Raw genomic sequence first — 141560 nt, 5'->3', positions numbered from 1 at the left:
TGCAGAGTGAAAGGAGCAGAACCAGGAGAACATTGTACACAGAGATTGATACACTGTGGCACAATTGAATGTAATGAACGTCTCTACTAGCAGCAATGCAATGACTCAGGACAATTCTGAGGGACTTAAGGGAAAGAATGTATCCACATCCAGAGAAAGAACTGTGGGAGCAGAAATGCAGAAAAAAGCAAGTAATTTATCACTTGTTTATGTGGGTATAGGAATTGAGGTTTTGGTTTTAAAAGATTTCTCTATTACAAAAATGAATAATATGGAATAGGTATCAAGTGATAATACATGTATAACCCAGTGGCATTGTTTGTCAGCTCCGGGAGTGGGGAGGGAAGAGGGTAGGAAGAGAGCATGAATCATGTAACCATGAAAAATACTTAAATTTTTTTTTAAAAGTTGCATTTTGGTTTGGCTGCTCTAAACTATACAAATTCTCATAAACCAATACTGAAATCCTCCACAAGAAGTAATGATGGAATGAGAGGCCATGTATCATAATGGCTGGATCTCCAGACCTGAAAACAGGAAGTCTTTGGCTCCCATTTTACTTTTGATCCACACTATGTGGGTGACTATGAGAAAGTCACTCAATTCTTCTGTAAACTTCAGTCAACTCTAAAATCAATCTTCACAGGGGACAGCTGGGTGGTTCATTGGACTGAGAGCTAGGTGTAGAGAGGGGAGGTCCTAGGTTCAAATCTGACCTCATATGCTTCCCAGCTGGGTGACCCTGGGCAAGTCATTTTACCCCCCCATTGCCTAGCCCTTACCACTCTTCTGCCTTGGAAACAACATACAGTATTGATTCCAAGATGGAAGGTAAGAGTTTAAAAAAATTTTAACTGATCTTCAGGGAAAGGTTCCCCCTCATCATTGAAATCAGAGATCCTCAACTTATTGGTAATGGACCATTGCAGAATGGTGGAGAAAGAGAAGAAGGAATATTGATTTTTAAAACCTGAAAAAATATTTTTTTAAAAAACAGAGAAAGGTCTGGGGTGGACTCTCACTCTCTCTTCCATTAGAATCATCACTGTCTAGGGTTTTGGTAGTATCTTATTTAAGATTTTTGCATCTATGTTCATTAAGAAGATTAGTCTATAGTTTCCTTTCTCTGTTGTTTGACCTGTCTGGCTTTGGAATCAGTTCCATGTTTTTGCCATAAAAGGAAATTGGTAAAACTCCTTCTTTGCTTATTTTGTCAGATAGTTTGTATAGTATTGGGATTAGTTGTTCTTTGAATCTTTGATCCAACTCATTTGTGAATCCATTTGGCCCTGTTGCCCAGGGTTTTGGATTCGAGTTGTGCTGCATGATATTTTAGTTCTCTGGCAACTGTTGGAAGTATCTTTGGGTTTCCCTTTTGTTGCTGTTGATATTTCTTTGTTTTTAGTTTTCCAGAAAATTTTCCTCTAGAACAAGGGCTCCACAGACTCTGACAGGGTCCTGATAGATTTGAAGGGATTCAGGAACTTAGATGGGGGAAAAAAATGATATCTTTATCCTCACTAATATCCAAGTGAAATATAGCACCCTTTCAATTATTCATCTGAAAAGGGTCCCTAGGCTTCCCCAGAACACTAAAGGGATTTATTAAACACACACACGCACATGCACACACATACACATACACACATGCATGCACTCAGATCCTTGCTTTAGAGTAATTCCTGTCTTGCCTCAGGAGACCGACCTAGAAGTGAGATTTTTCCAGAGAATGCTGAAATCAAGAGAGGCATCTGGGGCAGGGTTATACCATGGTAGGCAGTTACCTATCAGCTCTCCCCAAAGCCTAGGGAAGCCTAGAGAAGCCGATGTTGAGAATGTGGGGAGCCAGGGAGAGCTGGAAATGTTGATCCATTCCTTCTGAGCTTTTCTCTTCACCAGATCCTTTTTTCTAGGATCACTGGGTCGTGATTTAGAGGTAGAAGAGACCCCCTGGATCATTTAGTCTAACCTTTCCATTTTATAGATGGAAACTGAGACCAAGAGAGAGAGGCAATGCCATAAGGTCATAAGTGGCAGAGCTGGGATTCAAACCTGAGTTCTCTGAGCACCCCTTCTACTGAGCCTTGCTCATTCCTAAGTCTTTTTACGTTTTAAGTTGTTTTAGCTTGGATGAAAATATTTGACTGACTACACTGGCAAGAGTTTTTCCAAATATTTTGCTCCCCTCACCATCACTGTACAGGAAGTCTACTTTAGAGCCTCCTACATGAAGTAGGGGAAGGAGACAGAGCAGAATGGTAGCTCTGAAATGAAATAAGAGCACCTGTTATAAAGTACTTTCCTGATAACAAGCATATGAAGTAGGCAGGGAAGGAGTTATCCTCCCATTTAATAGATCAAGACACCGAGGCTCAATGAGGTAAGGTTTAAGTGTCTGGGAGTTTTACCTGGTCATTCGCTGTCCTGTACCTGAGATATGAACCTCACAAAAGATGAATGATTCACCAGCAGTGAAGGCTGGGAAGGTAACTTCCACACATACTTTTTACCTTAACCCATTGGAGGGGACAGCCCTTAACACTCATCTCCCACATATGGCTCCAAATGTCTTCCTTCTTCCTTCCTTCCTTCCTTCCTTCCTTCCTTCCTTCCTTCCTTCCTTCCTTCCTTCCTTCCTTCCTTCCTTCCTTCCTTCCTTCCTCCCTCCCTCCCTTCCTCCCTTCCTCCCTTCCTCCCTTCCTCCCTTCCTCCCTTCTTTCTTTCTTTCTTTCTTTCTTTCTTTCTTTCTTTCTTTCTTTCTTTCTTTCTTTCTTTCTTTCTTTCTTTCTTTCTTTCTTTCTTTCTTTCTTTCTTTCTTCCTTTCTTCCTTTCTTCCTTTCTTCCTTTCTTCCTTCCTTCCTTCCTTCCTTCCTTCCTTCCTTCCTTCCTTCCTTCCTTCCTTCCTTCCTTCCTTCCTTCCTTCCTTCCTTCCTTCCTTCCTCTTCCTTCCTCTTCCTTCCTTCCTCTTCCTTTCTTCCTTTCTTTTCCTTTTCTTGGCACTGCACCAAGGAATACAGGGATATGTACTCCAGATCCACTTATGCACAGGCATGAGGCAACAAGATCCTAACATATTTTTATTTGTTGAGTGCAGTAGGTAGCGAGCTATAGAAATGGTGCATTGGAACCAACCATGATTCCAAGAATTTAATGACAGAGCATGTTGCCCATTCCCTGGCTGAGAGGGGATAGACTCAAGATGCAAATGGAGTCAGACATTTTTGGAGAGAGTCAATGCAATGACACGTTGTGCTTGTCTATACATATTTGTTTCAAGAATTTTCATTTAAAAATATTTTTCACTGGGGGCAGGGATTGGATAAAAGAATATTTGTCAATTGAAAAAAGCTAAATTAGATTCTTTTTTAAAGTGCACTTTGATATGAAACTTAAAATAAAAAAGAATGTTAAGAACAACAACCCCAAAAAAGTACCCTTTGGGGGACAGCCTACTGTGAGTAGATACGGGATGAAAGAGGAGGCCTATGGGCACGGTGGGTTGCCCATGAAAAGGGTTGCATTCCAGGAGGACCACGTATTGGTAATGGGGGAAAAAAAGAGCCTGAGGAACCCTCCTGGGGAAAGAGCTGGCTTTATTGTGAGTAAGAAAATCACCCAGGCCAGAGGCCTGAAAACTCTCCAGTTTGAAGTCTGTGACTCCATGTTGCAAAGAGTGTGCTTGTTTGTCCCCCAGACTCCCATTTCTGAGAAATCCCCAACCCCCTCAAGACCTTTTGTGACCTTTCTAGTACCTGAGACCTTCCGGAGAACTTTCAAGGTCTTTCTGATCTCTTATATGAATCAACTTGATATAAAGTATGCTATAAAATCTATTTATTCACTTGGGATTAATATGGTAATACACACACTCAAGATTATTATTCAGGTACTATGCTGGGACTACACTCTTAACCTAGTTGCACAGACAGACTCTTGCCTGGGACTATAATCTTACAAATCACACAGTTACATCCTATAGTTCTAAGACTGTGATCAAACCACAGTGTGACAAGTATTGATTATTGATTTTTTCCTTACACCAACTGTGTGGTCTTTGGGGGGAATTTCCTTGTTTCTTCAACTCGTTCCTTTGTCATTAGCCACCTGGTAGACTCACCTGGCAGAGTCCTGTCAGGAGACAAATCACATCTTTGGGACTTTGGAATCTTGTCAATAACATTGATTCTAGAGGAAGACCCAAGGATTGGAAAAAGAATAAAAGCTATTGGCTCAAAAAAAAAAAAAAAGGAATAACCCATCAGACACTCAACAAAGCATTTATTGAGTGTTTATTGTGTGTATCCGTCACTGTGCTAAGTGTGTGGGCCAAATAAAAGCCAGAAAATAGTCTCTGCCTCCAGGATGTTACATTCCAATGGACATACAACACTAGTTTGGAATATGACTGGAAGCAATAGAATAATTGGAGGATGGAGTCAGAAATGGTGAATATATTCCTGGGGAAGGGAATAAGACACGAATAACAGGCCTTTGGTGTTTCAGGCTATGATCGGAGTGGGCAGGTTAAATGACTGTAGATACAAACAGGCCAAAGGAGAGGGAAACAGAAGTGATTTTGTCATTAGAATATGCTCCAGACCACTTAGACAGAAAAAAAAGGAATAGATGAAGAGTTTAAGAAATAGATTATGTATCTGGCTTCCAGGCATAATACAGTAAAATGGGGAACTTCAGTTACTGAGGCATCCACTAGAGTATTTTCTCTGCTGAAAGTAGAATGATTTTGCCCTAATGATCATTTTTTTTCTTCAAAAGGTGAAGGAACACCTATTATGGAGGGAGGAAAAGATTAATTCCTGGATCTCAATCTGATTCTCATTAACATGCAAGAACTAGAAGCTGGAGTGGAGATGATGATAATCCTGTGGAGAAATTTATGAGAGAGGAAAGGAAAGAAGTACATAGTCTAACATGTTAACAATGACTTGGGAAATCAAATGGATAGGAAAGAGGTCCATGGACTAACATTCTGAAGAGGAGTTTAATCCAGGAGAGATAAGAAACACTCAGGAATGAAACTTAGAAGATAAGAAGAATGGAAGATGCCTGACTTTTAAAAGAATATTTGCAGAAGATGACAACAAGGGCAGGTAAAAGAGAACAAAGACAATAGAATGGTATGGGACCATAAGAAGAGAGTTAGGAATCTCAAAGCTCAGAAGTAAATGAAGGTGGTGAGGGAAGTTAAAGAGCAAGGAACATTTTGGCTATATCTCTTTGGGGAGAAAAGAAGATTAATAGGAAGAATAGTACTTTTGCTCTGGGGAGGACAGGACAATGACCACTGACACAGAGAGAAGGCAGAGCTAGTCATTTCTTGATTTGTTTTTGTCTTCTGTGCCAAAGAGGATGAACTTTGAACTTTTGGAAAGGACAAAACAAAAATTCCTAAAAGATTGCTGATATCTAAGATCAGTAAGGAATAAAGCTACTCTTGGGGAATTCAAGTTGCCTGACCCCAGTGAACTATAACCTTTAAGAGCTGCCGTATGTCATACCTGAGCCACTGTTAGGGTGTTATTTGAAATATCATAAACAGTGGGAGAGATACCACAATAACAGAGAAGGGGAAATGTCTCACTTGTCAGAAAAAAAGTTTGTTGGGGGTGGGGAGAACAAAGTCTGCCATCCACAGGCCAGTAAACTTGACTTTGAATCCTGGCAAAAGTCTAGAATGGTTTATTAAAGACAAGGTTAGGGAGCATTTAGAAGGAAAGATGAGCATAATTAGTCATCATGGTTTCATCAAGAACCAACTTTGACTCCTCAGATGACAATTATTAACACGGAAGATGAGATGGATGGCATAAGTACATTGCACCTAGAGTTTAGTGAAGCTTTTGGTAAACTAACTTCTACTCTTCTTGAGAAAAAGATGGAGAGCGCGGGCTAAATCATAGCTCAGTTAGACAGATTCAGAATGAATTGAATGACTGGCCTTAGAAGACTTATTACTAGTCCAAGTTTAAGTTGGCAGAAGATCTCCAATGGAATGCCCCAGGGAACTCTGCCTGGCCCTGTACTGTCTAATATTTTTATTGATAATTTGGATAAACCGTAGATGGAATCTTTATTGAGTTTAAAATTACCCAGGAGGGGAGGAGTCAAAATGGCAGCTTAGAAGCAGCAATAGTTGATTCCTCTGTGAAAACCCTTCCACACTAATAAAAAACAAAGCACTTCAAGGGGAACAGAAAACCAAATCTAACAAAAAGACAGACCTGAGGGAGTCTGCTGCTCAATTCAACTTAAAAGGTACTCAGAGAAGTTTGAATTCTTGGATTTAAGGAGAAGAAAGAAGGAAAGTTCCAGGGTCTTTCTCCCGACTACTGTGCTGAGACATGGGCAGTCCATGGGATCTCTGGGTGAGGGCTCCAACCGGGATGGAGTGCCTTGCTTCCACAACTACATGAAACTCAGGGCTCTGACCACAGCTGTCAAGGAAGCAGATGGAGGAATGAAGCGGAGAAGAGGACAGGCTGGCCATAGCCTTAGCCAGCATACCTCCATCTTGGGTCTCTGTCTCTGCAAGTTTTGGCCTCAGGGCACATCCTTCTCTGCAGATCAGCTCAACTGGCTTAATTTAGTTTATCAGTAGTGCAGAGAAGAAGCCTCAAGAGGACAAGGGGCTCAGTCTTGTGGAACTGACAGAAAACCAGAGGAGCCAGGGTGCAGAGAGGACAGAGAGCCAAGCTTAGCATCAGGATAGAGCCACAGGTCTCTTCTGCTTGATCCAACCTGAAAGGTACACAAATAAAGTCAAATTCTCAGGTATAAGGGAACCATCCAACAACCCATCCCCACCTACTGTACTGAAACCCAAGGTAGGAGTCCAGCTGAATGGGATCCCAGGGTGAAGGCTAAAATCCCAACAGAGTATGTTGGTACCACCATGGGAAGATCAGGGCTCTGATAGGGAGGCTGGCAGAAAGGAATAGAGAGGACCACCAGGCTATCTTCCTTCAGCCTCTATACCCTCACTTTCACCTTTAGCCTTTGCTGGCAGCTGGGGAAGATCTGGCATCAGGGCACATTAATACAACAGTTCAACTCCATCAGCCTAATCCAGTTAATGAGCTGAGCAGAGAAGAAGCCCCTTCATGGCAGAAAAGCCCAAACTCACAGATCCAGCAAACAAACAGAGGAGCAAGAATACAGCCAATAAGGAGGGGAAAAGAAGGAAAAAATATGAGTAAACAACAGAAAAAGAAAAAAAGAAATTACAATTAACAGCTTCTATTCAGATAATGAACAGAAAAAATGGAACAGAGGAAGACCAAGGAACACCAAGCAAAAACTCCGGAACTTCAATGAATTAGACCCAGGCTTTGGAAGAACTCAAAACACAATTCAAGAAACAAGAGAGGCTGAAAAAAATTGAGAAAAGAACTTAAAAAGCAAAATAGGTCATTTGGAAACAAAGGCACATGAAATAAAACAAGAAAATAGTTCCTAAAAAGCCAAAAATGACCAGCTCTAAAATGAGACAAAGATAGTAAAAGATAAAAATAATGATCTACAAAGCAAAATAGATCAAAAGGAAAAGAAGGATCAAAAAGCCAGGGATGAAATCCCATCTTTAAAAATTAGAATTGAACAACTAGAAGCAAATGACTTCACAAGGCAACAAGAATTTATAAAACAAAATCAAAAGAATGAAAAAATTGAGGAAAATATGAAATACCTTACTGATAAGACAACAGACTTGGAAAATAGATGCAGGAAAGACAATTTAAGAATTATTGTACTACCAGAAAATCATTATAAAAAAAAATCATGGACATCATTCTACAGAAAATTATACAAGAAAACTGCCCTGACATTCTTGAACAAGAGAGTAAAGTAGAGATTGAAAGAATCCACAGATCACCTCCTGTATTAAATTCCAAATTGACAACACTTAGGAATATTATAGCCAAGTTCAAGAACTTCCAGACCAAGGAAAAGCTATTACAAGCTGCTAAAAAGAAACAATTCAGATTATCATGGAGTCACAGTAAGGATTACAGGACCTGGTGGCATACACACTGAAGAACCAGAAGGCATGGAATACAATATTCTGGAAAGCAAGGGAACAGGTTCTATATCCAATAATCAACTACCCAGCAAAATTGACTATATTCTTTCAGGGGAAATTATGGCCATTTAATAAAATGGAAGATTTCCAAGTATTCCTGAAGAAAAGATTGGACTTAAACAGAAAATTTGATGCCCAAGTACAGAACTTAAGAGAACAACCTAAAGGCAACTAAGGAAAGGGAAAAAAATTAAGGGACCCAATAAGTTAAAATGATTTGTATTCCTATATGAAAAGATGATATTGGTAACTTTTAAAAGGTGTTATTATCATCAGGGTAGCTAAGAGAAGTATACATAGAGGTTATAGTAGTAAATTTTATAGGATGATATGTAAAATATAAAAAACTAGGGGTTAAAAAGAGGATAATACTAAGAGAAATGGGAAAAGAGAAAAAATGGGGTAAATATATATTTCATAAAGAAGCTCATGGTGGGGTTGGGGGAGAGTTGTGGAAGACCAATGCAATGGAAGGAAGGAAGAGTTTGATGACAAGAAATATTTAAATCTTATGCTTATTGAAATTGGCTCAGGGAGGGAAGAACAGTCAGATCCATTGGAGCAGAAAATTGTATCATGCCCTATAGAGAAGTAGAAGGGTTATAAAGAGACTAGTGGGGAGAGGAGCCATACAAGGGAGGGGGAGTTTGGGGGGTCATTTAAAAGGTCCTATATAGTAGGAGGGGAATAATAAGAAAGGAGGGAGTGGGAAGGGGAGTAGCTTTAGGAAGGGGAAAGGGAGAAGACTGATTAAAAGCAAAAAGTTGGAGAGGAGAGTAAGAGGGATAAGGGAAAAAGCAGAATCAAAGGAGGAAGTCAAAATGGAGGGAACACACAGACAGTAATCATAACTGTGAATGTGAATGGGATGAACTAACCCATAAAAAAGGAAGCAGATAGCAGAATGGATTAAAAACCAGAATCCTACCATATGTTGTTGACAAGAAACATACCTGAGGCAGGTAGACATACAGAGGGTAAAGGTAAAAGGGTGGAGCAGAATTTACTGAGCTGTAACTGAGACAAAGAAGGCAAGAGTAGAAATTATGATCTCAGAAAAAGCTAAATCAAAAATAAAACTCATTAAAAGAAATAAGGAAGGTAATTACATCTTCAATACTCAACATATATGCACCAAATGGTATAGCATTCATATTTGTAAAGTAGAAATTAAAGGAGTTTAAGGTGAAAATAGAAAGTAAAACCATACTAGTGGGGGACCTCGACCTTCCCCTATCAGAATTAGATAACTAGAAACTAGACAAAAAGCAAACAAAAAAAAGAGTAAGGGAAGTGAATTAAATGTTAGAAAAATTAGAGCTAATAGATATCTCAAGAAAAATAAATAGGGATAAAAAGGAATATACCTTCTTTTCTGTAGCACATAGAACATATACAAAGACTGACCAAGTACTAGGTCATTAAAAATATTGTAAACAAATATAGGAAAGAGGAAATAATAAATACAAATTTTCAGACCATAATGCAATAAAATAACAATCAATTAGAGCTTATGGAAAGGCAAATTTAAAATTAATTGGAAACTAAATAATCTAATTCTTCAAAACTGATAGGTCAAAGAACAAATCAAAGAAACAATTACTGATTTCATTGAAGAGAATGACAATGAGAAAACAACATATCAAAATCGATGGCATGCAGCCAACACAATACTCAGGGGAAATTTTTTATTCCTGAATAAACATATCAATAAATCAGAGAGGGAAGAGATCAATGAATTGGGCATGTGACTTAAAAAACTAGAAAGAGAACAAATTAAAAAACCTCAGATAAAAACTAAATTGGAAATCATAAAAATCAAAGGAGAAATTAATAAAATTGAAAGTAAAAGAACTATTGAACTAATAAATAAAACTAGGAGCTGGTACTGTTTATTTTTTTAACTAATGTATTTATTTAGTCAATTTAGAACATTATTCCTTGGTTACAATAATCACATTATTTCCTTCCCTCTCCTCCACCCACCCTTCCCACAGCCAACGCGCAATTTCATTGGGTATTATTTGTGTCCTTGATCAGAACCTATTTCCATGTTGTTGGTGTTTGCATTAGGATATTCATTTAGAGTCTACTCCCCAGTCATATCCCCTTGGCCCATGTATTGAAACAGTTGTTTTTCTTCTGTGTTTCTACTCCCATAGTTTTTCCTCTGAATGTGAATGGTAGTTTTTCTCATAGATTTCTCCAAGTTGTTCAGAATCACTGCATTGCCACTAATGGAGAAGTCCATTACATTCGATCGTACCACAATGTATCAGTCTCTGTGTACAATGTCCTCCTGGTTCTGCTCCTTTCACTCTGCATGAATTCCTGGAGGTTGTTTCAGTTTGAGCTGGTACTTTTAAAAAAACAAATAAAATAGATAAAGTGCTGGTTAATCTAATAAAAAAGAAAGAAGAAAATAAAGTTAACAGTATCAAAGATGAAAAGGACAACATCACCTCTAATGAAGAAGAAATTATGGGAATTATTAAAAACTATTTTGACCAATTATATGGCAATAAATATAACAATCTAGGTAAAATGGGTGAGTATCTACAAAAATATAAATTGCCTAGATTAACAAAAGAGGAAATAGAATACTTAATCCCATCTCAGAAAAATAAATTAAAGAAGCCATCAAGGAACTTCCTAAGAAAAAATCCCCAGGGCCATATGGATTCACAAGTGAATTTTATAAAACATTTAAAGAACAACTAATCCCAATACTATACAAACTATTTGACAAAATAAGCAAAGAGGGAGTTCTACCAAATTCCTTTCATGATACAAATATGATACTGATTCCAAGCCAGAAAGACCAAAAACAGAGAAAGAAAACTACAGACCAATCTCTTTAATGCATATAGATGCAAAAATCTTAAATAGAATAATAGCAAAAAGACTGTACAACAAGTTATCACAAGGATTATTCACTATTACCAGGTGGGATTTATACCAGGAATGCAAGGATAGTTTAATATTAGAAAAATCACCCATATAATTGACCATGTCAACAAGCAAACCAACAAAAATACAACACCCCCCTTTCCTTTTAAAAACACTAGAAAGTCTAGAAATAGATGGGCTTTTCTTAAAAATTATAAACAATATATATTTAAAACAAATGGCAAGCATTATTTGCAATGGGGATAAGTTAGAAGGCTTCCCAATAAGAGCATAAGTGAAACAAGGATGACCATTATCACTCTATATTATTTAACACTACAGAGGTAGCAATTAGAGAAGAAAAAGAAATTGAAGGGATTAAAGTAGGCAATGAGGAGACCAAGCTATCACTCTTTGTGGATGATATGATGGTCTACTTAAAGAGTCCTAGAGATTCAATTAAGAAGCTAAGCAACAACTTTAGCAAAGATGCAGGAAACAAGATAAACCCACAAATCATCAGCATTTCTATATATTTTCAACACAACTCAGCAGCAAGAGTTAGAAAGAGAAATTCCCTTTAAAATCACTCTAGACAATATAAAATATTTAGGAATCTATTTGCTAAGACAAACACAGGAATTATATGAACACAACTACAAAACACTTTCTGCACATTTAAAACTAGATCTAAATAATTGGAAAAACATTCATTGCTCTTGGGTAGGATGAACTAACATAATAAAAATGACAATCCTACCCGAATTAATTTACTCATTCAGTGCCATACCTATCAAACTACAAAGAAACTTTTTTGTAGAATTAGAATAGCAAAGTTCATTTGGAAGAACAAAAGATCAAGAATATCAAGGGAAATAATGAAAAAAAAATGTGAAGGATGTGGATCTAGAAGTACCAGATCTTAAACTCTACTATAAAGCAGTGATCATCAAAACAATATGGAACTGGATAAGAGATAGAAGGGTGGATCAATGAAATAGATTAGGGGTAAATGATCTCAGCAAGCTAGTGTCAGATAAACCCAAAGATCCCAGCTTTTGGGACAAGAACTCGCTATTTGAAAATAATGCTAGAAAAATTGGAAAACAGTATGGGAGAGATTAGGTTTAGATCAGCATCTCACATCCTATCCCAAGCTAAATTCAGAGTGGGTAAATAACTTAAATATAAAAAGGGAACCTATAAGTAAATTAGGTGAACATAGAATAGTATACCTGTCAGATCTATGGGAAAGGGAATAATTTAAGACCAAGAAAGAGATAGAGAACATCACCAAATGTAAAATAAACAATTATGATTACATTAAATTGAAAAGGTTCTTTTTGGAAATTTTATTTATTAATTTAGAATATTTTTCTATGGTTACAAGATTCATGTTCTTTCCCTCCCCTCCCCCACCCCTTCTGGTACATGTGTCATTGATCAAGACTTATTTCCATATTTTTGATAATTGCACCAGGGTGATCGTTTAGAGTCTACATTCCCAATCATGTCCCCATTAATCCATGTGATCAAGTAGTTGTTTCTCTTCTGTATTTCTACTCCCACAGTTCTTTCTCTGGATATGGATAGCATCTTTCTCATAAGTCTCTCAGAATTGTTCTGGGTCATTGCATTGCTACTGCAGAAAAGTCCATTACATTCGACTGTACCACAGTGTACCAGTCTCAGTGGACAATGTTCTCCTGGTTCTGCTCCTTTCACTCTGCATCAATTCCTGGAGGTTTTTCCAGTTCACATGGAATCCCTCCAGTCCATTATTCCTTTGAGCACAATAGTATTCCATCAACATCAGATACCACAATTTGTTCAGCCATTCCCCAATCGGAGGGGGAAAAATGTCCAATTTTTTTGCCACCACAAAGAGTGCAACTATGAATATTTTGGTATAAGTCTTTTTCTCTAGTATCTCTTTGGGTATAAACTCAGCAGTGCTATGGCTGGATCAAAGGACAGGCAGTCTTTTAGCACCCTTTGGGTGAATAGTTTCAAATTGCTATCCAGAATGGCTAGGTCAATTCACAACTCCACCAGCAATACATTAATGTCCCAAATTGAAAAGTTTTTGTCCAAACAAAACTAATGCAACCAAAATTAGAAGAGAAGCAACAAATTTGGAAAAAAATCTTTATAACAAAAATCTCTGACAAAGGTCTAATTTCTCAAATTTATAAGGAGCTAAATCAATTGTACAAAAAATCAAGTCATTCTCCGATTGAAAAATTGTCAAAGGATATGAATAGGCAGTTTTCACATCATGAAATCAAAACTACCATAAGCACATAAAAAAGTGTTTTAAATCTCTCATAATTAGAGAAATGCAAATCAAAACAACTCTGAGGTAGACTGAATAATATGGCAGCAAAGGAAAGTAATAAATGTTGGAAGGGATGTGGCAAAATTGGGACACTAATATAATACACTATTGGAGGGGAATTTGCCTGCCCTTTGATCCAGCCATAGCACTGCTGGTTTATGAGATAAAAAATGAGGGGGTGTCCATCAATTTGGGAATGGTTGAACAAATTATGGTATCTAATGTGGATGGGATACTTTTGTGCTGAAAGGAATAATGAACTGGAAAAACCTCCAGGAACTGATGCAGAGTGAAAGGAGCAGAATCCGGAGAACATTGTATACAGAGATGGATACATTGTAGCAAATCGTATGTAACTGACTTTGCTACTAGCAACAAAGCAATACCTCTCTCATAAGCAAACCACATATACAATGTGTTGTCAAGTCTTGTGATTTCTACTTTTGCTATATCTCTGATATTGATCTCCTCTCCACTCACATAGCTGTCCTCCTAGACCCTCGTCTTCTCACACCTAGACAATTGTAGTCTTCTGGTTGGTCTTGCCTTGAGCCTTTCCCCACTCCATCCTTTGTGAAGTCACTGAAGTGATTTTCCTAAAGCTTGGGTCCAGTCATGTTCTCTCCCTACTCAAATTGCTGTGGCTCCTTGTTACCTCCAGGATGAAACAGACATTCCTTTATTTGGTGTATAACATCCTTCATAAGCTGGTCTCTTCTTATCATCCAGTTCTTCTTAGACCTTTCTCACTTCATGGACTCTGCTATCCAGTGGTAACTCTTAGAAGTTTGGCTGTGAAGAGGAGAAAAGACACGAGATAGTAGTTGAATGGAAATATGCTTGGGGAAGTCTGGGCATATATGTAGCAGCTGAGAAAGGGCTGGTGGATTGGGGGAAACTGAAGATGCCTAAGAGAATTCTGGGCAAGTTCTGACTGTGTGCCTCGTCTCCCCCTAGACTGTGACACCTCTCAGGGTCTCAGGATTCTCATCTGCAAAATAGGTACTCCCTACCTCTTGCAAGGAAGAATACAATAATTTTTTAAAACCCTACTTACTTTCTGTCTTAGAAACGATGCTAAGACAGAAGGGCAAGGGGTAGGCAAAAGGGGTTAAGTGACTTGCCCAGGGTCATACAGCTAAGAAATATCTGAGGTCAAATTTGAACCTAGGTCCTCCCAACCCCATGCCTGGTGCTCTATGCCACCTGTGCCCCACGAGCAGTAATTATTACTCATCCTCCTCTTGAGACAACAGTGCTTAGGACAAACACAGGCTGGGTAAAGTGGTTAATGTTTTCAGCAGATTTTTGAAAAAAGAAATTGATTCCAGCATTCATTTCCCAATGTCATATGCTCTGTTTTTATTTTGGGCCATAAGTGAGGGCACCCAATCATTCTGGAGTAGCCGGGCAGCCCTTTCTTGTGTCCGCTCCCTTATGTACACAGTACACACTTAGCTCCTACGTTGCTCAAAGACTCAGGACTATCACAACATCAGAGTCTTCTTCTTAATTAGGGTGGCTGACTTGGTTTTCCTAAGACGGAACTTAACACATGGGCATTCTAAATCCAAAGAAGGAAAGAAGGGTGGGCAGGCATCTGCGGATGGCAGACATTCACTCTTTGGATTCAGCACATTTGTCCTAGTAGCACTCAGAATGTCTCTCTTGCTTGAGTTGCCCAGCCAGGCTTCCTCCTCTTACTTCTGGGTGTTTCTGTGTGTCTACAGAAAAATTCCTTTAGATTTGTTATGCCTTCTTCCATCATTATAATCACTGTTACTCCCCAGAGGCTCCCACCCGCTTATAGCAAACAAGCATGCTCTCTCCCACAAGTCACCACAGCTCTCAGCCAAGAGGAGGCCAGCACGTTGCATCCATAGGTCCTTCAGCTGGACCTGTGATGGTCACTGCATTCAGAGCCAGGCTGCGGTATGGCATCCATTCACTTGTAGGCTGCCACTTGACTCTCTCCCATATTTCAGACCACAACCAACAAGCATCTATTAAGCACCTACTGTGTGCCAAACCTTGTGTTCAATGCCAGGAACAAAGAGCAAGGCCAAGTACCCCCACAAAGCTCACGGTCTAATGGGAGACCCATCCTCCAGATAAGATAGAAACTCGAAGTAACCATCAGAGGGAAGGCAGAGTTAAGAGTTAGGAGGAATCAGGAAAAGCTTCTTGTAGAATATGAGATTAAAAACAAAAAAACCCTCACATTCCTTCTTAGAATTGGTACTATCAGTTCCAAGGAAGAAAAAAGGAAGGCCTAGAGATGGGGGTTAGGTGACTTGCCCAGGGTCACACAACTAGGAAGTTCCTGGGGCTAAATTTGAGCCCAGGACCTCTCATTTCTGAGCCTGGCTCTCTATCCATTAAGCCATCTAGCTGCTACTCCTCCCCACCCTCATTGAGAAGGCAAGCATTGTGATAAAGACTATACATGTGCGGCCATGCAAAACACATTTCCATTGTTGGTCCCATTGGGAAAGAAAACAGACAGACAATAAAGCAAATAAAAAACAGTTGGCTTCCATCTTCATTTGGATTCCATCAGTTCTTTCTTGGGAGGCCTACAAACTGGTCCTTATGCCTTCTTTCTCTCCTTTGAATTTTCCGTTATTATTATATATAATATAATGATATTAATATATTATAGTGTTACACATAATTTAATTGTGTTTATATGTTAGAGATTTATAACGTATTACATGAATTATTCATATTAACTCTCCCTCCCAAGATGATGGTTATTTGGCTATTCTCAGCGGCCAGTCTGGACGTCTTTGGGGAGACTCGTTTTTTCCCCTCTGGTTACCTGTGTAGTTTCTCTCCTCTTCTGGGTTGGTCTCTTGAGTTCTCTTCATCCAGAGCACTTCTTTATGAGGTCTGGAATTTCTGCTGTTCACTTACTTATGCAGCCTGTGATCTTGACTGGAACGTCCTGCTAGAGACAGTCTCCATTTTCTCTTGCCCTCTTGGATGGGCTGGGCAGGTCCCATTTGATCCTCTCCTCTCTGCAATCTGGATGACTTTGCCCCAGAGGGTCAGGGTGTGATAAAACCAGGGACCCCCTCTGCCTCAGCCTAGGAGCCTGAATTGGTTGGGGTCCACGGTGGGGATGGACTTTCCCAATGGGGAGTTGAATCCATCCCTTGATGTGAACCCAACAGGAATATATTGGTGATTGGGGTGTTCGGGGGTCCTCCTGAACCCCTCAGGATGCATGCCTGGCTTTGGGGCTGTCCCTGTGTCCTGCTGGGGTTCTCAGGGTCTAAGGAGCACATAGCTTGGTCTTCCTGCTTCTGCCTGTCCCTTGCTTCTTCTGACAGACCACACTGAGATTCCTGGCACTCCCATTGGCCTTTCCCTTCCCGTTCCAGGCAATCCCTCTTCGAGGTATTTTTGGCCACCCCCTATCCTTACCCAGGAGCATTTGTATTAGTGCCAGCTTCTCCCTCCTCTCGTGAGAACCCACTTCCAGACCTGCCTGACCCTCTTTTGGCACAGTTGTGAGCTGCAGGGAGGGACTTGTTTCCGTTTCTCATTGGTCTTGATCAGTATTCAATGTGTCTCCCTCTCTTGATTCTAAGAGAGTGTATGTGGGGAAAGTGGGGTCTGTGATGATCTTTTGTGCTGCCAGCTTAATGAGAAGTCAGAGTTTTTACTTCCCTAAACAAAGAGGGCATGGGAAGTTGGATGTCAACAGGCCCCGACCCCTAGAAATTCTCTGTGTAGTTTTATAGCCATTTCAACATAGTCCCAAATTGCCCTCCAGAATGGTCAAATCAGTTTACAGCTCTACCAACAATGCATTAGTATCCTATTTTTTGTCACATCCCCTCTAACATTTCCCACTTTCCTTTATTGTCATGTTAGCCCATCTGATAGGTATGAGATGGTACTTCCCATTGTTTTAATTTGCATTTCTCTAATCAGAAGTGATTTAAAACATTTTTCTTATGATTATTGATAGCTTTGATCTTTTCATTTGAAAACTGTTCATATCTTTTGACCATGTGTCAATTGGGGAACGACCTGTATTCTTACACACTTGACTTCATTCTTTATAGACTTGAGAAATGAGACCTTTATCAGAGAAGTTTGTTATAAAATTTCCCCCTGTTTGTTGTTTCCATCCTAATCGTGGTTGCATTGATTTCATTTGCACAAAACACTTTAAATTTAATATAATCACTTTATATCTTATAATGTTCTCTCTCTCTCTTGTTTGGTCATAAATTCTTCCCTTCTTCATAGATCTGCCAGGTAAACTATTCTATGTTCCCCTGCTTTACTTAGAGTATTACCCTTTATGTCTAAATCATATGCCTATTTTTACCTTATCTTGGTGTGAGATACTGGTCTCTACCTAGTTTCTGCCATATTGTTTTTCAGTTTTCCCAGAAGTTTTAGTTGAATAGTGAGTTCTTATCTCCAAAGCCAGGATCTTGGGTTTATCAAACATTAAGTTGCTATGGCCATTTACCCCTAATGTACTCCACTGATCCACCACTTCGTTTCTTAGCCAGGGCCAGACTGTTCTGATGATTACTGCTTTATAGTACAGTTTGAGATCTGCTACTGCTAAGAGGGAGCACATTTCGAGCACAGGGAACAGGCAGGTCATCGTGTTTTGAATATGACACAGGACAATGATCACGCTGGATCTGTTCCATCAACCCCTTTTTTTTTCTAGAGGCCTTAGCTACTAAAGATCAAAGGTCTGCCTCTGTTTCAATGAGCAGAACTTCCCCTTGTTGAATTCAGAAGGGTTTGACTCCTGAGGATTATAGAGTTCTATTTCTCTTCGGGTAGAATTAGGGTCAGAGACGGGAGGTCCTAGGTTCAAAATCTGGCCTCAGCCACTTCCTAGCTGCGTGACCCTGAGCAAGTCACTTGACCCCCATTGCCCAGCCCTTACCACTCCTCTGCCTTGGAGCCAATACACAGTATTGACTCCAAGACGGAAGGTAAGGGTTAAAAAAAAAAAAGAATTAGGGTCAGAGATAGAAACAGATATGGAAATGGATCTAGAGTCAGGGTGCATTCCTGACGACATTCCTTCTTGCTGTATAAATGGACTTCATAGAGGCTGAACCCCAAGCATTCGTGATGTGTTAAAGATCTTGGAGATGGTTGCAGCCATGAGCCTAGCATATCGTCTCTCCATTTGCAAGCTGGATCCTGCCTCTCCCCAAGGAGACCTCTGCCAGCCAAGGAGTCTAACCTGCAAATGAGCTCCTAGAAAATGTCTCTGAAAGCAGAAAGCCATGAGGCTCTATGATTCGTGAAGGCTCGATCTCTGAAGGGCAGATCCACCCATTTCGACAGTTCTCTGTCATTTAGCCCCTACTGGACAATTGAGTGGAAGCCCCAGGCTGCAGGTAAACAGGACTCATAGGGGCCATCAGGCTTCCAGGACAGGGTCAAAGGGAGCTGCTGCTCCTGGGTGAGGTTGAGGCTCAGGGCCAAGATCCATCGGATATTACAGGAGATAAAGAAGGCAATCAGGCCACTGGAGATGGCCATACACACACACAGCCACACGTGGAAGGACCCAGAGTCCCCACCTCCCTGCCCTCAGGACCTTGGCAGAGCCTGCCATGGATGCCCAAGATGAATCTTTGAGCCGAGGCAAGATTTGAAAGGAAGTAAAATCAGGCCGTTATCTGGGCTCGTTAAATCTCAGGGACGTGGGTGGCTTTCGTCCCATGTGGTAGAATGACCTCTGGTCTCCAGTGGGAAGGCACGATCTGGAAGCATTGGGTCAGAAGAGGGTGGGGTGAGGAGAAAAGCTTTAACCACTGGACTTTATCAGACCAGAGAGAGGAACAGGCTATCAGATAGTAGAGCAGGCCTTAGCCCGCATCCTGCCCATGTACAGGAGGATGGCCCTGGGAGGGGGATGTAAAGGCAGGACAAAGGGGGGAGGGGGGAGCCACAGAACAGGCTGGCAGGATGCACGGGGTGGGAGGCACAAGGGTCAATAAGATGGCACCCAACCCTGTTGCTCTATAAACTTGCTAATTCCGACACATTGGTGGGGTTTCTTCCCTTCCCCCCTGTAATCAAGGGTTGAAGCCTCAAACCTCTTCTTACTAGGTAAACATTAGGACTTGTACCCAGAGGGGCAGGGCCACTGTAGGAGGGGGGTGCAGGAAGGGGGAGGCTAAGGCAGCAGCAGCAAGACCAGCTGTGGGAGCCCAGAAAGCCAGCAAAGTTAGACAGAGGAAAACTGTCAAGGCCTGGAGAAATCTTGGAGGTCATTTAAGCAGCCAAAACTACACATTTTGCAAATAAAGAAACTGAGGCTCAGGGAGAGGAAGTAACTTCATTGGCTATTCAGAGTCAGCAGGGACCTTAGAACCTTTCTAATCTTAATACCCTCATTTTAACAGATGAAGAAACTGAGGCCACCAGAGGGGAAGTGTCCTGCCCAAGGTCCCATCGCAAGTCTGAGGCATAGGTCAGACAGGAACTCAGTTTTCCTGATTCCCCAGCCTGATGTCAGGGCAGGTAGGACATGGCCATGGAACCCTGGCTTGTCACCCACTTAAGAGATTCATGGAAACTCAGGGCTAGAAATGATTATTGAGAGGTTACTGAGACAAGAACTCTCTACAATGTCCCTGATTATAAGGAACCTACCCTTTGCTGGAGAGAACTCTAGGGAGAGGGAAACTGAGGCAGCCTGATCTATTTTAGGCTAGTTCAACTTGTCTAGAAGTCCTTCCTTAGGTTAAGCCTATAGTCCAAGCAGAATAGCTCCCTTCTTTCTGCCTCTACCTTGTCAAGCCAGAGCCCAGGTCTTGTCGGCCCCCAATGGCTCTGGGGTCTCCTCTTTTGCACGCTTTCTTCAGCATTGGACTGCAAACTCCTTGAGCCTCTTCTTGTGTCCAGAAGGCTTACCATAGAACCTGGCATACAGTAGGTGCTTAATAAATACCTGTTGATTTGGCTTCCACATGACACCTTTCAAATACTTGAGCACAGCTCTCATCTACCAAGCTGCCCTCCCCATTCCTCTTCTCCAACCTAAACACACTCAGTTCCTTCAATTGACCCTCATCAGACATAGCCTAGAAACCGTCTAATCTAATTTCCTCGTCGGATCATGGCTGGGGGACCTCCTCTCCAGCTTGTCATGTCCTTCGTAGAACATGGCATCCAGATCTGAGTGTGAAATTGCAAGTGTGGTCTGACCAGGGCGGAGGACAGCAGAAGAATCCTCTTTTCTCTAATCCTGGACATTATGCCTCTTAAGGAAGCTCATGGCTGGTTGTGGCAGCCTTTTTCTCCTCATCATTATCATTACCCTTGTGGCCATTTGCTGTCGACTTTTATTAACTTTGCAGGCTTCTGTGGGGAAAATCTTTTTTTTAATTCTTTATCTATTTATTTAATCCATTTAGAATAGTTTTCCGTGGTTCCATGATTCCTGTTCTTTCCCTTCCCTCCCCCCCCCCCCCACTGCCCGTAGCTGATGTGCAATTCCCCTGGGTTTTACATGTATCCTTGATCAAGACCTATTTCCATATTATTATTACGTGCAGTAGTAGAGTGATCATTTAGAGTCTACATCCCCAATCATATGTGAGGAAAATCGTATCAGCAGAAATGTCAATACAAGACATAAAGCCTCCAAGCCAAAAAGAGAAATCGGTTTATTGAAGAGAGAGCCAATCTCACAAAAAAGCCGGACTCTGGTCAGGACCAAAGACTTTGAGCCTTGTGAGTGGCCTTCTTTAATACCAAAATGATACAAAGTTTGACAGGTTCTTAGATGAAACGAATGAAAAGTTATACAAAATATCAAACCAGAATGTAAAAACTAAAGCATCTCCCAAACAAATAATAATTGTTTAACAGTTGGGCCAAAATAGTAGCCAATCAGAAGAAAAGAGAGTGTGTCACAGGTGACAAAGCAAGACATAATTCTGCACTGGGGCGCAAATGTAAAGGCCACCAAAAGTCATCCAGGGTGGTAACTGATATCTATTCCGGGGATTATTCCAGGGATAAGGATGCGTAGAAAAGTCCCTACTCTCAACTTTTGCTATCATGGTTTAACTTTGTCAGAATTACATCTTGATTGCATCAGGAACATCTGCTAGGATGCTAGAAAAACAAGTTTAAAGTTCAAGGCTGCACTGTTGGTGATTAAATCAAAACATACTAATATACTACTAAAATAATCCTCAAGGAAGGGGGTAGGGGATTTCACATCCACGTTTCCCAAATCCCTAGGATATATTTTTTCATGAATTATGGTCTGGCCATGTCACTCACATTTTGAGCCTGTGAAATTGATTTTTTGAACCCAAGTGTGCACTTTACATTGGATCTCATTCAATTTCCTTAGACTGGGACAAGTCATTTCCTCTCTTGGGGCTTCAGCTTCTTCTTCTATGAAATGAGAGGCTTTGATTAGGGGAGCATTCAAGTCCCTTTTACCATGCACATTCCGTGCTGGATGAGCCTAGGAGAGGAGTTCCTGCCTGTCTCAGGCAGAGCCAGTGACTTCAGGAAAGCTCTGCCTTGTTACCCAATAACTTCTAGTAATAGGAAATGAAATCCAACCAAATTTTGTAAGCATTTACCATGTTCAAGTCCCTGTACTAGGAGGTGGTGGTACAAAAGCAAAAGTCTGTCCTCAAGGAGTTTCCATTTTATTGGGGGCAGGGGCATAACACGGAAAGCTGGGAAATAGAAAAGTGCCTGCCTTGATTCCTGCTCTGAGCTTTATGTGGGAGAAAACTGGGGCCTCCAAGAGAAGGAGAGGAGTACATGGAGGACTGTCAAGGCAAAGACCAGGGGGTTGGAGATAAAGGGTCTTCGAGGGGAATAGCTAGAAGGAGCTGCTAAGAGATGCATTGGATTGTCACTCTGGTGTCCCAGGGGAGAGATGGCCAGGAGTCCTTGGGCTGCAGGAGGCTGAGGAAGCCAGGCTTGGAGTGATGTCCCTTCCATTGAGGTCAGGTCTGGAGTGAGAAGAGCCCAAGTGTCTGGCCCCACAGGGCCCTTACAATGGAAGACAGTGGCATTTCTGCCTGCCACTGGGCCCCTGGCTCCTCAGCAGTAGGTGCTGCGAGGATAGTCCACACTTGTGTTCTCCTGGGCTGGCGCCACTCCTTTTTCAGTAGGGTGAGGCTCTGGATTCTGGGTCCTGGGGAAAGCCAAGTTAAATGGACATTTATGAAGCACCAACTATGTGCCAGGTGCTAAACTAAGCCCGGAGATACAGAGGCAGGCAAAACCAGTCCCTGCCCTCCAGGAGCTCAGAGACCAGGGCAGAGAAAAGCAGGCAAATGGGGAGATCCCAGGGCCATTCAGAAGCTTAGGACTGGGCCTTGGTGGTGCTAAATCTTCAAGCTAGATCTTCATAGCTGAGACCAGGGCATCATGGGAAGAAGTTCTCTTCTGAATGGACATCACCCCTCCCTCTTCTCCTGCAGACCAAGAGCCCACAGCCCCCTCCCCATTTTACAGCCTCTGCCTCCCCCTCTCCCAGGGGCCTCTCCCACTGACCTGGCTGGGTAGTGACCAACCCACCAGACCTCCTTCCATCCTCTCTCCAAATTGAAAATATTCTGGGAACCTCATCCATGTTGGGTGACTAAAAGGGCTGCATCTGCCCACCCGGAAGCTGGATTGACCAAAGGACCCCATGTCTCCAATAGTACCCTTCCTGGCACCGCCCCAGGCCAGGGAGGCCTCCCAAGGATCTGCCCCAGGGGAGCACTTACCCTCTGGGGGGCCTTGACTTCGGGTCATCTATGTTGTCTTGTAAGGTCTTTCCTTTGGTTTCAGGAAGCATTATACAGAGGATCCCGACCAGGGCTGGTAAGGTCCCATAGATGGCCAAAGGGATGGCAGGGTGGTGCTCCCCCAGGAGGCTCACCAGAGGTGTGAGGATGCCGGCGATCCGGGAGAAGATGGCCACCATGCCCATTCCTGTCTGCCTAAGGAGAGGGAAGGCACTGAGCCCAGGGTACCAAGGGAAGCAGCTTGGAGGAGCAGCCAAGGCCTGACTGGGCTCTGGGCTGGGGGGGGGGGGGTCAGGTAATATAACACAGAGAACCCTGGGTTTGGAGCCAGAGAGGCATGGGTTCAAATCCCTTCTTGGATACATGATGGCTGTGTGACCCTAAGCAAGTCACTGAAATCTTTCTGAGCCTATTTCCTCATTGTAACATGAGGAAAATAATATCACATAACCCACAGGGTCCTGAGAATTCATTGAGAAGATGGAATCTTTGGGGGCAACTTGGTGGCTGAGTGGATGGAGAGCCAGACCCAGAGACAGAAGGTCTTGGGTTCCAATCTGATCTCAGATACTTTTTAGCTGGGTGACCCTGGGTAAGTCACTTAAGCACAATTGCCTTACCCTTACCACCCTTCTGTCTTGGAACTGATACCCAGTATTGATTCTAAGATGAAGTTAAGGGTTTTATATTTTTTAAAAAGTGAGAGAGATGATGGGGACTTCAGAGGGCTCAGCAAATGGCAGCTTGACTTATCTCAATTTTCTTGTTATCTAGGTTCTGGGTTCTAGGAGCTGGCCTCAGGCCTTACCTGATGACAGTGGGGAAGAGCTCTGCGGAGTACACATAGGAGATGGTGAACCCTGCGGATGTGGCGAACTTCCCAACCACAGCCAGTACTGTGCTGATGGTGGGATAATCTGGGGCACAGGGGACAAAAGTCAGTCAGAGAGGGATGTTCTGCCTAGGCCTGGAGAAAGGACTGGCCCAAGTGGGAAAGAGAGCCTTGTTTGTCCTTAGAAGGAAGACCTAACCACTACCACCACCCCTGGGCCTACCCTGTCCTGAGAGCAAGTGACCTATAACCTCTCACTCCCAAACTCAGCAGTTGCCCCAGGATCTGAGTCCTACTAAAGTATTCATCGCTAAAGGGACTCTAGGTGTCTCCCTCTGCCACCCCCTGTCTTTGCATAGTTATCTGCTTTTAATACTCCAGCCCAAAAGAAGGGCTCGTTCATGGTGGAATTTCAGGCACCCGGTCAGGCTGGAGATCTCTTAAAGAGGTCGCCCCAAGGCTTGGCCTCCAGGGAACAGCTGTGGGGAGCCAGTCCTCTCTCTGAGTGACTCCTGGAGCTGGTTTTGTCTTACTCTTGGTCACAGTCCCTTTGGGGGACGATGATTTGTGTTTGGGGTCTCAGCCCTCCCTGACAACTCCGTACTTGAGGGGATGAAGATGATAATGAGGGACATGACGCCGCCTGCGATCAGCATCCCCATCTGGCTCTTCTTCCTGCCAAACTTTTCCATCATGAAGCTGGTGGACAAACGGGCAGGCACCTCCACCAACCCGAAAATCAGCTGCGTTAAGTAGATGTCCAGGCCAAAGCCTCCCACGTTGAGGCCCAGGCCGTAGTAGCCAAGGCTGTCGGCGAACCTGCGGGTAATGAGACCCTTGGTGTGGTGGGGTCAGGGCACACTCCTGAACAGCCATCCAATGTGCTACTCCTGATAACACAGGCATGGCCCACCTTGCCACAAAGACCCAAAGGCCATAAGTCCAGGAGCAGGTCCACACGTCCCCCCTTGCCTCCAGGAGCCAAGGTTGGGGGGGTAGAGAACCCTGGAGCCTGTTCTCCAGGTGGAACACTAACACTTGGAGTGGTGCGCAGCTGAGGGCACAAGGGAGGCACTCAAGCCCCCAGGTTGCCCTCTGGATTCCTTCCTCCTAGTCCTGACGCTTCTGCTCCAGCCCCAAAGGTCACACAGTGCAAGAACCCTCTGCCCTTGCCTCTGATTGAAGGGCTTCTCTCCAAAGCTCCATTGACAGAGGGTGCCCAGGTCACCTTGTTCCTCTCTGGGCCACGCTCAGAACTTCTACCCTGCCCCCAGCTGGGTACCTTTGTGCCCTCCATCCATCAGCCTCTTTTTATGCTGTCTTCCCCAGGGAGAATGAGGGCTCCTGGAGGGCAGGCCCTATCTGTCTCTCTACCCGTATCCATAGTCCCAGCACCTGGCATGGTGCCTGGCAAATGGTGGGCATTTGATAAATACTAAGTGACTGGGGCAATGGACTGTGCCAAAGACCAGGGGTGGGAGATGACATAGAGAACACATGCAGGCGAATGTGGCTGGAAGGGAGAGCATGCTAAGGGGAGTAAGAGCTACCGAGGAAGATGAGAGCAGAGAGCCTCGATGGCATGGCCCAGGGCTGCTGTTTTCTCAGGGGAGACTGGAGTAATTTATCCTGAAAGCAACAGGGAGCCATGAAAGGTTCTTGAGGTGGGGAATGACATGGACAGCTCTGTGTTTTGGGAAGGTATTTCAGCAGCTTATGGAGGATGGGTTAGAAAGAGGAGAGGCTGGAAGCAGGGTGGCCCATGACACCCTTTATGCTCTGCAAAGGGAGGAAGCATCATTGAGAATGGGCCAAAGAAAGAAGGAAGATCGGCAGAAGAATGTCCACTCAACTCAATACCTCCGGTGGGAAAATCCATCAAAATGAAGCAGCAAGGTAGTTACACTCCCTGGCTGTGTGACCCTGGGCAAGTCACTTAAGCACAAGGGCCTGGCCCTCACCACTGTTAGGCCTTGGAACCCATCCTTAGTACTGATTCCAAGATGGAAGGTGAGGGTTTAAAAAGGAAAGAAAAGAGAAAATCCCTCAGGAGAAATGCACGGACCAACTCACCAGACGCAGAACAGAATGAGCGTCACCTTCCGGAGCTGAGGGTGCCGGAGCAGGTCCAGAACGTTTCCTTTGGGTGCCGTCTTCTCTGGAGCCAGCTGCAGGGAGACAGAGTCAGGGAGCCGCCAACTTCTGGTCCCCGGGGCCCCCCAGTGGGAGCCCGGCACCCCCTGCACCCCAACACAGTTCACCTGGCTGAGGGTCTCAGGAGACACACTGCACTTGTTCATCGCTGCCGCCTTCTGGATCAGTTCTTTGGCCTCCTCCACTCTGTCCTGGGTCAGAAGCCACCTTGCAGATTCGGGCAGCACCCTGCAGGATGGAAGGAAGGAAGAGCTCAGGGCTGCCCATCGCCTTCCCCCACGGCCCCATTCCTGGGCTTCAAGGCCCTCATAACCAGGTGCCAGGGTGGACAGTCTGTGCCAGTCCCTGAAGGAAGGGGTCCCGGCAGGGGGGTGACTCCCAGAGAGTCCAGGCTCTGCCCGGCTGGGATAGGGCATCACAAGAGTAAGTGCAGCACAGGGCCTGGCACAGTCAAAGCTCCAGATCAATGATGGTTGCGTTATTCCTGATTTCACAGGCCATGGACTGTGAGGACATTGGCATTAGGAAGACCCAGGTTCAAATCCTGCCTCTGGCACTTAACTTCTCTCTCTGAGCAAGTCATTGAATCTCCCTGAGACTCAGTTTCCTCATCTGTGAAATGGGAAGAGTGCCTTCTCCCTCCCAGGGTTGTCGTGAGGCTCAAATAAAACAATGGACATGAAGCTTTGGCTGTTCTCCCAGCCCACACTCCCGCAGACCCTGGCCCTGGTGTCCCCTGTGCCCCAAAGTCTACCCTTCTCACCTCTGATGACCAGGTTTCCTGCGTTGCTGCAAGGCTTAGCTTTGATTCTGCTTTCTGCAAGAGCCCGTTACTACTGCTCCCATCCCAGTTACTGTGCATACCACCACCACCACTACCACCAGCGGCCAGCAGGTATCTAGCCCCTTAGAAGGGGGCTTAAATTCTTTATACTCAGCTCCTGCCATCCCGATCCTCACAACAGCTCTAGGAGGCAGGTGTGATGATCACCCCCATTTTTTACAGATCAGGAAACTGAGACCAGGTGAAGTGACTTGGCCAAAGTCCCACAGCTGGTAAGTGGCTAAGGCAGGATTTGAAAACAGGACCTCTTGACTCCAAGTTTAAGCACCCTCTGGCGGCTACTTTTGTGAGAGGATGCCGTTTCCCTCAATAGAATGAGAGGTCAGGGGATATTCTAAGGACGGATATTTTTATTTTTGTCCTTGTATCCTCAGGGCACGCACAGGGTTTGGCACATAGTAGGGCTTTAATAAATGCTTCATAAATCTTAACTTATAATTTAATAAATGAAGGAATAATAAATGCTGTCATAAAATAAATTCAATAAATATGAATCAAATGATTTACAAACCTGAAAGTACCATATAACAGTAAGTTAGCAAGGGCATTCCAAGGCCTCCTCATCTTCCTCTTCCTCCTTCTCCTCACCGGCCTTTTCTCCCTTCTCTTCCTCCCCTCTCTCTCCTCCTTCCCCTCCCCCTCCTGTTATCCTTCCTCCTCCCTCCTCTTCTTCCCCTCCAGGCATTTGTTATTCTTCCTTCTAGGGACAAGAACAAGGTCTCCTCTTCTTTCCTCCCTGAGACCCCCTCTTCGGCCCTAAGAGATAGAACAAAAGCTGCTTCAGTCACTGAGCAAAGCTAATGGGTTCATCCGGGGCTTGTCCTTGAGGCTGCCGGCTGGCCCAGAAGTCTCACAGTCCGAGGCCCTGTCCTGAGCTGGCCCCTGGCGTGGTCTTTGTGACTCCCCTGCCTCCCCAGCGGCAGGGGCAGGGGCAGGGGCAGAGCTTTCTTCTCCTGAGCCCCTTAGACAGTCACCGAGGTCAGGGCACACAGCAGGACACATTAAAGAATAACTGAAGGGTTGCCAACCGTGTGCCAGACTCCCACCCGCAGCTGACAAGGTAGACATTGCCCTCCGTATCCTGGAGTGTAAGGTGTGGGGCAGGTCATGGGAAGAGGGGGGCAATGGGGCAGGGGGGGCAAGAAGCAAAGGTGGGAGGGACAGAGGAGCTGAGGGAGAGGGTGTAGAGGGGAGGGGAAGCCCACATAGTGGGGGAGTGGGGCCGGGGACCCCAGGGGTGCCACCTGCCCTGCCCTTGCTCACCACCAATAGAAGAACAGCAGTAAGATGGGGGAGGTGCCCACAATCTGGAAGAGCCTCCAGTGGCGAATCCCATAGGCCAGGCCGGCCAGCGCCATCTGCCCCAGTGAGAAGGAGCACTGGGAGATGACCACAGCCTGGGTCCGTTTGGAGGCGCTGACCCACTCTGTGGCTGGGAAGGAGAGAGAAAGAGAGAGAGGTCTCAGGTTGAGAAGGAGGCCAACCCTTTGGTGGGTCACAAAGAGTTTCCTGCCATGATTCCCCTCAGCGGGTCTTCCATCTACTGGGTAGAGAGCCCGCATGGTCAGTCGGGTGCATGGGATCTCCCCATGAGAATGTGAACTCCTCAAGGGCAGGAACTATTTTTGTCTTTCCTTCTATCCTGCAACACATAGTGCTTGACACATAAGGAGTTCTTTTAAAAAAGCAACCTTACCTTCTTTGCTAGAATCAATGCTAAGTTCAGTTCCAAAAAAGAAGAGTGATAAGGGCTAGGCAATGGGGCTTAAGTGACCTGCCCAGGGTCCCATTGCAAGGAAATATCTGAGGCCACATAGTCAGTTCTTAATCAATGCTTATTGATTTGACTATTATTGACTGATTCTCAGTCTTGGGAGGAAGGCTGAAGAATGATTTTCTTCATTTTATGGATACGGAATGATTCTCCCAGGGCTACATGAGTGCATAATTGGGACAAGAATGAAGGTTTCTTAGTTCTAATCCCATATGCTTGACATTATCCCACAGGGTCACTTGCCTAAGTTATGGAAAGAAATGAAATTTAGGCTATAACTGGGAAAAACCTACAGGCCGGAGGGCTTCCTGGAGAAAGTGGGCTGTCAGAAGGGTGAGCATGCCTGGCTACATGGCCAAGCAACAGATGGATGACATTGGGTTCTTCTATACTGTTCTGCCTCCACTCCAGGACAGTGGGGCAATCCCTTAATGAAGCTACTGGGTCAGTTTGTTTGCTGGTCCCTAGGGTTTTCTATGTTAATCATCATGTAGTCAATACCCAGCAAGCACCCTTTTTTCTCTTTAATTTCTCTAGTCCTGTCACAAATCACTGGAATTTCTAGTTCTCTGAACTAGAACCCACAGGCAACTTTCTCCAGGTTGATGCCCTTCCTTCTTCCCCTTCCCTTAAATGTTTGTAATAGCTTCAATGACCAGAGTGTTTAGGGAGGGATGCTCAAGTTCATCCACAAGGATCCCTAGATGTGGGAGGGAAGTCAGAGTGGGTTCCCTTAGTCACCTCCCTCAGAGGAGCTGGGGACCTGCCCAGGACACTCACTCAAGGTGACATTGCTGATGGCATAGCCAGCCACTGCCATGGCCACGGCGAACCGGAGAGCCATGTAGAGATAGAAGTCTGGGACAAAGGCTGTCCCAATGCCAAACACAGCATGAAGAAGCAGCAAGATGAGGATGGTGGGTCTGCGGCCAATCCTGAAGGGACAACAGAGATTGGGGCAGGTCTGAGGAAGAAGATCTGACACCAGCCCCGAGGGGTCCCCTCCCATGGGAGAGAAGATTAACTCGGGCAATTGCAGGTGAGAGTAAGGGGATTTCTTACTTGTCACAGAGAGGTCCAAAGATGGCAGCCCCAGCTAGAAGGCCAGTCATATACACAGACTGGGAGGTCTCCTTTTCATGCTTCCGGTCACAAACCAGGTCAAACTGAGATGAGCAAATGAGATTGCTGTAGGTGTTTAACAGCCCATAGGGTAGGAGATGAGATAACTGAGCCTGAAGAAGATGCTGCCCTCCCCCATTGCTGGACTGGGGGCCATTGTAAATGGGGGGAACGGAATAAATAGTGGAGAGGGCAGCATCTCCAGTAGTTCTAAAGGATAAACAGTAAACAGAGACAGACAGACAGACAGACACACAAACACACAAACAAAGAGTGTAGGGGGTATTTGGCAAAACTAACTGCTATAACAACAGTCTGACAGTATTTGCAGTGTTCCCCCACTCTACCAAAAGGCAAGAAGTAAATGTTCTCATCTCTTCTTCTATGCCAGTTTGGGGATTATAATCATGTTCTTTCAATGGATGTGATTTTCATCATTGGCTCTATGGTTTTCTTGCCTCTGTAGATTTTGTTTTGTAATAATTCATGGATTTAGAAAGGCAACAGGTATTCGTTAAGCATCTACCATGTGCCACATATGATTTTATTGGATTCTCACAAAAACCTTGGGAGGTAGGTGCTATCATTATCCTCATTGTACAACAGAGGAAACTGGGGCATAGATTGATCACTTGCCCAAGGTCACATGGCTAGCAAGAGTCTGAAGCTAGATTTAAGACTTGGGTCTTCCTGACTCAAGACCTAAGGTTCTATCCACTGTGCTACCTAGCTGCCTTAGAGCTAGAAGGGACCTCGGAGATCATTTAGTTCAACCCCTTCATCTTACAGATGAGGGAACATTAAGTGACTCACAGAGATAGTAAGTGGCAGTCAGAAGTCAAGGCCAGGTCCTCTGACTCCAAAACCAATGCCCTTTCCACTGTCCCACTCGAGGTCTTTCTGGGTGGCTCGTAGTACTATAGGCTCCGATTCTAGGCTCTTCCCCCTCTTTCTCCCTGAAGAATGACTACTAGAGTTCAAAAATCCCTTACTGCAACCCATAGCCTAGCAGGAACCTCCTTGATGGCCTTCCAAACAAGTGATCACATAGCCTTTGGGGGGAGCTGTCCAGTGATGGGGAACAAACTCACTCCCATTTGACTTTTGGATCACTTCATGCTCGATTCTATTCAATTCTTCAAACATATATGAAGCACCTATGACCTGCCAGGTGCACTGCTAGTTGGCACAGGCAAAAAATGGACCAATCCTTGCCCTCAAGGAGTTTACAGTCTACTGGAGAGAGGGAGAGACAACAAATACCCAGAGAAGTAAATGTGAAGGCATTTGAGGAATGATTTATAACTGAGGAACTAAGGCTTCATGAAAGAGATGCCACTTGAGCCCTGATGGATGAGACCTGAGAGTAGAATAGATGAGGAAATACATTCTAGAAAAGGGGCTGCATGAGCAAAGCTATGGAGGTAGAACTGAAAAGACAACTGTAGGAACCACTTGATTGGGAACATCATCAAGGCCAAAGAGTTGTATTTGATTCCAAAGGCAATAGAGCCTTGAAGGGTTTTGGAGCAGAAGAGGGGAGTGCGACACCATCAGAGCAGAAGAGTTCGGAAATTATTTTGGTCACCATGAAGAGGCTAGATTGGAGACGGGACAGACCAGAAGCAGAGAATCAGGGGGTCCTTATCACAGTGTAGGTAAGAGGTGCCGAGAGCCTGACTTGTTAAGATAGTGGAAAGAAGAGGAAAGATGTACGCCATTTTGTGGAGACTAGATCCACTAGGGCTTAACATTCATATGGATTGATGGACAACTGATTGGATACGTTGGGAGGAGATGAGATGACTTGGATTTCAAGAGTATGGAGTCAGGTAACTGATAGTATGATTACCCAAGATCACACAAATAATGAGAGTATTAGAATTCAGGTGTTCTGGGGGGCATCTGGCTAGTAGCTCAGTGGATTGAGAGCCAGGCCTAGTGATGGGAGGTCCTAGGTTCCAATCTGGCCTCAGACACTTGCTAGTTGTGTTACTCTGGGCAAGTCACTTAACCTGTTTGCCTCAGTTTCCTCGACTGTAAAGTAGGCAGGAGAAGGAAATGGCAAACCACTCCAGGATCTTTGCCAAGAAAACCTCAAATGGAGTCCCAAAGAGTTGGACAGGGCTAAAATGATTTGACAGCAATAAACCATAATTTGCAATTGAACTGTGGCATAAAGATGTGTGGTCAGAAGAGAAGGCAAGAGGTCATTTAATGAAAACAAAGTCTGTGGCTACAGATAGGAATGACCATCAGAGGGTTTCTCTGGGACCCACCGACCATGGAGCTGCTTCCGTATTGGAGAGATTCCATAGGGAGGATTTAAGGGAGGATCTGGGAAGATAACTGCATAGGAAGAGCACACACGGATGAGTGGTAGTCATGGGAGGGACTGGCCACAGGAGAGTCTGTTGAGTACAGAGTATGACCTTGCTCATGTTTTGTGTCCGTGGTTCACCGTTGGTTCGCGTGGATTGACCTTATGGTCCACTAAGAAGACCTCAAACAGATCCTTTTCACCAGGAATAGATGATTTTCAAGATTGGAAGTCAGACTTTATCTCCACTAAAAGGTATTACACTTGGCCCATTGTTCCCACCCATGAAGACCCACCATTCAATTTATGAGCTATTCCTCCTTGATGGAAGCAGAGGATGCCAAGAGAAAGAAAGAGGATTGTGATATCTCAGGCAGATTGGAGAAGAAAGCTCATGTCAGACCCAGAAAGAGAGAAAAACACTTTTTTTAAGAGGCAAAAGCTTGGGTCTCTCAATCTCCCTTGGGTCCCCTTTTATTCCTCTATCAAAGGAAAGGACTGGAAGCAATAGCCTCTACATACCCCTTCTGGCTCTAGACTGAAGATCCTATGACTGCCCATGGGATCTTGGGAAACTGATCTCTTGGTGCCTCGATTTCCTCCTCTATGAAATGAGGTTGGATTTGATGGCATTTGAGGTCCCTTCCAGCTGTAGAGCCATGATTTCTTCCATTTTTTAAAAAAAAGGCTTATCTTCTGTCTAGAATGGATACTAAATATTGGTTCCAAGGCAGACGAGTGATGAGGGCTGGACAATGGAGGTTAAGTGACTTGCCCACGGTCACCCAGCAAATAAGTGTCTAGGGCCACATTTGAACCCAGGACCTCCTGTCTCCAGGCCTGGCTCTTCAATAACTGAGCTGTCTAGCTTCTCCAGATCCCTGATTTTCTGAGAATCCTGGAAAGGAAAAGCCTGGGACAGGAATAATCTGGACTTTGGGATCTGACTGAGAACTCCAGCAGCTGCAACTTGACGACAAGTCTAAGGTCTCATCTGGGATTCCGAATGTCTCCCCAGAACAGTATGTGGCTCTCCCCTTGATAAGGCTTTGCCAGCTCCTTTATCTGTTAGGAGGGATTAACCTCCATGTCTCTGCTGAGAGTAAATAGCAAGGTGCAAAGAAGAAAATGTCCCCATGAGATTGGGCTGTACTCGGGGGCAGCTGGGTAGCTCAGCAGATTGAGAGCCAGGCCCAGAGACGGGAGGTCCTGGGCTCAAATCTGACCCCATACACTCCCTATCTGTGTGACCCTGGGCAAGTCACTTAACTTCCATCGCCCAGTCCCCACTCTTCTGCCTTGGAGCCAATACACAGTATTGACTCCAAGATGGAAGGTAAGGGCTTAAAAAAAAAGTTAGGCTGTACTTAGCCTCTGGGTTCATCTGTCATCCACACATCATGGCAATAAACTTCCTAGCTGGGTGACCCTGGACAAGTCACTTACCTTCTGTCCGCCAGGTGCAGTGCTAAACATGGGGGGCAGGGAGGGAGCACAAAGAATAGAGACAGGCCTGGAGAAGGGAGGTCTTGGGTTCAAATGTGGCCTCAGCCACTTCCTAGCTATATGACCCTGGGCAAGTCACTTAACCCCCATTGCCCAGCCCTTGCCCTTCTTAGAGTCCTTCTTCAGACAGTAGGTAAGGGTTTAAAAGGGGAAAACAGACAAACACCAGAGGAGCCATCTCCTGCCCTCAAGGAGCTCCCCTTCTAATGGGCAAGCAAGCATGTCAAAGCAAGATGGATTGGAAATAATTAAGTCACAAGGCCTGAGAACGAGGGGGAATGAGGAAGGCCGCTCTTAGAACAAGGTGGTCAGAAATGTGGCCCCAAGTGGGCCCTGCACCCCCCCACACACACACACACCAGAAGAAAATTGGTGGGGAATAACTGAATAAAACGAGCTGTGGTCAATCCAGATGGGACACGGCTCTAGATCGCAGATGGTTCTCCAGGCCAGTCTGGGGCTTTCTTGTGGACTTTAGTGCCAATGGTGAGGAAGCCAGGAGACGCAGATCAATGAGGAGGGAGAGCGTTCTGGGCTCGGGCTGGGAGATGGGGGAGCGCCGTGGACTGGACGGGAGCAGAGCCGGCGATGGCGGGCTCTGGGGGCCAAACAGAGGGTTTCCTTTATAATGGACCCGCAGAGGAGACTGCATGGGGTGGCAGGAGGGGAGAGAGAGACTCAGAAAATCCATGAAAGCTGGGAGAAGAAGCTGGAGGAGGGGGACTTACTGAGGACCTTTTAAAAACAAAATTAACTCCTTCCCTTCCATCTTAGAATCAATACTGTGTATCGGGGTTCCAGGGCAGAAGAGCGGTAAAGGCTAGACACTGGGGGTGAAGTGACTTGCCCAGGGTCACCCAGCTGGGAGGTGTTGAGGCTAGACTGGAACCCAGGACCCCCTAGCTGTCCCCTTGGATGATTCCTGAAAGGCCTGGGGTTCTCCCTCGGAGCACTTGGTAGCTTCCCTCTAAAGGTTTGTTGGCCTTTTCCCTGGGTGGAGGCTTTGGGATGAATCCTTCCACTCTCACAGAATCAGAAACCACCAAACATCGGAGCTGTGAGGGACAGCCAAAACGAATAAGGCTTCCTGTGTGCTGGGCATGGGGCTAATGAGCACTTTACATGATCGCATCTGATCCTCACAACAATGGGAGAGAAGAGCTAGCTAGAGCACTATTTTACATATGAGGACACTGAGGCAGACAGAAGGTAAGTGACTTGCCCAGGGTCACCCAGCTAGGAAGTGTCTGAAGCCAGATTTGAACTCCGGAAGAGGGGTCTTCCTGCCTCCAGGTCCAGTGCTCTGTGCACTATGGCACTATCGAACTCCTGGAAAATGAGCATTAAAATATTTGCTCAGGGAGAGAGCCAGGCCTAGAGATGGGAGGTTCTAGGTTCAAATCTGGCCTCGGACACTTCCCAGCTGGGTGACCCTGGGCAAGTCACTTAACCCCCATTTCCCAGCCCTTGCCACTCTTCTGCCTTGGAGCCAATACACAGTATTGATTCTAAGAGGGAAGGGGAGGCCTTTTAAAAAATGTTGCCCAGCCTGCCCTGTTGGGTCTGCTGTGAAGATGGACTGGAAAATTCTGTGATTTAAAACAGCCTTATTATTAGCTGGACCTCAGAGGCCATCAAGTCTAACCCCTTCACTTTACGGATGAAACAAAACTGGGGTCTTCTTGACTCCTGGCCTGGAACGCTTCTCACTGTACCCTGAGCCATCCAGAGGTCCTCCATCACCTTGTCTGTCCCCAACCAAGCCCATCACCTTCCAGAAGGACCTGAAACCCAGGGATGGGGAGTGACCTGCCCAAAGTTACAGAGTCACTAGCTAGCTGCAGTCAGAATTTGAACCTCAGACTCTTGGCACCAAATGAAGTGCTCCTTCCGTGGCGCTGGCTCCTGGCTTCGGCCAAGCTGGTCCCCAAAGAAAGTTGGAGACACTCAGAACAGGGTTTTGCAGCTCCAGGAGACCCAAGTGCTTCTTGAGCTTCACAATAAGCCATTATTATCCCCATTTTAAAGTTGAGGAAACTGAGTCAGGCAGTGATGAAGTGATTGGCCCAGGTGAGGTTGGATTCCTACTTGGGTCTTCCTGATTCCGGGCCCAGTGGACTTGGGTTCAGGTCCCAGCTCTGCCACTGACGAGGAGGTTAGATTGGACTGCCTCAAATCCATCTCTCACAATCTCACCAATATTAATAAGTGCCCGCCATGCTGTAGGAGCTGTCCTAGGTAGTGAGATCCAAAGCTAAGGAAAGGCAGCCCTTGCCTTGACCAAGCCTATATTCTGTGGGAGGAGAGGGAGAGCAGGCAAGGGGTGCCTTGGGGGCAATGGCCATGTCCACGGCTCCACGGAAGATATAAATGAACACGTGTGGTTTTGGCCACGAGTGCGAAGGTATGCGAAACATTACAACTGACCTAGCTCTCTATTGTCTTTTGGAGTATTAACGTTTTTAGGCTTTTAATTTAATTAACTTAATCTAATTTTTTTACGATCCTGGAAGGATGGGGTCACGATGCTTGGTGCTAGCCCACGGGGTGGCTCGGTGTGCTTGCTTCCGGGCCCCGCTTCCCTTCCCACCTTGAGCAGCTCTCCTGTTGGCGTAATGGGTGACGACGAAAAGCCTCTTCCTTGGCAGCTCGGGCAGAAGTGAGCACCTACAAAAGGTCTGAGCGGGTCAGCTCTGCTCCCTTCCCCAGCAGGAGCTTCCTTGCTCTTTTCCCAGGTGACGTGGAGCTGCCACGCTGGGGAATCTTGCCACCATTTGTCCACGACTTCGTGGATCTCCTCTTTGGGGGTGTCTTTCTTCCTGATCTTAGGTGAAGGGGTATTGCTAAACGAGAGGGTCCAGCCAATCAGGGGTACTTGGGATCCACCAACGTCAAGCGAGGCACGATGACAATTGGCGCTCCGGACATGGTGGCTACAGCGTCCAGGTCCAATAGAGACCCACCTGTCTGAGCCATGCTGGCAATGATGCCCACTTGTCTCCCCTAGAAGTGAGCTGGGGGTGACTGCCAAAGGGAGAAGAGGACTCCCAGGACCACCACCTTCCAGTGGCTACGCCTGGCAGCCACAACCACGCCGAGTCTCCTCTTCCCAGAGGCCAAATGGGTGCTAGACGGGAGAGTGCGGCCGTGGGTTCAGAGGGGAAGTCACGGTACTTGGTCCTCCTCAGGACGCAGCCTTTTGTAAAACTGATGTTAACTGGCTGGTGGATACTGGGGAGATGTTAGCTGATGAAAGGAAACTGGGAGCCTCCTGTAGAGGCCCATAAACGACAGTATTAGGAAACATCTCCCCTCCTGTAAGCTCGGGTTCCTCCTAGAAAGCCGACAGAAGGAGCAGCCACTCGGGGGACCCCATCATCCTCGGAATAATCCAAGAGAGTCAGCCCCGAGTCTGCGCTGCATTAGGCTCTTTTTTCTATTCTGGACTTAGGAGAATACTAGTTCTAGAACCAGAACACACGGGGTCGCCAGGGAACATCGGACACAGAAAGTGAAACACTGTGGAACTAGCCAATGGAATGGACTTTACTACCAGTGGCAATGCAATAATCCGGGAAGGATAGTCCTGAAGGATTTCCAAGAAAGAACCGTGGGAGCAGAAATGCAAAAGGAAAACGGAGGACTCGTCGCGTGTTTACACAGCTATAAGATTTGGAGTTTTGGTTTCATTTACTTACTTGTTTGTTTGTTTATTTATTTGTTTATTTATTTATTTTGACCCCCACCTTCCATCTTGGGAGTCAATTGTGTATTGGCTCCAAGGCAGAAGAGTGGTAAAGGCTAGGCACTGGGGGTTAAGTGACTTGCCCAGGGTCACCCAGCTAGGAAATATCTGCAGTCAGAGCCTCCCAACTCCAGGCCTGGTTCTCTGTCCACTCTGCTGCCAAACTGCCTACAGTAAATCATTTTAAACTCGGATTTATTTCTGACATACAACTTTGTGGAGCTCCGGAAGCCCCCGGATCGGTGGCCTCCTGCTTGGCTCCCTCGGTCAGTCAGTCTCAGTCTAGAACTCCCGAGTTCTCGCTCCGAACCTTTGGCCAATTTCTCCAGCTGTTGGCCAGAGCTGAGCTCTTCCGGCACCCTTGTGGTCTCAGAGGAAGGCGGTGGTCAGCCTTCCGCTGGGCTCCCTTGATCACGCGGCCCACTTCAGAGGGCTCTCCACTGACGTATCCTTCCCCAGGACGCCCCCAGGGCTGTGGATTGCCTTTGATCTCGCCGGGGCTCCTGCCCTGTGCTCACCTGTTCATCCATGAGTACCCGCAGCCCATCCCCGACGAGGGGGCACGACGACCAGGTCTCAGCTGCCTCCAGCGGCTTGGCTTCTCTCTGGCCACTGGCAGCGGATCAAAGGCGCAGGGAGTTAATGCACAACTCGGGCTGGGAAATGAAGCCACGAGGCCAATGGGCTCCTCTGATCCTCTTCATTAGGAGGTGTCTGAGAGGCTCTCCATCATCGCCTCTGCACCGCACCGAGAAGCTCTGGCCTCGTTTGCCCGCAGGCTGGGGATGGAGTGCACCCAGGACCACCCAGCCTTTATCCTCTGGAGGAAGGGAGCGACAGGAAGACCCTCAAGTTTGGAGGAAGTGGAACACGGGAGTCAACCGTGTTCAATGCTAGAGTAGACAGGAAGGATGAGGGCTAAGAAAAGACCCTTCGATTTGTTGATAAGAAATCACTGGTAAAAATGGGAGGCGGTTAAATGGCTCAGGGATGGAGAGCCAGGTCTGGAGTCAGGAGGCCCTGAGTTCAAATCCAGCCTCAAACACTTAGGAGCTATGTGACCCTGGGCAAGTTACTTAATCTGTCTACCTAAAAAAAAAAAAAGATAATTTGCCACTGTTCAGAGAGGAGTTTCAAGTGAGAAACGATCTCAATCCAGATTTCTGGGGCTTGAGAAGCAAATGCAAGCGGAGGCAAAGATGGCAAAGGGTACAAATAGCTGAGGAAGGGAGGAAGAGACAACAAATCATTGAGCTTGAGGGAATGGTGGGGCCAGGTGAAAGGGTCTGAGGATGACGGGGACTTGTTCACTGGCCACAGGGAGAAGAGACTAACCAGGGGGAGATTGAAAATTAAAGATGGCGGGAAGACCGGTGGGACACGTTGGCAAGATTGGGTTGGGACCAATGGAAGACCATTCGTGGCGTATGTTAAGATGAAGACCCTTTCGAGTACTGGTGGGGCCATATGGTTGGAGAGTTCTTCTAGCTCTCGGACTCTGATTCAGTGGGGAAGGGAGATCCAGTGAAAGGGGAGAAAAGGAAATGAGCTGGAGGAAGGGTCAAGTGTCTTCAACCTTACTCTACTCAACACAGCCCAGAAAGCAGAAGGAGAAACTAAACTGGTGCCAGGGCGACTCCCTCCTCTCCTACCCATTCTGACCCAGCCTAAGTGCCATCACCACCAGGAAGCCTGTCGAGGTGGGGGGGTAAAGAAAGAACAAAGCAGGAGCCTTAGGCTCAGTGGCTAACTGGCTGTGTGGCCTCCATGGATCTGATTACAACTTGGGTCCACATTCTTTGCAAGACGATCCCCTTTCTGGACCTCAGTTTCCCCATATGTAAGTCTACCACTGTTGTTCCCTTTGCCTCTAGTGCCTGTGCTGACCTCCTCCGTCTCCACTCCAGGCTTTAGTTATCCCTTGCTGCCCCGTGGCATTCTTTGCTGGGGATCCTCTACACCAAGGAAAGCCTTATTAATCACCCCCATGTGCCAGGCACGGAGCTAGGTGCAGGGGAGACAAAAAGGCAAGTCCCCGACGTGGGGGAGCTGATGACAACCAGGGACAACTGGGGCACACGAGGACACGTGAGATGGGCACAACAAAGGCAAGGCAAGGAGGAGGCGTCGGAGCTGAGCGGAGTGAGGAGGGGAGACAGCCAGGCCTGGGAAGATGCCCTCGAGCTGAGGGAGCTCCCAAGTCCGCGTCCCGAGAAGGCAGCCAGACTCGAGGAAGCACCGCACGGCGCTGCCGAGGGCCCCTGGCACTGCCCCCCGGGCTCTACTGCCATCTACCTCCCCCACATCTGAAGGTGCATCGAGGACACCCTCAGGGCCTCCTATTTCCCTCCCAAGCTGCGGGGCTTCCACCCTTCTGGGATTGTAGCCACTTTATATACTCTGCACATGCTCGGTGGCGGGCAGGTTGTCTGCCTTGTGGAAGCTCTCTGAGGGCAGACTTTGCTCCTCCCTTTGCTCGAATTCCAGGGCTGAGGACGGTGCCCGGCACACAGTAGGTGCTTCATAAACATCTGTGGACCGACTGACACCAAGTTGCTGGGAACGTGAAGGACTTTGGTTCAGAAGCCACCGAAGCCCAGCGGGCAGCGGCGGCTCCCGGTCCTGTGGCCTCCTGAAAGGCCGGGGACGTCCGCCTCTCCCCCGGGCTCCGACCAGAGAGGAAAGAGGAGCAGAACCAAGAAACCCCCGAAGCCTCCCGTTCTCGCCTGCCTCGCTCAGCGGCGACCCCAGCCTTCCAGCCGCACCTCCTCCGGCACCTCCTTTGGCGCTCCGACTGCCCAATTCTCCCCTCTGGCCTCGGCATCCAGACAAGGAAATAGAGGCCCAGGAAGGCCCCCTGGTTCAAGAGCACGCAGGGAGCGTCGGAGCTGCCGGGCTCTTGTTCTCCACCCTGTCTGGCCAGGCTTGGCCATTCCACTTCTCAGCATCGTCCTCCGTGTCTCAGCCCCCAAGACTCGCTCTGTGCACACATCCCGCTGGCTCGGGGAGTTCAAGGATCATCTCCACGCAGCCGCTCCCAGCTCTCTGGAGAGGATTCTGGGCTCTCTGGAGAGGATTCCGGGCTCCCTGGAGCGGATTCCGGGCTCCCTGGAGCGGATTCCGGGCTCCCTGGAGCGGATTCCGGGCTCCCTGGAGCGGATTCCGGGCTCCCTGGAGCGGATTCCAGGTCCCTGGAGCGGATTCCGGGCCCCCTGGAGCGGATTCCGGGCTCCCTGGAGCGGATTCCGGGCTCCCTGGAGTGGATTCGGGCTCTCTCTCAGATTCCGGGCTCCCTGGAGTGGATTCCGGCTCCCTGGAGCGGATTCCGGGCTCTCTGGAGCAGATTCCGGGCCCCCTGGAGCGGATTCCGGGCCCCCTGGAGCGGATTCCGGGCTCCCTGGAGCGGATTCCGGGCTCCCTGGAGTGGATTCGGGCTCTCTCTCAGATTCCGGGCTCCCTGGAGTGGATTCCGGCTCCCTGGAGCGGATTCCGGGCTCTCTGGAGCAGATTCCGGGCTCTCTGGAGCGGATTCCGGGCTCTCTGGAGCGGATTCCGGGCTCCCTGGAGCAGATTCCGAGCTCTCTCTCAGATTCCGGGCTCCCTGGAGCAGATTCCGGGCTCCCTGGAGCGGATTCCGGGTCCCTGGAGCGGATTCCGGCTCCCTGGAGCGGATTCCGGGCTCCCTGGAGCGGATTCCGGGCTCCCTGGAGCGGATTCCGGGTCCCTGGAGCGGATTCCGGGTCCCTGGAGCGGATTCCGGGCCCCCTGGAGCGGATTCCGGGCTCTCTGGAGCGGATTCCGGCTCTCTGGAGAGGATTCCGGGCTCCCTGGAGCGGATTCCGGCTCTCTGGAGAGGATTCCGGGCTCTCTGGAGCGGACTCCGGGCTCTCTGGAGCGGATTCCGGGTCTCTGGAGCAGATTCCGGGCTCCCTGGAGCGGATTCTGGGCTCTCTGGAGCGGATTCCGGGTCTCTGGAGCGGATTCCGGGCTCCCTGGAGCGGATTCCGAGCTCTCTCTCAGATTCCGGGCTCCCTGGAGCGGATTCCGGGCTCCCTGGAGCGGATTCCGGGTCCCTGGAGCGGATTCCGGCTCCCTGGAGCGGATTCCGGGCTCCCTGGAGCGGATTCCGGGCTCCCTGGAGCGGATTCCGGGCTCTCTGGAGTGGATTCCGGGTCCCTGGAGCGGATTCCGGGCCCCCTGGAGTGGATTCCGGGCCCCCTGGAGCGGATTCCGGGTCCCTGGAGCGGATTCCGGCTCCCTGGAGCGGATTCCGGGCCCCCTGGAGCGGATTCCGGGCCCCCTGGAGCGGATTCCGGGCCCCCTGGAGCGGATTCCGGGCCCCCTGGAGCGGACTCCGGGCTCTCTGGAGAGGATTCCGGGCTCTCTGGAGCAGATTCCGGCTCTCTGGAGCAGATTCCGGGCTCTCTGGAGAGGATTCCGGGCTCCCTGGAGCGGATTCCGGGCCCCCTGGAGCGGATTCCGGGCCCCCTGGAGCGGATTCCGGGCCCCCTGGAGCGGACTCCGGGCTCTCTGGAGAGGATTCCAGGCTCTCTGGAGCAGATTCCGGCTCTCTGGAGCAGATTCCGGGCTCTCTGGAGAGGATTCCGGGCTCCCTGGAGCGGATTCCGGGCTCTCTGGAGAGGATTCCGGGCTCTCTGGAGCAGATTCCGGCTCTCTGGAGCAGATTCCGGGCTCTCTGGAGAGGATTCCGGGCTCCCTGGAGCGGATTCCGGGATCTCTGGAGAGGATTCCGGGCTCTCTGGAGCGGATTCGGGCTCCCTGGAGCGGATTCCGGGCTCCCTGGAGCGGATTCCGGGCTCCCTGGAGCGGACTCCGGGTCTCTCCGCATGAACTGCTTTGACACTCTGAACGTGCAGCTATCTCGGACTCCAGCTGTCCCAGGCAGAACTGCTGCCTCCCCTCCTCCTGTGGAGGGCCCCATCCTCATGGGTTCCCCTGCGCCGCCTCCTGCACTGGCCCAGGCCTCGCACAAAGCGGGGCGTCACCCCTGCCCCGTCGGGGGACACCTGGGTCTGTTTCCTCCTCTGTCAGACCGAAGGTTTGGCCCAGAAGCCCTCACGGTGGCGGCAGATCCGGCTCTTGTACTTCCCAGGTTCCGCCCAGCCCGGCGCACTGGCAGCGCCCCTCGATGGCCGTTCTGCCGCGGAGCTTCTAATCCTCGCCTTGTCCTGGAGTCAAGTCTAGACGGGAGCGGCGCGGGCTGGACCGATGGGTGGAAGCGACGTGCCCGAGGTCACACGGCGAGGAAGGGTCTGATTCGAACCCAGGTCCCCGGCCCTCCCCACGGGCCACCTGGCTGCCCCGGGATCTCAGTGGGAGACCCGTCAGGAGGACAAGTCAGAGGGGGGCGGGGGGGGGGGGGCGCTGAGCTGGGAGAGAGGCCAAAGGCGGCCGCTCAGAGATCACCGCAGAGGGCGCGGAGAGGCCGGGAAGAGATCAGCGCAGAGGGCGCGGAGAGGCCGGGAAGAGATCAGCGCAGAGGGCGCGGAGAGGCCGGGAAGAGATCAGCGCAGAGGGCGCGCAGAGGCCGGGAAGAGATCAGCGCAGAGGGCGCGGAGAGGCCGGGAAGAGATCACCGCAGAGGGCGCGGAGAGGCCGGAAGAGATCACCGCAGAGGGCGTGCAGAGGGCGCGCAGAGGCCGGGAAGAGATCAGCGCAGAGGGCGCGCAGAGGCCGGGAAGAGATCAGCGCAGAGGGCGCGGAGAGGCCGGGAAGAGATCAGCGCAGAGGGCGCGCAGAGGCCGGGAAGAGATCAGCGCAGAGGGCGCGCAGAGGCCGGGAAGAGATCAGCGCAGAGGCCGGGAAGAGATCAGCGCAGAGGGCGCGGAGAGGCCGGGAAGAGATCAGCGCAGAGGGCGCGCAGAGGCCGGGAAGAGATCAGCGCAGAGGGCGCGCAGAGGCCGGGAAGAGATCAGCGCAGAGGGCGCGCAGAGGCCGGGAAGAGATCAGCGCAGAGGGCGCGCAGAGGCCGGGAAGAGATCAGCGCAGAGGGCGCGCAGAGGCCGGGAAGAGACCACCGCAGAGGGCGCGGAGAGGCCGGGAAGAGATCAGCGCAGAGGGCGCGCAGAGGCCGGGAAGAGATCAGCGCAGAGGGCGCGCAGAGGCCGGGAAGAGACCACCGCAGAGGGCGCGGAGAGGCCGGGAAGAGATCAGCGCAGAGGGCGCAGAGAGGCCGGGAAGAGATCAGCGCAGAGGGCGCGCAGAGGCCGGGAAGAGATCAGCGCAGAGGGCGCGCAGAGGCCGGGAAGAGATCAGCGCAGAGGCCGGGAAGAGATCAGCGCAGAGGGCGCGGAGAGGCCGGGAAGAGATCAGCGCAGAGGGCGCGCAGAGGCCGGGAAGAGATCACCGCAGAGGGCGCGGAGAGGCCGGAAGAGATCACCGCAGAGGGCGTGCAGAGGGCGCGCAGAGGCCGGGAAGAGATCAGCGCAGAGGGCGCGCAGAGGCCGGGAAGAGATCAGCGCAGAGGGCGCGGAGAGGCCGGGAAGAGATCAGCGCAGAGGGCGCGGAGAGGCCGGGAAGAGATCAGCGCAGAGGGCGCGCAGAGGCCGGGAAGAGATCAGCGCAGAGGGCGCGCAGAGGCCGGGAAGAGATCAGCGCAGAGGGCGCGCAGAGGCCGGGAAGAGATCAGCGCAGAGGGCGCGCAGAGGCCGGGAAGAGATCAGCGCAGAGGGCGCGCAGAGGCCGGGAAGAGATCAGCGCAGAGGGCGCAGAGAGGCCGGGAAGAGATCAGCGCAGAGGGCGCGGAGAGGCCGGGAAGAGATCAGCGCAGAGGGCGCGGAGAGGCCGGGAAGAGATCACCGCAGAGGGCGCGCAGAGGCCGGGAAGAGATCAGCGCAGAGGGCGCGCAGAGGCCGGGAAGAGATCAGCGCAGAGGGCGCGGAGAGGCCGGGAAGAGATCAGCGCAGAGGGCGCGGAGAGGCCGGGAAGAGATCACCGCAGAGGGCGCGCAGAGGCCGGGAAGAGATCAGCGCAGAGGGCGCAGAGAGGCCGGGAAGAGATCAGCGCAGAGGGCGCGGAGAGGCCGGGAAGAGATCAGCGCAGAGGGCGCGGAGAGGCCGGGAAGAGATCAGCGCAGAGGGCGCGGAGAGGCCGGGAAGAGATCACCGCAGAGGGCGCGGAGAGGCCGGGAAGAGATCAGCGCAGAGGGCGCGGAGAGGCCGGGAAGAGATCACCGCAGAGGGCGCGCAGAGGCCGGGAAGAGATCAGCGCAGAGGGCGCGCAGAGGCCGGGAAGAGATCAGCGCAGAGGGCGCGCAGAGGCCGGGAAGAGATCAGCGCAGAGGGCGCGCAGAGGCCGGGAAGAGATCAGCGCAGAGGGCGCGCAGAGGCCGGGAAGAGATCACCGCAGAGGGCGCGCAGAGGCCGGGAAGAGATCAGCGCAGAGGGCGCGCAGAGGCCGGGAAGAGATCAGCGCACGCAGAGGCCGGGAAGAGATCAGCGCAGAGGGCGCGCAGAGGCCGGGAAGAGATCAGCGCAGAGGGCGCAGAGAGGCCGGGAAGAGATCAGCGCAGAGGGCGCGCAGAGGCCGGGAAGAGATCAGCGCACGCAGAGGCCGGGAAGAGATCAGCGCAGAGGGCGCGCAGAGGCCGGGAAGAGATCAGCGCACGCAGAGGCCGGGAAGAGATCAGCGCCGAGGGCGCGGAGAGGCCGGGAAGAGATCACCGCAGAGGGCGCGGAGAGGCCAGGAAGAGATCACCGCAGAGGGCGCGCAGAGGCCGGAGGAACCGGGCCCCGTCCTGGGCCTCCCAACGACCCGAGCCCGCCCTGGGCCCAGAGGACCGGTTCCGGTCTCCAAGGTCACGTGCGGGTCTGGGAGCTGCCGGCTGGCCGCTCTTCTGGGCCGAACGACACCAGCTCAGGGTTTGGACAAGACGGGCCCCCCGAGGGTCCTCCGGCTCCAGTCTGGAGCGCCGGGGGCTCCGCTGGACTCGGCGTCAGGCCGGTGAGCCAAGGAGCCTCGTCCTCTGCCCCGGGGCGCCAGGCACCGGGCCACACAGGACCCAAGTCCTCGGGCTGCCCGCCCTGCCCCGGCTCCAGAGGCCGCCCTAAGCCACAAGGGCCCCGACAGCCGCCAGAGGACGCCGCCTCGGGCAGCCCTGTGGACCTTAGACGGGCCTCCCCTCCCCCCGCGGAGGACCCCCTGGCCGAGGCCCAGCAGAGCAGCTCGGGGCCGGCGTGCCCGGCTCAAAGATCGGGTCCAGGACGCCCTGGGCCGGCTGCGCCTCAGTTCTTGGGCACAAAGGCGGGTCAGAAGCGCCAGGCGGGGGAGGGAGCTGGTGACGCATTGGGGGGAGCCGAGAAGCTCCTGGGGCTGCAGGACCCCCCCCGAGGAGCCTCAGACCACACCGTCCCCTCCCGCGAGGGGGGCAGGGATTCCGGCGAGGCGAGACCCCAGCCCGGGGCGCCCTCCCCACATCGGCTCCCAGGGGCCCAGGGGCAGGCGCAGACCCCACCTCGTTCTCCAGGGACAGGGGCTTCCTCTCCGGGTACTCCCAGCCCTCCTGGCAAGGCTGCGTGGCGTTGAGGCCATACTGCAGGACGTCCTCCAGGCTCCAGTTGGCCGGCGGCGGCGCGTACGCCAGGCAGGCCTCCAGGTCGCCGGCGGCGGTGCGAGGGATGCTGAGATTCAGTCTCTCGCCGGCCGTCAGGTTGGAGCCGAAGTTCTCGACCCAGCGAGGCGGGGCGCAATGGTGGGGCTCGTCCAGGACCATGAAGACCTGAGCGAACATGTAGTAGGCGGACAGGAAGTTGGGGATGCACAGCAGCAGCAGCAGCCGCACCTGGAAGGGGCCGAAGCCCCCGATCTCCGCCAGGACCTGCGCAAAGTCGGCGGCCATGGCGAGCTCGGCTGCTCTGCGGCCCGCCGGCACCGCTCTTAATGTTTAATCCAGCCGGGCGAAGCTTATCAGCAGCTCCTCGTCAACTGTGACCTCAGCGGGCCGCTGCCAGGGATGGAGGAGGCAGGGAGGGGTCCCGGGGGGGCCCAAGCCCGGCCACGGCCCCCTCCGGCGGGGACGAGGCGCCTCGGCGAAGGCTGCAACAAGGCGAGCTCGGACGCCCAGAGGAAGGGCCACCGTCGGCTTGTTGCTTAAAGCCTTCTGACTTACTTTAGACTCTGCCCTCTGGCTCAGCAGGAAGTGTGTCTCTCACACACACACATGCACTCACTCACACACACACGCGCACACACACACACTAATGCACTCACACACACTCATGCACTCACACGCACTCACTCACACGCGCACACACTCTCACTCTCACACTCAAACACACACTCACTCGCACACACACTCACTCTCACACACACTCATGCACTCACACACACACACGCACTCACTCACACACACACTCACTCTCACACTCAAACACACACACACGCACTCACTTGCACACACACTCACACTCACACTCACACACACACACACACACACACACACACACACGGCCAGCCTTATTGATAATCTCATTATCTTGAAAACAGATTCCACCGGCTGATCTGTGCCAGAGCTATCCACCCGGACCCGGCCTGGCGCTCCTCGGACCCTTGAGCCCGCTGGAGCCTCGTAGGGCCAGCATGACGGGGTCCGAGTTGCGCTGGATGGAGCTGGAGAACGTCCCATCTGGAAGGAGGCCTGAGATGCCTCCCAAGAAGGCGGCTTTGAAGGGGAGCCAAAGCTCCTCCTCCTGGCGGCAGGGGAGGCCCACGGAGGGCAGTCCACAAGGAGCAGAAGAGGGAGGGCTGAGGCCAGGGGATCTCTGACTCTAAAGCCAGGTTTCCACCCAGCTGGCTGCCACGGAGCCCAGAGTCGGACAGCCAGAGATGCCAGCGTGCCCGCGGGGTGCCCGGGGTGGCTGGAGGGCAGGAGACTCACAGACCCCCCCTCCGCAGATGAGAAACAGGAACACGGACAGGTGAGGTTCCTTGACCAAAGCCAAGGTCCCAAGGGGCGGAGGCAGAATTGGAACTTGGCTCCTCGGACCCAACTGAGCCCTGCTCTGGGGCAGGCCAAGCTAGCGTGCCCGCGGGGTGCGTGCAGACCAGAAAGGCCGGGCGCGTCCGAGCCAGAGCCAAAGGAAAGAAAATCGCCAGGAAGCCGCCCGAGACGCGCCACCAGCCGGGCGGGGCTCCCCCGGCACACAGGAAGCTGACCACAGCCACGGACAATTTGTTCTTTATTGATTAAAAATGGGGGGAACGTGCAGTAAAATACAAAGTCGAGGGGGCTGACGCTGTACGCCTTTGGGAAGCGCCCGTGCAGAGGCGCCGAGGGGCCTCTTCTGCTTCTGAGGAGGACCTTCGGGAGGAGGCGCGGGCCGTCCGCCGTGTTAGACGAGCCGCACGCTCCGTGGCCAGCCTCGGCACTTGCTCTGCGGCTCCCGGCACAGCCTCGCGCTGCCTCCGGCCGGCTCCCCGCGGACCGGACCGCCCGCCGCCCCGGCGCTCTCCAGCCTCTCTCGGGCCCGCACAAACTGACCAGCAGGGATAATACTGTCCTGGACCTCCGGCGGGCAAATGACTCTAAAAGGAAAGACGCGCCCCGGCTGCCCGCCCTTGGGCCCCAGGACGAGGCGCCGCGGGGCCAGCCAGACAGGGCACTTGTACCCAAGGGCCTCCCTCCCCCCTCAGCTCCCGGGCAAGCTCGCCCAGAGCCCATCTCCGAGGCGGCCCTCTGGCCACTTCTGCCCCCGCCCCCCCCGGTGACGCCCGAGGAGGGGGCGGCGGGGCTCGCGGCTCACAGGGAGCCCACGAAGCCTTTCGGACGGTCACCGGCTGGGTCAGCCCGGGAAGGACCAGGCGGGAAGCGGGAAAGGCAAGGCGAGGCCGGCCGTGAACAAGGCCAGCTGTGAAACTGTAGAAAAGCCCCCAAGCCAGAGATCCCTCCCTCGCGGCCTCTGCTTTATTGCTGTGAAGGCCTCAGCCTCGCTCCGCAGACCTTCCCTTGCACGCAGAGGAGGGGAGGCCGGGATGGAGGGAGTTTCTTTATTTTATTTGAGGGGGAGAATCACGGCTTCTCCAGTGATACAAGGAAGGCTTGGCCTGTGGCCCCTCCGGGGAAAAGGACCTTCAGACGGGGCCGACACGGGGCTGGGCACCGGGCAAGGCGCCCCCGAGCCTGCCCAGCTCCCCGGGGCCACGCGGGGGGAGGCCCGGGGTAAGGCGAGCGGCCCTCCGGCTCCAGCAGGACGCTCACGAGCGCCATCGGGCGGCGACACCGGAAGCGTCTGGAGTCAGCCCGGGACCGCGGGAAGAGTCCGCAGGGACACCCTCCGCCTCCGGCCGGCCACCGTTCAGGCCACGGGGGCGGCCACAAGCGTCTCGGGCCGGTGGAGGACGTGCCGGAAGGGCAGGCCTCGAGCTCCGGGCGCCGGTCAAGTAAGGCAACGAGAGACGGCCGGCCGGCGGGCCAGCGCGCGTCGGAGACGGGGAAAGCGCGGCCTGGGCGGGGAGTCGGCTTCCGATGGCGGCGGGTCCCGGCGACTTTGGTGAGCGGATGCCAGACGGTGGAGACCCGACCGGGGAGGGGGAGGGCAGGCCGGGGTTCTTTGGCAGTAGTGGATGGAGGCCGACGGCGGCAGGAAGAGGACGCGGGCTCTCCACGGGGCGCCTCCTCTGGGCCGCGGCTCAGCTGATGCTCAGCTGCGCAAACCCGATCAGCTTGCCGTCATCGGGAATATCGGAGCCCTCCACGCCCGACGCCTGGGGAGCAACAGAGGGAGAAGCTGCAGATTCTAGGGAGCCCCACCGGGCTCGGGGACACCCGGCTAGCCCAGGGACTGTGGAGAGAAGCTCGTTAGGAGACGGGGCGCCCGGGGACGCACTCTAACGCAGCCGTCTCAAGGGGGGGAAACTCAGGAAAAAAGGGGAGCCGGGTGGGGGACCACCTCGTCGGGGAGGGTCTGGAGGAGACCCCAGGCTAGGAGCGTGGCTGGGCCAAGTAAACCCCTCGGTTCTCTTCCCTGAGAGCAGCAGTGAAATGGTTTGGGGAAGGGCTTTGGGGAGGACAGCTGCAGACCGCAGGGCCTACACAGAGAGAATGAGGCGATTTTCAGAGGAGGAGGAGGGGGGAGGGGGGGAGGGAGGGAGGAAGGAGGGAGGAAGGGAAGGAGGAGGGAAGGGGGAGGGAGGGAGGGAAGGATAGAGGGAGGGAGGGAAGGAGGGAAGGATGGAGGGAGGGAAGGAGGGAAGGATGGAGGGAGGGAAGGGAAGGAGGAGGGAAGGGGGAGGGAGGGAAAGGAGGGAGGGAAGGAGGGAAGGAGGGAGAGAGGGAAGGATGGAGGGAGGGAAGGAGGGAAGGATGGAGGGAGGGAAGGGAAGGAGGAGGGAAGGGGGAGGGAGGAGGAGGGAGAGAAGGAGGGAGGGAGGGAGGGAAGGGAAGGAGGGAAGGATGGAGGGAGGGAAGGGAAGGAGGGAAGGATGGAGGGAGGGAAGGGAAGGAGGGAAAGGATGGAGGGAAGGAGGAAGGGAGGGAAGGAGGGAGGGAGGGAAGGAGGGAGGGAGGGAAGGAGGGAAGGGGAAGGGAGGAAGGAAAGTATGGAGGGAGGGAGGGAAGGGGGGAGAGAGAGAGGGAGGGAGGGAGGGAAGGAAGGAAGGAAGGAGGGAGGGAGGAATACCAGTTTGAAAGTGACAGAGCGATTTGACTGAGGTTCTTCCACAATTTTCTGCAAATTCGCTGCCACTGAAATCACAAAGAAAAAACATTAGGCCCAGCAGCTCCATCCTCAACCCAGAACCAGAACCAGCCTCAATCCCACAGCCAGAGGAGCCTCTGCCAGATCCCCTCTGAAAGGGCCCCCCCACAAACGGAAGCGTCCCCAGCCTGGGCGGAAGCACATGGCTTTGGTGCCGGGGCAGAGGGCCAGCCGCCCCAGCCGCCCCAGCCGCCCCCAGGACTGTCCCTGCCGGTTGGGTCTCCGCCGCCGGGCAATGCTAACACCTCGCTCTGGGACTCTGCTACTCCTTGGCGAGGGTCCCGCGTTCACTGAGATCAGGCCGGGGCAGCGTGCAGGCACGGCGGCCCCTAAACGCCCCGTGAGGACGCTGCGGGGAGGCCCAGGCCGTCTGGACGCTCGGGGCCGGCCGCGCGGCAGTTACCTATCACTAAGTCTCGGCCATCCACCAGGCCAGCAGAGATGAGCTCTTGGGACACGCCGTCGGCTGTATCTGTGAAGACAAAAGCAAGAAGCGGGTCCTGAGGGCGCCACACTACGAAGGAGGACCCTGACGAGGACAAGACGGTTTCCTTTCCCTTTACGAGTGAGGCCTGCCTGGGACTCCTGCGAGCTCAGAGGGCCGCTTCCTGCTCCTAGTGGGGATGTCGTGCGGCTGGCTGAGCTGGGACGGGGACGGGAAGACTATCCAGAACAGGATGGACCGTCGTCTTCCATCTTAGAATCTACACTGGGCAGGAGCTCCAAGGCCAGAGAACGGGCCGAGTGACTGGCCCAGGGTCACACCGAGGAAGGCTGCCACAACAGAATATCTTAAAGGGGAAGCCGCCCCAGAGGGATGAGAAACGCCCAAGAACAGAAGGAGCTGACGAGCCCGGGGGCTGCATCCGGGGCTCATGGGGGCCTCGAGGGAGCCCCTCGTCTCAGACAGGCGCCCCCCAAGAGTGGCACGGTCCTGCCGGCCCGGGTGGCACTAGGGGTGGTAATGCCCAGGACCCCGGAAGGTTTTAAAATGATCTCAGGGGCGAGAGGCTAGCCAAGGAACGCCGAAGCCCGGGCCCAGGAAGAGGGGAAGGCTTGCTGAAAGAAGACAGCCTGAGCCCTGCCTGTAGCCCTACTGTGTGCCGGGCCCTGCGAAGGCCCCGAAGCCCGGCTGCCCTGATCTGCCCCTCTCCCCGGGGAACTCTGTGGACACGGGGTAACTCTGGGGGCCGAGGAAGGGGAAGGGCAGCCACAGACGCTGGGAGGCTCCGCAGAGAAGAGAGGCGGCCGGCGAGCGCGGGCCCAGGGCAGGACCGCGGTGGGAGCGGTCTAGAAGGGAGGCCGAGACGCCGGGGGCACAGGGACTCGGGGATGCCGCCTGTCTCCGCGGGTCCCCCTTCAGCTGTGTAAATCTGGGGGCCGTGAGGACGGACACTGGCCTGGAGAGAGCCAACAGAGGCCTAGCCCGGGGTGGCTGCAAGAGTGGAGGGAAACGGGCAGAGATGAGGCGCTGCTCCACAGGACCCGGCACACCACTGGGCCAGAGCGGGACCGTCAGGTGCGATCCGGGGCGACTGCGAGGGAGGAAAAGGGGCTTTGGGGGAGGCGGAGAGTCTGAGATGTCTCTGGGACCGCCAGGTGGGCCCACCCAGCAGGCTGGTGAGGAGACAACGAGGGCAGGAAGTATAACGTGGGAGCCGCAGCAGGGCGAGCCGATGCGATGACTGAGAGACAGAAGAGGGTCCGGAACAGGGGCCTCGGACAAGCCTCTGTAAGAGGGATGGAGCTCGGGCAGGAAGAGGAAGTGGTCAGCGGGATCAAAATCCAGAGAGGAGGGAGTCGGAGGAAAACCACGGCCTGGCAGCAGGAGGACATGGTCCTCGGGCACTCAGAGACAGTGTCGGTTGAGTGATGGGCCGAGAGCCAAAGCCGCCCTCCAGGCCCCCCGGAGGCTCCAAAACGGCCTGCAGCTCCTGCTTCGGCTGTTTCCGCTTTTCAAGAACACCTTCCGTCCACAGGACGCGTGCCAGGGTGCCAGGAGGGGAAGCCACAGCCAGGAGGGGCAGCCGGCTGGGGAAGTCAGTGCGTACCCAACACCCCCCGGGCGCAGGCACGTGTGCGAAGCCCTGTGAGTGCTGAAGCATCTCAGGCCAGGCGGCCGGGCTGGAGGGCCTCCACTCCGGAATGGGATGAAGACGGGCCGGCCACGTGAGCTCAGCCCGCGGGGCAGCAGCCGAGGTCCCCGCCCAGAAGGGGAGGCAAAGGTCAGAGATGCACCAAAGCAAACGCTTTTCGCCTGGGCCACTAGACTGGGGAAACCGCGAGGGCGGAGACAGATTTCAGCCGCGGCTCGAGTCAGGCTCCCACAGCCTGTGGGCGAGCAGAGTGTCCGGTGGGCTCTGACCCAAAGAACAAAGTCAGAAGGGGGGTGTTAACGTGGGGGCAGAGTCCCTCGGCCGTCTCCAGCCCCGGGCTACTCGACACCTCTTCTCCTCCCAGGGACTTTGAAAGAAGGTTTTACGGATGCATTTCCATGTCTACACAATCTGCTCCTACTTCCACAGCTCTGCCTTCCTTCTCTCCTCGCTTTCTTCTGTGAGCCGCACCTTCTGCCTTGGAATGCAGACTGTATCGGTTCCAAGGCAGAAAAGAGCTAAGGGCCAGGCCACGAGGCTCAAGTGACCTGCCCAGGGCCACGCAGTGGGGAAGTGACGGAGGCCACTTTAGCAGAGAAATCTATTCAGCAAAACCGTCGGATAAGAAGATGGTGACTGGCAGGGCGCGGGGGAGCCCGTCCTTGGGCTTTACCATGACTAGCAGGAGGTCCCACCACTCCATTTGACTTCATCTGAACCCTCGCCTTTCAGGGTGGTCTTCACGCACCTGGTCCTTCTCGCTCTACGCTTGGTCCGCAGTTCCTTTGAATTCCTCCCATCGGTCGCACCTTCTGGTAGGCTACAATTGGTTTCCACTCTGGCATAGCTTCGCTTCCTCATTTCCCGTCTGGGGAACCACACAAAGTATCGCGAGCGTGAATTGCATCTGTATGAATCGTTTCTTCGGGTCGCTGGTTTTTCTCGGTATCACCAAGTCAAAGGGCATGTCGGCCATCTGTCTTGGTGGCTCTGAACAGCGGCTCTTCCTCTTTTCTTTGCCATTGGAAGGGGGTGATGAGGCTTTCATCTGTGATTCTCTTGCGCATTTTCCCTTTGCCTCCTGGGGCTGGAGGGTGAGAACACGAGATACCATCAAAGCAAGGAACAGTGAAAGGAAGCAGGGCCATGTCACCCAAAGGGAAGCCTCGGAGGGCGGAGCGCGAGAGCTGCCTTCAGCTCTCTGAAGGGCTTTGGCCAGGGGATGCGGACAAGAGATCGGACTTGTTCTGCTTGGTCCCTCCCAGGTCTCTGCTTGGAGAGGCTGCAGAGAGATCTCCCTCCAGATCAAGGCCACAAAGAAAAGGAGGAATGGGTTTCCCCTCTCTGGCGTCCTCTAAGTGGAGGCCTGACCACTGAGAGGAAATGATGTGGAGGATCTCTGCTGAGGCTCGGGTCAGGCCGCATTCCCAATGAGCTGCCTTACACCCAAACGTGTAGCTGCGTAGACACGTCTGGACCGAAGAGCCTAGCTCCGAGGTCCCTTACAACACGGACATTTTGAGACCAAAACGAGGAATGACACAAAACAGACTTGTTAGACTGGCCCAAGCCCTTACAAGCCTCAAACCAGACGCAAAGCTGCTTCTTTCCTGGCAGAGGCTGATACGTTTGAAAGAAAATGGGGGGAAAGTCATGTGGGTTGGCCAAGGAAAGTAACTGTGCTGTCCTCGACGCCCTCGGAGATGGCTGGGCCCTCTATTCCTCGTTCATTCTGTTGGCAATGCCCTCATCTGGGCTCGTCGTGCCTTTCATCAGCAGACGACGGGGAGAGGAAAGGCCCGGGCCTGGGTCTGCTAAGTCTCCATTGCCCCATTTTGCAGAGCGATCACACAGTGGCTGGGCTGGGATTCAAACCCAGCTGTCTCCACGCCTAGAGAGCTCTAATTTACTACCCGGCAGTCCCTTTGGATGCCACTTGTGTGCGCTGTTCAACAAAAGAAATCCACAAACCTAGAGATTCTCTTCTACCACCCAAAGCAATCCATACCTGTCTACAGCTTAAAATACAAACTTCCCAACACATTTCATGATTTGAACACATGATCCCCTACAGCAGGGGTCCCCAAACTCTTTACCCAGGGGGCCAGTTCACTGTCCCTCAGACCGTTGGAGGGCCGGACTAGAATGAATCTGCATAGCGCTGTCTGGGATAGCGGAGGCTGCAATGCTGGCTGGGATGGCCCTGTCACACCCTGCACAGGCCCATCACTGCCACCACTATACGGGGCAGCAGTAGACACAGTGCAGAATCCCCTCCCCCAGATCGCCGCTCACCATGCTGACGTCTTCCACTGTGCAGCCACAGAATCCTTTGCATGGCGCCTCGTTCTCCTTCAGATACTCCCAGAACAAGGTGCCACGCAAAGGAAGATGTCACCGGAAGTAGTACTGTATGTGAGTGCCGCCGCCACATACAGCTCCTCTCACTGACCACCAGTGAAAGAGGTGCCCCTTCCGGAAGTGCGGTGGGGGCCGGGTCCATGGCCTCAGGGGGCTGCATGTGGCCCACAGGCCATCGTTTGGGGACCCCTGCACTAAGGAACACGTGTGCCTTTGCCCAAATGTCTTTTTGCTTAAGACAAGCAGCAACAACAGGAGACGGGGGAAAGAATTTCCCTTCGTTAAAGGGTGTTACCTCACCTCTCCCTGGAGTAAACTCGAATCGGATATCATTAAGTTCTTTCTTTGAATTCCTGCAAAAGAGAACAGAAAACACATCAAACTAGAACATCGAAGGTAGGGTGGGTGGCTACGCAAGCTCGCCCTGCCTTGCTGCTGGGGGAGGGAGGGCAGGAGAGCAGCCAACACAGATTCATTTTGGACTTTTATCGGGTTGGGGGGCATCTTTTCAAAGGAAGAGGGAGCATGCAGGAGCCCCTGGGATCAGTGGGTCACTGGCTGGGAAGGCCAGCAGCTTCTGGATGAGACTTCCCAGGTGATTTCTATTTGCTTGAGGTCACCATCAACAACACGTTCACATTTTGGTCATCTGCAGCTCTTAGAGTGATGTGTAAATGCCAAGCGCACTTCCCCACAGGATGGCAAGTCGGCGGGCGGCGCACAGCCTCCAGGCCCAAGTCTGTGATGGGCTCAAAAACGTCCAACGTAAGGAGATCAGCCACGGAGAAGGCCCCAGACGCCAGGTCACTCGCAGATGCTGAGCCTGGTGGCAGGCGAGGGGCCGAGTGTGTGGCTGAGGCGGACCAAAGCTCCTCAGCTGTTCTCTTTCTCAAGGATGAGTCTCTTCTCGCTGAACAACTGGAGGCCAAAGTCTGGCCCAGGGAAAATATCGAGGGACATCCTAGTCCCTCACCAGGACAACGAAAAGGCAGGGGGCCAGCTGCGCTCGGGGAAAGCCCAAAGCCACCAGTTCCCTGGCTCCCTGCCAGGGCCTGTCCAGTCCCAGGAATCTGTCCTAGAGGCCGGATGACCAAACTCCAGGTAGCTCTTGGCCCTCCCTGGCAGGAAGGGCTACTTTTAATCTCCTTTGCAATGCAGTAGCCATGCAGTCAGATTCAAAACCTCGGCAAGGCGCCCCAGGCCTGCCTGGCCAGAAGATAAAGCATGAGCAGGGAGGGTCATGTACCAAATGAGCCGTGTTCCATCCCTCAGGCCTGGGGCCCGAGCTCCATCTGCCAAATGTTAGCCCGGACAATCCACATTCCTGAACGGTGAGCAAAGACAGGCATGAGGCATTCCATGCCCACCTCCCTTCCACGATGGCCCTTTTCCCTCTCCATCTCCCCTCGGCAGGGGCGGTCTTGATTCTCTCGGCCTGCACCGAGTCCACAGTGTCTTCACGGGGGCCCCTTCTTCCGTCTAGCCTCGAAGACTCTTGGGCTGAGGACCACACCGGCTATTTCTTGGCACCTTTCACCTCGTCTGGCCTTGCGGGTCTGGCTGCCAAGGTCCCTTCTGCCTCCGCTTTGTGGAACCCCAACATCAAATGGGTAAATGCGGCTGGAGAGGCTGACTTGCGGCGGCCCAGAAAGGCTGCCGTAGGACCCGCTTCCCTCAGCAGCTGCCCGCTGGAAGAGCCAGATCACACCCCTGCCACCCCCGGAATGGCCAGTGTCACGACAGCTCATCCCGTTGCAGAGCTCCAGCCTGTGCAGGAAGCAGGCACACGCGTGATGGCAGCTGGGATGACTGCAGGGGCTGGGAACCGGCTCGCTCACCTTGGGGAAATCAACGGCTCTCTTGGCTCGCAGAGGCAGCCCTGCTGTCCTGGGGGCCGAGGAGAAGGGCGTCGTGGCTTAATCTCTCAGTCCACAGGCCATCTGGGTGGGGGGCAGCTCAGCGCGAGCTCTAGAAAGCCGCTTCTTCCCAGGGGGGGGGGAGGAGCCATCCCCGGAGGGGTCCCCCGGCTGACTCTTATTCCGGCTGTCGCTCCATGAGGTCAGCTCTGAGGCTCAGGGCCTGCCTGACCTCCCTGGGCCGTTGGTTCCCCCGTGTGGGCGAGGAGGCTGCCGAGACCCTTCCGTCTCCGTGCGGGATCAGAGGCTTCCCTCCCGCTGTTCCAGAGGAGGTGCACGGCCCGCTTGCCCTGTGGCTAACCATTCCGCTGGTCGGCGCTTGTCTCCAGTTCTAACCTCCCTTTCTCCGCTGGGTGGTGGCAGGTTTCTAATACCTTGTCTAAACTGTGGGACTCCACTAGGCCTGACGCGAAATCAAGATGTAAGGATCCGAACTGGGCTTTTGGCTCAATAAGAGTCATAGTTAGATTGTGGCCGTCAGCCACAGTTCCGCCCTCGCAGCCTCCTCCAAAGCCAAGGCAGGAAAGAGTCCTCCTCCAGCCCGACTCCACTTTATGGCAACCAACCGCCGCCTCCCAACTTGCCCGGCACTGCCTGGGGCGGGGCAGCGGCCCTTGTAGTGACTTGTGAATTCAGGGCGCTTCAGATGGCTTGGGGGGGCTCTTCTTTCCCGTCACAAGTCCCCGAGGATTGCTTGTCCCTGCACTCGGCTTCGTCACCGTGTCTACAGGACGGGGATCGCTACATTTTGCCAGCTGCGTGGTCACACGCACGGAGTAGGGTGCCATCATGTTTCTGCATGTGACTGTTCAATCCTTCTGTCTTCTCAGGCTCGTCTGGTGGGGCCAAAGCAAAGGTGCCTCCATCCCCCGGCCCGAGACCCTGCTCTGCGCACACTCTGTCACAGATGGCACCACCCACCCAGTGGCCCTGGGAGCCCTCTGGGAAGTAAAGGGGCAGGTGAAGGGGTCCAAAGCCACGCTGACGGACTTACCTTAACCTCAGCACTAGGCTGATGGGGACCTTGGTCTCTTGGGCACCTGCCCCTTCTGTCGGCGGAGCCTGGGAAATCACATTCAGAGGAGAAGCGTCATTTCCTGCCCAGCCTCCCGGGCGTGGCACCGCCCACGTAGACGACCCCATCGCTGCTGCCTGAGACTTGGCAGCCCAAGAGAGCTCAACCCCACTGCTCGTCTCGGCTGGTTCCCTGTTCACCTGACGGCCTTCTAACACTCGGGAACCAAAGGAAAGCCCAGCAGAATGAGGGAAGAAGCACATTTCCCATGAAAAGAACGAAGGTAAGCCGCAGAGTCCAAAGGGGCAAAGGGACACTGGTGATGGGGCTGGGAAGGGACAAGAATGAATTCTACTGTGTGTTCTGTCATACACACGGCCTCCAGGGGCCCTGCTGCCCCCACACAGACCCTGGGTGGGAGAATCTACGCTCTCGGTGTGCACAAGAAGCCAGGCGTTACAAACGAGGCTCATGCAAGGCAGAATGCGATCAGGGCTGTCAAAAAGGGGGCTGGAAAGGCAAGAGGAGACAGAGACCAAGATGGCGGCATAGAGCCAGGACCATTGGAGGACAGCCTGGAAAGAAGGCTGGCGAGGAGAGTTAGAGACAGAAAAGCTCGGTGGTGCTCAGGAAAGGGCAGGAGGTAAAATACTGGCCAGGGTGGCGGGCAGAGAGAGTCTCATGGACTCTGTCTACAGACAGGCAACTCTCATTGAGTCATTCATGTAACAAGAGGGGGCAGTAGGAGCAACCCTAGACTTATATACGTCTTTGGTCTCTGTTCTAGAGAAATAAATGAGCCACACAGATCTCTCTGGATAGTCTTATTTTGTGGAGTGAGTATGCATGAATGTGTGTGAGCATGTGTATACCTATATGGCTGTTCTGGGAAAATTGGCTATAAGATAAAACCCATTTGTGGTATTTGGGAGGGAAGGAATTGGGAAAAAAAAACCAAAACAAACCCACACTAGTCAAGAAAGTCCAGGGTGGCCACCTGGCGCTGGGAGGTGTTTTCAGTGGAAAAGTCTACATGGGTGCACGGGTGAACAGCTGGGCCCTGTAGCTGGGGGGGATTCCATGAGTTCGGGAGGCCTGTGGGGTTGTCTGGCTCCCCCAATCGAGGATCTGCACTAACATCTGCTCGGTCCCTCAGCACAGGGACTCTCTGGAGCAGAACGTTCCCAGGCTGCCTGCATGGGGTGGCCAGCCTCACAAATGAAGTCGGTTTAAGTTTTTAATGGGATCACACTCACTAGCCTGCGTGAGCCAGGGCCAGCTAAATCTCTAAAATAAAAGGGCCTGGAGAGGCACCACAGAAAGAGCGCCAGGAGGTGGTGGACCCAAGTTCAAATTCTGGTTCTGCTACTCCCCCCCTGAGAAGTGGTTCTGCCCCCTCCTGGCTCTGGTAAGCCCAAAAGCTCCTCCCGGATCTAAGCCGAGGCTCCATGAACATGACTCATGTGGCTGAGAGCTGGGAACCTCAATGCCATGCCCACACTCTCCCACACTCCTCAAGGGTGGCCCCGGACGCCGCAGAGATCCTCGGCCGTGGCACCCCGCCAGCACCCCCTTCCTCCTCTCTCGTTCTCGCCCTCACAGGTCCCCGCTGTCCCTTGGTCAAAGGGCCCCTGACTCCTCTCCCCAGGAGCATCCTCGCTCCCTCGCAACAAGTTCTTAGAAATGACAAGCTGTAAACTGCTCAAAGGCAACCAGAACTTGGCCAATGTGCCGGGCTGGCCCAATCCAAGTGACTCTCCTGAGCTGGGCTCCTGACCTGTGTCTGGAGCGGCTCTCTTTCCTGGCTCCCTGAGCAGCTGCTGTTTGGATGGGGAAGCGCCAGGGCACAGGTAGCCCCGAATCACTATTGGGGCTCAGGAGCCTCTGGTAGCATCTCTCCTTGGAGCTTGGTTAGTCCCACCCTTGTACTGGGCTCAGGGCCTTGCCCACAGCTCAAAGGCAGTAAGGAGCAGCTCCCTCTTCTAGCTTGTCCCCCAAAACCCTTCCCAGATCCCTTGTACTGGGGGAGACAGAGAAGCAGAGGTTGAGGGGGGCCACCTGACCTGACCTCGCATCAGCCCAGCTCAGGGCAGAGGCTGGACAGCTGGCCTTGTTACAAAGCGGGCCCCACCTGCCTCCCTAAAATGTACCCCCCTGCTGCTCTCTGGAGGACCGTGACCACATGGAGCGCCTCCACTGGATGCCCATCTGAAATTTCAGACGGGGGGGGGGGGGGGGTCACTGGCCCCCCCACCCCCCTCCACCCGTGGCCCCTTCCCCATTCAGCTGGTGCTCCCCAGACACCATCTTGTACCCCCAAACCAAACGGGGCTTGTTTTACCTGCTCTGCTCCTCCCGCAGGAGCTGCAGGTGCCTGTGCCGGTGGAGGGACGGTGATGTGAGTTGACTGGGCAGGAGTCTGTCCAGCTGGTTGAGGTAGGTGAGCAGGAGTCTGTCCTGGAATTTGGAGTAAAGTACTCATGGAATCAGGTGGAGAAAAGAGCTGCAACACAGAAATGGGACACGCGTGTTCAGGGCAGGGCCCAGAAGGCCTCCCAGGAAACAGGAGTGCAGAAACACAAGGAGAAATCACGACTTCTCTGTGCCAGGGGCCTGGGCTGGCACAGGGCTCAGAGCAGATGGAAGCCAAGGAGAAGGTGAGAATGATACAACCAGACCCGAGATCCGGCAGGACTGTTCTAATCTCCTAAATTCATTATAGTGCAACAAAGCCAATAAAGGAAAAGAGGAAAGAATAAGCCGACTGGACAGAATGAGGGGCTCCACATCAGATTTCTGTGCCAAGAAACAAACTGAGACCCGGAAACGAGGCTGACAGAGCTGATGGTGAGACACAACCTCTGTCCCTAAGTACACCACACAGAGGCCAGTCACTGGGCACAACGGTGCAAGAATTAGGAGGCCTCAGGTGCCCAGGAAAAGGGTCAAAATAGAGAAGCTCCTTAGATGGACTAAAGCTGGGGCAACATTTGCCCCAAGAGGCAGCCCAAAGGATGGGGTTCTGTCCCATCAACAAGGGGCCTCCGCTAAGGGCCTCCATCCTAATTCAGGACAGGCTTTGGTGCCAGCTCTCCATTGGGGCCCTCCTTTGAAGTACAAAGCCATTTGAAAACAGTGAATGCATACTGGGAATGTGATGTTTTGGGCTCAGTTTGACCAAGCCAACTTACCTCAGAATTGGTTAATGTTTCCTTTACTCGAGGAGACTAAAAAGAAGACAAAAAAAATGAACATTATTAGAGAACAGGGCACGTTGTTTACCTTTAGCTCAGTGAACCCAATGCATGAACCAGCTCCATCACCAAGTCATCAACAGTGAAGACAGAAAGGTAAGGACCCCAGAAATGTCAAGATCACCATCGAACAACTCGATGAACTTTGGCCCACAGTAACTGCCGAAGTGGGCCTCACACAGAAGGGCAGACCTGTGTTGGCTGCCGTGACTCTTCCAGCACAAACATGGACACCATTTGTTCCTTTGGGATAGTCTTCAACAACTGTATGTAAGTGAGGAACATCTGCTTAGCTAGATGGGCTACCCAGCTTTAGAAGTATACCTGAAAAGACTTTCTCTGTAAGACTGGTACTGTAAAAAGGAATTCTTTATTCTTTTTTTAAAATTTAACAGGGGACCAGGAAGACCTCTTACCATAGAGATGTACAGGGATTAACCATCCCACAGTGACAGGAAGGAGAAACCATAGAGACAGGAAGGGAGGTTGGAGAAGGGTATAAAATGCTGTCAGTTGCTAACAGTTAGGACTGGGAGTTGCGGGGAAGATGGCTGCTGGGAGTGTGTTGGATTGGTGGTTGGCATTTAGTTGCTGGAATATAAAGGCAGGCCTGAGCTTACCAAGAGGGATTTTTGGCTTTAGTATTTAAAGGACTTTTTAGCTTTTAGCTTGGGCTGTTAAGGTTTTTTTTTTTCCCTTTTCTTGAACTTTTTGGAAGATGGCTGTTCTTCATTGACAGACCTAATCGGGGTTGAATTAAACACTATTTGGGTTGGTTTGGATTGAGCTGGATTGGGTTGGAATTTTGTGGGGTGGTTGTTAGTTATAAGTAGATATAGGCAGTTTGGGGTAGTAATTATAGTTAGTTATAGGTACTATAGGATAACTAGTATAGACATTAGGAAATATTCTTTCTCTACCTCTTTCCTATATTTCTTCTTTACTATATTCATTTTACTATCTCTATTTTAGTTAAACTAAATTGTTAATTGTTAAAAACTGCTAGAAGTCTTCTTTTCTCTGGCTTAAAGGGATAATATTAATGTACAACTCTACTATATTTTCATTAAAACTTACAATTATTAAAAGCTGCTCTCTTATTTTGTCAAAATTCCTAATTTAATATAGTACCCACCCTATTTTAAACTGTGAGGCTGGAAAAGGAACCCAAGAGCATGATCTCATTCTCCAAGTCATATTCTTCAGCCAAGAAGCCATGCCTCCAAAAAAAGATCTAGGAAACCCAAAGATGGCTTCTAGTTACCCTGAGTTGTGAGATGGCTGCCTTCCCTTCCTCACTTTCTTCATCAAACTCATCATCGCTCCACTCCCAGCCACCATCCTCTGTTTTATGAAGCCGGCCACTGGAGCCTGGCACTCTCCGGACCTGATGGCAGAAAAACAAGACATCTGAATTATTCCTGTTGAGTTATTCCTCAAGAGTCCTCCAAGAGGACAAAATCAGTCGATTCCTCTTCTTCATACCAATGCATTCTTTGGGTAGTGTTATGAAGAAGAGATAAGTTTGGAAGGTTTGCAGAGGCAGGAGAGCAACAGGAAAAGATTCTGGAATTTTGAAGGAAGGGTTAGACTGGAACTGAGGGGGTTAGCTGTCTCTCTGGAGAGTGTGGCTGCTTTTCCTTAGTGGCTGATCCTATCCTCATTCCTGTCTTGCTTGTTATCTTGTGATCCTGACCAACTGTCCACAGTGATTGTGAGACCAGGTCCAGGTCCTTTTTGGATCCAGGACCTTCCCTGGGCCCTATCAAGCTTACCCAGACCAGTACGTTACTACCATCTAAGGGGGGTTTTAGTTGTAGCTTAGCAAGAACAGGGACTGGAGATTTTCTAAGAAGCAAGGAGAGGATTAGTGTAGAACAACCACTCTGAGAAGACTCTCTGTGAAGAGACATTAGATCCCTGAGGTATTAGTTAGGAAAATTAGCATTAGGGTTATCCTATACCCTTCTAACCTATTCTCTTTAATTAAACCTACTTTCCCATTTTACTGAGTGGTCTGTGTGTGATCTCATACCAGGCTCTGCCCTGGTCAGAGTGTCTGTTAGTCTGTTAGTCCACAATCAACCTACTGACACTGACCCAATTCAATGCCATCCCCAAATACCACCCTTTTTACAGTAGGTATTTCTGTCTCCATCAACATCCTTCTCTGTTGCTTTGTCGTGCTATGACGGGTTTCCTGGATCCTCAGAAGCTATGCTAGCTTCACATTTTTAAGCTAGAAATGCTTTGAGTATAATAACCCTGGTGAAGGACTTTGAACTTTATCCAAAACAACGTGTGATGACCACATATAAAGACAGCACTTTCCATGCTGTGGGGTGACTGTTTCCCACCATGGGGAGAGGAGGAAGGACCTCTGAGACCCCAGGGAGGATGAGGTAGGGAGTAAAGCAATGGTCCCAAATTCCTAGATACTTCCATCTACAACTCCTACATAAACACATGCCCTTATTTAAAAAGTGAAAATAAACTTCAAATCAAAGCCTACAAAAGTAAAACTAACACATGAAATCTGTTCCAACAACAGTTAATTCCTCCATACAATCATTCTGTAATGATTCTGGATGCACAAATGAGGTTAAAATGGAATGGGCACATGGTACATCTGCCATCAGCCTACCAGTCACCCTGGGCTCAGGACATACATGAGCTCTGTGTGAGCCACTTAGTACATATGAAGTGTCTGAATTTAAACAATGTTTGCGTCAAAGTTAAAAGGACCATCATATTTTCAATTATGTTCTCAATGTCATTTATTTTGGTAAGTGCAGGAAAACAAGCATAACAATTCCAAGACTACAGTAACTTTATAAAATAAGGACTAACTTGAAAATGGTTACAATTGCTCAAAATTTTCAGCAATTACATTAATATTGATCTGAACGTTCTGTGATAGCCTGCTGGCAGGCTTGTCTGTTTCAAGTCTATTCCTTTCCATTCCAATCCACACATCATTCAGCTCCAGAGGTGACTGGCCTAAAGCTCAGGCCCCGCTATGTCATGTCCCACTCGACAAACTCCAACAGCCGCGTATCTCCTCCAGGATCCAATGGTCAGCACTGTTTGGCGTGAAGCCGTTTGTAACCTCCTGTCTTTCCAGGCTTCTTACACCTCCCCCCAACAGATTCTTTAACCCAGTGCCACTGGTCTCCTGACTATGCTTCCATCTCTTGGCTCTGAGCATCTTTTTTGGCTACATGGACCTGAACACTCTCCTTCCTCACCTCCACCTACTTACTGGCTCCCTTCAAGTCCCAACAAAATTTCATCTTGTACAAGAAGTCTTTCCCTTCCCCTCAAAGAATTAAGAATTAATTCTGCTGCCTTCTCCCTATTCAGTATCTCCTATTTATCTTATAGATAACTTGTCTGTAGAGATTTGCTTGCATGTTGCCTCCCCTACTAGACTGTAAGCTCACCGAGTCCAAGGCTATGTTTTGCCCCAGCACTTTGTACTGAAGCACAGTGGTACATAGTAGGTGCTTAATAAATATTTATTGATTGATCTTATTAGTTCCTTTTTGTAAAAGTGAGATAGCACCCCTTTGTGATGGATAATTTGAAGAGATACTTCACTGGCTCAGATAATACTGGCACAAGCAAAGAGGATAGACTCAGTTTACATAGAGGAAATAGGAGAACTCAAGGTAGAAAAACCAAATCCAGAAAAAACAAATTCATTCTGGTTGCCAGTAGGTAAGTTCTCTAAGCCTTAGATGCCTCCCAGCATCCAGCTCCTGCCATCTCATTCACACTCTACTCAAGGCAGAGAAAGGAAGTGTCACAACAATGCCAGCAGCGCCTGTTACCAATGCATGGTATTCAAGCCTCACTTGGCCCTCAAGGAAGCAAGGCAGTCTTTTGTTCCTCCCTAATGGCCTCCCTAGCTCACTCCCAACAGAAAATTGGGGAAACTGAAGCCATTTGATATGATCTCCCTCTTCTGGTCTTCTCTTCATCTCAGAGCCCACTGACATCCTCTCCCATTCTCCAACAAAGAAGTGGTCCTTCTCTCTTCTTCCTTTCTCCCCCTCCCTCCCCCTACTCTCTCATTCCTTCCCCCTCCCAAGAAAAATGGGAAATAGTTTTTTTTGTAAAAAAAGCAAGGGGCAAATGCTATGGATATGAAGTTAGAAAACCACTGGATTAAAGTATTTTTTAGCCACAGAAAGATTCCTACACTTGAATAAAGGTTCTTTTGCAAATATTTTTATCACAGACTTTTAAAGATGTCTCAGAGACACCCACATTCCCTGCCTTCAAATTTCTCTTTCATTAGAATCTCAACCTTGTCCTGAAACCCTCCTCTCTAGAATGGCCCATCTTACTTAGAACATGTTTTTTACCTTGTTTTTCCAGTTCTTAGGCACAAGTCATCATCAACAGCAAAAGGCAACCGGCTGGCTTACCCCACAATTGTGGGAATCGTAGGAATTCCGCCACCCTGAGGAGGCAGTGTGCTAACAGAAAGGGCACCGGACTCGGCAGCAGGCCCCCCCCCCAGCTCCGAGGACAGAAAGAAGGGGGTGGTGGAGAGCTCCAGGGAGCCGGACAAATCCCTAAGTTAGTCGATTTGTCCATGACTCGGAATAAAGGCCAGAGAGAGTGAAGGTTCCAGAGGCAGGAGGGAACGCTCTCGATTACAGTCAAGCTGGAGGGGCCAGAATACAAAATCAAGCAATAAATGTTTCAGCGCCTACAATGGGGTAGGAGAGCGACAGATGAGTGCTGGGCTGAGTCGGGGAGACCCGAGCTCAAATGTGACCACAGACAAGTCACTCACACTATTTGCCTCAGTTTCCACACCTGTAAAATTAGCCGCGAGCCTAAGGGGGAGCCCAGGACGTTGTTTTACAGAGAAGAAAAGGGAGCCCAGGCTCGTGCGCTTCTGCACCCACGTCGGGCCTGCGGTCCCCACGAAGGGCGGCCCAAAGGCAGTGCCATTCCCCAAGCCCAGGGGCCGGACGTGGGAGCTGCAGCGAGGCTCAGCGCGCGCACGCGTGCGGGAGGAAAGCCTTTCGCTCCCCAGGCTGCGAGAGCCACCTGCCCGCACGCCCAGAACAAGGGAGGGCCAGTTACCTTTTTAGCTCGCTCGGTGATGGTGGGGGCTCTCTGAAGCATTTTTTCTTGGAGAAACTCTTTGTTCTGGAAGGGGAAAGGAGAGATCTTTAAGAGCTCTGACGCTGCCCCTCCTACGAGTTACTGAAGGAGGGGCTCCTCTCCGGCCCTCCTGCGCAGATGATGCCGTCCAGGGAATCACAAACAGGGCCCCCCCCTTTAGAGGAGGAACAACCCCCACCCACAACGGAGAGCGGGTTTCCTACCTTGGCTTTCTGGAAAAACTTGTGTCTTAACAGTTCGGCTGCTGTTGGTCTACAAACAAGATGACAGGTGAAGTCACTTAGGTAAGAAAAGGTCCCTCGTGTCCCCACGAAGCTCAGCCCAGGCCCCCAGAGGAAAGCAGAACAAAGGGCCCGGGGAGCGGGCGGCCACCCTCACGGCCGGTCCAACACGGACCCTCCCCGGGCTCCGGGGCCTCAACACGTGGAGGGAACAAACGAGAACAAAGGGGTCTCCTCTGTCGGCACATGGAAATGACCAATCCGGGCTCTCCTCTCCTCCCTTTATGGGGGCTCCGAACTCACCGCCTGCTGCCCTTTGCCCCCAAAGCCACCACTTCTCCCCTTCCCGGCTCGTGAGCACAAACTATTTCAAAGATTCACTAAGAACCGGGCGAACATGGGGGGACGACACTCGGGATTGAGGGCAGCCGGGTGGCTCAGTGGACTGAGAATAAGGCCTAGAAAGGAGGGTCCTGAGTTCAAATCTGCCCTCAGGCAAGCGACTCAGCCCCCTAGAGCCTAGCTCTGACTGCTCTTCCGCCTTGGCCCCAGTGCATAGCACTGAATCTAAGACGGAAGGGAAGGGTTTAAAAGGACACTCGGTAGGACGACTAATAAAAGAAGCACAGCACGACTGATGAGTATAAAGTGTTTGCCAAACCCTGCTCAATACTTGTGTGTGTGTGTGTGTGTGTGTGTGTGTGTGTCTGTGTGCATGTGTCTGTCTGTCTGTGTACATGTGTCTGTCTGTGTGCATGTGTCTGTCTGTGTGCATGTGTCTGTGTGTCTGTGTGCATGTGTCTGTCTGTCTCTGTGTGTCTGTCTGTGTGCATGTGTCTGTCTGTCTCTGTGTGTCTGTCTGTGTGCATGTGTCTGTCTGTCTCTGTGTGTCTGTCTGTGTGCATGTGTCTGTGTGTCTGTGTGCATGTGTCTGTCTGTCTCTGTGTGTCTGTCTGTGTGCATGTGTCTGTGTGCATGTGTCTGTCTGTGTGCATGTGTCTGTCTGTCTCTGTGTGTCTGTCTGTCTCTGTGTGTCTGTCTGTGTGCATGTGTCCGTCTGTCCAACTCTCTGGGTGTGAGTGTGTGGGGACGGATGACCATCTTCCCAAAGTCCGGGCTTACCTTTTCTCGGGATCTTTTTGAAGGCACAATGAAATCATTTTCCTAAATGACTTTCCATATTTCTTTAGCATTTCTTTATCTTGAACACCAGTTTCCAAAGACGGAGGATCATTCTGTAACGTCAGCATTAAGACCTGAAAGAATTGAATCCGTCATAAACTTGGGAAGAACCAACCCATTTTGTAGTCCTCCCCTTCCGCCTTAGAACGACTGCCGTCTGTTGACTCTGAGGCAGAGGAGCAGGAAGAGCCGGGCCATGGGGGCTAAGTGACTTGCCCAGGGTCACACAGCCGGGGAGTGTCCGAGGCCACATTTGAACCCAGGACCTCGGATCTCCAAGATCCAATCCAGTGAGCTCTCAGTCCAGTGAGCAGAGGAGCCCCAATGAAGCAAGTCCAAATAAGGCTGCAGAGACAGCTGACTCCACCCCTGGCCTCCCAAAGCTCTGTGGACCTCGTTTGGGCCGTTTTCTGAGTAAACTCCCGTACAAGTGATGCGGGTTTCCCTGCCGGCCCATCCACACTGCCTCCGCCTCACCCCGTGAAGCAGTCATCCCCAAAGAGGGCTGACTGACAACAGCCCCAGGAGGAGCCCGAGCCCGGGCAGCCACAGGCGTCTTCTGAGCAGGGCCCTGCGCGGCGGGTGACCGGGATTTTAAAGCGGCCCTCCAGGAAGCCCCCGCAGGGCACCTCGTTAGCCATGTGCAGGCCGGGGTCTCCAGAGAAGGGACTTTAGCGGCAGGACCCGTCCTGGCTCCGACAAAACTCGGCGACGGCCCGCGGCCCGGCCTTTCCCCAGGCAGAACGAGGGCAGCGTCGGGGCCATTTCCTGGTCCTGCGACAGCTTCCTCTTTCCAGACATCAAACCAGAGACGTCTATGGAGGACCTCGGAGGCCCCCGAAGGGGCCATTCGGCCTGTGGCTGCAGGCGGCTCGCAAGGGCCTTCCGATTCTGGATGAAATCCTTCCCGACATCCTCTCCCCGCCAGTCCAAACGCCCCCTGGCCGACTCCTCGTGGCTGGGCAGCTTCTTGTGTACCAGAAGAGCGCCGTCTCCTTCCCAATCTCACCGTCCGGCTCAGCTTCCCACATCAAGGCTTCCCATCTCCTCGCCATCCAGGACTGGACAAGGGTGAATCCGGGGCTCGGCCAGGACAAGGGTGAATCTGGGGCCCGGCCAGGACTGGACAAAGGTGAATCCGGGGCTCGGCCAGGACTGGACAAAGGTGAATCCGGGGCCCGGCCAGGACTGGACAAGGGTGAATCCAGGGCCCGGCCAGGACTGGACAAAGGTGAATCCGGGGCTCGGCCAGGACTGGACAACGGTGAATCCGGGGCTCGGCCAGGACAACGGTGAGAAAGGAACCACCTGTAGCTCCAACATATTTAGCACTGGGGCTCAAAATGCCCTTCGAGCAGGGTTCTCGAGCCCACGACTTGTTCCATTTTAGAGTCAGGCGTGGACAGAAGGTTCGTTTCCAATCCTCTGGCTCTCGCCCGCTAGTAGGCGTCGGAGGCTAGATCGGAGGCTAGATCGGAGGCCCCGTCCCATCCGACAGCCCCGGCCTGGCTCCTGGTCCGGGTGTTGGAGAAGCTCCCGACGCTCCCGGCCGCCCGGGTGCTGCCTCCAGCCTGGGTCCGGCCGGCTGAACGGTAACAGAGCTCCAGCCGGGGGGGTCGGGCCCGGCTCCACGGACCACGAGGCTCAGGCCATCATGCCGGGCCTCTGCCACGGGGCCATTCGATCTGAGGCCATCATCGCTCCACACTGGCAGCCACTTGGAGGCTCCTTGGGGAGGCGTCGCTGCAAGAGGGCCGTCTGCCAGGAGGCGGCGAGTGAGAAACCAGGCCGAGGGCAGCCTCCGTCCCAACCCAAACTCCCCGTGCGGGGGGCAGGGCACAGACAGCAGCCGTCCATCTGTCCATCCGTCCTTCCTTCGGCCTGAGCCCCGGCATCGCGCCGTCACTCTGGGAGCCGTGAGTCAGGCGGCACCTCTGACGGGGCCAAGATGGGACCGTCCGGCCCAGGTGACCGAGGCTGGACGTGCCAGCATCCCCCCGGCTGGGAGCCCCAGGAGGGCCACTTGGGGGGAGGGGGCTCACCTTCATGGGCGGATACTTGTGATAGGGAGCAGCCCCCGTGGCCAGCTCGATGGCGGTGATTCCAAAACTCCAGATGTCAGCCTTGAAGTCGTAGCCGCGGACCTAAAGAGAAGAAGAGGTGCGTCACTGGAAAGCGTCCGGGGGAGCCGGCCCGCGGGCCAGCAGGACCGCAAGGCTGCCAAGGCGGGCTACAAAGGAGCCGGGGCACGTAAGCTTCTTTTTATCCCGTCTACACTCCCAAATGCCTTCAGGGAGGCACCAAGCCGGGCAGGCATCTGCCTCTTCTCGGGCAAAAAAGGAGACCCCTAAATCCAAGGAGCTGGGGTGGGAGGGGAGACGGTGGGGGAGATCCTCCTCCTCCTCCTCCTCCTCGTCCCCATGTTCTGCCCCCACCCTTCACTGGGCGTCCCCAGGGGCCCAGGAAGGCCCATGAGGGGAGCCCACCATGAGGAAGGTCAGCTCGTACGAGGAGGCGAACCTCTTTTCTACTTCAAACAAGATCCGACGCTCAGAGAGGTTTCGCGTTTCTCAGTCACGCCTGCTGACGAGAAGCCGGGAAGCCCCCGGGGGCCGCGCCCCACTTCTCACAGCACCCCCCGCGGGCCCCCAGGATCCCGAGGCAGGGCCTACTGAAGCGTCCCGGGACCCTCCTCCTCCTCCTCCTGGTCCCAGAATCTTCATCCTCAAGCCGACACTCCCCTGCGTTATGAACAAGTCTGCAGCCTCGTCCTGTCTTGTTTATTTAGAATCGGAACAGCCGTGGGCTGGGAAGGACCGTGGAGGCGCTGATGCATCCTTCCGAAGCTCCCTCTTTCTGTCCGAGGCCTTGGCCTCCCCCTAGGCCCCAGGTGTCTGCCTCCCCTTCCCTCACCTGCCTTTGTTCAGGTCCTCAGCGCCTCCCCCCTAGACTGTGCAAGGGTTCCTAACGGCTCTGCCCCTGCTGGAGCTGCTGCGGCAGCTCCAGGCGACTCCCTTCCTCTTAGTCATCATCAAACAAACCCCAGGGTCTTGCGGGAACCGAGTGACTCAGTCCTGGGGCAGCCCCAGGGCTTGGAGGCCCCAAACGGAGGCCCCCGGTGACGCCGGCCAGACCCGCCTTTTCTTCCAACGACCCACCCCAAGCCACCAGGTGCCTTTTCTGAACACTGGCCCAGGACGGCTCACTCGCTCCTTGGATTGGATAAAGACACTCAGAGGGAGGCCGATACCTCTTTCTGACTTCAGGGAACTGCACCATTTGCTCTCCCCTCCTCATCTTTTTTCCAATTAGAAACAGATGATCTCATCTTCTATGATAGCTTATAGCCTGTTCACTGTCTTCTTTTAATGCGTACAAATGTGTCTGCCGGATTTGGAATCTAGCGCCACTCGGGGGAGGCCTGGTCCCGGCCCTCCAGCCTCTGCTTCAGATTCTGCCCATCCCTGGATGGGTTTTAGGCCCTTCGGGCCCTGCCCCCCGTCGGGCTCCCCAGGCCCAGTGGCTCAGCTCACACCCAAGACGTCTCCCCGCTGCAGGCCTTTGAACCAGCCATCTCTCCGCCTGGAAGGCCCTGCTTCTTCTCTGCCTTCGAGACTCAGGCAAGACCCCCTCCTACGGGAAACCTTCTTTCCTGAGGCCCCCGAAGGCAGCGCCCTCTCCCCCAGACCTCACACGGAACTCCTTCGTCCTTATCCTCTTTACATTTATGTTGTGTATGCTTAGGACGGATCCTTTGTCTCTGCTATTAGAATGTCAGCTACGCCAACCAAGGCGGCTTGGATCCTTCCCCTCATCCCACCTTTCCTCCTCCCTCTCTCTGTCCCTCTTTTCTGTGACATTCCATCTTAGATTCAATACTGTATATCGGTTCCAAGGCAGAAGAGCAGCAAGGGCGAGGCCACGGGGGCCAAGTGACTGGCCCAGGGTCACCCAGCTGGGAAGTGTCTGAGGCCACATTTGAACGGAGGACCTCCCGTCTCTAGGCCTGCTCTCCATCCAGTGAGCCCTGGATTGCTGCTTTCTCGTGGGAGCCCCTCGTCTCTGGCACAGTATCGGACCCATCACAGGCACTCGAGATGCCTGCCGATGGATGGATCTAGCCTAACCTCAGATTTCCATCCATAAGCAGAGGTAACTTGACTCTTGTTCAAGCTCCTCAGTGGGACGGTCAAGACTTCAACAAAGATTTCTGGACTCTCATTTCACACGATGGAAGGAGCATCAGCTACAATGTATCAGCAATGAGGATGGACAGATAAAAGGTGGCTTAAAAGAGACACAAACTAGAATACACCAGACAAATCAATAACTGTAAAAGAAATATCAGAACAGAACCAAAATATTGAAGAGAGAAGAAAATGTAAGGCAGTTGCTACACACACACACACACACACACACACACACACACACACACACACACACACACACACACACAATTTGGAAAACCGGTCAAGGACAAGTTTCAGAATCCCTGGACGCGACAATCCTGAGGGACGTAGGAGAAAGAACGCTTTCCACCTCCAGAGAAAGAACTGGGGGAGCAGAAAGGCAGAAGAAAAACATAGGATCGATCACGTGGTTCGATGGGGACAGGATTGAGGGTGTGGACTTTAAATAATCCCTCTACTGCAAATAGTAATAACATGGAAATAGGCTTTGAACAATGACACATGTAAAACCCAGAGGAATTGCTCATTGACTCTAGCAGGGGAGAGGAAGGATGGGAGCGAAAGAACATGAATCATGAAACCATGAAAAAATACTCTAAATTAAATAATTCATTAAAGAATGAAAAAGTTCCTAGACTCCCTGGAAATCATGATTCAAGTCAAACAAAAAACCTGGACATTCTATTTCAAATATCATCTATGAAAACCATCCAGACCTATCAGAACCTGAGAGCAAAGTGAAAACAGAAAGCATCTAACAATCACTTTCCTGAAAGAAATCCCGACTTTGGTGTGCTTATTCATGTTACATGTGCATTGTTTGTGGAGTGGCAAATCAGTGCAAACATCCTGGAAAGCAATTTGGAACTGCAGAAATAAAGTGACAAAAAATGTCCATTCCACTAGTAGGCGCACACCCCAATAGGGCCACGAGTAACAAGCAAGTCCCCATACATCCCCCAATTTTAGAGCAGAACCCAATGTGGTAGAAAGACTTAGAAACAAAGGAGCTAGGGAATGACCAAAACAAATCACAGCACATGACTAATAGATACCAGAGTGCGGCAAGAAATGATTAAGAGGGGGGCAGCTGGGTAGCTCGGTGGGTTGAGAGCCAGGCCTAGAGATGGGAGGTCCTGGGTTCAAATCTGACCTCAGACACTTCCCAGCTGGGTGACCCTGGGCAAGTCACTTCACCCCCACGGCCTAGCCCTGACCACTCTTCTGCCTTGGAGCCAATACACAGTATTGACTCCAAGATGGAAGGTAAGGGTTAAAAAAAAAATGAAATGACTAAGAGGATGACTATAGCCCATTAATCCTTATATGAACTGATGCAGTCAAGAGAACAATCTACTCAATGACAACCACGTAAATAGAAAAAACAATCACCACCAAACAACTGAAAGGGAATGCCATGAAATTCCAATGAAGAGGTCTGCCCCCCAAAGACAAAGGAATCGGGGTAGACGTGGGGCTCCCCTTTCCAGGCTGCTGCCATGTGACACCCTCCACCTCCACGCTCTGGGATCCAGACGTTGGCCTACTGCCTGTCTCCCCATGTCTTGGCTCTGGGTGTTTTCCCAGGCTGTCCCCCACATCTGGAATGTTCTCCCTCCTCCTCTCTGACTTGTACAGGAAGCCTTCCCCAGCCTCTTGTTCTAGTGCCTTCCCTCAGTTAGCTCTCTCCTATTTGTCCTGTCTACAGCCGGTCTGTACATATCTGTTTGGGTTTCCCCATTAGACCGAGTTCCTCCAGAACAGGAACCGTCTTCTGGTCCTCTCTGTACCCCCAGAACTTAACACATAGCAGGCATGCAATAAATGTGGACTGACTGAGTGGTTCATCAAAGTCTTCTCATGACTCCCTCCCCTCCCTGCCTTGCAAAAGTGAGAGCCTACGGAAGTAGAATAGTGAATATAACTTTAAACTTGGCTTGTGTGTTGGTTATAAGGAATGGCTCTCTGGGAAGAGGAAGGTGACAAAAAACAAAAGAGATCTGTAAAAATGTTATAAAAGAAAATCAAAATTTACAAAAAGTATTATAAAAAGCAGAAATAAGACGTGAAAGCAGGTCATCTTACTCCAAATTCAACCCACCCACGTTGCCTCCAGGCCACTGTCCTCTATCCTAACTGGCCCCTGTCTGGAGTCCTCTGGGGACCTCAGAAAAAGTGACTGATGGCCAGGGGAAGCTCTGTAGGAGGCCTCTCAGGATGACAAAAGGCATAAAGCTAGCCTGGAGATCTGGAGAGGACTCGGGGAGCCTGTGAACTGTCTTTAAGCATCTGAAAGGCAAGAATGTGGGAAAAAGATGGATTTGTGCTTAGTCCCAGAGGAATCGGCCGCACTAGCTGGAAAGAGACTAAAATCTAGCCTGTGTCAAAAACAACTTTCGAACACTCAGAGCTGCTCTGATGTGGAATGGGTTGCTTTGTCTTTAAGCAAAGGCTAGGGGACCACGGCCCAGGCACGAGAAACCTTGCTCAGGTTTGCACTGGTTTCCAAAGACCTCCGAGGTCTCCAGCCCTGAGATCATGTGCCACGATCATCTCCTGACTTCCGATGCTCTCTCCTTCCTCAATTCTCCTTCTCTATCTAAGTGCATGTTGTATCCAGCTCCTGGAAGGCAGGGACCGTTTACTATCTGTCTGTATTACTGGCACGACACCTCAGGCTCAGCAGACACTGAAAGAGATGTTTATTGCAAATGAATTTGTAAGAAGGTGGCCCAAAGTCCCACTGTCCAGATACCTCAGAGGGCTACAATGTCCAAAAAGCCACCGCAGGACACCAAATTGTTTAAAATAAGATTTATGGGCACGTTGACTTAGCCAGGTAAGGAGACTTTAGCTTGCTTTTTAAAAGTATAAAAATAGATTTTACCTGTTCCATAACTTCTGGTGCCATCCAGCAAGGGGTGCCCACAAACGTCTTTCTCACTTTATTTCTGGTAATGTCACCACCAGTTGCTAAAAAAGCACTAACCCCAAAATCTGAAATAGAAGAGAGAACCACAGCATATCAAAAAAGGCCACCGAGTACTCTGGGCACAGAAAGAAAACCCAAACCACAAAGCAGAGCGCCCCACTTTCTGAATGTGCGACTTATCAAATTCTAAGACCCATCCCAGCTGGACTCATTTGTTTTTCAAACAGTCTTTCTGCGTGGCTTCCCATCAGGACTTTGAGGCTGGTCTCCCTGACTCCTCTGTTCTCCTCCTCGCTCTCTCCTCAATACAATTCATTACCAATTTACACACCTGAAATATGGCTTGATTACAATCTCTCCCAAACACGTGCCTTCCACAGCTCCCCGCTCTCTAAGGGGTCAAGGCCAAACTCACCAGCTGGCCCCTCAGAAATCTCCCCCACTTTTCCAGCACAGCCTCCATCACACTCTCCGTTACCTTTTGCTGCTTTTTACCCTACCAAATTCTGGTCATCCCTAAAGGCCCAGCGTGGGCACATTTCCTCAAGGAAGCCTCCCCTTGACCTCCTAACACGCTTGCTGCTGGTGCCCCTCAAGGGGGGGGCCGAACCCCGTGGTGTGACTCCAATTCTGTACATTGCGAGGGGCCAGAGCCAATGCCTCAGAATCCTCGGGATCTCCCACAGCAGCTAGCATGGCAAACACCCAGCACAGACTCCAGGACTTTCTTCAAAAACGAACAAGCCAAAGAGATTTTCCAGTCAGCCTTAAAACACTAATAAAACCTCTGACCACTTAAAAAGAGAGAATGATTGCGTGGCCCCACAAAATACCAGGGTAATCCCAGTGTGACCAACCCCAGAAGATCTGCCCGGCGTCTTTCCTTCTTCCTTTCTTCCCTCAATGCGAAGAATCGGCTCAGAGAAGAGCAGGAAGGGCATGGCAATGAGGCTTAAGGGACTTGCCCAGGGTCACCCAGTGTGTCTGGGGCCACGTCGGATCCCAGGACTTCCTGCCTCCACCCACTGAGCCCCCCAGCCGCCCTGGCGTTTCTTTATAGCGGTGTGAGACCAGCCTCTGCACCAGCGGCTCGTGGCAGTCCTGCCCCAGGGAGAAAACAGCCGCCTGGCTTTAGCCATGAAAGCTGCCTACAACAGGACGGGACCCTGGGCCGCTGCGACCCATCACAAGGCAGGAGGCAGGCGGCTCCCCTTTCCCCCCGCTGCTGCCCATCACTCCGGAGGCTCCCAAGAAGGCAGCTGGCAACAGAGTTCAAGGAAGGCCAAAGTGTCTGTTTCTTGCCCTGCCGTTTCAGCTCGTTTGGCCCAGAAGGCCGGTGCCAGGCTGCTGCAGGAGAGGCAAACAGACTGGTCAGAAGTAGAACCAAAGCTTCCATGCCAACAAGGAGCGAGGGCCAAAAAGGAATGGGGAAGGGGTTTCTCGGGAGTTCCCAATACAAATAAAATCACAACAAGCTTTTTAAAGACATTACAAAACGCCCACTTGGGCTTTCTCTTACTCGAAATCTCCTTCTGACTCTGACAGAAAAGTCTAAAGAGTAACCTCGAAAATAACCACTAATCATGGACACCTTGAAAAATGGTTCCAACGGGCCAACCAAGCGCCACGCCTTTAAGTGCCCACCGGATAAATACAGCGAGTATTTAGGAAGCTCACAAAGGAAGGAGCAGGGCACAGCCTCACGGAGGGGGCGATGGCGTCTCTGAGGGGAGGGCTGCTTCCCCCCACAGCACCCCCCTGGGGAGGGCACCGACGACGGTAACCGAGGTATGGAGCAGCTGGCCCAAAGGGTCCCACTGGGAAGTAAACCCGGGCCTCGCGGTTCTAGGGCGCTCTCGGCCATTCCACACTCAAGCGTGGTACGACGGCCTCTTAACTAACTGATGCGGCTCAGTATTGGACGTTTTCCACAATCTGAGTCCACCAGATTCGCCGCTGCTAGCCAGCCTCCTCCTTGATGGCTCCGTGCTGGGGCAGGGGGTAGGGCAGGGAGACCCCCGAAGCTCCGCCTCAGTGTCTGTCAATAAACAGGTGCTGAGCCCGACACTGTGCCAAGCTCTCTCCAGGGAACAGTGGGGGAGATGCTGTTCAGACGACTGAAAAGGTGAGAAGTCCGAGGAGTCCAGCCAGCCCAATGGCGTGAGATGTCGAGCTGGAGGTTTGGGAGCTCGCGGCTCCAGCGCCCAGATCAGGGGAGCCGGGGGTGACAGCGCAACACCCAGGCGGCGGGGGCTTCCCCGGGGCCGCGTGGCCACGGGACAAAGGAGTCGGGAGGCTCGAGCACCGGCCAGACACTGACACCTCTTCCCCAGGACGCAGGCTGACGGCGGGCAGTGAGGGACCCTCAGAAGCCGCCAGCTGGCATCTCTCACCAGTTAGCACAGGCTAAACAGCAACGGCAAAAGCTGCCGTCTCTGCTCTAGGGAGGCGTGAAAGGATCGCTCGCCCACTCTGGGATGTTCTGTGCCGGCCATCAGCGCGGGGTGTTCCAACCGTAAGACAGAACTCATTCCCCAGAGGGGTCCTCCAGGGTTGCCACCCACCCACGTTCTCATTCTACCAGGGGGAACACGGAGAAGCCCCCAACGGGCGCCCTGTGGCCACAAACCCCACAATAGACCTCCACCCGGACTTGGAAAGGGAGATGCCACGCTTGCTCCCGGAGCCCATAATCGGGCCCCCCCTGATCCTCGGTGCGCGGAAGCGGCCACTCCGTACTCGCAGCTCCAGAGAGCCTACTCTCCTAGCCCCCGGGGCTTGGCCATTGGCCCCCGACTTCCTCCAGCTATCAGGCTACTACACCACCATAAACCACGTCTTCAAACAAAATGCTTTTCTTACTTCGGGACTGAATGGAGTTTGAGTCTCCCATTCTTGGAGAAAGACCCTGCTACAACCCTGGGTGTGCTTCTCCCGCGTCACCTTCCCCTGCTGTCTAGGCTGAGCCCCAGAATACTGAGAGCCCCCAGAACAAGATTCACGGTCCCTTAAAGGAGACAAGATCTAGCCGTCCACACCAGCCAAATAACGTGGGCGGACCATTTGTGATGCCCAGGAAGACTCCCAGAAAGCAGCAGACAAGAACAGCGACGATACGGAAAGGGCAGGGGCTGACGCTGCCCTTTGGATTGGGATCACAGAAGGAACCGTCTCCCAAAGACACGGGAGAGCCTCCGGGCCTCCGAGGCACTACTCCAGCAGGATGAGTCGTGCGCTTCCTGCTCCCTGGAATGGACCATGAAGGTGAATGCAGCATGAAGGAGGCAGCAGTGACCACTGAGGGAAGGAACAAGCTGGGCCTCCATGGAGGAGGGAGCTGAGAAGATGGGGGGGTGCTCACAATACAGCGTTTCCCAGGAAATAAACCAAATGGCTGGCAGACTTAAGAGTACCCCATCCAGAATACTATTGTGCTCAAAGGAATAGTAACGTGGAGGAATTCCATGGAGACTGGAAGGACCTCCAGGAAGTGATGCAGAGCGAGAGGAGCAGAACTAGGAGAACATTGTACACAGAGACTGATACACTGTGGTATAATCAAACGTAATGGACTTCTCCATTAGTGGCGGTGTAATGTCCCTGAACAACTTGCAGGGATCCAGGAGAAAAAAACACCATTCATAAGCAGAGGACAAACTGAGGGAGTAGAAACACTGAGGAAAAGTGACTGCTTGACTACAGGGGTTGAGGGGACATGACAGAGGAGAGACTCTAAACGAACACTCTAATGCAAATATTATCAACATGGCAATGGGTTCAAATCAAGAACACATGTGACACCCAGTGGAAACATGCGTCGGCTATGGGGGGTTGGGGGGTGGGGGGAAATGATCTTTGTCTTTAATGAATAATGCTTGGAAATGATCAAATAAAATATTATTTAAAAAAAAAGAGTACCCCATCCAGAACTGACTTGAGTGACAGAAAGCTCATAAAAGAAAAATTCCTCTCTGTGGAAGTGACTCAAACAGTTTCTTCCCAACTGAAAAATGAATTTGTGGCCTCGTCATTATTTCAATCTCTCAGAAACCCTTGCAGGCAGCCCAGGCAGCCGGTTCTACCACAAATTTTGATGAGCCGAATGACTTAAAATCACCCTACAGTTCTAATATATATATGAGTCCATGTATATCTCCATAAAATTAGAGCAGGAAAGGAAAATATTTGGCCACAACTCCTGTCCAAATGTTTTGTGACCAAATCACCCCAAAAGTGTGGTATGCTCCCACAAAAATGACTAAGGGAGCCGTTTAATGGTATTGTGACGTTCTAACCCAGGACTCACAAATAGCTAGGTTGGGGCTCTCCTCCATCCCGCGGCCTTTTTGCTCTGGCCTGCTATTTTTAGGCTAGCGGGCACTCTCAGAAGGCAAGTGAAAAGAAATGGCTTCAATGGCGGTCAAGGTGTGCCAGGAGCAGAAGCGCCCCCTGGAGGGGTGGGATGGGAAGGGAAGCGGCGGGCCCAGAGCCCCGGCGACGTGCCGGGCACAGCTCTCAGGGCGGATGACGCTTGTCTCAGAGACCCTCACTAGGACCCATTTGACAGCCCAGGCGGGGAACGATTGCTCCAAGATTCAGTCCGGAGTACGTGTGATGAGGGCAACAGCAATACGGGAAGGACTAAGGCACACGGCCCATTTAGAGCCGATTCTGGGCCCTCCCTCCTTGGCAGCGTTTCTGAAACCCTTTTTTGGGTCACAGACTGGCCGGAGGCCTAGGATGCCCGCTCAGACTGTTGCTAAGTGTACAAACTACATATCTGTAAAGCGCCGGCTTTGGATGTTATAATTATTACACGTATAGCCACGACGTGAGGAGGACAGAGTCAAGGGGCACCTCTGCTTGGCCGAGCGGCAAGGTGGTGCATGGCGCTACGGCCTCCACAGGGCACTCTGCCATCTTTCCCTGGCTTGCCTTGTCCGCTGCCCACCGCTGCCCACCCCCATTGCTTCTCCTGCACGGTGTCTCATGACCACGCCACAACTTAAAGACCCACAATCCTAAGAGCCCTCCTAACGCGGGATTCCAGAACGGGCAGCCACACAGACGCCCAGAAGGACCCCGAGCCTAAAAGCTGGCCCTCTGCTCAGGACGAGGCTCGCCCCACTTCTAGTCACCGGCAGTCCCAGGCACTGCAGGACGGCACTGGTTAAATCCCTGACTTCGAGGCGATGCCCGGGGACTGCTCCCATTCCACAGGAAAGGACACGCAGGCAGACGGGGCCACCCGAGCGGAGCCAGGAGCGGAGGCCCGGGGTTCTGACTCCCACCACTGCCCCCACGCTCTACAGACGGACAGGACCGCCCCCCCCCCAAGCTTTCGTGGGACCCAGCTAAGACGACGAGAGAAGAGGCCGGAGCCTTCGGACCCTGTACACGAAGGCCCTGGGAAGCTGGCGGCAAAGCCCGCTCTCACTCTCCAAGGGCCGCGGCCCCCATCCGATCAGTGGCTGCACCACAGGCCTGGCCAGCTCCGTCCAGAACGCTGGGCTCTGGCGTTTCGCCGCCTTTCCCAGGGAGGGAGGCCGCCTCACCTGCGATCTGCACCGAGCCGTCTTCACCCAGAAGGATATTTCCGGCTTTGACATCCCTATGTGAACAAAGAACAGAGAAACACTGCGGGCCTCTTCCAAAAGAAGCAAACAAACCCTGCCCCATCCATCCCTGTCCAGGGGAGGCGGTCCTCGGGACTCCCCGCGGAGAGCTCCTGAAGTCGAGCGTCGTGGTTCGGGGCACGAAGAAGCCAGGAGCGGGCTAACAGAGCAAAGCTCCGTGCTGTCGGTCACTTTTGCCAGCCAACGGCCAAAGGAGGCCGGGGAAGGGAGGCCAATGTAAGAAGCAGGACAAGGAGGCTCTCCAGGGCAAGCAGGGCCTTCAGAGTGGTTCTGGAGGTGACGGGGAGCCAGTGGACGCCAGGGAGGGGTGGGATGTGGTCAAGCCTGAGGACATCCCTGAGGGCAGTGGGTGGTGCCTGCCTGAGTGTAACCAAAATCCAACCAAAAGCAAACAGACTGGATTTGTGGGGTGAGTTCAGTTCAGTCCAGTCATTCCTTCAACAGCTACTAGAGTCCAGGCACCGGCAGCTAGGTGGTGCTGTGGCCAGAGCCCTGGGCTTAGCGTCTGGAAGATCTGAGTTCAGATTCAGACGCCGACACGGACTATTTGATCTTGGGGAAGTCACATCAACTCTTTGCCTCCGTGTTTTCGACTACAAAATGGGGATAACAAGAGAACCTGCTCTCCGGAGTCGTAATATCCGCAAAGCGCTTGGCACACAAGGAGCGCCTCCTAAGAGCTGGTTTCCTTCTTTTCTAAGCCTTGGGAATACCGAGAAAGGCAAACACCAAGCCGGGCGCCCGATCTCACGGAGCCTACCAGGGAGACGGTGCATTCGGGATATGAGACGCTCCCTGGAGCAAAGGCCCTGGCGGGAGGGGAGAGCGCGCAGAGCTTCCGGCACAAGCTGGGCTCTTAGAGGAACTAAGAAGTCAAGAAGGAGGGCTTGGGGGGAGTCAAATGGGGACCCCGGGAGGAGCCCGGGGCCTGGGAGGCTGGGGGGGCCCGGGAAGAGGGGAGAGTCGGAAAGGACTACGGGCAGTCTGAGCTCTCCCCAAGCGGGGCAGGCGGGCCTCGGGCTCAGCTCAGAAGCAGAGCTGTTCCGGGAAGCGCGCCATGCAGGCGTCCAGAGAATTGTCCTGTGAATGGACACGGATCGCTCCTCATCCCAAACCAGGGGGCTCGGCGGAGGAGATGGCAGCACTAGAGGACGGGCATCTCTTGCCCACTCGAGGGACGGGGATTCCCTGGCCCAACTTGGCCAATGCCGCAGGTTTGGACCAAGAGGCGCAGGCCTAGCCTTGAGGCCCAACTGTGGGGCCAGGCTTTGGGGCCGCACTTGGAGGGTCTTTCCGCAGAGTCTCTTTCACTCACCTGTGGATCTGTCCGTTTTTATGCAGATATTCCAGGCCCTCCAGCACTTCTTTGAGAATGGTGGCGATGCAGGCCTCATCGAGGACCCCGCTTTTGTGCTCGCCCTTTGCAATGATGTGCTTAATGATGTCCAGAACAGACCCTGACAAAGACAGAGGACATTTCACCATTAACTTTCAAGGGCTTCCCAGAGCTATCTAGGGGCACGGCATGCCCACATCCCGCCATGTTCCCGAGGAGGGAGGGGCAAGCCAGAAGGAGGGCCGCCCAGAATCCTCCTAGGAAAGCTGGGAGAGAGAGAATCCATTTGGGGTGGGAAACGTCTGCAGGACAGCCAGGGTGGGCCGTGGGCAAGCCGGGCAGGGGCCCAGGGCTCCGCTCAGGAGGGAGGGCTGCTCTCAAGGAAAGATGCTCAAGGGCTGACTGGCTCCAGTGCAGTTGTGCAGAGAAGAGAGCCGCACAAAGAGGAAGCAGAGTCCTGGGAAGCCCCACGAGTGACAGCCGCGGCTGGCTCCGTCCAAGAGGACCTGGAGCTCAGCGTTCCCACGAGCTGTGGGGCCAGAACCTCCCAGCAGCCTCCCCCTCTAAGGCCAGGCTTGCAGGAAGGCTCCTTGTTCCAGGGCCAGTTATACAACAGAAGCAGCCCCATAAATGTGGCCTAAGTCAAAGGAAAGAACTGATAAAGCGAACGCGCCATTTGCCCAAAGACTCCGGGAATGTAGTCTTAGAAGCACCTACAAGCCCAGAAAGGTAAAGTGGGAAGGGGGGGGAACAAAATTAGCAAAAGGCCAAGAAACAAAAGGCGACACTGTGGTCCTTCCCAGCACCAGGCCTTTGGAGCTGGGAAGGATCTCTGAGGCCAGGCGACCCAGGCCCCCCATTTTTGAGGTGAGGCCTGTCCTATCCCCGAGATGGGGAGGGGAGATCCCAAAACACAGCATCCTCAAAGGTTATCTTGCCTAATTGCCAGGACTTCTCAAGTGGTAAACTCCAGCTCCTTGTAACACCAGGCTCTCAGACGATGCCAGGGCCACCTTTTTATTTTTATTTATTTTAAACCCGTACCTTCAGTCTTGGAATCAATACTATCTATGCATTGGTTCCAAAGCAGAAGAGTGATCAGGGCTAGGCGTAAGGTTAGGGTTAAGTGACTTGCCCAGGGTCACACATCTGTCTGTCTGTCTGTCTCATTCCCCCTCTCTCTGGGTGCCAGCTTCCTGGTACCCATAAAATGGCAGGGTTGGTCTAGCTGCCCTTAGAGATCTCCTCCAGCCCTGATTCAGGATACGTCTTTGGCATGCAAGAACCGCCAAAATCTCTTCACGTGCACTTTGTTCCAGCCCAGCGGGGCCACTTTCCACTCTATGAGGCCGTCCTGACTTCCCCCGCTTCCATCAGGGATTCTCGCTTCATTCCCAGCTGCTGTCTCTTCCAGAGAACTTTCCTTCCTCTTCCCCTCTGCCCCAATCTGGTGCGAGAAGGACTCTGTGCCTTCTTCAAACCTCTGCTTGTCCTGCCCTAAGCGCTGCCCTTGAGGACCCTTTCGGTCCCTCCCCACAATACTAAACCCTTCTGCCGAGGATCCTGGGGGCACTGCTGGCTTACAGAATTATTTATGTATGTGTCTTACCTCCTACTAGACCATTTATTCACAAGGGCAGACACTTGCATTTTTTCCAGTGCTAATAAACCTGGCCCAGAGCAAAGATTTGTTGAAATGTTAAACATAAAGTGCCCACAAGAATTGCGTTAGCAGAGCACGTCTGAAAAGAGAAATCCAGAATATAATTTTACAATCTAATCCTAAAAAATTGTAACCAGCAGACCTGCTGCTACACTCACAATGATTCCTGTTTTAGATTTTGAGGAGCAAATTTCTCCAAAATTCATAGCTCTTTTCCTTTGAATTTTCTTTATATGATGCCAAAGGGAAACATCCCTTCGTTGGGAAAAATCCCAAACTGGAAGGGGCCTTGGTAACCATCTAGTCCCACCCTTCATTTGACAGGTGAGTAAACTGAGGCCAGTCAGGGAGCAGGTAACAGGTCTGCATTCATCCTGATCCTCTTTGTTTTATCCTGGCCTCAGTAGTCCTCTGGTCCAGGTGCCCACATTCTGAAGGCCCCCGAAGGCTGCTAAACTAGATGAAAACTGTACCTGGGAGCTGTTTAACAACATAAGTAAGAACACACTATAGACAGTAACATTAGTTTGTGGTCTCGCGTCAATCTGCACCAGCGGGATCTGTTTCCCTTTGAATTGGACAGCAATGCCCCAGCCAAACTTCCCTGGGTCCAGGGTTTATGGCTATAGTCGTGCTGATAAGGAGTCACACGGGGAGTGGAGCTGAGAGGGCCAGGCAGGAGGCAGTGGCACTGAGCTCCCACCCACAGATCTGGAGCCTCACGGAGAAACCCAGAAAAGGCAGAGGGAGCCCTTTGTCCAGACCAGGTCAGCATAGGAGAGAGACGGACTGGCAGGAGCACCCTGAGCATGAGAATTCCTGTGCCCCAGCACCGAGGGAGGGCCCAGAGCCCTGGGGGCAGCCCTACACCCCGAGCAGGGCCCACTGTCCCCCGGTCGGCAGATCCAGGGCCCCAGCTTAGGGTAGTCCTGAGCAGTCTACAAAAAAGGAGGAAGTTCAGAAGCGAGCACCAAGCAGCAGCAGGGGGTGGCTCAGACCTCAAGAGCTCAAGGCAAGGCCTCATTTCCAGCTTCTGGCCCGGCCTGCAGAAAAATAAGCAAGGCTGAAAACCCAGATCGAAGCAAAACTACCATTTGGCCACCTTGAACCAAAGGAGCTCTCCAGCTGGCTGGCAGGAGCATAGACCAGAGGGGCAGCAATCAGACTTTGCCCTGGATCAGCCCACTCTGGAAGCTCGTAGGTCCCTGGCCTGTCCCTAACACGTGACCTAACACCCCCCAAAAAGCAGCAACAGGATCAGCCCAGATCTCCCCTCCAGAAGTGCAGAACTCAGCCTAGGACACAAGCTGAGAGTGAGTAAACAAAAAAGAACCACCTCACAGTGCACTATTAGGATGGTGGAGATCCTCCAGAAACAAACACAGAACAAACAGACTCCCCAAAAGCTAAAGAGAAAAATGCGACTTGGGCATAAACTTAACTAGAATTCCTAAAAGAGATGAGGCAAAAGAATCCCCCAAAAAGCCTAGAAATATTTTTATAAATGGAATAAGGCTGCTTGAGGAAAAAACTGGAAAGGAAATAAGAGCTATGGAAGAAAGGTTTCAAATAAGAATTAAGAAATTGGCTCAATCTAAAACTTCATAAGGCAACAAACTCTGAAAATGAAAATGGTCCAAAGATAAGCTAATGACTTCACAAAGGAACAAGAAATATTCAAGCAAAGTCAAAAAACTGAAAAAAAAATGGAAGAAAATATAATTTATTATCTTATAGAAAAACCAACTGTCCTGGAAGACAGATCAAGGATAAAAAAAAAATTTCATTGGACTAGCTGAACACCAACACCAAAAAAAGAGCCAAAACAAAACAGAAATCCTAAAAGAAAGCTGCCCACATCTTTTAGAGCCAGAGGGCCATGCTGAAATAGAATCCATTGGTCATCTTCTGAAAGAAATCCCCAAATGAAAACTCCCAGAAATATCAGAGCCTCCCTATCAAAGAAATAATACTGTAAGCAGTCAGAAAGAAAAAACTGAAGTACCTACTCTCTACTGGGGGAAAATGAACCTGTCAGGATATTAAGGCCTTCTAAGCCATATTCTGATGAAAAGGCCTGAGCTGTGGGGAAACTCTGAAGTTCAAACTTAGGAGCAGAGAGAAGTGTAAAAAGTTAACCATGAATGAACGATGATAAAGGACCAATCAAGAGTGAACTGCTTACATTCAAATATGGGGAGATGGATGATACGTGTGATCCCTGTGAACCCTCTCATCACCAAGGGACAGAGGGAAGCCAATAGACAAGGCCTGCAAGTGGCTCTTTTAAAGCCCCGATGATCCTAAAGAAATGGAAAGAGAAAGGAAGAGGGATACGAGAGAGGGAGAGAAGGAAAAGAAGGGGAGGGGAAGCCATCTCACAGAATCAGAGGGCACAAACAAGGAGGCGAGGGGGCAGTTGCTACCTGAACCTCACTCTCATCTGGACTAAAAAAAGAAAAAACAGTTGAGTATAAAAATCCACTTCTCTAGGAGGGAAATGGAAGAAATGAGAGACCACAGTAGACAGAGGAAAGATTAAAGGAGGGATTTGGGTTTTTTGGGGGTTTTTTTAACCCTTACCTTCCATCTTCAAATCCATAATGTGTATTGGTTCCAAGGCAGAAGAGTGGTAAGGGCTAGGTAATGGGGGGTCAAGTGACTTGACCAGGGTCACACAGCTAGGAAGTGTCTGAGGTCATATCTGAACCCAGGACCTCCCATCTCTAGGCCTGGATCTCCATCCACTGAGCCACCCAGCTGACCCCAAAGGATTAATTCTAAGCAAAATAAACTCTAGGAATGTACAAAAATATGTATACCTCATGAGGTGGCAAAGAATAGCAATACGAGGGAGAGCTCACAAACTGAGGAATGGAGGAGGTACAACCTGTGTATGTACCAGGATCCTTCCCAACAGAAACAACAAGAACTGCTTTCACGTTTTCTGACGTGCACGTGTATCATTTAGGTTTCCTAACACTGGGCAGTAGTTCTCATCCTCAATGCGAGGGGGACACTGAGGCAGAAGGCAGCAAATGGCCATCCAGCTGAGAGCATCAGAAGTGAAGCCAGCGGCGGGTCTTCCCTCTTGCCATCCAGTCCAGCAGCTCGATCCAGCACACCAAGCTCCGTGTCTCCAGAGTAAGGGTGTTGGGTTCAGTGATTCCCAACATCCCTTCCAGGTCCAATACTCGGTGGCTCTGGAACAACTTAAGAAAATGCTTCGTTTTGGGCTCAATGAAAATCTACCTTCTGGTAACTTCCACAAATGGATCCGAATTTCACAATCAGTTGACTCTCTGTGTCATGTGAAACCCCTTTCAATATGGGAGAGCAACGTGCAGGTCTCCTCTTCCCAAGCCCTTTCTGGGCTAACTAGCCTTTGTTTCCCTCACCTTACTTGGCACACTGCATACCCCCATTATTGCACTTGGGCATTTCCAAACCCTGCCATTTCCCAGGCTGGAGTACTCCACCACTGGCCCAGGTCAGGACCCGTCTGTAGCCTGGCAGGGGCTTTGGTAAGAATGCCAGAAAGGCCCTTCCAGGGTCCCTGGAGCAGCCGGAGCATTTGATAATCCAGGGTCACGGTGCTGAGGGGATGGATCAGAGCTGGAGACTTTGATTTTGTCAATCATTAGGCATTTAAATTCAGTACTACAGTGCCAGGCCATGCACGAAGAGTCAAGGGCATCAAGGAAGACAGAAATAGGCCCTGGCCTCGAGGAGGAACAAGAAAGACCTTTTGCAGAAGGTGGCATATGAGATGCCACTTGAAGGAAAGCAAAGATACCAAAAGGCAGAAATGAAGAGAAGGGCAGCAAGGTGGCTCAAAGGATGGAGAACCAGGCCTAGAGATGCGAGGGTTCAAATCTGGCCTCAGACAGTTCCTAGCTGTGTGCTCCTGGGCAAGTCACTTACCTCAACTACCTAGCCCTTACAGCTCCTCTGCCTTAGAGTCCATACACAATATTAATTCTAAGACAGAAGCTAAAGGTTAAAAAAAAAAGTCCAAGGAAGGGATGAGGAGGAATAAGAGCAATCTGAACAAGAGTGATTACTGTGTGATGGAGAGAAAGGCTATATGCAGAAGAAAAAGGGTCTGATGGTTGAGGTGCTCCGTGGGGTGACTGATGTCCAGGGCCCTTGACAGGAACAGGGAAGCTGGGAAGAGGGGAGGAAAGACAACAAGTTAGAGATGTCTCCAATGTCCAATTCGAAATGTCTGAGAAGCGGCTGATGTCCTGGGATGGGCCAGCAGGGAGACGCACAATGGAAATACAGCTCTGGGAATCATCTGCAGAGATGATAATTGAACCCTTGAGAGCTGATAAGATTGCCCAGTTAATAGAGAGAAAAGAGAGAGGCCTTGAGGGACACCCAGAGTTAGTGGATATAACAAGGACAAAGCTCCAGCCGAGAGACTAAGGAGGTAGGAGCGGAGGCTGTGTCAGGAGGAGAATCAACTTTTATCTGGAGTCAAGTAGAAAAGAAGGAAATAGGAAAAAATTGTGTTGAGAAGAATTCCAGAGTTCAGAATTATAGGGGTGGTTCAGCACTGAACAGTTGAGGTGGAATGAAGATAAAACCAAAAGACCCAAGGAGCTGATGAACTAAGAAGTAAGGTAAGGGGATGGTGGTTCAAATAATAGTTTCTCTAAGAAAAAGGGAGCAAGACTGAGATGAGGACTGACCGTTTTTTAAAAAAGTACATTGATAAATTTGGTTCTAGAAGATCATACAAACCCTTAGCATCCCCCCAACTAAAGCCCCTAATATACGCTAGTCTTGAAAACAATTGAAACCATACACACAATCTTCCAGTTGAGTTGTTTCCTATTTAGGATAAAGGAGGGCCACATGTTCCATTTCAGCACCAATAAAATGTTGGGTTTTTAAAAATTTTTTGAAAAAGTTGCACTGATGTGGTTTTTGTTCCAAACATTTAGGCACTGCCCCAGTTCTGTGCGAGGCCTCTCAAAACAAAGCAGTGCAATTAAGCAAAACTAGTAACACAGTGACCTCATCTAAGTTTGTGTAATATTCCCATCTGTCACACCACTCCCACACAAACCTCTTTATTAAGGTTTTTTAAATTAATAGATATCTATTTTTTTAAACTTTCTAACTTTCCATGCCCCTGGGAAAAAAGAGAGGAAAAAGTGATTTTTTATAACAAATATATATAGTCAAGCAAAACAGATTCCTTCCTAGTTGGGTAAAAAGACTGGATCCTTCCATTCCCTCTCTGTAAGGGTTCATTAACAGTCTCTAGAACTACAGATGGTTGCCATATTGATTGCAGTCTTACAGATTTCAAAGCTGTTTATCTTAGGAGTGCTTCTCTATGTAAATTGTTCTTCTAGTTCTACTCGTTTCATCCTAAATCAGTTTGTAAAAAGTTCATTTGTATAAGGTTGAAGAGAAGTAGTATAAACTGTCCTGCTCCATGAACTTGGCGCTCAGCCTCTGAATGGGATCTGAGCTTTGTCTCTACTGAAGGGTGTCTTCTGTGACACAGCTGTAGTAATCCATCAGTTCATAAAGGAACCAACATGCATCTCTGAAGGCCACCATGTGCTAGGGACAGGGCAAGCAGTCCGGTGATCTGGGCCTCCCCTAGTCAGTGTGTCATTTCAGTTTCTATTTGGCCTTCTGTGGCCACACTCCCTGAGGAGGCCACCTACAACAGCCTCTCCTCTAGGTCCCATCTTGAAAACCCCATTACGATCTGGCTTCCCACTTCTCAAAGTTAACCAACGATCTCCCAGTTGTCCCGTCTTCGTTCTACTTCATTTCTCTGTAGCCTTGGGCACTGTCAATCACTCTGCTCTCTGGTTTTCAGGATTCCACTCTCCCCAACTTCCCTCCCTTCTGTCTCCTTGGCTGGATCTTGTCCAGGTCACATCCATTAACCACACACATCCCAGAGGCCTATCCTGAGCCCTCTTCTCTTCTCCCTTTGGACTACTTCACTTGGTGATCTCAGAGGTTCCATGAATTCAATTACCATCTCTATGCTGATGATTCTCAAATCTGCCTCCCCTGCCCCAATGCCCCTACTGACCTCCAATTTCCCATCTCTAATTGTCTCTTAAGACATCTCGAATGCGACATGTTCAAAACCAGGTTCATTAGCTTCTCCCCTGAACCCTCCCTTCTTCCAAACTTTCCTACCACCATCAAGTGCAATCATGCTCCCAGTCTTTCCTAGGAGTCACCCTGGAATCATCACTCCCTCTCTCACCCCCATATCCAAGCTGTGACCAAGGCCTGTCCACTTTACTTTGCCGCATCTCTCAAATACATCCCCTTCTGTCCTCTAGCACTGCTGTCACCCGGGTGCAGGCCCTCATCTCCTCCTGGTCTACTGTAATAGCTGCTAGGGGGTGTAAAAATAAATTTGCGAGCTATAAAATAAAACATTTATTGAAAAACTGTTCCAATATAGGTTCAAAACTTTTCAAACTGTTTAACTCGCCAATCAGGTTCACAAACTGTTTGGATACTTTTGACAGAGGTAATCAAAAGTATCCTCAGTGATGAAGTGAAGTTCAAATGTGAACTTCCCTTCAGGCCAGGCACAAGGAGGCTAAAGAGACTCTTACTATAAACATAAAATGTTTGTTGAAGTAAATTAGGATTTCTAATTCTAAGGGATTCTAAATCCACCCAAATAAAGTCCCTGCTTCGGCAAGGAACCGCTTCTCCTGTGTTTCACAGGCTACATACACTATCCTCCCTGATCTGACCAACCCAAATTTATGCTATCTAACTAAAACGACTGTTAATATCCTTATAAATCTTAACTTCACCTTCAAATTATAAAATAGCAAAGGCTAGCTGGTTGAGTCTCAACAAGAATCCAGTTCGGACTCTGAGTCAGTCCAAATCAAAGACCAGATCTTTCTTTGGTCTTCTCAGGTATAAACCAATAGTCACTAGTGTTTCCCAAGTTGGGAAAGGAAAACCCTGAGCTCCTTCAGATCTTTCCCTCACACAGAGAGAGGCAATGATGTTACCTCCTCCAGCCCTGAGAGACACTGCCAGAGAGAGTAATTGACATAGAAAAATGGTTATAAATGTCAGCAGTTGAAATTAACCCGCTCTCTCAGCTGCTTCAAACTCCAGTTCTTTTCTCAGGCAGCCACTTTACTTCTTATCTCTAAACTAATAAAACAAGACTGATTTTTTAATATCATCCTTACAGGGGTCTATCTGCCTCAAGTCTCTCCCTCCTTCAATCTATCCAGTCACCAAAGTGATCGTTCTAAATAAAACTCAGCTCTGAACATGTCACTTTTCCTATGTAAGAGAGAAAATCAGATTCAGCATGAAAAAGAGCAACCCAAATGGGGGAAGGGCAGGGAAGACAGAGGATTCCAGGAAGGAAGATAGAAGAGCTGAGGAGAAACTGCCAGATCACCTCACTTCTCTTTGGGAGCTCTCCTGGAGTGGTTGGCCTGAGAGAAACCTCTGAGACAGAAGACCTTTCTGAGCATTGACCACCTCTCAGTGAACCCAAACCCCCTTGGATCCAGCTGAAGATAAAGGAGTAGATGGGACTTTGTTAGAAAGCCATTCACCCAAAGAAGAATTCTCTCATTCCCTAAAACTTGTCCTTTGAACTTCATGCCATAACTGGGTTAGTTAGAAGTCAGGACAAATCTCACAACTGGCCTAGGAGGGTCAGGCAGATAGCCTTGAACCTTCAGGATGTGGGGAGGGGGTCAATTGTTAGCCTATTTTCCACTTTCCTTACCCAACAACCCCACTCTCCCTGTCTTGTGTGTCTCTTAGAATAAAAGAGTTATTCTGGTTAGATCAAGTCTGCCTGATCAAGGAGGGGAAGTGAGGCTTGGGGGGAGAACTATCCTTTCTCCTCAAGGTGGGGAGAGCCAGCTCCAGTCTTTAACCTCTATACTCAAACCAATCTCTAAAGGAACATATTCTGTCCTTCTAAGACAACTTGTGCTATGTTCCCTAGGAGAAGAGAGGGGAGGACTAATCTCTCCCCTCTCTCCATTTCTTTGACTGTTTCATACCTCTCTCTCTAGTCCCCAAAGTAAACATAGGTGACCCCATTCTGGTCATCTATTACAGCTGGCACCCCAGTAGCTGGATAAGAACAAGAATCCACCACCAACAGTTACACCTGGCAGTTGGAGGAGACTGGGGAGGGGAAGCCATCTTGAGCACAGACTCCTAAACAAACATATACAGTGATTCAAACTGACATCTTTGTTCCTGTAAAGAGAGGCTTGTACAGATAACTAAATAAGGGGTGGACATAGAAAGAACAACGATGTACCAGAAGATAATGTGGACTGTCCTGGTGTTAGCCATATTGGCACACTGGTATTACTCCATATTTGGAACAATTACCACTCTATTTAATGATGTCATTGGGGCAGCTGCAAATATCACAAATGAGATCATGATCAGATCACAATTGAAATATCAACATTATGGCCATCCTTCCCTGCTGTGTATGGTACCATCATGATGATCTGGTAATCTTATGCCACTATCAGGAGAGGACTAAAAATAATCTTAGGCAGAGATATCAACAACTTGGACAATAGACTTGACAAGATGTTCTCACAAATGGCAGCCATTACTGACATGTACCAGGACTTTATAGCCAAGATGGAGAAACTGGAAAAGGGGAAGGAGCTTGTGACAGGGACTACTACTACCACTGACAATGACAAAGACAAAGACAAGGACACTGAGACAGCAACAACAACTCTGACAATAGGGCTTTGCACTGAAAAAATAATGCTAGACAAACAAAGACAGAACCAGTGCAACGTGAGGAAGCAGCAGAGGCACAGAAAATCATGCCTCTTAGGGACTATGCAAAATTTACTCAGGATTCAGGAGTTTTGCATATGAAGGTCCATAAATCTTTCAGTTCACAGGACTTAGAAACCCTGAAAAAGAGAATGCCTAGATTCTGCTCCGAGCCTTATAAATGTCTGTGTGAACTGAAAAGAGCATTTAAATTCTACAAGCCTAGCTTCGAGGACATAGAGATTTTACTTTCTGACTGTTCAGACCCCAGGAACAAGTCCAGTTCCTAAAAAAAACTAGGGAGGATGAAAATTTAATGAGCTGGTTAGATTTTCATGCAGGTGTGGAATTTTCCCGTCCACAGAACTTCACTTATCTTAGAAAAGTGCATGAGGGCCTCTTAGAGGCGATAAAATCCTTCTGCAATCACCCAAATGCACGGAGCAAATTTGAGAGACTAAGGCAGGAACAAAAAGAGCCTCCTTCTGTCTATTTTGACAGATTAATGGAAAATGTGGAAGCAATTTTAGGATACCTGCAAGAGAGCCAGAAAGCCATTCCACAAGTTAAAAGGAAATTCCTGAAAGGATGCACAGCAATACTCAGATATTTCTTTAAACATTTTTGCTCACTATATGAATCACTGTCAATTCAAAACTTAAAAGATTCATTCAGCAATATATCTGCACAATACACACACTGAGCAGCAAAAAGAAAAGGAGGAACTAAAACAGAAATTAGAAAAAACTCTAAGGCAAAAAGAAAAAGAAGTGGTCAAGAACCTAGCAATCATTAGGACCTTCCCACAACAAAGACCCCAATAGAGGGCAAGGGGACACTAGGAAATGCTTTCTGTGCCCAAAAAAAAAAAAAAACGGACACATAGTCAAGATTCTGCCCAACGAAAGCACACTACGAACAGGGTAACAACAGAAACTCACAATTCCAGAACCAGTCATACAGTCAATATAAGGGGTACAGAAATAACAACAGAGAACAAACATACTATAATGCAAGCAAGCCCAAATGCTGTGATCACTGCCAATTAAAGGAACAAGCTGCACCCAATCTAATATGATCAGTGAAGGCTCAAAGCCCCAAGTATTCATTCAGCTGTACTGTCTAAAACTGCATAAAGTCAGAAGGAAGCTATATTTAATACACAGAGAGTGCAGGGATGGGGGGAAAGGGGCTATCACACCAGGGAGAACAATAAAAGAATTGTTGGTGGGAAGAAGTGAAGTCTAGAGAGGGAGAGAAGGAAAACAAGAACTTAAAACAGAGGGAAATAGAGATGGAGAGGGAGTTAAAAAAAGACATGTTAGACATGAAAAACAAGATATTTGAATAACACAGGTGCACAGAAGAAAGCAATGGGAAGGATAAAGAGCAAATCAAGAAATACCTAGAAAATTTCCTGACATGCAAGTATGGGTTGGAAAGAGAGAGCACAAAAAGTTTTAACAAGTCCTTCAGTCAAAGTGGGCATCACAAGGAAACAATAACTGAAGAGACCTTGCACTGATTCTCAAAACCCCAAAGACAAACAAACAAAAGCCATGAGACAGCCCAAGAAGAGTCCAGAGTTACAGATCCCAATACACAAATATCCATACCCCCAAATACTGAAGTACAAGAACAAACCTCAGTACACAGGGACCAAAGGAGAGTGAAAACAAATCCAATTTAGATCCCAGAGCAAAAGATTTCTATAAACAATAATCCCAAACCATCACTAGAATTCATTGAGAAGAAACACTGGGAAGGGGAGAACACTGTTCAAAATCCATACCTTAATGACCCTCCTAGGTCAGTTGTGAGATCTGTCCTTACTTCGGTCCCCAAGCTTGTAGCCTAGAAAGATGTAAACCTGAGGCTTTTTCACCTTGTGGCATGAGAGTTCCTCCCTGAGGAAAGTCCTAGTTCATCAATAGGTGGCAAGTCAGAAAGGGGGATATGGTACGAAGAGAGAAGCTTCTGGGGGGGTGGGGAGGCATCTGATGGGATTAGCCATCCCCACTCAGAATTACTCAAGGTCTATTGTTATTCTGAGACTGGTGAAGTAGAACTTTCAGAGTAGAACTTGTTCTTCATACTTGCTCACCTCCAGCTCCTGGTGCCCTGGCTTCCTTCAGGTCTCCTCTCCCGAGATCATCTCCCATTCATCCTGTCCACATCTTGTCTGTACATAGCTGCTTGCTTGGGGGGTTCCCCTTTTTTTAGACTGGGAGCTCCTTGTGGGGAGGAACTGTTTGGGGACCTGTCTTGGGCTGCACAATGGCTGGCACATAGTAGGGTTTTAATAAAGGCCTGCTGGCTTGACTTCTAACATCTAAAGCCATTTTATAATGACTCTAAGCATGTGGCAATGCCCAAAGAGGTGCTAATTTGCCTTTTATTCTCTCAGAATAAATGATGTGGGAGGAGTATTTCTAGTGCCCTGCAGAATCGCACCATAATTTATGTGTGAGCTCTCTCACTGGGAATAGAGCTGCTCCTTCTACTTCACCTAAGCTAGAAAGCCAAACAATTGTGCCCCCCAGGATGTGAAGAAGAGGCCTTGGATCTGAATCTGGCTCGGTTTCCCCAACAGCACAGTAAGGGCTTTGGATCAGCCTTCAAAGCCCTCTTCTTCAAAAGTTCCAGGGGCTCCCTCTGAGGTACAGTCAAGGCTTCCCAGGTCTGGCTGCAGTCCACCTAGCCAGGCTTAGTGTTTTTCTTCCCTCGGTCTCAGTTGTAGTCAGACTGGCCTCTGGGCAGCTCCAGTTCCTGTTCTGGGAACAGGCTGACCCAAGCCATGCTGGGAGTGCCCTCACTTCTTCTCCCATCATCAGGCTCCTGAATTTCCTTAAACTCCATTCAAATGGCACCTCTTACCAGAAGCCTTTCCAGATTCTCTCCAACCCTGGCACCTCCTCCTCAGCCCACACAAATACCTTTTATCTGGTATCTATTGTTTATTTATTTACGTGTACATGGTCATTTCCCCCAGTAGAATGGAAGCTCCTTGAGGCAGAGGCTGCAGAAATGCAGGCTGAAGGACAGATTTGAGACTTGGATGCTGCTCATCCTTCCCTGGCCTTAGGGCCCCTGGCTTGCCCCCTACCCTGCCCTCCCGGGTACCTGTGCCTCCTCAGCCCTTACTGCACATTCCACCTACGGCCTTTGCTTTCCATCAACTGTGAGCTCTGCTTAGCAATCAGCGGTAAGTAGAAGGTGTGGTTTGGGGCGATGTGGAGCCACAGATAACTCTGGGGCAGCTGAGGGGATGCCCTTAAGCACCAAATACTTCCATACTTTATTCATCCGAATGCAGCATACCCCATAATTCTTATACCTCTCCCACAATGTCCTATACACGGTAGGGGCTTAAAGGAGAGCAAACAACGGAGTGCCTAGCAGAGGCACAAAGTAAATATTCACTATTTAATAGTGACTATCGATAACCAAGAGGCAGCCAGAGCCAAGCATGCAAGTCAATAAGAATATACTACAGCTTTATTAAATTAAAAATGGCTCCCAAGAGTCATCCAAAAGTGGACCAGACTACAACTACAGGCTACTCTACTGAAAGGGGCAGCTGATTCACTACCTAAAACCAGCCTAGGAGAGCCTTAGGCCATCCTAGGGACAGGAGATCACTACTGCTCACCCCAAAAGCACGCAATGCAGATTAGTCCATAGGCTACCAAGGAAATGTCCAACTGCCCAATGAGCTGATCAGAATAACAATTCGAGGCCTGTTTTTACCTATGTAACTAGGGCCAGGGCCAGCTGTGTTTTAAGGGAGAACAATCTCTTTTTAATTCTTAGATTGAGGCCCTCTATTTTGTTTTCCCCAAATGATAAAGATTCATACCATTCTTATCTACGAACGTTTACATATTTATTACAATACAACACAAGAACCAACCAATAACCAATGTCTCATGTTCTGTTTTCTCTAGATAAGAGAAGAAGAATTGTCTTTCTGATAAATCTGACCCTGAAAGGGTGAGGTCCAGGCCAGAAAGAAACAGAAGGCCAAGGAGGAAAGTCTGGGGAGGAGTGGAGAGAAGCTACAGGGGCAAAGATTAAGGAGATTCAAGTGGTGTAGCCCCGGCTCTGTGTTTTGTCTGTTTAGGTTTTGGGGAGAAACCCAATAGAGCAAAGGGGGAGCCCCGCTTTTTCTAAGGTTGGCAATTTATTGTAATTAACTCTTCGGGGGGGACGGTGGCAAAAGAGATGAATAAACACTCAAATTCAGACGGAGTAGCTTGCTTTTAAAGTATATTTGGGAAATCCCTTGGCCAAGAGCAATCTGACAATTTTAATTTAACTTCTCTTCAAAGGTGGGGCTGGGTAAGCCCAGTGCAACACAGGCAAAATCACTGCTGTACCCCTTTCTGGGAAGGAAGATGATGCAGGGTCCTGAAGCATCCCCCAGAAATAGCACAGTATAGGGCCCTAGAAACAAAACAGATCCTGGAGCTCCATGACTTTGGGAGTTTCTTAAAACTCTACCAGGGATGATTTTGTGAGTTTATGTAGCAGAGACTCAACCCTTTAACACCTATCAGTCATTTCTCTCTTGTGAAGAGTTTTTCAACTACTGATTAAAAATGTCTTTAATCACAGCTGGGAGCTAACAAAACTTGCAAATGTTATTTCGCTATCAGCTCAAGAATGCTTAATGCTTAAGCTTAAATTATACTATAGAGTACCCTGGTAACCCCCAAATAAGCAATCATTTAAAGAAAGCACTGCATTTAGAATCAGGAACACCGGAGATCAAATCTAGCCCCAGACACTTGCTAGCTGTGTGACCCTGGGCAAGTCTTTTAACCTGTGTGCCTCAGTTTCCTCATCTGTAAAACAGAGGCAATAATGGCACCTGCTTCTTAAAAGGATCAAATGAAACTTGTAAAGTGCCTTGTGAATCTTACAGTGTTACACAAGCCTCAAAAATTAGTACCAGTTATTGAAGTATATTAAGTTATTGAAGGATAAGTGATCCAATATGATCCAATCATTGGACTAATGAATCCAATCAAAGATATTTCATCTTATCTGACCCAAAAAACCCAGGAAGATCACTGCAGTTTTATCTTCTGTGAAAACTCCCTCCATTGATGAAGATGATGCAGGGAAAATACTGTTCCTTTGGGGCTTTTTCTGGCTCACTAAACCCTTTTTCAAAGTAACCTCACTAAACCAGACATCCAATCTGTTTATAGCAGTATTACTTTTTTAAAAATCTAACAAAACACATACATTTAGGAAGGTGTAAACAGGCTAAGGAGTCCCCTAAAGCTTTTGTGGATTTCTAAAAATAAGCGTACTTCAATCTATGGGAAATTTCCTGACAAAGTATCTCCTACTGCCACGTCTGTCCATAACGAAAGACCCTGATAACACATGGTCCTGGCAAGCACCAGGGTCTGCGGCTGGTGTGCGAGCAAGCCTTCCAGCAGGACAAGTAAACAAAGGAGGGATCTGTACCCAGGGTAATCAGTGTCTCTGCGGTGGCATTAATGGGATTAAAACAAAAAGGTGATGATGACTACAGAAAAGCAAATGCCAAGCAGGCCTTGGCAGGAAGCAGAGGAGCCAAGGTTTGTGGGATCAGCCCGAGCTCTTTATAAGGAGAGGTTTTTTATTCGTTATATTTTCATCCCCTGTGCTTGGCACATAATACTTGCTTAAGAAAGAACCTGTTGATTGATTATACTATTATATATACATTTATATCCTTTTCACATTGTGATTTTCCCCAACATGGCAGCCTAAGAAATTAAATAGGAATTGGGGACTTTTGTAGAAGTGACAGATGACACATAAAGGCCAGGAGATGACACAGAAAAAGTTTAGAAACTATATAACCAGGGGCAGTGAGGTGGCTCAGTGGATAGAGTAAGGCCTAGACATGGGAGGTCCTGGGTTCAAACGTGCCTGTAGACTTCCTAGCTGCATGACTGATCAGGTCATTTAATCCCTATTATCTAGCCCTTACCCCCCTTCTGCCTTGGAGTTAGTGCACAGTATTGGTTTGAAGACAGAAGAGGGAGGGGAGAAGGAAGTATATAGCTTATGAGCAAATTTTACAATCAAGTATGGTAAAAGAAAAAATTCAGACTTCTCTGGTATGAAGGGTAGGTCAAAAAAATTTACATGGATCTTGCAGCTCACAGGATGCCGTGCCCCTAATCCCTGCGATGCGCAAGAGATGCCTGTATGTATTTAGCTTGAGATTTGATATATTTATATGTCAAGATAAATAGTTTCTGTTCTGTGAAAGTTCTCATTCATTCTAACATGAAGCAGGAGATTAAGGAGGAATCTTTTTTTAATCATCAATCTTTAGCCCCACAAATATATCCCATTCTTAACCAGGGAAGACAGAGTCCCCTCCATGCCAATTCAGGCTTAATTACAAGCCATGGCAGGATCTGTTAGTTAGACGTGGTAGAATGTACTGGTGACAATGATCATCACGGAGTCTTGTCTTTCTCCAGCTGGGTGGGCCCACTGTAGCACTCCAAATTGACACCATTTTCTGGCCTAATTATTTCTTCCTGATACATCAAGGCCATCAGGTTCAAAACGGGCTCACTTTACTGCGCCCTGACTCAGACCCCAGATGGGCGCAGACTGCAGTCGGTGTCCACGGCTCTTCCCCCAGACTCCCTGGGCACTGGCCCAGCTGACCTCCTGGAGCAGCCCCGTCTGGCTGAAGAACTCTGCCCCAAATCATCGGAGGGGGCACCCCAGCTCCCTGCTTGGCCTCCGGACCACTGCACAGCCTAAGCCCCTCTCCTCTCCTGTCTCATCTCCAGAAGAAACCTGACGGGGGGCTGTCCGGCGCACGGCCTCCAGGCCTCTGCTCTCCCCCTTCCCTTCGGCTACCGCGTTCCTGCCCGCCTCGATTCCGAATTAGAGAAGCTGCACGGCTGCGCCGTCCAAGTCATGGAGGACTGAGATGCCAACCAACTCCCACGCAGATCTCCGGGAAGGGAGAGCCAAAGGACCGCCCCGATTTGTTCTCTACTGGATCCTCAACATCCAGAAGGTTCCCCTTTTCTCGAGTGGAAATCAGGCAAACTCTCCCCGAGGGGCCTGCGATGAGGGGGCCACTCCCCGGCCGGGCTCTTCTCTCCAGGGCTGCGCTCGCCCCATCTTTCTAGGCAAAGGGACCTCCACCGCTCGTGCTACGCCTCGGACCAGGGAAGACTGTTCTGCAGAGGGCCCCAAGACAATGGCCAGTCCCCCAACCGTCTGGGGAAGCCTGTGGAGCCCTTAAAATAAAAATGTGGAATCGCCAAGGAAACCAATTATACCAAAAAGAGTTATCAAACGGTAAGGTGCAGGCCCAGGTAAGACCCCGCGCATTAGGTGTCCCTCTGCTGAGCGAATGACGGCCTCAGCACTTGGGCCATCCCCTGTCCTAAGGCCGGCCCACAGTCCCAAAATGGCGTAAATCAAGGCCCTAAGGCCACAGAAATGCTCTCTGAACCGCTCCCCATCCCACAGGCTCCGTCCTGCTCTGGCCTCCCTCCCACCTCACTGGCTATCGTTCAATCTCACTCTTCTCACACTCACCCACGCCCACTGTCTCCAGAGCACGTGCCTTTGGCCACCCTGGGCCAGCCCCAGGGACGCCCTCTCTTGGACTCTCTGACAGCCCAGACCAGAGAGGGGAGAGGGCAGTCCTGGCCGCTCTTTCTGTCAAGGGCGCCCCCCAAAAGAGCCAACACCTGCTGCAAAGCGATCCGCTCTTCTGATCTCCTTGGAGCCTCCCAGCAACTCTGCGAGGGAGGGATCCCCATTCTGCAAAGGAGGAAACTGAGGCTAGGACAGCCAACGGGTCACATAGCTATGAAACGGCTCAGGCTAGGCTGCAACTCAGGTCTTCCTGACCCTACCACCTGGGTCCACCTCTGCTGCCCCGTCTCCCACATCCTCCTCAGCCCACAGGGGATGACGCTTCTCCTACCCAGAGCAAAGGCCGGCCCAGGTCGCTCTCCTGCCTTCAAAGAGGCTCAGGGAGCTTTTCCTACCCTGGCTGCAGGGCTATTGCCAGGCCTGAGGTGCCAGCTGCCTACCCAACTGAAGACAAGATGGGCCTCCCTGAGGGCCTGCCTCCACCGTGTCAGGCACCAAGTGCAGAGCCGGAGACAGAAAACCAGAAAACCAGCCTCTTCCTGGGCTCAAGAAGCTTCCTGTCCAGTGGTCAGAGGAGGAAAAGAGAAGCAACCAGAGGAAGCTGTGCCTCAGATACCTCCTAGCCGTGGGACCCCCAGCAAGTCCCCTCCCTCCTGACTGCCTCCGTTTCTCCAGCTGTAAAATGGGGTTCAGGAGAACCACGTGAGATGCGTGTAGAACACACCATCCCCAGCTGGTTCGAGGACAGCCCTCCAAGGTCCTAGATGGGAACTGAGCACCAAAGTCTCCTCTGATTATTCGGAATAAGAACTTAGGAAATCCTGAGGGCTCCTCACTTGCCCTCTGCCACTGCTGGTCCTAACGAGGGGACGTGACTTGTCCAGGGTCACCCGGAAGACCTTGACTCCCTGTCTCTGAGGTCGGCTCTCCAGACAGCTTCCAGAAGCCGATCCTCACCTAAGGGTGAGGCGGGCCTCAATAACAGACATGGACAGCCAAGTCCCGATAGAGCCACGTTCGCTTTGCTGAAACTTAAGAGCAGGGCATGCCTGATGCCCTTCTGCAGCGCGCTGGTAAAGCGGGGGGAAGCCACCTAAGCCCACTGCAGAAGTCGTGCCAAGCAGCCTGAGGAGGCACAAATCCCCGCCGGTCCAGCGCCCATCCTGGATCTGTGCTCCCTCTCACTCCTGCCTCTCCGGGGCCCTCTGGCCCTCACTGCATTGCCTCCTCACCCCAACCTGGGCCGGAGGCAGGGAGTGGCACAATCGTCCCAGTATCGAGATGAGAAAACTGAGGCTCGGAGACAAGGAAATGGAGCTGCTCGTCAGCTCAGAGCTGGGATGCTCATCCAGGTCTCCCACTTCCAAGGCCAGCCCCCCACCTACCACACCGACTCAGACATGTCCATCTCTGACTTGACCTACACTAAACAGGTCTACAAGGGGACAACCAGCCTTCTACATGGTCTTTATCAAGTCTTTTATTAGGTCAAATCAGCCATATCTGCCACAGACTCAGAAGCACTGAATAAAGGGCTCCACTAAGAGAAGGAAGGTCTCATGCATCAGTGACCAGAGAAGCAAAAATCAAACAAATCCCAACCTTCTCCCCCCACCAGCATCTCCACAGAGGCCCCGAGAGTCACTCAATGGGCTGCTCTGATCCAAAACTCATCATTGGCTCTTTCTTAAAAATTTAATTTCAGGAGCAGCCAGGTGGCTCAATGAATAGAGGTCTCAGGTTCAAATCTGGCCTCAGACACTGGGCAAGTGCTTAATCCTATTGTCCTTACCGTGTTTCTGCCTTTGGAACCAATGCTTGGTACTGACTAAGATGGAAGGTAAAGGTTTAAAAATAATGTTTCAAAACCAGTCAGATATACGCTATCCAAGCTGAACCAGACTTGAGTCCATCAAGTTTTATCCCAAATTCTTGGCAACTGGGTATAAATTTATCTTTCCTGCTAAACATTGATGAGTTCCTAAGACCTTACAGAAGATAAGACACTACAGACTTGGAAAAAATGGAGATAAAATCACTTGAAGAAAGTTTTCTGAAAATCTGGATCACCCCAAGAATTCCTCCTAGAATCCTGCAATTCTTCACTAATGGGATCTATTTGAAAACGGGTTTTCTGTGGGGCAGGGAGGAGACTTCACAGAATTGTATAGCTATAAAAATAGTGCCCCCATCTGTGACGTACAGGCTTCTGAACGGCACAACTGAGCAAAGGAAAGACCTTCCCCTTTCTCATTCTCCAGCACACAGACCTTTCTGTGGTGGAAGTAAATGTAATTTTGTCATTTTACTCTTCACTGTTGTCGACTTAAAATATAACCCCCCCCCCAGTTTGATTAATTTGAAAGCTGGAGACCCCCAACTTTGTCCCTGTTCCCCTGAGAATACACCTTGAGGGAAGTTTCAGGCTTGGCTATTTAAGACTGAATAATAACCTTAAGATACTTAATGGCTCTAGTTGGTGGAGCTAGGACCTAAATCAAATGCTAAGTACCTTTTTGCCCTGGTAGTTTCTCCATTGTGTCAAGTCCATTCCAGGTAGCCCAGCCCTTGGCTAGATATTTCCTTTTTATATCCCTTCTCAAAATCGGGACATTAATGCATTGTTGGTGGAGTTGTGAATTGATCCAACCATTCTGGAAGGCAATTTGGAACTATGCCCAAAGGGCGATAAAAGACTGTCTGCCCTTTGATCCAGCCATAGCACTGCCGGGTTTATACCCCAAAGAGATAATAAGGAAAAATACATGTACAAGCTATTCACAGCTGGGCTCTTTGTGGTGGCAAAAAACTGGAAAACGAGGGGATGCCCATCAATTGGGGAATGGTTGAACACACAGTGGTATATGTTGGTGATGGAATACTATTGTGCTCAAAGGAATGATGAACTAGAGGAATTCCATGTGAACTGGAACAACCTCCAGGAAGTGATGCAGAGCGAAAAGAGCAGAACCAGGAGAACATCTTACACAGAGACTGATACACTGTAGCACAATCAAATGTAACTGACTTCTCTACTAGAAGCAATGCAATGATCCAGGATATTTCTGAGAGACCTATGAGAAAGAACACCATCTACATTCAGAGGAAGAACTGTGGGAGCAGAAACACAGAAGAAAAACAACTGCTCAATCACAAGAGTTGATGCGGAAATGATTGGGGGTGCAGACTCTAAACCATCACCCCAGTACAAACATTAATAATATGGAAATGGGGCTTGATCAATGACACATGTAAAACCCAGAGGAATTGTGTGTCTGTTACAGGAAGGGGGTGGGAGGAGGGAAGGGAAAGAACATGAATCTTGTAACCATGGAAAAATATTCTAAATTAAATAAAATAAATTTTAATAAAATAAAATAAAATAAAGCATCAGCCTCTCCCTTGTAGCCCAGCCTCTGGCTATGGTCCCTTTCCAAGCCTGTAGTTTAAGCACTCCCATCTCCTTGTAGCCATGGTCCTGTCAGTCAATCATATTTCCCTGTAACTCAGTTCCCCAAGTTCTATTGTTCCTCAGAGCTATCATCATGCCATGATTTCTCCCAGGGATAATGTTGGCCAAAGTGCCGAGGCGCATGACTCTGTGTGGAAGTCTAAATATTGAACACTATCCTACTCCTGATTAAAAACTTGGTTTTTCTGATGATTTAATAGTTGTGTTTTTTCCAGTTTAACATTTTGGAGGTCCCAATAAGATTTGAAGCTGTAGTCGCCTGAGCCGCCTGCTAACAGACTCTAGGAGTGAGGTACCCACAGAACCCATTGAGGTTCGATTCAAGAAACCAGTTAGCAATCTTGCTAGGTAAGTGGACCCTCTTGAAAAAATTACTCAGTCTTGTGTGTTTGAGAATGTGACCCACTCTTTAATCAGGAGGTCAAACGGGCACCAAAGTTGTACAGGGGCCTGCCAGACCCAGAACCGCTCCACGAGCTGCTGTGGAAACTGAGAGCCTTTTTATTACGGCTGCCGTGGATGGGCATTCGCAATTCTGCAATGCTGGCCTAGGGCCCCTTAGCAGGGCTGCTGCGGAAAGAACCAGGTACCTCGGGGATTTTTGGACTATAGATGTGCACATGGTTGGCTAAAGTTGCCTAACTCAGACTCTGAGCATTTTTCTTTTTTGGGGGGGCCAAAATGGAATCTGGTTCAACCTGACTGCAATCTCCATACTTGACTGTGTTTTTGGCTTGGTGTGTGTGTATGGGTAGGTGAGTCTAAGTGTTCAATTGAAGTTCTGGGTAACTGCTTTGAATCAATTAAAATAGAGAAAGTTTCTTCATGGTTTGAAATGCCATCGCTTAAGGTTTAAATGGTTGTAAATCTTTGTGAAAAAGCTTCTCAGAAAAGCTTAAGAACTTAAGTTCTGGCTTTCTTCTAGATTCTCTGAGATTTTGCCTATATTGCATCTGTGATGTATTTTTTAGGTGGAGGTTTCTCTAATAATCTTAAATGCTTGTAATTTAAATGTTACCAAAAATGTCTGAAAGTTGTACTAACAGTTGATTCCTCCCAAAGCTGAAACTAAAGGAACCTGACAATGATTATGTTATCTGAGGGTGCATTATTCACTCTGAAACTGCTAGCCTGAGATTCCCGTTGGGGTCTCCAATTTACAAGCTAGTCCTAAAACTTTGGGTTCATCAGATCTTACTAGGCTACAAGTTTGGGGTTTCTAGGTTCCGTGTTGACATGGACAAGAAATATTTGGGGAAAGGCTTTGTGTTTTAATGGTAAGAAAACCCTGAATGTTTTAAATTGAACAACCAAATTCCTCTTAAAAGTGGCTTCTGCCTTAAGCCAAAAGAGAGGTTTAGGGCACAGCTGAGAGAAATGCAATTTTGGGAGCCACTGGTGAAATTAGAGTTAAAAGGTAAAGAGATGGGGATGGACAGCTATTCTGATTTGAAAGTAATTTTAAGGGCTCTCTAGGTTGGTGGCCCGAGAACGGAGACTGTGAAGAGAGGAGGCACAGGCACACTCTTTGGTGCTGAAGGACAGCGCAGACAAGCAACTGCTGCCAGCAGGGATAAACCAGGTCATGCTTTGAGAAAGGGACTGATTCTCTAGGTCTTAGATTTTTTTCAACAAAAAAGTCAACAGTGTAAGCAACTCTAAGACACTGAGGGAAGATTTCAGAATGACTGACACTTGATGCTGTTGTTCCAAATTTTGAAGAAATGTTTGCCAATTGATTCACAGAAGATGATACAGAGTACCAAGAACACCTGACACCCCTCCAATTGCTGAAGAGTGGAACAGTGGATCTAGTGGTAATCAAAAGAAACAGAGGCAATAGGTTGCAAGATAAAAGACAATTTCGAGGAAGGGATGGCAGGCAGGGTTGGCCAAGTGACAACAGATCTAATCAGGGGCATGGAAGACCCTGGGGTAATAATTATCAGCAGCACAGACAAGAACCTTATTACCATCATCAGTATGGAAATTATGGTTATAATCAACGGCCTCCTTATAGCTACTATTAATATAAATGTTGACATCTATTAAGGAAAACCAATACATTCTCTTCTAACATGTCAAAAGCTTGCCTGTCTTGTTTTCTGTATATAATTTTGCATAACTACATTTACACAACTTGAGGCTGTCATGTACAAAGAAACTAGAAAGATGTGATGGTAGCTAGGAATGTTAAGTCCTGTAAAGAAGTTATGGACGATATTGTTCAACTTCTACCTCAAATTCGACTTCATTTCACATATTTTTGGTGCATCGAATTTCCATGAAAGACTGCCAGTAGTCATAAGTTTGTAACAGGCATAATTAGAAAAAGGAAAAATGTTTGCTTTCTCTCAAATTTAAAGGAATATCTGTAAACATGGATGAAATTATTTCTGGAATTTGACAGACTTTAATGAAGTAAATCACCAAGAGATAGTTACATTTGGCTTTCAAAATACCATATTTAACAGCAACTGAAATAAATTATAATTGATTTACCTTTCACTTGGCTTTGATTTAGAAATAATAACTATACTATATAAATGCCTATTTTAGAGGTCTAAGTGCTATATTAGTAACAAAAGGAAAACAAGAATAAAAATGTAAAATAAGAAAAGAATTTCTATTTTGGGATTAAGTGGGCATAGATATGGGATTTTTGCATTATATATTAGTATGAACTTTCTGGTGTGAGGCAGGCAGAAGAGAGAGCTTCCCATTCACTTAAAAACACAGGATTGAAATTCAAGTGCAATCTAGACATTATAACCTGTTATTTTAAGCCCTTTCTTTCCTATCATCATATGAAGCATAACTCAGTATTTTAGCTCTACTTTTTTTATAGACAATGATAGCTTAGATTTTACATTTTTTATTCCTCTGTCAAACATGGAATCTGCTGTATCTTATACACATGCAATAAGTGGATGAATTTTTTAAGAAATCTTTTCTCTATTTTTATACTTCCATTATGATGCCTATTGTATTTACATTTTTATTCAAGGGAAACAGTAACTGTTTAGCCTCACTCTTAAGTTTTGGATTATTAGTTCTATAATAATTGGCTTTTTGTTATATCCTGTCGGATAAAAGGAAGTGCAGTATAACAGGAAAAAGGTACTCCCTTTTTTAACCCGAAGGACTTAAGTTCAAACACCGACTCTTAAGGACTGAACTTGGGCAGTTCATTTAACCGCATTCCCTAAGCATCCCTTTGCCTCTTACTCTCAGAAGCCTATATATCCTATTCCCTTAAAAATCTGTTGTTATGCTGAAAGAAAAAGTAATTTCTGCAAATGACTGGCAAAGAATAATGTGTTACTTTCAAGAAGTATTTACATTTCAAGGAGGGGAAAAAAATCTTTGGAACTTTAAGCACTGTGGCTGGCAAGAGATTGGGGGAAGTAGGAGGTAAGACCTTCCTTGTGCTCCCCCAAACTATACCATGTAAGCAAATGCCTGTTCTACTAACATATGTATAAAGCCAACCTTGAACATGACATTCAATAAAAACAGATCTTGATAGTAAAAAAAAAAAGCAATTTTAAGCTTTTCCTTAATAATAATTCTAAGTTTTGTGTTTGGTGAAAAATCTTTATGGGTTTTACTTTTTGAGAAGTAAAACACCATGCACTGCAGCCTGATTTTTGGAGTTCCTTTCTTTAGGTAAATTTCCAGAGTACAATCATTACAATAGATAAGTTTTTTGTTTTTAAAGACTAGTGAAATCTGATGAACACTTTTTTGCAGTAGATTGCCTTATTTCCTTCCTTTTTAAGTAGGGAAAACTGGCCTGAACTAGTATCTACTTTTGAGCCTTATTTTTCTCTGATAGCCCTGCATTTACCACTCCACTCCGGGAGTGTGAGTGAAGTTATTAGAATTTATTGATGTTAATTTGCTAGATTTTTGGTGAAAGAGAATTCATTCAGAATTCCTGGAACCCTAACGATTATCCCAGCCATTTCCCAGGGAGCCAAAACCTAGGCAAGATTTTTACAGTCTGGATCCTGAAGAAAAGAAGCTATGAAAAACATCTCATCAAGGAACCTCAAAGTTACAGAAGAAAGACTTCAGAACTGACTAAGTATTCCATTACTTATTGTTTTCATTGACTTTTAGAATTCTTACTGAAGCAGATAAACATATGTGTCACCCTAAACCTCAGGAACCCCAAGTCTAACCCTAAATACTGTCTGTATCAAAAAAACACACCCTTGCCTTGCCCTACAGCTGTCCCAAAGAATCTCTCTACTACCCCTCTTATTAGCCTAAGTACTTAACTAAAGAAGCTAAATTGCCCTGAATTCTGTTCTGATACAGGAAAAGAGGGAAAACAAATCAAAATCAAGACAATCAGTACACCAAAAGAGACAAAGAAGTGGGCAGAAAATTTTCAAATCCAGCTCTGGGGGAAGACTGTGACAATATTAGAAACCAGAAAAGAAAAAGGGCTTGTCTTTCCATCCAGCAGTAGATTCTAAATTTGAATAGAAAGGTAAAGCCACCAATTTTACCAGGTATTCAAAAGCAAAAATAAAACTCCAGTTTCCATACTGGCTGGAGGAAAATTGGGGCATTTCTTAAGATGATGAGGAGGTTAACTCAAAACCAAGGAGACTGAAGATTTGAAAAAGAGAAGGGATAAATAATGAGGGTGAAATCTGCTGTAAAAGATGGGTGAGGGTGGGAGCAAGGCTCCCTGTCTAAAGGGACAGGCTATCCTTGGTAAGGAGAAGACCCACCGGAGAAGAGTGATTGGGGGATGAGGTCAAGGGTTGTGAGATGAGGAAGAGGGACCAGAGAATGACCTCCACTTTCTCAGTAAATAAGAAAAAGGCTGGCTGAGGGTAGGGATGAGGGGTGCACTCTTAGAGGCTGGAGGAGAGTCTATTTTGGTAGGGAATGAAATGTCTTTTCATCTATATTCTTCAGACCCTTCAAAATTAGTCACTGCATGTATTTCAGCAGTCTTGAAGTTCCATTCTGCACAACTCTGTCAAATGTTTGGTTTTTTAAACAAAATAACAAAGTAAACATGAACTTACATTTTCCATATCCTTAAGTGAAGTCTGTAACTCAAAGACATGATCTGCTATCAATAAGCATTTCATAAATTAAACCCTCAATGTGTAGAGACCATTCTTATAAAAAGTTAATAATGGGGAGAACAGAAAGAACATGGAACAGGCAGAGGCTATGGGAGATTCTGAAGCCCCCCAAAACATCCGATCAGATCCACTTGGCAAAGAGACTGGTCACAAAGCTATTTCTGAACTGTTTTTCCAGCAATAGACCCCACAATAGTTCCACAAGTCCCCCCGTCCTCGCTCGGTGCTTTCCCAAAATGGGCTGAGCTAGAACTAGGGGTACAGGATGCAGCTCAGCTAACTGGCCCAATCACCTCATCGACACTCAAGCCAAATGAGCTAGCCCAAACATCCTGAGAAAACAGACGGGTCCAGAGCAGCTGTGGAGTTCATCTCTCACTCCCCAGTAGGCAGATTCCTGACCTAGAGAAGAAGGGATTTTCTCTTTCGTGTCTGTCACAGAAAGGGCCCATTTCCGCAGACTTTTACCTGTTCTGTGGGCTGCCACAAACCAAGGATTCCTCACTCAGTGGTCAAAAAGAGCCTTGCTGGTGATGAGGGCCAGTTACGAGGCCACGCTGGCCGCAGGCCCACCCTCCAAAGCCTTCCAGCTGGTAGAACTGCTAGAGCTTACCTTCTGTTGGCTTGGCCTTGGAGAACTCAGAGTTACAGCCGGTTCATAAGGAGGCAAATGACACATGTGGAAAACCTCTCCCTCAGCTCCCTGCTCATGTTTACAGAATTAAATTCCACCCACTAAAATAACCTGGCGGAGCACACAAGAAAGGATGCCTGAATACAGGAGGGTAAAGATAGCCCCGAGTCCATTTAACTCTTTGCTGCCTCCCTGTGCACAGACTCCACAACACCTTGGGCAGCGCTGCCTCGGGCACTGCTTCTCTTGGGACACTTCAGCACCTCCAGGAGCAGCGATCTCCACTGGGAGCCACCTAGCTGCAGCCAGCCTCAAGCCTTCACAAACCGCTTTCATCACGGGCTCTGACCAGAGATTTCAAAAGCCTATGGTCGGCCTGCAGTGGGGCAGCTAGGTGGCTCCTAGAGCCAGGCCTGGAGATGGGAGGTCTTGGGTTCAAATCTGACCCCAGACACTTCCCAGCTGTGTGACCCTGGGCAAAGCACTTAACTCCCATTGCCTAGCCCTCACCATTCTTCTGGCTTGGAACAAACCTGCAGTATTGTCTCCAAGACGGAAGGTATAAAGAAAAAAAGAAAGATGGGTTGGCCCTAGGAAGAAGAAAGACCCTGGTATGTTCTGATCTATTAGTTTCCTTACCAAACATAATGTGATAAATCAAATGAAATCAATAAATCAATCAGAATCACGCCAAAATGGCACATTCCTTACCTCCGCTGAGCAGCCGCATCACTAGCCAAAGCTCGTCTTTCACCACAAAGGATGTGTAGTAAGACACAATGTTGGGATGATGGCACTGGCTCATGGCTTGAATTTCTTTCTGTAAAAGGAAAAACAAAGGTAGCAGTAAGGCCCAAATGGCTAAGATACCCTAAATCCGGCCAAGATTCCCCACTCTATTTCTCTGCTCCTGTTCACCAATTTAGCCCTGAAGTCAGATGCAGCCTTCCTTGCCTCCTCCTTCCGTCTCACATTAAGATGGGCTGCCTCTCCAGGAAGGCTTTCCTTCCTTCTGAAATCCTTCCACCCTGGCTTCCCTGGAGCTTTTGTTCCTCCTTTTTCTTGCAGCACTACGTCTAGACTTACATCGAGCCTTCTGGAAAAAAAGCATCTTCATTGCAACAGAAGCTGGCCAAGGGATATCCCCATTTGTGGAGCGGCCCAGCCCCACTACTGTCATCCTGGAAATTCATTCCGTGCCTGGAGCCTTCTCACCTCCCCAGGAAGAGTTCTGTGAGGCCCACTCTCTGCTCCCACGGATGAGTTTCTCCGGGCCTCCATTTTGTGAAGGAGTCCAAGCCGGTCACTTCATGGCCCTCCTAGCTCTGCTCCTGACCTTCTGGACTTCAAAACCATGCCCCTCCCTAGAGAGCCAGGGCCATGACACTTGTGGATGTTTGCCCCGGCACTCAGCATACAGTAAGTGCCTAATAAAGGCTTCCAACAGCCATTTCACCTCACCCTCACCATTAAAACTGGATGCATTCGAATTTTTGAGGGCCTGGCCCCCAACAGAGGCAGGAGACTCATTCTGTCTGCCCCCCGAGAGCAGCAGAAGAAACACAGTGAGGTGGAGTGGAAGGAACGGCCTCCCAACAGTTAGAATGGGGCAGGAGTGGGGCAGGTGCGAGGAGGTGCTGGACTCTACTTCCCTGCGGGTCACAAGCATGCACCAGGAGGGCCAAAGGAGGGGTTTGCTGTTCAGGTCTGAGGTGGCTCCCACAGCCTCGGAGGACCCTGACAACTGTGGGTCACTACTTTGTGACAAGGAGGTATCACATCAGGACTACGGAGAGCTTCATTAAAGTTATGAAAATTCCACAACAAAAAGCCTGCTTTGGTGATTTTTAAGAAAACAGCGTAGGGAGCAAGTTGGTGATTATACAGGATGACAAAATTGATGCCATGGGCTCCCACTTCAACACTATCTTCCTGTTTCTTAACCAGATGTTTAAAAACAACGACTCATTGTATTTTAAGATTCTACCTGAAATGAAGTTTTATCTCCAAAAAAACAAAATCTAAAACCCTTTTTTTTTTTTAGATTTTAATAGACTCTTTATCTAGGATGAAATTTTACAGACATTTAAGAGTTCTCTTGATCACTGAAAGGCTACGTTACTTAAGGGGTAACTAGAACTATATAACCCAGGAAATTCTTTTAGATCAAACTGGGAGCTCCGTAAGCCTAAACAACTCTGGGTCTTTTACCTACACCAAGATCTTGGGCTGACGACGTCTAGAGACGCTGCAAGGAGAATGGGAAGGTTAACAACAAGTCCCCCAACTGCTATTTCACATCCCCCGAGAGATCGGCAGAGCAACTCTGACTCAAAATCAACAATCGACTAATGAAGTCACCTCCTCCTCTATCAGCAAGGGACGTTGCTACACTCTGGAACAAATCACTTATATTGGCAAAGCCTCCGCACAGCCAAGAGAAGGGGCAAAGATGCCAACTGCCAGGAAAGCGAGCAAAAAGAACAGTCAGGCCTGAGAACCCCAAGTCAAAAGGTCAACAGGAGTTTCTGCAATGATCTGCAAAAGTGTGGCCAAGCGCTGGGCTTCCTCCACTATGGGAGGATACCTTGACCTGCCAAAAGGGCATGGTTTGGTTTTCTCCCAGAGAAGGTAAAAAGACCAGGGAAAAAAAGGGTCTGGTTTTTTAAAAGTATTAAGGAAATGTAAATGTTCCTTCAATAAAATGGGGAAAAAAAACACCAAGAAATAAATAATGAGAGGAATGCTTTTTGTGTATATATTTGGGCATACTTGTAAAAGTGCTTGGCTTGGTGCCTGGCACATAGTAGATGCTAGGTACATGCCTATCCCCCTTCCCTTTCCTGAAAGAAACCCTTGAGGGCAGGATTTTTCATTTTGTTTTTTCCTTAACTGACTGATAGATGATGAAAAGAAAACTGAGCATAGGCCAAATTGAGATTTGGAATAAAAATTTCAGTGGGTTCAAAAGGAAGAATGTAAGAATCTAATATTCTTCCGAAGGAAATTAACACAAGAAGATAAAGACTTCCCAAGAATGAAATTCTGAAAACACAAACAGGTATTAAGAAGAAGAAAAGGTGAAATACTAAAGATATGGATCCTCAAAGAACAAGCAAGAAATCCAAATTTTTAAAGGATTAAGAATAAAGGAGGGAAGCAAGGGGACGACTGACATTTGAACAAGAACAGCAAAGTTTGAACAAGATGTCAAGCTCTATCACAATGACAGTCTACAACAGGGCAAAAGAAAAACGGTCCTCCAAATGAGGCCTTTTGGGTAACAGAAAATTTAAAATCTTTTACTCCTACAAAATCCACACAGCTAGCATAAGAAAAAGACATCAAGCAGGGAAGTGGACAGCTCTACACAAATCCTACTAAAAAAAAGTCTAATTCTCACAAGGAACCCCCAAAGGGTAAGTGCCGTCAGAAGAAATGAACAACTGCTGATATTCATCACAAATTAACAATGCACACATCTAAGCATCCGAGGTTCTACGTCACACCCATAAATGAGCCGTGGTGCCAAAGGGGCTGTGGGAGGACAGCCAGCCATTCAGAATGACTTAAAAAAGTGACCAAACTATTCAGACCACCTGACCAAGGGGTCAGCTCCCAAGAAGGTCAAAGAGAAAAAACTCTCTAATTGCCCAAATCCTCCTAACAGATCTGTGTCTAACTACTGGGAAATGGCTGAATAAACTGCAGGATACAGACATAATCGATATTCCTGTGCACTAAGAAATGCTCACTCTGTTTCAAACTGGATCAAATAGAAAGTCCAGGTCTTTGTGGCCTGGCCTCACCTCCCTTTCCAGGCTCATTCCATGTTCCCCTCCCTCCGCCTTCTGACTGCAGCGTCTTCACCGGTTGGCCCCCAAGCCGGGCATTCTCGCCTCCATCTCCACCTCCCAGCCTCCCTAGCTGAAATCCAGTCTTGGAATGTGGGACCTTCCTTCGGAAACGATCTCCAGTTTGTCCTGTCTGTACCTACCTGCCAGCAAGGGGTTCCCATCAGACTATGGGCTCCTGCGGGGCAGGGACTGCCTTCTGCCTTCCTTTGCATGCCTCACACTTAGGGCTTGGCACATAGCAGGCACTTAAGAAATGCCTTTTGACTGAAGAATTCGGAGAAACAAACTGAAGCCGGGGAGGCAGCCACAATAACCTACATAACGATGGCAGTCCGAGAACACGAACACCCCAACGACAGCAGAATGCGGAGGGCCGAGCTCCCTCCGCTCAGCAGAGCTCGTCTGGCAGGCACAGGAGCTACTGTCGAGCTGGCTTTCCTGAAATGGGGGCGGAAGGGTCGGGAGGGAAGGAACCACAACATGGAGAGAGAACAACAGGAGACCCAGGGCCCCCAGAATGCTTTGGGGTGATGAATGCTAAGGAGGCCCAAAGGGGCCTGTTTGGGAAAAACCTTTCCCCTCCCGTTTCTGTTTTCTATCACCACCTGTACTTCGCGATGCATCCGCTTCTCCTTCCCCTTCCCAGAAAGTTGCCCATATGAGGAATCATAAAAAGAGGGAAGAGGCAGGGATCAAAGCCAAGCACAGATCTTCAAGACTATTTGGGGAGCAAAAAGAGCCAGGACTGGGACTGGGTTGGAGGAGGCTAAGCGATGCAATCCTCGTTTTGGGTTTTGGTTCTGTGTTCCCGGCTCTCGTTAGGCCACACCTCAGAAAGGACAATAGCAAGCTGGGGGACCTCCGGGCCTGGAGACCCTGGATCAGTAGAACAAGTGGAAAAGAGAAAACTCAGGAGAAACAAAAGCTGTGAAGAGTTGAGGCATGGAATGAAGGGCTGAGCATTTAGTAGGTCCTCATTAGGTGCCAGCTGTGCTAAAGGCAGCAGAGTTCTCTGCTTAGATCCAGAGGAGATAAAAGAAGCTGCCAACTGATGCTGAATGCTAGGGGGAAACTTCCTAAAGGTTCGAGTTGGCCAAAAGTAGAGGAAACTCCCTCAAAAGAAGATGCATTCCCCTTCTTCGGTCCATCATCTGCAAGACTGGGCAAGCATTCTGGGCCATGCACAGGCTGACCTGAACGGCCCCCAAAGCTCCTGCCAACCCCAAGAGCCCATGACTGGACACTTCCCACCTCATGAATCGCTGTTTCCAACTTCTTAAAGCTTGCCCAGTTCCCTTCCTTCCCACTGCTAAGAACTGGGCTGCCATGTTTAAAGAGAAGACCAGTATGGACAAGCTGAGCGTCTTCTCGGTCTCCACCTTGACGCCTCTCCAGGGTCCAGGGGGGCAGCTGGCTCCTCAGGAATAACACACCACCACTGGCACCCGTTTCCTTCTCAGCTATTAAAAAGGAAGGCATTCAACTACTGTTCCCTAAGAAACAATGACGGATGAGTTCAGAACACCCTGGAAAGACTTCTGTGAACTGGCACCGCGTGAGGTGAATGTTATGTGCACAGTAACAGAAATACTGCACCGTGCCCGACAGGGAAGGACTGAACCGTTATAACCACCATCGGAGTCTGAATGCAGAGCAAGGCAGGTCATGGCTCACTTCATGTGCCATGTGTCTTCTTCCACGACATGGAGAATTTGGAAAGATGCACTGCATGACAGCATTGGCGCAACCTCAATTAGATTATTTACCATCTTAGGGATGGAGGAGAGAAGAGAATCTGGATTATAAAATATCCAAAAACAATTGTTCAAAATTATTTCTACATGTAATTGAAAAAAAGCAAAATAAAAGGGACAGATCCATTAAAGGTGGAAAAAAGGAATCTATTCAGACCTGAGTTCAAATCCAGATTCAGACAGTCAAATAGCTATGTGACCGCAGGTAAGTCACTCAACTTGTTTGCCTTAGTTTCCTCAACTATAAAATGGGGATGATAAAAGCATATATCGCCTAGGGTTGCTGTGAGAATCAAATGAGATATCTATAAAGTGTTTAATATTGTGCTTGGCACTTAGCAGGCACTATATAAATGATAGCCCACAATAATAATTACTGTTATAATGATTGAAAATGGACAAATTTTTGCTGTTGTTACTTGGAAGTGGGGGGGGGGGTAAATAAAGTATAGGTATTGTTATAAATTTACAGCATTTCCAGCCTAGCCAAGAGAATTATACCCACAAAAACATTTTTTGGAGGCTAAATGGTCTCTATGAGTCAAAATGGAACAGAATGAAATATTTACAGTCAAAGCAAACTGCCACTCGCCCCACTACATGGCTCTCTAGCATGGAGGCACAATCTTTTTCCCTCTCCCTACGGCAAAGCTGCCAAGGGCATGCTGCTGCCCAAAAGGCCAAACAAGTTCCATTTTGCCCACGGTTTCAAATGTGTCTCTACCGCGTCCTTTTCAGGTGTTTTTGGAGGGGAGGGGGCTGGGAGATGAGAGCCGATCACATGCTGCGTGCCCCCATTCAAATGGAAACGGAACACAAGCCAGCTGCTGATTCTGGCAGCTGGCAGCAGCCTTTCTAAGCACAGAGAAGGCAAGCGTGGCTACAGCAACCAGCTGGCAAGCCAATGACACGGTTGGTGTGCCATGGGCTCCCTGCTGACAGTGGAAAGAGCCATGTCCCAGAACAAAGAGTTCAAGAGCACGCCAACAGAAGAGAACCAAGCCACCAAAGCTTTTGCCTCCTTCCTGGCTGCCCATTTTAGTGCCGGTGCCCTGACTCCCCCGAACACAGCTGCAGCCCATGTGTACCAGGAGCTCGTCCATGCTGGTCTGGCACTTCTCCAGGTTTATCCGCTTGATCGCCACTTTCTCTTTCTTGGGGGCACAATATGCTGCTTGGACCACAGCAGTTGCTCCACTTCCTAAGAAAAAAGCAATAAAAAAAATAATTAGAGGAAAGTAGGAGAATTCTAGAAGTTAATATTCAGTACACTCTGAAGATTTAAGCAAATGGGGAATGGGTAACTTTAGTCCTGCCTCAATTTTGCAGATAGCGACAGACAAGAAGAGATGCACATTGGAAAGAGTACATTTCCTAGAAATAGCAACGAATCTTGGGGCAGAAAGACACTCCGAGGTCAGCTAGGCTCTCAAGAGGGGCTGCCCATTAGTCTCGTAACAAGGGGCGCCACAGACACATGTAATGGTGGACCAGATCCGCCCCAAACTAGTCTATGTATTTTGGGGGTCTGTGTCAGTTACATAATCTGATATTAATCAAGACTGATTACATGACTGATGAGTTAAAATCTTCATTATTGACCTAGGTTCAATCGCACAACACAGGACACATAAACTGGGCTGATGGTCTGTCCCAGGGGAGCAAATGGGAAAGCAACCCATATCCATTTATCATCTTAATTTAGAATGCCATATTATATTATTTTACTACAAGATTTTGTGCAGTAGACAAACTCTTATTATGGATAATTGGGCTAAACTGGAAGTCTGGAAGGCAGGAAATGAATAGCATTACAAACCAAGGCCCTAATGTCGAAGCAAAGACCAACAAACCCTGCTCAAACCTCCAATCTGAATGATGGTGATTCTCGACGTGGATTACAAATGCCATTCCCTGTGCCAGGAATGTCTCCTCTAACATTCCATGACCCTCAAAGGTTTCCCGCCAGAGCCCTTCCAGGCAATGCCACCCAGGAGCCCCTATTCCTTCCTCGGACGTGAGTGTGTCCCCAGCTATCTTCTGCCTCCCCAACAAGGCTGCTGTCTTATATGACATCCCCAGAGCCTTATTCCTCCAATTACTCTACATACAGAACTGGGAGGTCAATTTTCAATTCAGTTCAATCAGCATTTCTCAATCTGGAGGGGAGGGTGAGCTCTCCGCCATGTGCCAAGGAAGAGGTCGAGTCAGTCCAGTACTTTACAGTTTACCCACTCCTCTCCACTCTGGAAAGTGAGCGAGGGGACTGGCAGAGCCAGAGATCTTCCGACTTTCCTCTGGGCCACCATGGCCTGGGCCCACCCAAAGCAGATGACTCGGGAAACAAGACAAATCAAAACACTGCTCTTGCATCATCACATCCTAGGTAGGTAAATCCCTTCTCACTTTGAGGTAAGCTAATGAATTGTTCTGCCCTTCCCAAAGAAATGTCTTAACAACTCGAGCACAAATTCCCTAACATTCCCTCAGCTCTCCTCCCAAATCCCAGCCATTAAGGCAGAAAAACAAGAATGCAGCGTCTCTAACTGCAAAACCGGACCCGGCTGAGACCCGGCTCCCCACACACCTGTGCGAGGGGCAGAAGGTGCCCAGCACGGGCAGGACACACACTTTCAGGCTCTTCTCCCACTTCTCCTGGCTGACGTCTCTTGCACCCCAAGATCTGGCATGCCCAGAGCCCTCGACGTGACTGCACGCCCTGGTCCTGTCCTGGGCCATCCGCTCCCTCATCAGTTCACCACAGGCTTGGTGACTGTCTCAGCCCTGTTCCCCGTCAGGGGCTCCAGCCTCCTGGATGCTGTTCATTTCTGGGTCCTGTTCCTGACTCTACTCAGGGTTCGAGCAGCCCTCTCATCCGGGAAGGGCCCCCCTTCGGTGCTCAGGGGCCTCTGCTCCTGACTGCTCCAGGTGGGCTGCCGCCTTCTCTCAGCTCTTCTGAGCTCCGTGTCAGGGCGTAGCGACATTTAACCAGTGCTAGGTGGCTTGACTTGGTGACTTGACCATTTGAAATGGAGGCCTCATAGGTATCTCAGGTCATTTCTGCACTCATGTAAATGCCACCCTGCTCCGGGCCCTCCTCATTGCGGTCCTCACCTCCCAGCTCCCTCGCCTCCAGGAGCGAAGTCCTCCTCCCCTGGCTGGTGTTCAAAGCCTTTCCTGACAGGACCGTGCCACCTTTTCACCTTCATGACACCGGGCTGCTCCCTGCTCACACTCCGGGACAGCCAAACCAGCCTCTTGGGGGTTCTCCTCCTCTCCCTCCACACTCCCTCCTCCTCTCGTACTTCTCCAGATTCTGAGCGGCCTGGAAGATGAAAGCTCCGAAGCTGTCTTCTCCAGGAAGCCTTCCCAGATCCGCCCAGGCCACGGGGCTTCCACATGCCCTCAGCTGCCAAGCCCTATGGAGGCTCCCTCCTCACACCTAGCCTGCAGGGGTCCCCCACCCCAGGCCTCTCCCCATTTCCAGCCATGCTCCACTCAGCTGACAAATGGATTGTTTATAAAGCACATGTCTGAGCACGGTGCCCCCCCCAAAAAAAACCCTTTTCATTAGAAATGAGATTAAATTTTAAATCCTATTTGGCTTTTCTTAAACCCTTACTTACCTTCCATCTTAGAATCAGTAGTGGGTATTGGTTCTAAGGCAGAAGAGCAAGAAGAGCTAGGCAAGAGGGGTTAAGTGACTTGCCCAGGGTCACCCAGCTGGGAAGTGCCTGAGGTCAAATTTGAAGGCAGGAACTCCTGACCCTGGGTGTGGCTCTCCATCCCCTGAGCTACCCAGCTGCTCCCCTCTACTGGACTCTTAAGGCCTTCCCCACCTGCCCTCCCCCTACTTTTCCAGTTCCCTCTATCTGTTTGGCCATCTGGTGACATTAGCCTCCTGGCTATTTCTCAAACATACCTCCTCTCCTCTCCAGACTCCAGACATTTTGCTGGCTGTCCCCCAGGCCTGAAATCGCCCTGCCCTCCCTTAATGCTAGCACCTTCTCTCCAAGCCCTGCTCCATTTATCCTGGATGTCGCTGATCTGCACGTGGCCTCTCCCATCAGCCTCTGCAGAGCAAGGCCTCCCCTGGGCCTCCTTTCCTTGTTTCTCTCTAGCCGTCAGCACAGTCCCTGGCCCGGAGGAGGCCCTTCATTAATCCTGAGTGACTTGACCCTCTCAGCAAGATCGGCCCCCGTCTGGCCCCGACCCCCCTTCCTAGACTCATCTTCCACTACACTCCAATTCAAAAGAGATGAGGCAAGCGAGGGGGACGGCAGATGTTCCCTTCTGTCCCCATTTTCAGCTTCCCACAAACCCCCTGTATTAGGTGTCTTCAAAACTTCGTGTGTCTTGGTCGATTGTGCTTTTATCCTGATTTTAAGGAAAACTGAAGCTCCCCCAAACCCGCTCGATCCAAAGAAGACGACGTCCAGAGGCCCGTCCCCACTCAGGACGGAGCAGAATTCCATGGTGGAACCCAACAGCGGTGCCTCTGGCGGGGAGCAGTGCTGGGGGGTGTGGGCCCACAGCTAGGCCTCGGGGAAGCTGAGGGGGGCCGGCTTCTCTTTCAGAGGACGGTCTGCTCTCGCCTGCCCCTTGGGTGGGTTCCTCGCAATAGGAACGCTTCAGGCCTAGCTCGGCTTTCCCCAGAAGCTCAGCAGGCTCTCAGTCGCACAAAATAACCATTTGTTACTCATAAAATGCAAAACGATTTTAATAACAGCCTGGCCGAAACGTAATTATGAAGAGTGGAAACAGAAGAGAGTCCAAAGCCAGAGAGCACTGATTCAAGGATCAGCTATGCAGCCCCTCCCGCCTCCGCCCCACAGATAAGGAGGGCACCCCAGGGAGAAGAGGGTCCCTTTTCAGGCAGAGCGAGGGGCTCTAACGCGGCGTGAGTCGCCTCAGGTCCAAGTCAGCAGGGGCTTCCCCGGAGGCACTCTAAGAGCTCTTTCTCTAGCTAACCCAAGACAACTCTTCAGAGGCCCGGGGGCACACTAGTGTTGGAGTCCATTCCTTTCCTGGGCCCTCCTGGCCCAGCATGCATCACGCACAAGGGGTCTGCGACCTGCTAGCCGGGTGGGGGGAGAAGCCAATGCCACAGGCCCGCCTGACCAGAAGATCTCGCCGTCTGTGTGTACGGGAGCGCCCCGCCTTTGGGCCTGCAGCACCCTTGGGCGCCAGGTGACCCGAGCAAGGACCTCCAGGGACGGGGCCCAAATGAGGAGTGAAGTGCTCGGCACCCCCCGGAGCCCAGTAAAGGGAGGCGCCGCCATGACTTTAAGGAGCCATCAAGGGAGCCACAGCAGCTCTCCGGACAGAAAAGGCCCCAAGGCTGCCAGGGTGCCGGCAGGAGGCTCCTGGGCCGGAGGGTCGGCACGCGTGCCCTTCCTCCGGCCGGCCTCCCACGGCCCAGGCCCGGCCGGGCTTCGGCTCCCCCTTCTGCTGGCGTAAAGCTCCCCCACTCACGTGCACTCTGGACACGGCGCCGGCACCCCGCAGCCTGTGGCTGGCACAGAGTAAAAGTCTGCGGACGGACGCGCCGACCCCAACGCCCGCCACCGTGCTGCACGTTTCCAGCCGGGCCGCGGCTCTCGGACCTCAAGGAGCCAGGGTGACAAGCCAAAGGGAAGCATCCGAGCTGCTCCTGCCGCCTCCGCTGGATTCGGCGCCAGGGTCTGCCAGGGTCTTCCGGGGCTCTGGCTCTCCTCCCCCCAAGCCCTCGAGGGGAGATGCCGGATGCCCAAAGGCCGCTCCAGACTTGCGGGGGGCCCTCGGACCACAGAAACCCGAGTCACCCCCAGGCCGACGGAGCTCCCCGTCTGCCCCAACACTCCTGGAGGGGGGCAGCTGTAAGATGGCCGAGACCTGACCAGAGAAGCCCCTGCAGGCCAGACAGCCTGGGAGCGCCCGGCAAGGACGGCCCTCCCTGCCTTCCCCGGACCTCAGGGCGGGATCCATCCGTATCCCACCACTGAACAGGGTCAGGCCCACGGGAAGCACTGACCTGGCTGCCACCGAGCCCGGCCCTTCACCCTCTCTCCTTCCAAGCTGGATCTGGCACAGGCCCCTCTCAAGGGGACGAGAGAGGGGCAGCCCTTCCTGTGCCGCCAGGGCAGGCGGAGCCCCAAATTTGGAGTGCGAGGACCGGCCCAAGTGCCTGTGAGGCCTTCCCCTGCCCCCGGCCCGGCCTGGGATGAGTTCCAGGGCCCCTCGATGATCCTACGGCCCCTCACCATTCTTGCCCTTCCATCTACTCCCTGAATCCCCCGCCCTGCTCGAGAATCCCCACGGGATGATTACAGGAGCTCCGGGCACTGTAGAGCTCTTTTACGCTTTGCAAACAGAGTCTCATTCGCTCTCCAGGACTGCTACCCCGAGAGGTAGGTGCTACTATGGCGACCCTTTTACAGTTGAGGAAATGGAGGCAGAAACTGCCATGGTTGGCTAGTGTCTGAGGCTAGATCTGAACTCGGGTCTTCCTGGCTCCAGACAAGATGCTGTCGCCACTTTGCCAGCCCGTCCCCTGGGCTTTTCACCCACTCGGGCCCTCTACGGCTGTATTTGACCTTATTTCAGTCTTGAGACCCTTCTCCCTCCCTAGATCATCTTTCCAGGCTCTGGCCAAGAAAGTCAGACGGCACGTCCGGCAGCCTTCGAAGCACTGAAGCACGGCCATCCCCCAGGGCGAGCGCCCCAGCGTGCCCTTCCTTGGCTCCCACCCCGGCCCCCAGGTGTCAGAAGGCAGCGGGAGCCCCATTAGAACTCTGTCCTGGTCAGAGCCCACGTGGAATGCTGGGTCTCATGCCAGGCACTAGCTACCCTCGGGCCGGGCACTGACCCACAGGCACGTCCAGAGGAGCACGACGAAGCTGGTCAGCGAGCTCCGAGGCTGCCTGGAGGAGGTGACTTGTGAGCCACAGCTCACCCACGAGGGGTGGAATCATAAGGTCTGCACAAAGAAGGCCCAGTGAGGATCAGAAGCTCAGAGGCCATTGAGCCCAATGCCCTCCCTGTCCAAGAAGGAAACTGAAGCAGACAGGTACGTGACTCGCCCAGGGTCACACAGCAATCGAACCCAGGCCTCGCTACATTGTGATGCTTCAGTTTCAGAAAGGCAAAATCTAGCTCGACATAAGGAGAAATGGCCCAACCATTAACCCCCAAGGATGCTGGACAGGAAGCTCATTCTGCCACAAGTCAAAGGCCTCCACGAGTCCTACAAGTGGCCAAGCCTCCCACAGAACTCTCTCTGTGCCAGTTTGGGTATTCAAATCAGGAATCCCAGGCATTTCTCTGAGCTGCTTCAGTGGTCTCTAACGCAAGTCCCCAAGAAAAGATGGCTTTTCTACTGTCTCCTTTTTGCCCTTAACCAAACACTTTCCCCACCCTTCTTCCCCCGAAGTCCATTACCCTGGGACAGATATTAGGAGCAGATGGTGCCAGTCAAGAAATACCCTGAATTCTGAGCAAGGGCTGAGCTTCCACAGCTGTCAGGGACACCTACCTTGGGGAGGGAGGGGGTGAATCTACCTCCCTGATTCATCACACTTAGCCAAGTGTCAAGATCACTTTGCTAAAAATTGCCCACCATCATCAAGAGAGCCATCATGGCTCCATGCTCCCTCCTGGCCCTCTTCCCAGATTTTTCCTCCTGTAAAATACGGAGGGCCTCTTCCATTCTATGCTTTGCATGTCATATTTCTTACTGTATACTTTAACTTTTAAAGTTCTTTCTGAGCATCCCTGTTCTCTCCCATCTCCTCCCTCTCTGATTTCTGGTTTATCACTATTATCATTTTTAAAATGATCCAAAGAATGGAACTCTAAACCAGGATCAATGACTGAAACTATCGAGAAAGCCCAGGGCTATCGAGATTCTGCCCAGGAGGCTTAAAACTGCCAGCACGTTGCTTTCAAATTAAGTATTAGAATTGTGTTCATAAGTTGTAATTCTAATAGTCACCTTCCTCTAAAGGGGAAAAAAGATTCTGGTTAGAAAAACTTTCTACATTCAGAATTTCAAATTGGTATAGATCTATTTATCTGTCCAACAAATGCAATGAATATCATAAATGATGTTGCTGAGAAAAATGCTTGAAAGATTTAAGTCTCATGGATTCTGACAAACCTAAAGTTATTGAAATGCGCTAATTACCAATTACTTTTATTCTATCTGTTAAAGTAAGGCCCCTTAAGGATTTCTCAAAAGCACCCATTCTGTTGGCTCAACTTGAGTTACAATAGGCTTTTGCATCTTTAACAGAAATGATTTCCAGAAAGACAGAACACATGGGGAGAATTATGTTTGGTAAAAGGATATATTTCAAGGACACTGACAAGTTGGAAAACATCCAAGAGAAGGAAAACCAGGATATCAAGAGGGCTTAAAACTGTACTACCCAAGGATCTAAGAATGTTTAGCCCCAAGAAGAGAAGATGTGGGGACTGGGAAGAGGCAGGATGGCTGGCCAGATGTTTCAATGGGCATTGGGCACGAGGGCTTTTTGTGCTCACTCCCAGAGACCAGAGTCAGAAGCAAAAGATGGAAGTTATGCCAAGGTAGATCCTGACTCAATATATGGCCAGACACCCAAACAATTGGAACTCTTCTAAGCTGACTGCTTAGGTCTAGCAGGGTCTCCAGGACCAGTGGGTAGGAATCCTACAGAAAGAAGGGGCTTCCATTAGGTCCAGGTGGAAAGAGGTCAGTACAGAAAGGGTCCTTCCTGCAATGGTCCCTTCAGCTGAGCTCTGCTCCTACTCCTTGGGGGATGCTGGAAAGTCCTCTCCCCTTTCTGCACCTCAGTTTTCTTAGATGAAAAATGAAGGGACAGGACTGAAAGATGTCTAAGCTTCCCTTCTACTTCTAAATTCTAGTTGGAAATCTGGAAGAATTCACTGGAAATACTCCGAATCAGACTTTTGACTCCTTTGGAATCATCTCTGTTCCTCTAACCTTTAGTGTTTTATTGATCCAGAAGAAACATCTATAAGATGGCAAAAGAGGGTACACAGAGCTCAATTAAGCTAAGTCTTGTGCCGTGGAGGTCTTTTAGAGAATTCTAACTACCTGGGATGGGTATCAAGAAGTCAGAGGACAGCCAGATCATGTAAATCTTTTCAAGGTCCACCAACCCAAATTAATCAGCCACTCGGAACAATTTTAGGAGAGTTGTAATGAGAAAATAATTACTTTTAGATTAAAAACAAATCAAAAAAAAAGGGTAGCAAAGGAAAGCAATTTTAATTCATGGATGTGTTCATCAATAATAGAGAAAAATTCCATGTAGATTATTTTTATACTTCCAACAAGATTTTGTAATACACTAAGGAATGGAAGGAAGGAGACAAGGCTTTTATCTGGACTAACCTATCTAGATAGGACTATATATACTGTGCTAAGTGTTTTACAAATAGTATTTCATCTGATACTCAAAGCAGCCCTGGCAAGTAGGCACTCGTATGTTCCCCATTTTACAGTTGAGGAAATGAAGCGGACAAAGGTTAAGTGACTTTGCCCAGGGTTATACAGATAGGAAGTGTCTCAAGTCACATATGAACTCAGGTCCTCCTGACTCCAGACCCAGAGCTCTAACCACTGCACCAGCTGCCTCTACTTGCCTAACAAAGTAAAAGAATTCATATTTACATAATTTGAAAGGTTATTGTTTTGAAATAAGGCAACCGTTAATACTCATGCAGAGCAGCAAGTTCATAGAACCTTCTCAGAGGGTAAACAACTAAAGGGAGAAAAAAAAAGTCTTCAAAGTATTAAAAAAGGGGAGAAAAAAATCTGGGTCCTCGGCAAATACAGACCACCACACGGGGTTACTTCCTGGCCTGTAGACAGCCTAAACCAAACTAAAACAGAATTGGGAAATGTTCAACAAAAATGCCATGTCAGTGTCGGGGGAGAGCCCGGCTCCAGCTGGAGTCTGACACTCTCCAGCCCTCTGGGAGGCACAATCCCGGCATCTCCTTCCACCACTCAAATGCACCTCAGACTCACAGACTGGAAAAGTCAGTCTCTAAGGCAATATTTATGGGTAAGGAATCAATCAATTAAGAAGCAGCTATCATAGAAAAGAAGCAGTGGGTGGGCTGTTTCTCCAGGTGAGTCAGGTGGCTGAAAATTGGGGCTGAGGCAAACACTCCATATTTTTATTCTGGTTTCACTCACATCATTGCAGGATGAGCCTGGCTCCCTCACTGGCTCTACCCAGGCTGCCTGGCCTGCCATCGCTGGGCCATCCCCTCCCCACTCAAATCCCTGCGTCCATTGGAAAGAATCAAGTGGAAAGAAAATGAATTAGCAATTTTCCAACGGGCATTAAGAGACTCCAAATATGCCAGTGTTACGAGACTGCTACACCACGTGGCTGTAGGCATTTGCTGGCAACATTAAGCCTTGAGGAATAGGAGGGGGAGAGAGGAAAAAGAGCTGCTCTACCCAACTGGGTGAAGCAGCTTCCAGCTCACCCAAACTTGTTTAAACTCACATCCTCCAAACGTCTTTTAAGGCCCTTTTTCACAGCTTCCTAAGAAGTGATTTTCCTTTTCACTATAAGAACAGGCAAAAGAAAGGAATTTTTTGTGAAACTGGAGAGGAGGCCAAATAGGAGCTCCAACCGGCAGGAAAACTCCCCTTGTTCCCTGATTCTCCCAGTCACCCTTCCAAGGTCTCCAGGGCAAGAACTGTCCCCATTTAGGGGCTACAGCCAGACCTCCAATGCAGGTTTCTCTCTGCTTCCAATCCAGCAAATTCCATTCCCCCCAACGTCCTTCACAGGCAGAATTATTCTAGGTGTGTGAGCGGGATGCAGTCTGGTGGTGACGGAGAGAGGCCTCATTTTCTCCATCTGTAAAATGAGGGGCGATTCTGATCCCTGATCCTATGATCCCATCCTTGAAAGGTAAAAAAAGGAAATCCCTCTGTTCTCTGAACTGTAGAGCTGCAAAGGAAGCAAGTCCTCTGGGCCCGAGTCGCCATCTGCCCATTCTTGGCCTCTGCTACTTCTCAGGAGTTCTCCAAGCCTGCAGCAGCCCCCCTGAATCCCAGGACTCCCCGGAGGCCCCTCTCCTTGGGTCTCTGCAGGTTTCCATCCCCAGATCTCCTCCATTCAAACGTAAACTCCCGGACTGGAGGGCAGGGCTGGTGGGGGCGCTCTGGTGCCTGGCACAGAGTGAGCCCTTACTAATGCCAACGGCCAGGACCAAACCTGAACTGCCAGGATGCGGTGACTCCTCCACGCCTGGGCCAGGGCTCTTTAATCAGCAATTAGTGTGTCCCGTCGACAGGCAAGGAGTACTCAGACCTTTAAACCCCTCAGCAGGAGCTTCTCCTTCCAAAGCCCTTTTTGACCATGTGCCCGACTGCAGGGGCTGGAGAGTGGCCAGGCCCAGGGAGACCTGGGTTCAAATCCCACTCCAGGCTGGCCCAGCACAGGGCACTTAAGCTCTGGGGCTGGGGCTGCTCCACCCCAGGAGAGAAAGCTCCTCCCTGGGCCCTGCTCCCACAGATGAAATCACACCCCAAACAAGCCCGGGGCCTCTCCTTTTCCAACACATCCAAAGCAAAGACCAGGCAGTTCCAGGGGCTGGGAGGGCCAGTGGAAGCCTCTTCCCAGGTCCCTCTGCAGACCTGACTCTCCATGAGGCTGTCCCTAGAAGCCCCCTCCTTCAGAGCCATCCTGTGCTCTAAGACAGAAGGACCAGCTGGGCCTCCTGGGGTCCCCTCCCATCACAGGATGCTGTGGGCAGAGCAAGAAGGGCAAAGGCACCGGGGCCTCCAGCAGGAGATCAAAAGGAGAGAGGAGGAAGTGCCTGCAGGGGAACAATCCCAAGGACTTCCAAAGAGCCCCTTTCAGGGGCCCCAGGCTGGAGAAAGGGGTGGTGGCAGTCCTGCGATCACCTGTCCTGGCTCCCTCCTTTGACATTTGAAGTCCTTCACCGTTGGCGATCCTGGCCGCCAGCCCTGCACCTCCCTTCCTCAGCCCTCTGGCTCCCCGGGAGGGGGGGCTGCCAACCTGGTCTTTTGCCCTGGGCACTGGTGGTCCTCCTGTGGATGTCTCATCCCCTCGGAATCCCCTCCAAAATGCTGGAAAGAGGCAGCCCAGGGGGCAGGGGAGGCCTGGAAACAAGGTGGGCCTGAATTCAAGTCCTGCCTTGGCCACACTTGGACTGAGCGACCCTCAGCCCATCCCCAACAACTCTCTAGACTTAAAAGTTGCAAACCTGGGACTGGTCTTGGCCAGGCAGGAGGTCCCCGGACCTCAGTTATCAACAGTCCTGGCAGTAAGCAAGCAAGAATGAGGCTCCTATTGTGTGCATTTGATTAAACACAGAGGGGGGTCCAAGAAGGGTCAAAGGACAGCCCTTCCCTCCAGAAGCTGACCTCACTATCCATTTCCACGGATGCCTCTAACAGCCAAACTCCACCGGCTTATCCACTGTCCTGTGCTCACCCTGTAAGCTCCTAGAGGGCAGGGGCAGCGCTGGGAACGAGGCCTGGTACACAGTCGGCGCCCAATAAAGGCCTCACTCTCTAGATCCTGCAGTAAATATCTCTAAGCCTGAGTGCACAGCAGGCGCCTAATAGAAGCAGCTGCCTACCTCCACACACCCCAAGTACAAAGCAGATGATGACTCTATGTCACCCCCACTCCGTACACAGCAGGCGCCTAATAAAAGCAGCAGCCTCGCTCCACGCCCCCACCCCACCCCGGCCACGCCACGCTCATTCACACCCCGCCCCCTCCCACGTCAGTTTCAATTCCGGCTCCGCAGCCCAGCCCTGGCTTCTATTAGGCGCCTCCTAGGTGCCGGGTGGGGGGGAGCACCTGGGAGAGCGCGCGCGCACGCGCACTCACCGATCACCTCCTGCAGCTCGTAGTCGTCCCTGTTGATGGACCAGGGCAGTGCGCCCGCGTCTTCGGCCATGGCGGCGGCGCCCCGGCCTCCTCAACCTCCTCCCGCCCCCGCCCAGAAGCACGCCGGGGATAGAAAGTCTAGCGGGGATGCAGCGGGAGCCCAAGCCGGAGCCGGAGCAGGAGTGACAGCAGCAACCAGCGGGCGCCTCACTCCGCGCCTCCGCCCGGCCCCGCCCCGCTCCGCGGCCCCGCCCAACTGCCCCAGCGCCTCCGCTGCGCTCAATGGAGGCGCGGCGTGATGGCGTCACCGCCCCGCCACCATCTTGAGTGTGCCTTATCCGCGAGCTGGGCTGGAAGAGGGGGCACTTCGGATAGGCGTAGCCTAATGAATGGCTGATGAACTGAAGGAATAATCAGAGGCCCAACGAGGCCAGCCCCGCCTTTATAGGAGGGACGCATACCGTGGGGCCACACTCAACATGGCTTCTGGCGCAAAGTCAGGAGCGTAGCTACGCCCCGCCCTGCCGTGACCCTCCGAGCCCGAGGCGCGAGGAGAAGGCGTGGCCACGCCAGCAGTACGTCGCGAGGAGCCCTGCCTCCGAGTCGCGAGCGCGTCGTGGAGCGCCTCGAGCTCCTCCTTCAAAACCCGGAGCCCCGCCTGCGCTCGTGGCGACTTTTGGTGTGACGTCAGGACGCCGCGACCCCTCCCGCTGGCCGGCGCCTGGGAGGAGGTGGAATGGGGAAAGTAAGGAGAGGGGGGAACGTGACGGCGGAGCCGGAAGTAATCGCCTGCCGGTCTTGTGACGTCATGTCCGGTCCGGTCGGCTCTTCTCACCCTCTAGCAGTGAGCTGGCGCGGGATGTTGGTCTCCGTTTTTACTATTGAGACACATCTTAGGATGTAATTCGCATGACTTTAAGGAACGAGACGTTCCCATATCCTGTCCGTTACACAGATGAGGAACTGAACCGACACCGGTACCCTGACTTGCAGAGTAGTTTTTCTCCCGCTCTGCCTCACCCTCCAATGGTAGCCCCTTTGAGGCTCCCGCCTCAGAGGAAGTTGATGCCAACACTTGCTCTCTGCGATTGGTTGTGCCCGAGACTGAGCAGGGCCGGGCCCTCAAGGGAGGAGTGCACTGGGCCTTAGTTGTTCGGGGTCCGGGCTGCAGTACAGAGAAGAGATGAGGCAAGGAAATTTGAGCAAAGAAACCGGGTTCACCCAGATCCGAGATCGAAGAAAGACTCTGGAGCCAGGAGAAGGTGACTGCAAAAAGACCTGAAAAGAGGCATTAGGCATTTGGAAGAAAAACGGCTTTGGACAGCAACTCCAATGAAAGGATTGAAAGACCCATGAGAAAACAAGCTGCCAGCTCTTGACAGAGATGATGCATTTATATTTATGGACCAGGCAGATGCCCATAACGAGTGATGTGGAAATTTGTTATAAGGTCTTTGTCCTTCCCCACAATGGAGAGGTGTGGAAGGTATAGGGAAATTAAGGGTAGAGCTTCCCCACCCCAAAAAAAGAAGACAAGAAATATTTGAAAGCTACGTGTTGACTTCATTATATATAAAGAAATTCAAGCTCTACATTATAAATTTTTTTGTTATCAAGCATTTTCCTCCACCTAATACAAGAAAAAATATTGTCAACAAATATACATAACAATTTTTTAAATTCCTAGCCATATTAAATATATATAATGATATATATTTTATATATATATATATATCATTCTATAACTTGAGTCTATTAACTCTCTGCCAAGAGATAGAAGATATTCTTGACCATTGGTTTAATGGAGATTTCATTTTCCTGTAGAACCCTCTCCTGTTCTACAATGTCTTTGGGAATGTTTTATTTGTTGTTTAGTCAGGAAAAAAATTAAATGGGGAAAAAAATTTTAAGAATTTATTGTTATGTTTCAAGCAAATATAAATGACTAAGGTTAAACTGGATGCATGGGGGGGGGAAGACAATGTGAACTATTGTAGCAGTGGAATTTATGGGACTTGGGAATATGAGACATCTGGAGCTAGGAAAAGGCTAAAATGTCACCAAGTTTTTGAACATGGAAACTGGTATTACTGGCAAATCACAAAAACTAATCAGGAAGTTATCCTACAGTCCAATCAATACCTGAAGAGAAATGCCCCCATCCTGTACTCCTAAAAATATCCAATGAAGGGGAAATTACTGCTTCCCCAGACAGTCTGCTTTATTTTTTAATAGATATTTTCAAGGACATTTTTTTTCTGGAAACAAATCTAACTTTGCCTCTTTTGCAGCTTGGTCCCTTTGCTCCTGTTTCTGTTCTGTGGGACCAAGCCAAAAACAAAAAAAAAAACCTGATCTCAAGTAATTCTCACAGCAGCAAGTCGGGGGAGGGGGGGGCTGCCCCCCATGCTCATTCTCCTCTTCTGGATACTCTCCAGCTTCTCATTGTTCAAAGATACAACACAGTTCTTCAATTATAGTCTGACCAGAGTTACCTCCCTCTCCTAGACACAGCCATTCTGATTTGAAGCTGCCTGTTCACAGCTCCACCAACTTGTACTTCTGAAATCAATTTATTGAATCCAAGTATACAACTCCATTATTCCTATTAAATTTCATCTTTTTAGGCTTGCGTTGATGTCCCAGCCTGTTGGTATCATTTTAGATCCTGACTGACATGGCTCTGTGCATCCTTGAATTAGCTAAACATGCTAACTATATCTTCATCTAAGTCACTGAGGAGGATGTTAAACAACACTGAGCTAAGTACAGCCTCCTTCCCCGCCACCACCACTACACTGAAATCAGAAGGAGAAAAGATAATAGTATTTATATGTAATTTCAGATTTACAAAGCACTCTCCACAAATATCTCCTAAGATCCTCATGATGACCCATTTTACAGATGAGGAAACTGAGAGAGTTAATTGACAATTTAAGTCTTCCTGAATTCAAGGCTAGCACTCTCCACTGTGTAATGCAGCTGCCTCTGAAAGTTTGTGGCTTGTTTAGATTCAGGTTACAGTAGAAAAGTCCAAGTGGAGATGGTCCTATAAGCAGTTGAAGTTGCAAGTGCAGAGCTTAGACAAGAATTCTGGGCTAAGGATATGGGGAGTTCATCTGCATAGTGGTGGTAGCTGAAGTCCTGGGAACAAAGAGAATGCCAAAGGTGAACTGAGGGAGAAGGGCCAAGGGGAGATCTATGAAGAACATCCTCAGAGGGTGTGAGGGCAGTGAAGCTGCCTCAGAAGGAAAGAGAGCCAGGGCTGTGCTTCTGACACCTGCTGTTTCCCTTTTCCCAGCTATTACCCTTTCTATAAGCCTTCATTAGCTCCTTCCTACATTAGTGTAATGGCCTTCTGGCCAGTTACACACACACACACACCCTCCCTTCTGTACCACAGACAGATAAATCTACCTTGGTTCCCCTAAGGATATTGCCTGGGCTGAAGACAAAACTCAAAGTTTGGCTAGACTCTTACCCATTTTCTCCCTCCCTTTGCTTTTTTTCTTCCTCCCTCTCTCTTTCCCAAAGTAGCTGGTCCCATTAAAAGCAGGGAAGGCTATGGGATAATCAGTACCTTCCCTGCTCAGCCTACTCTGACAAGGTGCACACGACTTCCTTCCCAGCTGCATTTTGGGAATCCTGCATCGGCCTTCACTGAGTCCTGATTTCTCATCTGATGGAGTCTAGTTCATGTGTCAGCTGAACAAGAACAGCCAACAGCGTCGCCTCTAAGCATCTCTCTGTATCTATCCCTGCTTCCCAACCCTCCACCCCACCCAAAGCAATAATTCCATATCTTTCCCCAAGACAATCCTTTGAGTTAATCCCAGCCACAGTGTACCAAAGTCACCCAAAGCTGTGGTCCTCCTTCAAAGTCTTCCCTGCAGCCCATCCCCCAAGTGCTAAGGAGGCAATTGCCCAGATCTTTGGTATCTAGGATGAACTGCCTTGTACAGTCATTTAACCACATACAAATGAACATGCCATCATGAAACCGATGTACAATACAACTTCTCTGGGCAACCACTTAGCCATGATCTTCCCAAGTACTGGGCAGGTCACCAAATGTTGGGTATAGTCTTCCCTTCTTTCTACTCCTGACATTTCTCCTGGAGTTGTGAGGCAGCAAACACCGTATGAACTGTTCCTCTTTGGCCCTTCCTGAAGCCACCATGGCAGATGACCACCTTCAAGGTAAAGGAGGACTCTGGCAAGAATCTTGACACCATTGACCAAGAGAAAGTTTCCCTGTGTTTGTCACAGGACAACCTGTTTTCCTTGGAGAGATGGACGATGGAGGAACCCTTGAGCTCCTTGCCACATAAGCCAGAAGATTTCGGCCCATTTCTCTATCAGCCTTATAGATCTTTGCTGGGCTGGAATCCCCACCATTTCTTTGCCATTCAAGAAGAACCCAAGCCATTCAATATTTTACGGAGAACTAGCCTAAGGCAAGTCCCCACACAGTGGTCAGAAGAAGTGATACAAAGACACTCTCAAGGTCTCCCCAAAGAACTTTATTATCCATTGTGAGATGTGGGGGATGCTGGCACAGGATTGCCTGGTATAGCATGCGGGCATCAAAGAAGGCTCTGTGCTCCATGAGCAAGGCAGAGATGCAACAACACAAACAGAACCCCAGATGCACAAATCTAGCGACATTTCCACCAGAAAGGTTCTAATGGACTATCTGTGTCTGAACCTTCCAAACTAATATTGGATTGAACAGCTGCTGCCAAATACACTGTACGCTGACCCCAACACTGCAATGTCATTGGTCCTCTTCAAAAATCAGGAACCACCACAAAGAAATGGGCTTTTTTCTCCCAGCTCCCCAATGGGAATTGGGCTAATCGTAAATTCTTGAGGGCAGGGACTTTCTTGTCTATATTGGCTGATGATGAGGCCTCTGAACACCTGCTTTTTTTAAGCCCCTTTTCTTCCCAAATCACATGCAAGTCCCTCTTCCTTTGGCTGGATTGTGACTACATAAATATCCATGAAAAATGGAGGCTCTCCTTAGGGAGCTCCTACTTCTCCTTGTCTCCCCGCCTCTCCTCAGCTCAGATCACCCAGATGCCTTCTTCCACGATCTCCTTCATTCCTATTCACTTGAGGAAGTGGAACACCAGTAATCCCATTCCAGCCTGCCTTCTCCAGCAGTTTGCCCCTTCTGACATTCCCACCCTCTCACTAATTCAGACTCTCCCTGTTCACTGGCTACTTCATTATTGTCTACAAGCACATCCTCAAAGCTCTTTACTCCATCCATCCATCCCTGCTAGCTCTCATCCAATAGCTCTTCCCTTTTGTGCCTAGCATCCTTGAGAAGTCCATCGACAATGGGGGTTTCCCTTTCATTCCTCGTAGTCTCTTCTTACTTCTCCAGTCGGGCTTTTGACCTCCTCATTCAACAGAAGCTGCTCTTTCCAGTTACCACTGATCTCTTAAGCACCAAATCTAATGACCTCTTCTCAGCCCGAATCCTTCTTGACCCCTCTGCAGCCCTTGACACTGTTGATCATCTTGTTTTCATTGCCGTGCTCTCTCCTGGTTCCCCTGCCTGTTCGCCCATTCCTTTTCAATTTCTATCGCCCTGACTTCGTTGAGTTCCTGACTACTAACTGGGGAACCCTCTAAGGCTTTCTACTGTGCCCTCTTCTCCCTCTATACAATTTTGCTTGGGGATCTCATTAGATCCTAAGGATGCAATGATCATCTCCATGCAGATGATTATCAGATCTGTTTATCCAGCCCTAACCTCCCTCCTGACTTCTGTTCTCACATCTCCAACTGCCATTGGATGTTGTGAAGTGGATATTCCCCAAAGGGCTTAAGCCAAAACAACTCAACTTGTCCATTGCGATTTAGGGCCCCACCATTCTCTTAGTCATCCATGCTGGCAACCTGTCATCCTAACCTCTCACTCTCTCAACCCTTTCCCCCACCCCAAATCCTGTTGAGTCTGTCTTCCTAGCATCTCTTGTATATGCCCCCTTCCTGACTGCCAGCATGCTGGTGCCAGGCTTTCACCACCCCGTGCCCAGGCTGCCACAGTAGCCTACTAATCAGTCTCCCTTTCTCAAACCACTTCTCGCTGCAGGCCATCCTACTCAGCTGTTGAACCGACATTCCCTCCAGGATCAACTCTGGCTTTTAAAGGCCTCTTCTCCCTCTCTGAAGTATGTGCCCCAGTGCCAGCGGCCTCTTTGATGTCCCGCGAACAAGACACTCTGTGTTCCTTGGCTCTCCTCCTCTCTCTTCCTCCTGGCTTCCTTCAAGTCCCAGCCAAAGTCCACCTCCTACAAACAGGCTTTTCCAACCCCTCTTCATTCTAGTCCTTCCTCTGTTGAGTCTCTCTGGTCTTGCTTGTTTGTATGGAGTTGTTCACATGTTCCATTAGACCAGGAGCTTCCTGAGGATAGGGACTGTTTAGGGCCTGTGTGTCCTCGGTGCCTAGCACAGTGCCTAGAGAAGGCTCAGGAAATGCTTGCTAACATCTCCCTTCACTTAGTCAGTTTGAGATGAATCACCTTGCAGACACTAGACTCTCAGGAAAGAACGGGGCTCAGACCTGTGGGGTTTCCTTGGCCTCGTCTGCACCTTCAAACCTTAGAGCATTGCCTTGAGCTGAGCGTTGGAAGGCCTTCCAGTCGCTGCTGGTGGCAGGACTTAGCTGGTCCAGGATGTCATTTCCACACATCCCTCCCAGCAGGGTTGGTGTCTCCCCGTAAAGTACATGTCATAATCGAGGCACACAGGACCTGAGGCTCGTGGTGAGGCCCAGTGTGTGTGACCAGCAGAGCCTCGTGGCAGGATGGCAGGGTGGCCCAGGCCAGCAGCCAAGAGCTTTCCTGTCTTCCTGCTCTGAGCGAGCAGAGGCTGCCTGGCAGGGTGGATGGATCCGGGGAAAGACAGAAATGAGATGTCAATGTTAGCGAGGAGTGGAGTAAATGATGACCGACGTGGAACCCAGAGACCCTGGGAAAGACCTGTCTGAACTGATCCCAAGAGAGCGGCCCCTTAGCTGAGCCACAAATCAGGAAGAAGAGGAAGCCCAGTGACTCGTTTGGGCCCCCGACAAGGACTGAAGGCCCCTCTCTTCTAGGGAAGCAGGGAGAGTCCTCAGATCCTACGCTGGGGGACCGGAAGGAGTCATGGAGTCCAATTCCATGTTACAAACAGGGACAGCAAGAGGGCAACCAGATGGCTCAGTGGATTGAGAACTAGGCCTAGAGATGGGAGGTCTTGAGTTCAAATTTGACCTCAGATAACTTCTTAGCCATGTGACCCTGGGCAAGTCACTTCACTCCCATAGCCTAGCCCTTACCACTTATTGGCTTTGGAACCTGTCTAAGACAGAAAGTAAGAGTCTAAAACAAGCAGAGGCAGCAAAAGGCCACAGGAGGAGTTAGGTGGGATTTGAACTCAGATTTCAGAAGCTGCTGTTCTTTTCAAGCCATCTCTCCCCCACCCTCCCCCCATGGGATGCAGATAATTTGTCTCAGTTTCTCTGAAGTGTTGCCTGGTTGCTGTAGAGGAGAATTGAAAGCGTGGAAGAGAAAGTGTCTGAACATGACCATGCTGAAACACAACAAAGCAAAAGGGAGCTATCGAATGCCCTTTCCAGTTGTAAAAAGCCATTCATTCCCCTTCGTCCAGTTACCTTGGTGAGCCTCCTCTAGTGACTAAATGCCAACGTAAATGCATTCCTTTGTGTCTTTACACTTGTATGGAACTGGCTGCCTCCCCCACACACGCGCACGCACACACGCACACACACACATGTGCACGTGCACACACACACACACATGTGCACGCACACACACGTGCACGCGTGCACACACATACACATGTGCACACACTTTACCCTTGGCAGTCTGGCATCCAGTCTCTATTCCATGGAAATGTTCTCTTCAAGGTCACCGACAGCTCCCCGACTGGCTTTTCTTTTTTTTTTTTTAACCCTCACCTTCTGCCTTAGAATCAATGCTGTGTATTGGCTACAAGGCAGAAGAGTGGTCAGGGCTAGGCAATGGGGGTCAAGTGACTTGCCCAGGGTCACACAGCTGGGAAGTGTCTGAGGCCAGATTTGAACTTAGGACCTCCCATCTCTAGGACTGGCTCTCAATCTACTGAGCTACCCAGCTGCCCCCCCGACTGGCTTTTCTGCACCCAGTTTCTCCCCTCTCCGATGCATCATCCACAAAGTGGCAAAGATCATATTCTTCAGCCACATATCAGCCTGTGCCATACCGCCGCTCAAGGATCTTCTCTAGCTCCCTACTACCGGGCTCAGGATAAAGAACCGACTGAAGTTTGGCATTTGAAGCCATCGGCAGTCTGAATCCAAGTGACCTTGCCCAAGGCGGCCGGCCCTCTTCCCCTCTTGTGAATCTTCCCCTTAGCTTGCTGCCCTGTCTTCAGGATGGTGCCCTTTTCTGGCTGCTCCTCACCCCCAGCGCCATTCAGCACTGACTAGCAGGGCTTTGGGCAGAGGGAGGGGGGAGGTGTGCCCCGGGAAGTGATATGGGAGGCTGGCAGAGGGGTGTTCCAACGGTCCAGGTAAAGGAGATGCCAGGGCTGCGTGGGGGTGGCAGGGCTGGCCATGGGGTCTATTTCCTCCACTCCACGAGGGATGAACGAGCTGACACAAGACGAGTTTGGAGAGTAGATCAAGAAAACCAGTCGCTGGGGAGGGAACTTCTCCTTTCTTCCAAGTCTTTTGGGTTCTAAGCTGGGGAGACGGAACCACAATCAGGCGCCGGGTGCCTCCTACGCGCTGGGCACCCCTCCATCCAGAAGTTCTCCGCCCTCCGGGAGTTAACTCTCTAAGAGAAGGCTGCACCAACACACAAAATGGTGCAAGGCCACGGTCAGGGAGGCGGGCCACTGGCCACTCTAGGAACTGGGCGCAGCTTCAGGCAGAAGTCACAGCAAAGCCACAGGCCCAGTGCCCCTGCCTCCTCCTCCCCAGGCCTGCCCTCCTCCAAGCATGCGTCAGTCAGCAAGAGAGAGCTGAGTGGGGAGTGCCAGGGGAACTGAACACGCAAACACTGGGGTCTGCTGGATGCCCCTCGCATCTAGCCAGGGATGTGCTGGGCAGTGTTTAACAACCAGCTCTCTGAAATAAAGTGTACGTATGGCACGCTTTTCAGTTTCATCAGCCTTCTTAACTTTTCCCCATCACTCTTAAGACATTGTTATTTGATCATTTTGGACCCATTTGGGGTTTTCTTGGCAGAGACACTGGAGTGCTTTGCCATTTCTTTTTCCAGCTCATTTTTTTTTAACCCTCACCTTCCATCTTAGAATCAACACTGGGTATTGGTTCCAAGGCAAAAGAGTGGTAAGAGCTAGGCCATGACTTACCCAGGGTCACCCAGCTGGGAAGTATCTGAGGTCAAATTTGAACTCAGGTCTTCCTGACTACAGGCTGGATGCTTTATCCACTGCCATCTAGCTACCCTAATTGATAGCTTAGAAAGTAGCAAATGCTACAAATGAAGGTTTGGTTTATTATTTGTCTAGATAGAAGAGCTGAATGGCCTGGTGGTACAGTAACTAGAGCACCAGGCCTGGAATCAGGAAGATCTGGATTCAAATCTGGCCTCAGATTCTTAATAGCTGTATGATCCTAGAGAAGTCCCTTCACCCTGTTTGCCTCGGTTTCCTTATCTGTAAAATGAGAGAAGGAAATAGTAATCCAGGATCTCTGCCAAGAAAACCCCAAATGGAGTCCTGAAGAGGTGACTGCCCTGAAAAATGATAACAAAGTACAAATGCTCACCTCGAGCAGTTTGTTTTCCTTTAATTTTTCCCCAAGTACATGTAAAAACCATGAAGTTTCTCCCTCCTTCCCTCCTGCACGCCCTGCTAAGATGGTGAAGTAAAACGTTTAACAATTGTCTTGCGGGCAGATCAGAACTGCCAACAACTGCCCCCCCCCCACCCGGAAGTGGGGGCTTGTTCAGTATTGCTTGGGGAGTTTCTCAATTCTTCTGCCAAAGGTGAGCCTTGTGCATGTGGTCAGCTCCCTTTGTGCGCCTCTTCCTGTCCCTGGGAAGCTCCTCCCCCCGACTCTCTTCACTTCAACCCCAGGCACTGCCCCTGAAGGAGAGAGAGCTGACCTCTCCTCAGTGATTCTGTCCGGGGATGAGTGTGCATAACCGGAAGGTTTACTGGACCTCAGGTCCTTCCTGATGGAGAGGGCTGCCGCAGCATTTGCACCCGCCTCCCAGGGCCCACTCTAAGCTCCTGTTAGCTTTAGCTTCCATCGAGGCAAGTTCAGGTGCTACCTGCTATTCAGACCTTCTCCAATTCCTCAGTTCTCAGTGTTCTCTGCTCCCTCCATCCCTCCCTCCTTTCTTTCTTCCTTTCTTCTCTATTCCTCTTCTCCTCCCTCCCTCTTTTCCTTCCTTTTTCCCTCCCTCCCTCCCTCCCTCCTTCCTTCCTTCCTTCCTTCCTTCTTTCCTTCCTTCCTTCCTTCCTTCCTTCCTTCCTTCCTTCCTTCCTTCCTTCCTTCCTTCCTTCCTTCCTTCCTTCCTTCCTTCCCTCTCTTTCTCCCTTCCTTCCTTCCTTCCTTCCCTCCTTCCCTTCCTTCCTTCCTTCCTTCCTTCCTTCCTTCCTTCCTTCCTTCCTTCCTTCCTTCCTTCCTTCCTTCCTTCCTTCCCTCTCTTTCTCCCTTCCTTCCCTCCTTCCCTCCTTCCCTCCTTTCCTTCTTCCTTCCTTCCTTCCTTCCCTCTCTTTCTCCCTTCCTTCCCTCCTTCCCTCCTTTCCTCCTTCCTTCCTTCCTTCCTTCCTTCCTTCCTTCCTTCCTTCCTTCCTTCCTTCCTTCCTTCCTTCCTTCCTTCCTTCCTTCCTTCCTTCCTTCCTTCCTTCCTTCCTTCCTTCCTTCCTTCCTTCCTTCCTCCCTTCCTTCCTTCCTTCCCTCCTTCCTTCCTTCCTCCCTCCCTCCCTCTCTCCTTCCCTCCTTCCTTCCTTCCTTTCTCCCTCCCTTCCTCCCTCCCTCCCTCCTTCTTCCCTCATTTTCACTCATCTGAGTACATACTGAATCTCCCAACCCCTATACACAATGAAAGACCCTCAAAGTTGGGAGCTGCCTGTTTTGCCTTTCCCGGGTTCCCTAACATCTACATTTGGAATCTTGTAGCCACCCCTCCCTTTTTATTTCCAGAGCTAACAATCTGGCTTCCTCACTTCCTGCATGACTACTGCAGTAATGTCCCTGCCCAGATCTTTTCCTTTTTCTCCATGAATCATCTTCAAACACTGCTTTGTGCATGCCAGTCTCTTTCTCAGAAATCTTCCCTGGTTATATCATGTGATCCACACTCCTAAGTCTAGTATTCGAGGTCTTTCCAGACCTTATTCCACCTTGAATGGTTCTTTCTTGTTACTTTATTGTAAACATTCATTTCAGCCAAACTAGACTGTTAATATGTGAATTCCTGCTTCCGTGCCTTCAATACCAAGTGCCTTCCCTCAACCCTAATGTTCGCTCCTCTTCTAAGCATCAGTCAAAATCACAGGCATCCTTCAAACTCCACCGTAAGCCTGAACTGAGCAGCTAGTGCACTGTGGATAGAGTGCTAGACCTGGAGCCAGGAAGACCTGAGTTCAAATTCAATCTTGGACACTTAGCTCTGTGACCCTGGGCAAGTCACTTTACCCTGTTTGCCTCAGTTTCCTCATTTGTAAAATGAGCTGGAGAAGGAAATGGCAAATTGTGTTCATATCTTTTCCAAGGAAACTTCAAATGGGGTCATGAAGAGACAGAGCAGACTCAAATGACTCAACCACTACCTGAAACCTCTTTTGCCTATTTCCCCCTCCAAGTTCCATTATTGTCTATCCTACTCACATATCACTTAACCTATACTTGAAACGTAGTGTACTTATACTTGTCCTTTCTTGTACATTTCAGATCTACTCAGCTAGATAGAAATTCCCCTAAGTTTAGTGCCTTTACAGTTGCTCCAAGCAAAAATGTTGGTGCCAGAGGCCCTGTGCTTGAGTCCAGACTGCTACTTGCTGTCTGTGTGATCTTGGACAAGTCTTTGGGCCTCAGTTTTATAGGATTCGAGGCTCATAATTCTTGAGCTACCGGGGACTTAGAGACCTTCTAGTCCAGTTCCTGTGCTACAGATGAGGGAACTGAGACCAAGGCCTGTTAAATGATATGCTCATGCTCACACAGGGAGTAGTTATCAGAGGCAGGATTTGAATCCAAGTCTTCAGACTCCAATGGCTGTAAGTATCTTTCCTTTTGTACAGTGCTGCTCATCTTTCACAAGAATGAGTCAGGCTTAGAACAAGGGCTGCAGCCTCTGACCCTAGAAGCAAATCTGCCTTTTCCCACATGCTGGGAACTAGGAACAGTTCTTGCTCCTCTCTAGAGGCCAGGGTGAATGTCTGAGGCCCTTCAAGCTTTAACAGGAGGATTCTGGGATTGCTTCGGTCTGTTTGGAAGCCCAAATTAGTAAGCAATCTGCTTTTGATGGGGAGAATGGAATCAGAGGTCAGTCAAGGGCAGGTAGCACCTTGCTCGGTCATTTGCTTATTACTTGCCGAGTCCCTTTTCGAGAATAGTTCTGGGATGCAGTCCCTGGAGTGGGAGCCCAGATCTTTGTTAAAGGGGGTTTACCCATCAAGGGCAGACTTCTCCTGCTTGTGGGTTTGCTGCCAGCCTGGGAGTGGGGTAAGCCCTGTTCCCGGCGCTGGAGATGGCGACTCTCCCCGTTGTCTGTTTTCACTGGGTTTTGTCTACCTCCAACCCCGTTGGTGCAGCGACAGTAAGAAAGACCTCAGGCTTTGGCTTCTCAGTAACCCCACACCTGGGAGAACTTTGAGTCACTGCTTTTTACTGAGAAAAACAAGTTTGGGCCTCTGCTTTCTGACTTCTGTCACGTACCCCAAGCTGGATTCGCTATTGGCCAGAATAGGGCATGATTTCTGCTTCAGAAAGGAATTTGCAAACTGCATGTGACTTTAGGTGTAACATCTGGTGCTTCCAAACATGTCCCTGGAAGCATCTGCGGAATTCTGCCTGGGCCTTATCCAGGAGGGTATGGGAGCCATCTTGACTATAGAGAGTTGGTAGTTAAATTTTCAGTGGTAAACATTTACACATTAGAAATCGGTGCATGCTACAAATGAGGGCTTTGTATATTGTTTTGTTGATAGTCTAGGTTCAAGAAAGTGATAGAGAAAAATATTAGTGAATATTAAACTTGAAGATGCGTAACTTCCCACCACCCCCAAAAGCCGGTTGTTAAGCATTTACTAGCACTACATTGGTTGTATCCAAATTCATCACAGACTCTCCCTTCCAGTGAACAGATCTCTTACTCTGGGGGTGGGGTGGGGGGATACCTATAATATACAAGACCCCTGGGGTGGGGAGGCAGATACCCCCAAATTCATCTTTTCTCCTTCCTTCCCCATGCCTGCCTTCCCAGCAAAGCACAAAGAAACATCCACAGAAGAGACAACTTCCCTGGATGTTCACCCACTGCTGCTGCTCCTCCCTCTGGATCTTAGAGGCTTGGTTGACTGCTTTCTATATTTAAAAGCCAAATCTGCTCAAAGGCAATAGCTGAGCAGTTAGTCAAACATATAAGTCACCACCCTTCCTTCACCTTAGATTCCCCAACCGAATGCTGGCTGCACATACCGTAAAGGTGGGGCTCCCGGGTCTCTCTGATTTGATGCTGAAGGGTTTCCCAGTGAGAGGGCTAACAGAAGGAAGTGAAGTTTAGCTTTTGTTCCCAGGGAAGTTTGAAGTTTGTTTGCACTTTGGAAAATCACCTTTTGGCTCACACCATCCCTCTGGGTTTATTTACTTTGGGTGTCATAGAAACCCTAAAGACCAGGTTCATATGAACTAGCCTTCATGTTGTTCTTTCTACTTGTTACTATTTTGCACATTGGCATAGTTCATACTTGTAATTCTATTCTTTATACATTGTTATCTTTTATACTTATATACATTATATTTACACATTGTTATATTTCATGCTTATTCCTTTATACATTGTCAGATTTCATGCTTATAATTAGAAACATTGTTATATTTTCTACTCAATATTTACTTATTTGTAATTCTATTCTTTATCCATTGTTATATTTTATACTTAGTATTACTTTATACATGGTAATGTTTGGTACTTATTCCTTGATACATTGTTATATTTCATGCTTATTTATAATTCTCTACTTTATACATTGTTACATTTTATAATTGTATACATTATTATATTTACACATTGTTATATTTCATGCTTATTCCTTTATACATTGTCAGATTTCATGCTTATAATTAAAAACATTGTTATATTTTCTACTCAAT

At 50.0% G+C, this 141560-nt stretch overlaps 2 protein-coding genes, 1 long non-coding RNA gene and 1 pseudogene across 10 annotated transcripts; 2 read left to right on the top strand and 2 right to left on the bottom strand.

The window, feature by feature from the left end:
• Positions 1-20971: 20971 nt before the first annotated feature.
• Positions 20972-46739, bottom strand: LOC100010037 (solute carrier family 22 member 13). Of its 3 annotated transcripts, none has more exons than XM_007500593.3 (10): positions 45869-46608; positions 29765-29868; positions 29483-29637; positions 28192-28360; positions 26192-26312; positions 26004-26098; positions 24535-24749; positions 23907-24015; positions 23078-23293; positions 20972-22497 (listed from the first exon to the last, which is right to left on the bottom strand). In XM_007500593.3, exons 1-10 carry the CDS (start codon positions 46250-46252, stop codon positions 22404-22406), a joined length of 1662 nt encoding a protein of 553 aa, XP_007500655.1. In that variant the 5' UTR covers positions 46253-46608; the 3' UTR covers positions 20972-22403. The 3 variants fall into 3 exon arrangements, with proteins under 3 accessions (XP_007500655.1, XP_016280107.1, XP_007500657.1); XM_016424621.2 differs by lacking the exon at positions 45869-46608 and adding an exon at positions 32667-40511; XM_007500595.3 differs by lacking the exon at positions 20972-22497 and having other exon boundaries at positions 23094-23289; positions 45869-46739.
• Positions 46740-47574: 835 nt separating this feature from the next.
• OXSR1 (oxidative stress responsive kinase 1) lies at positions 47575-127897 on the bottom strand. 5 transcript variants are annotated; one of them, XM_056804209.1, is made up of 18 exons: positions 127666-127897; positions 115415-115527; positions 109427-109535; positions 81372-81513; positions 79976-80031; positions 74376-74485; positions 69341-69442; positions 67239-67372; positions 66099-66147; positions 65854-65919; positions 62015-62137; positions 60688-60723; positions 59838-59999; positions 57476-57543; positions 54866-54918; positions 50512-50580; positions 50031-50095; positions 47575-49116 (listed from the first exon to the last, which is right to left on the bottom strand). In XM_056804209.1, the coding sequence occupies exons 2-18, from the start codon at positions 115427-115429 to the stop codon at positions 49042-49044; spliced, it is 1434 nt and encodes a 477-aa protein (XP_056660187.1). In that variant the 5' UTR covers positions 115430-115527; positions 127666-127897; the 3' UTR covers positions 47575-49041. The 5 variants fall into 5 exon arrangements, with proteins under 5 accessions (XP_056660187.1, XP_056660184.1, XP_056660185.1 ...); XM_056804206.1 differs by lacking the exon at positions 127666-127897 and adding an exon at positions 127205-127463; XM_056804207.1 differs by lacking the exons at positions 69341-69442; positions 127666-127897 and adding an exon at positions 127205-127465.
• On the top strand, positions 90125-96470 carry LOC103094856 (uncharacterized). 2 transcript variants are annotated; one of them, XR_008913311.1, is made up of 3 exons: positions 90125-90703; positions 94847-95059; positions 95802-96470. It is a non-coding gene; the product is annotated as an uncharacterized LOC103094856 (long non-coding RNA). The 2 variants fall into 2 exon arrangements; XR_008913312.1 differs by having other exon boundaries at positions 90126-90703; positions 94850-95059.
• LOC103094674 (RNA guanine-N7 methyltransferase-activating subunit-like protein) lies at positions 104680-105798 on the top strand (annotated as a pseudogene).
• Positions 127898-141560: the final 13663 nt, after the last annotated feature.

Source organism: Monodelphis domestica, chromosome 7, assembly GCF_027887165.1.
Source record: "Monodelphis domestica isolate mMonDom1 chromosome 7, mMonDom1.pri, whole genome shotgun sequence".
NCBI classification, from domain to species: domain Eukaryota; kingdom Metazoa; phylum Chordata; class Mammalia; order Didelphimorphia; family Didelphidae; genus Monodelphis; species Monodelphis domestica.
The sequence above is the reverse complement of the archived record's forward strand: the minus strand, read 5'-3'. Positions and strand labels throughout refer to the sequence as shown.

Bases quoted from the DNA above. Each gene is read 5' to 3' on its own strand.
- LOC100010037 (XM_007500593.3), bottom strand. From the start codon at position 46,252: ATGGCCGCCGACTTTGCGCAGGTCCTGGCGGAGATCGGGGGCTTCGGC. The intron at 26,313-28,191 runs GTGAGCAAGGGC...TCCATCCTGCAG, and splicing joins CTGCTGTTCTTCTATTGGTG to GGTGCTGCCCGAATCTGCAA. The intron at 24,750-26,003 runs GTGAGTTGGTCC...CATTACCCGCAG, and splicing joins CTCATTCTGTTCTGCGTCTG to GTTCGCCGACAGCCTTGGCT.
- OXSR1 (XM_056804206.1), bottom strand. From the start codon at position 127,274: ATGGCCGAAGACGCGGGCGCACTGCCCTGGTCCATCAACAGGGACGAC. The intron at 81,514-109,426 runs GTAAGGAATGTG...TGTCTTTGTCAG, and splicing joins GATGCGGCTGCTCAGCGGAG to GGTCTGTTCTGGACATCATT. The intron at 67,373-69,340 runs GTGAGCCCCCTC...CAATTCTTTCAG, and splicing joins ACAAGTATCCGCCCATGAAG to GTCTTAATGCTGACGTTACA.